This window comes from Ascaphus truei, chromosome 5 (genome assembly GCF_040206685.1).
Source record: "Ascaphus truei isolate aAscTru1 chromosome 5, aAscTru1.hap1, whole genome shotgun sequence".
In the NCBI taxonomy this organism is placed as follows: Eukaryota; Metazoa; Chordata; class Amphibia; order Anura; family Ascaphidae; genus Ascaphus; species Ascaphus truei.
Window position 1 is genome coordinate 278934946 of NC_134487.1, and position 140731 is coordinate 279075676.

At 43.5% G+C, this 140731-nt stretch overlaps 3 protein-coding genes across 10 annotated transcripts; 2 read left to right on the forward strand and 1 right to left on the reverse strand.

Annotated features, from left to right (window-relative positions):
* Nucleotides 1-1799: 1799 nt before the first annotated feature.
* On the reverse strand, nt 1800-107886 carry ANKS1B (ankyrin repeat and sterile alpha motif domain containing 1B). Of its 8 annotated transcripts, none has more exons than XM_075602221.1 (9): nt 107484-107886; nt 79974-80115; nt 72024-72170; nt 64007-64087; nt 62241-62321; nt 55303-55389; nt 53795-53932; nt 51501-51668; nt 1800-5114 (listed from the first exon to the last, which is right to left on the reverse strand). In XM_075602221.1, the coding sequence occupies exons 2-9, from the start codon at nt 80058-80060 to the stop codon at nt 5028-5030; spliced, it is 876 nt and encodes a 291-aa protein (XP_075458336.1). In that variant the 5' UTR covers nt 80061-80115; nt 107484-107886; the 3' UTR covers nt 1800-5027. The 8 variants fall into 8 exon arrangements, with proteins under 8 accessions (XP_075458336.1, XP_075458337.1, XP_075458334.1 ...); XM_075602222.1 differs by having other exon boundaries at nt 1800-6152; nt 107484-107884; XM_075602219.1 differs by lacking the exon at nt 1800-5114 and adding an exon at nt 39331-48376 and having other exon boundaries at nt 107488-107886.
* Nucleotides 14202-16718, forward strand: LOC142496007 (gastrotropin-like). Its single transcript, XM_075602216.1, has 4 exons — nt 14202-14355; nt 14582-14754; nt 15531-15620; nt 16609-16718. The coding sequence occupies exons 1-4, from the start codon at nt 14289-14291 to the stop codon at nt 16660-16662; spliced, it is 384 nt and encodes a 127-aa protein (XP_075458331.1). The 5' UTR covers nt 14202-14288; the 3' UTR covers nt 16663-16718.
* Nucleotides 25219-29709, forward strand: LOC142494586 (gastrotropin-like). Its single transcript, XM_075599035.1, has 4 exons — nt 25219-25372; nt 25619-25791; nt 26897-26986; nt 29604-29709. Exons 1-4 carry the CDS (start codon nt 25306-25308, stop codon nt 29655-29657), a joined length of 384 nt encoding a protein of 127 aa, XP_075455150.1. The 5' UTR covers nt 25219-25305; the 3' UTR covers nt 29658-29709.
* Nucleotides 107887-140731: the final 32845 nt, after the last annotated feature.

The window sequence follows — 140731 nt, forward strand, 5'->3', positions numbered from 1 at the left end:
ACTTTAAACTGTAACTTACCATGTTGCTAACTTATTCGTTTGTACACAGGACTTACTTGAAAACGAGGTAACCCTCAATGTAACTTTTCCTGGTAACATATTTTATAAATAAATAATAAACATGGAATTCTATTGTTTGGGACATTGATTATCGACTCACAAGGCTTGACAACTAACCTTTATTCTGATTTGACGTACCGGTATAACGCTTAGCTTGATACCATCCTCAAACACGAACAGAATTCTGTTTAAGGACAACACCTGAGCTAAAGGAACCCAACCTATGGCATCCTGGAGAGACACAGGAAGGCCCAGGCAAGTTCCCAGGAGAAATGAAAAGGTCAATCTGGGCCTTATTTTTGCCTGGTGCTGAGATACGTCATGTTATCAACAGGCAGTAACTTGGGCCTTTGGGGTGTACAAGGAGCATTGATCCAGTGGTTGTGGGTGTCTATTGAAAGGTGGATGAGCTTGAGGAATTAAGCACCCACAAGCTCAGAATGGAAAATCAATGCATCCAGCCCAACTTTCTTAATCAGTAGGTGGGACAGCATTATTTTCTGAAAAAATATAATTTTCCAATAAAATATATAGATATAGGTGCTTTAAAGCCAAATAAAAGCTGGCTTATGTTTGCTTCTCATTCTTTCTCTTACTGTTACTTAAGGTGTGTGTTTCTAAGATCTCACCAGGGGAAGAGAGTGGGGCAACATTTTACTGGAATGATCGAGACCTCCCCCCAAAGTAGACTATCCCTCTGTCATCATCACTCTTTTATTTCAGTTTCCCATCTCTCTTTGGTTGGTGAGGTCAATGTGCCTCTTTGTTTAGTTCACAGAGATTGGAATTCACTTATTTCTTTCACTGCTTACAATCAATTGCAGCTTTTTCCTCAGTCTTCTGATATCCATTTACTCCATTCTTTAGCCTCTACAGGAGTCACCTCTCTTTCTCTTTAGCTTCGATAGAGGTGGAGCCCCTTCACATTAGCTTTGGTTGGACCACTGATATCTTAATAAGGAATACTCAGTTGCAGGGCTGCTGACAGATTTCCTGAGGCCGAGGACTAGAGTTTAGAACAGGCCCCCCAACCCGTGTCGGTGGTCTCCCCCTCCTTTATTCCACCCCCCCTCTCCACATGATCCCCCCCCCTCTGTCTCTCACTCTTCATCCCACTCTTCACCCCACTCTTCCTCATTCACTCTCACCCTCACCTCTTTCTCTCTTCCTCACTCCCTCTCTTACACCCCCTCTCCTCTCACACTCTCCCCCCTCCGCTATCACTCAATAACCCTCCCCTCTCACTCAATCCTGCTCCCTCAATTCCCCCCATCTCACACTCATTCCCTCCTCCCTCCCTGGCCACACACACACACAATTCCCCCCCAATACCCATTCAACACCCCCCCCCCCACACACACCACAATTCCCACACAAACCCCCACCCCCCAACATACACACACAAAAAAGCTAATGTCACCTCATACCTGTTAGAATTTGGGGTGCTGATTGAAAGTTGAAAAAGTGACATACAGGGGCGCAACATTTGATACATCTCATGCTAATCTGTGTGCCATGTAACTCCTCCCTAAATCCTCCTTTGACAGTTCTCAAAATATAAATCAACACATGACGCAAAAACTAAGGTGAAGTCCTTGATACATTAGTGCAAAGAGGCACAATACAAAAATGACACAACTGGTTCCCATTCCCCTCCGAAACGCTGCCTTAGTGCAAAAGTCCCAATGCAAGAGGCGTAGAGGAGAAAGTAAGGCGATAGTCTGTAAATAATATTACAGTTTTATTGCAGACAACCAAGGAGTTATTTGATTCATAAAAGTACAGTTCATAACAAGGGGTCATAAATGTTTACAGGGAACGTTTTAATCAGTAATGAAGCAGTTGGTTTTTGGTACAATGTAAACATTAAACAGAATAGCAATCAATTGAACAATTGTTCAGACATCAATAAAAGGATACAACTTCGCTAATATGTAAAAGATGGTCTGCGATATGGTTAACTATTACTCTTTTCCAAGACAGCCTAAGTCGACATTTTTCTATAATGATGCAAGCAACAAAATGTTATTACAATGGGACATTATTACTTTGCAAACTACTATCTCGATTTACTGCTATCACTTTGTTCCTAACCATTCAGTATAAAAGAAATCCAGTTGTGTTGATATCATACCAGATAATAGTATAGAAATACAGTTAACATCAGGAATATGAAGTCCAATCTCAGATAATGTTCTTCCATAAAGAAATAAGCAAAAACAATGTCAATGCCCCCAATCCAAAAAAATAAAAATAATTAAACAACGGATGTAAATAAATTAAAATGACATGGTTTATGGGACATAGTTACTCAAAATAAACTTTCGGGGTGCAAATCCCCAGTCTTCTAGCTTGCACCTGAAATTGTGTCTTGTTTTTGTTTGTTTTTTAGTAACTACAGTACTGTATATCTGAATATGCATGTTATTTTGATTTCTTTACCTCCATAGTCTGAATAAACGTTTTTAGGGGGTGCAGGGACTTGTGTATAAGACTACTCTGGTGGTTGGGTCGTAAGCCTCGGTTATCCAGTTGATGTCATACAGCCCTGCCACTGAACAATTGAGTGCCAGTTCATTTTGTATTTTTTTTTTATTTTCCATAAAAAAATTACTCTTGCTGCTGTCACTGAAAGAGTGATTGGTATTTCCATTTTTCTTCCAAATCTCCACAAGAAGAGTTTTTACATGCTGTTTTATATCAGGGGTGGCCAACTTCAGTACTCAAGGGCTACCAACAGGTCAGGGTTTCAGGATATCCCTCCATCAGCACGGGTGGCCCAATCAGTGGCTTAGTCAATGACCGAACCACCTGTGCTGAAGCAGGGATATCCTGAAAACCTGACCTGTTGGGGGCCATTGGGTCCAAAGACATACAAAGGCAATACAGCAGATACTGAAAGAAATTCTAGATCATATAGACCATGGGTGGCCCACTCCTGGTCTGTGTGATCTAGATAGAATATCTTTCAGTATGTACTGTCTTGCTTTTGTATGTCTTTGGCCTATTCTCTATGTATATGCCACTGGTTAAAAAAAAATGTCAGACCATATTTACTATGCAGTACAATTCCATTAGGAACCGAATGGAACCTTACAGCCCTTTCACTGGAGGTTCTATCAATCCATTTCTAGTGATCTGAACGATGTTATAAAGCAGATCCAAGATATTCACAGCAACAGTATTATTCTACATCGTATGTTTTCTCAAAGCAAAACAAAAATACACTACAGGATTTTAGAATAAAAAATGGGAACCAGGTAATAAAATAACGTCCAGGGAGAAATAGAGGCAAAGAACAAATATGTTTCAAATATAATCAACATATAAACAAAACAGGTTGCATTGCATTTTCATTTTTTTTTGTTTATTACAGGATGGAAGCAAGGCGTCTCCAGAGCTGAACTGTGTTAATTTCAGCTTTGGGGACCCCCTGCTTCCAGAGATACTTACCTCCATAGTGGTGCCGGTATCTCTTTCGTCAGAGAAACTGTGTGCCTAACATAATTGTGGCTTTAGATGTCCTGCGTCTTGTCGGACAATAGGAAGGATATAATCTGTGACAGCTTCCTATTGGCCAGTAGGGTTGCCAGGTGGCTTCTCAAAAATGTAGACACCTTGATAAAGTGCTGTTGCATGAAACGCGTAGGTGCGTTCATGTAGTCCGTTTTTATTGTTTTTCTAGCATGCAATAAATTTGATCACTAATCCCAGTTTGGAGTTGCCTGGCTATTTTTTCTTTCTCTGGATACCAGAAGCAGGATTTCCCTGGCTGTGCTCTGTCTACATTTACTGCAACTTTGAATCTACACCTGGATGGACTGCACGCCACAAACGATTGCAGTGTCCCATGGAGTGTACAGGTAAAGAGCCGCAGTGCCTTGTGTTATACTCTGTACACAACGGATATTATTGTATATTTATTCATATACTGTTTGGGTGTTTATTGAAGTGTTAATTGATGTGGGTGTCACGTGGACTCCACTAGACACTTATCCCCTCCAGTTCAACTATATCATTACTGTGTGGACACTCCATTTTCATCTGGATACTCATGGCATAAACTCTCTACAGACGGAACCGTGTCTGATTGTTGAGCACTACACTCACTCTACTATTATCTGGCTTCTCAAAAATACTGGACACAATGGTGAAAAATGCAAGACACACACGCACACATGCACCCATGCACCCATGCGCATGTTCGAGATAAACTCGGGACACACACACACACCTGTCTCCGCTCTCCGCTACATGCTGTTTCCTCCTCTCCTTGGCCACACCCCCAGACTCCTGACACCTCCTCCAGTTTGGTTGCCGCTGGGTAATGCAGCCAATCAGGATGGAGGAAGCTGCCCAGCCCCTAAGCAACAGCCCTGTTCTCTCGCTGCTCAGGGAAAACCTGCGGCCCCCCCAAGCTGGTCAGATCACTATGTCAAGAGAAGTAATACCGGACACATACATGGCCAGTACTCCCTCTAATTTTGTTACAGAGCAGTGTCCAAATACAGGACAGTCCGATTTAATACTGGACACCAGGCAACCCTATTGGCCAGCGTGATCGGGACATTTAAACTTCACAGGGATACTGGCAGCACCTACGGAGGCAAGTAACTCTGGAAGCAGGGGTCCCCGGTCCTGAAATGAACACAGTTCAGCTCCAAAGACCCCCTGCCTCAAACCTGCAATTAAAAATATATATTTAAAACGCAATGCAGCATATTCTGCTGTCAAGTACAATTGCACCTATAACTGCTTCTTTGCCTCTAACATATTGCACTGCATGGGTTCCGCCTCAAGCATCAGGGGATGAAGTACTTGCAGAAGACGATTTAACCTCTTTATTGCAGAGGACAATGCTCCTCATTCTTGCGCAATACGCTTTACAAACCTTGAAAAGCTGAAATAAACTGCACACAACCTCTGCCCCCACATGACTTCTTAGGGCTTACGCAAGAAACGCTGCTTCAAACCAATGTCTGCTTCTCAGCCCCTCCGCTGCTCTCAATTCCGTTGGCCCTTTTTCCAGTGAGACGGTTGATAAGACATCGAGGCTACATCACACAGAAAGATTTCACAGCAGATTAGTGAGATTTTATATTGGGATAACGTGGATATGAGCCGTTTATACCTAGGTGACATGACGAAATCGCCCCGCTTATCTTCCTTCGCTGTAGGATTGCATGTACCTTTCTAAGCACACGATGAAAATCTTATCAAACGATCTATATGACACATTTGAGAATAACCTTTGTTTCAGCGAGATTATATTGTTTTATCTCGTTATGCCATCCCTTGGCTTTAGATCTTCGGATAACATTAGGTAGTTACCCTGCATGTCAGATTGTTCCGAGATTACGCTCACTTTTAATCAGAATTTTTTTTTTTAAATTAAAATGGAGACATGCTGTCCATATGGGTTAACATATTTATACAACAGTAACATAGTAAAACAGAGTAGTATGTTCACCCCTAAGTAGCACACGTGGCCAGGAAGTCTTTATCATCATTCAAAACTCTTTGCAAGGAGATTAGAAATGAGGCAGTTTTTTTTTTTCAGGGAGAAAATAAAACAAAAAAAGGCGGCACAGGTTCACTAAACGCTGATATTGGGGTACGGCAGAACTAATTGGTATTAACTGCCATTGGCTTGAATGGAAGGTAATGGAATCTAGCTTTGTGAATTGTCCATAGTGATGTTTTTCAGTGAATTATGAGCGGAGACTCCCACATAAATAAGCAGAGTAGGCCCGCGTGCACACGGCGAGCACGTGCAAATTTGGGTGCACAATGTGGTAGGGAAACGCCTTCATCTTCATTCACTTGAAATTGGTTGAGGGAACATTTATTACGAAGAAAGTAGAAAAAGGATACGTTTATCATTGAAATACGAGGGGATGTCCTCGTCCTTGGGGTGTGAGCCAATGAACAAGCAGGAAGTCACTGTGATACATGTTGTTCCCTCATTTATTGATGTGTATGGCTGGCAGCCATTTTGTTTGCCAAGAAGAACAAAGTCGTATATCTTCTGAACAGAGAAGTGTTTAAATCAGAGTGGTCCTGCTCCAGTGGGTCCGCGGTTCTGGCAAAAGCTGGAAAAAAAAAATCAAAGGATTTGAAGCTTTAAAGCAGCAAACCCAAGCAAAAGAATGAAATGGAATTACGCTTATAGTGTAAACTGGGATTAGCTGTCTCTGGTTTAAAATTGTTCCGCGTTTTTACGCTGTTTATTTTGCTGGCATTCATGGTGGCAGCTGCAACCTCTGTTTGCTTGAGATATGTGGCTGTCGGCGACCATTTTGAATTCCAAGGTTAGGATACTTTACAAAATGATATGTCCAAACTCCAACATAATTTAGCATCACTATATAGTTTTTGTTACTAATGAAAACAGACAAACTCCACAGTATGTATGTATATATTTCTATTAATATATATTTCAGTGATCAAAGGGGATTGTTGCTTAATCTTTTTGCTGTCAGTCCCCTCAGGCAGAGGTAGGGATAAGTGTACAGCATTACTTGTAATATATTCTGTAGTAAGTGACCGCTTGCTAAAAAAAATAAACAGCTGGTTAAAATGTGGTGGTATTAGGTGGCGCTGAGTATCACTACATTTTTATTTTTACACCGAGGTCGGGATTCATCAAGCCGTGATTCAGAGCATTGCACCCGGATCTGGCTGTAGCTTCCGTTGACTTAAATGGCAGGCACCGCTGTATCGGGGTGCGATGTGCTGCATCTTGGCTGGATGAACCCCAGACCCAGAATGCCAACTACTTTTTATTTAACAAACTTACAATCTCATTTTTTACCGTTTTCTTATGTTTAACATCATCACTCTTATTATCCAAAGAGCTCTGTCCCATTGTTACAGGTTAAAAAGAAAACAACCCACATCGTGTGCTCAGAGAAAACTCTTGTGGGTATTAGAATCACAGTTAATGGCGTTGAAACCCATATATAATCAACAATTATAAACCTATAAGATAATAAATAGAATATAGGTAAAGTAATATAAAGAAAAACCATGGGCAGCGGTAGGAAATACATTGTTAAATACATGTAGATCTTTCTGAAATCAGTCTCAGTACCAGTATTTTTTACGTTACAAATTTTTTTACTAGGATTTCTATTTACAATCCTAGTTTACAGGGATCTGGGTTAACATGGATAAGAAGCAAAAAGTGACACACTGTGAGTGCTCATTTGCATGTCATTTCCCAGAATCCCTGGTTGCAGTGGAAGCTGCTAGGAATGCTACGAGATAATTGGGAAAGGTGGGGTTGTGGACCTGTCTGATATGTGAATGTGCTCACAAGTGGTATTTTTATGTGCTGTAGACTGTGTGGTGGAGGGTTTTGGGCATTTTTTTTATTCACCGTAACTTATTTTGTGTAGCAGGTTGTATTTACAATCCGAGATTTATTTTTTGTGAAAGACTGATCTATTTTTAAAGGCTCACTTTTCTGTTTTAAATAAGAGTCTTGGTTTCTTTGTGTTCTATTAGAAATTTGTTTTCAAATACAATTTTGATAGTCTCTAGGGGGAGCACCTGACCCTTTGAGGTTGACATAATCTAGAATACATTTACTTAGATATATTGATGAGTGCAGGACATTTGTATGTAGTTTCTTATTGAGCTCTGTAGCCACACTGAACCAGTCTCATAAACTTCCTTCTGCGACCCAGTTTGTGTTTTGTTTCACTTGTTATTTCATTGTTATGGATGAACCGAAACTGGCTAATTCCAACTATACGAAACAAAAATAGATCAAAGTAATTGCTGCTCCATAAACAAAAAGCAGGAAAACTCACCAGCAAAAAATGATTAAAAGCACTTTATTGGATCTACATAAAAAACATGTGCAGACAGGAAAACGCTCCTCCCACGCGTTTCACGCCCCCTAATGGCACGTTTTCAAGGAGCTTAAATTCGGGTTGTTTCTAGTTGTACTTCCAAGTATATGCTGCTCCCTGACCTCTGAAATAGAAAGCTTATAATGCACAGTCTTAAGACTTTGTATCAAAATCAAATGTGTTTAGACTTTGATAGCATTAGAGACGTGTTTCTCTAATAATAAATGTCAGATCATGTTGCTGAAAGACACATCTTCAGACAATTTTGTTGCATTCAATTACCACAGCTTAGATATTAGGGGCAGATTCAGTAACCTCCAATACAGGGTATTGCACCCTAATCCCACAATACTTGCCACGCAAGTAAATGGCAGTTAACGTGGCATTTCAGTGCTACCTAGAACCCATATACAAATCCCGGCATTAGTATCTTAGATTCCTGAAATACAGCAGGAATTCCAGATGTATGACCCATCGTTACTATATGGGAGACTGCAGGATTACATACCAGACCTATCCATTCTGTCTTAGCATGTATATACTGTATGTCAGATGCTCCCGTTTTATGTTAGATCATATTTCTTACCTTAATGCTTATGTCTCCTGACTTTAATGGGGTATATAAAAAGTGACCATTTTCATGCACTTTATATGACACTTTTATTACATGGCAGCTCTTGCTACGGTTCTGTGCATTTTATCACTGTCACAGCTGATTAGTCTATAACATATCTTTTTGCTGTGTGCCTGGCCTTAATTAATACATTGAGCAGGAAGTTTCTCTAGGACACTACTCACATGTCAGTTCTGCTTACTGTATGGCCACCGAAACATCTTTAGTCTACAAATTATTGCTGTATTTTAGACCTTATTGTTGTATATCAGATTATCTTTGCAACACACCATGTCAATTTGCTGTCAGATCTAATATTGCATGTCAGCCCTACTTCTTTAAGCCATATCGTTTTATGGTGTATGTCATGAGATATTTGGTATTTTTAATCCCTCTGGTGCTTAAGGGGTTAATGAGCTACACTTTTAACAAGAATACAAAATGCTGAGTCTGAAACAGGTCAGAACTGTTTCTTTGAACTGCTCTGAATTTCAAAGGGATTTACTTGAGGAGGGGTGTCCATGTGGATGGCCCACTCAAGGTGTCAATTTAATTAATCAAGGTCTACAGACAGGGTTGGGTGAGAACAGCTTCAAGGTATGTTGTAGAAGGGGTGGGCTCATGAAGGTGCCCTAAGAGAGAATTGTACTTAAGTCTGGGCCAGGTTGTAAAACAGCAGATCTGACCAGGGGTATGCTTGGAAAGCATGGCAGACCTTATCTTCTGAACCAGTGCTTCTCTGGGAAAAATCCATAGCATGTGGTAATGTACTGTATAGGAGTTTCTGTTTTACCCCTTTTATTTTAAGAAGCTGTTCTGCCTTATATTGTAATAACTGTATGTTTATTTGGCAATACCTTTTCTGTAATTCAAGCCCTGTATTTTTATATATATTAAACCATTTAATAAGTAATGCTTTGGGCTCTGAATGAACTTTGTGCACGCTGGAGAGAATAACTTGCTAAATTCAGGCACATGTTACTACAACTGATTTTGTGTTAAAGTGCATAGTTCTTCTTATAATAAACAGGGACCTTAGGTCCTGGCGGATATTTTAGTCTAAGATCTTTTATCATATCTGCATAACCTCAGGTGGTGGCAGTGGACGGTTATGATGTGCAATTGTGTAGGGGTTAATATTAACTCGCTGGTTCCTTGCAGAGGAGAAAGGTGGGTTGGCTAGAGTAGCCTTGTGTATTAACCCTGGTTGCATATCTAAAGTCACGTGCTCACTTGTGTGCTGTTCGTGGTGGTGGTATATTGGGATGGCTTGAGGAGAGATACAGCCCATTTGAGGGACTCCTGAGTGGGTGAAGAGTGGGGCAGCTTGCGAGCGTCGGTATTAACCCTTGTCCCGTATGCAGGTCGCGTACTAGCAGAGGGTCGTACGTGACAGTGTATATAAGACATTGGTATTGTTTGGTAACGTTTTCTAGTGTCTAGCCTTCAGCTGCAAAACAGACTTTGCAATTGTATCCTACTGCAGGGGTGCTAAACTCCAGTCCTCAAGCCCTCCCCCGTTCCCTTCCCCCAACAGGAAAGATTTTCAGGATATCCCTGCTTCAGCATAGGTGGCTCAGTCTCTGCTTCAGCACAGGTAGCTCAATCAGTCCCTGCTTCAGCACAAGTGGCTTAATCAGTCAAAGACTGAGCCTCTGATTTAGCCACCTGTGCTGAAGCAGGGATATCCTGTAAACCTGACCTGTCGGGGGGAAGGAGGGAGGGAGGCTTGAGGACTGGAGTTGAGCACCCCAGGATACTGTCCCCATTTTCCCTTACACCCTCCTTCTCACACACCACCTCGCTCTCACCTCCCTCTTACATCACCCCTTCCACCCCCCTTCCCTCTCTTACACCTCCACTTCTCCCACCCCCATGTATTTCTCCCCCCTCCCCATACTCAATAACTCCCCTCCCCAATATACACACACACACACACACACACACACACAAACAATAAGCCACCCTCCCCAAATACACACACACCAAATAGGCCCCCCTCAACAAATACACACACCCGATAGGTCCCCTCCCCAAATACACACACACACACACACACACACACTCAATATGCCGCCCCTCCCCAAATACACACACACAATAATCCCCCTACCCAAATACAGACACACACGCACACAATAGGCCCCCCTCTCAAATGCAGACAGACACACGCACGCACACAATAGGCCCCCTCCCCAAATACAGTCACACCCACAAAATAACCCCCCCCTCTCAACCCCCCAAAAAATTCACACACACACACATTAGGGGGTAAAGGGCCAAGGAAGGTGGTATAAGGGGGGCTGGGAGGGTGGTATAAGGGGGGCCTGGGGCATGTGTGCTTACTTGGGGCCCTTGGATGGGCCTGCTGGAGCAGCATGGCCGGTGCACTGAAGGCCTGGGGAGGCCCAAAGGAGGGACAGGTGGCAGTGCCGCGGAAGGGGAAGGCCCTTCAGTGGACAGATGATACCGGCAGCCAGGAAAGGGGAGGGCACGGCTTGCCTGCAGAGAGGAAACTGCAGGGTTGCCGGCAGGGAGGCCGGGCCCCTTGCCTGTCCGGGCCCGGGACACCAGTCCCGGCTGTCCCCCCTTGACCCCTGCCCTACATCTGCTTACTACTTATCACACCCTATTACTGTAATGAGTCCTTCTATTATGGCAAATGTGATGTGGTATGTAGAGCTCTGTGGTACAAAAGAGCAAAATGCAGCGTGTTGGATTCTCTACCTGTAAGAACATGTATGTATATCTTTATTTGTATAGCACATCCATGTACATCGCGCTTCACAGCAGTAATACACGTGACATAATAATATAACACATAATGGGAATAAGCGAAAAGGAGTCCCTTCACCGAAGAGCTTACAATCTAAGTGGACATAGTTATATGTTCGGTCCTATTAGACACAAGAGCCTTTTACTGTGTGTAAATCTCTCATTTACAATGATATTATGAAACTATCTATGTACGTTAGACTGTATGCCAGCCATATGTACTATAATGTTTGAGAGAACCTCTCACACTACTGAAATTATATGATTGTACAGTGGTTCACACTCCAGACGCTGCATGAGAAGTGACCATTATATCAGATTTCTTTTCTCCCCATAATATTTTGTGGGGGTTTTCTCTGTATCATTATTTGATGTATATCTTCGGTGGAGCCCCTCTGTATTTTAGGATTATTTATCCTAAATATGTAATAGGGCTGGTCATTTTAATAGATGATTGTTTTTTTTCGTATTATTGGGAAGCACTCCACCCTCTTCTTGCGATTTTTGTAAATTGTCTACACGCGTTTTGAAGTTGCTGTTAACTTGAGATTATCTACCTCTAGAAGAATTCTTGCTGGGGACTGTTATCTTACATTTTAGCCTGAGAAGCTCAGCTGGGCTGACATGACCCTGCCACTAACAATTGTCACTTTGGCTAAAATAAGAATGTCAGTATTCAGAATGATGTGGTACCATGCTATTTTCATGAGTTTTCTCAAGAAGATCAGGTGGACCTGACACAGCTTCATGAAATGCTGGTTATGTGACATCAATGTTTCAGTAAAGAAAATGAGGTAAGGTCAACAATGCATTGCTCCACGCTGACAAAACGGATAGCACATGTAATGCACAATGTAAGACAGATTGGGTCCTCAATGATTATTGTATGTTTAGAAATTTCGATTATTTTGAGACAAGATATTCTCACACAAATAGGGTTGCTAGGTTGATTCTCCAAAACGACTGGACGCAATGGTGAAAGGTGCGACTCGTTTAATACGTGTTCGGCACACACACCTCTCAATGCTCCATGCTGTTTCCTCCTCCTCCTTGGCCCCACCCCCAGGCACCTGACACCTCCTCCTCATTGGCTGCTGCTGGGTAAGGCAGCCAATCAGAATGGTGGAGCTGCACAGACCCCTAGCAACAGCCCTGTTCTCTCCCTGCACGGGAAAATCCTGCGGCCTCTCAAGCCAGTCAGGTCACTATGTCCAGAGAGGTAATACCGGACACATACATGTCCTGTATTACCTCTATTTTTTTTTACAGGACAGAGTGTCCAAATACAGGACAGTCCGGTTCAATACTGTACACCTGGCCAACCTGCACACAAATAACTTCAACAGTTTTGACTCAAACTGGATATTGTTCAACAATATTTATGGGCAGTTTTCTTATGTGCAAGAGGCCCAAACTCTAAATGTTATTTTTGATTCTGAACGTCAACTGGGACCCTCAAATGCCAAATAGGGAAGAATAGGTAATGGGGGAGTAGAGATGACAGTAGGAATAATAACACTTAATGATGCATTTTCTAACTGTAGTGCGAGTGAGTGAGACCTGTGTTTAGCTAGAACTCTAATTAGCATGTTGGGTCTGACACCATTCCAGCCATTAGGTTGGAACTGTAGGCTTAACAACTCTGTATAGTTGGTATGAAAATCCCTTTAGGAAGTGTAGGAGGGGACTCATTTAAATACACTTTGCGTAGTCATTAGCATATCTCCCAGACAGGTACCTCAGGTGTGCTCCTTTTTCAGCAGAAGCATGGCTCCCTAATTTATTTGGAGTAACTTTAGAGGGGATATGTGTGTGTGTGTGTGTGTGTGTGTGTGTGTGTGTGTGTGTGTGTGTGTGTGTGTGTGTGTGTGTGTGTGTGTGTGTGTGTGTGTGTGTGTGTGTGTGTGTGTGTGTGTGTGTGTGTGTGTGTGTGTGTGTGTGTGTGTGTGTGTGTATATATACATAAATGGAGACTGATTATTATTAGAAATATCTCTCTCTCATAATAAACTGCAATCTTTTGGGTACCATTCTGTGTGTGATTGACCTGTGAGACCACCGTGGACATATCAATGTCTCTTGGTTATGCAAGTGGTGCACCAATACTGCACTGCTTTTGCAGATGGGAGATTCCCATAACGGGACAATTCCATTTAGCTCACAAAAGCACTTTGTTAAAAGCTTAGCCATTCATTTGTTTAATGAATATATTCATCTTTAAAGTAAAAAGGTCGATTTTCAATGAAACTGACCCCGTTGTTTCTATTATTAGAGAGGTGGCAATACCATAAGGAGTAAAAAAAAAAAGATATTCCAATGGGTGTCAATAGGATACTGTGGTTCCCTTTCAAAGGCTGCAATTTGATATGTGGAATAAAAGTCTTGCTTTAGATCGGAGACCATTTTAAAGGAAATTGTTACAAAACATTGTACTTTAGTAACATTAAAAAGAGTGCTCATTTCTGTTTTTTGAAATGGTGCTTCAAAGTGACTGATTTCCTTAAGCTGTTGCGGGTAACCTGCTCTATTTGTCACCATTGAATCCCAAGACAGGCATTGATATTTAGTGAGAGCCAAACTGCATCAAGCATGAATGAACCTTAATACAACTTCTGCCTTATTAGGTCAATTCTTCTCTGTGAAATCAATATCCGGCTTAGCGTTGAAATGTGACCATTGGGGATGATTACAGGAAGAATGCAATATATTTCCACTGGTTCTTGGCACCTGGAAGGATTATTGTGTTCAAGGATCTCGAACCTGGCATATTTCTTTGGGTCAATAACACTAATGCTAATGATTCATCAAATTGCTGAGCCTGGATACAATCAGCTTTGTTTGCAGAATTTGGAGGTAGGGGGTGGTCATTCTTGGAGGGGGAGGTCTACTGGCACAGGGTTTATAAATCAGCACTTCCAGCCTCTGTGTACAGAACCTGCATCCTCATATCTCTGTCACCTTCCTGGTTCAGCTACAGCAACATGTCTTTCACTGGAAAATACGAAGTGGAAAGTCAGGAGAACTATGAGACTTTTATGAAGGTTATTGGTGAGTAACGTCCCGCATACTTTAATACTCTCACCTGCTGTCTCTGTAAGTCTCGGGTATGGGTGCTATATCAATAAAGATATACATACAGACATACTACAGTCCCACATGCCTGCTTAGTCTGTGCAAAACCGTGAAAGACGACCTTCTCAGTGTTACAGTATCTGATGGTGAATATCAAACTTGACGTTTGATCGCAGCTATTTCCTTTTCTATTGCGTGTCAGGTATTCCCGCTGATGTCATTGAAAAAGGAAAAAGTTTCAAGTTTTTCACAGAAGTTACCCAAAGTGGCAATGACTTCACATGGTCTCAAATCTACCCAGGGCACACCATGACCAACACTTTCACCATTGGAAAGGAGTCGGATATGGAGACAATGGGTGGTAAAAAGTTTAAGGTGAGTATTTATCCGAACGGCCTGTTCAATACAGAACAATAAAATGGGAGCACTCAAGGAGCAGATCACTTTTAGAAAGCTACTGTACTATTTAACCACAAGTAACCTCTTATTTCATTCACCACTATCCTTTGGCATCTCCTTATGCACTGCTGGCTTGCAACACCCTTTCATGCACTGCAGTCCTTTATTAGTTCACTCCCACCCCCAACACACCTGTAACATCTTCTCTCTCCATGCAAGGCTGGCGTGCAATCCCTTCTTACTCTAGGCACTACTGTCTGCAGCACTTTCTATACTCCATGCACTTATAATAATAATAACAACAATAACAACAATAACAACAATAACAACTGCTAATTTTACACAGCGCTTTACAGAGACATTTCGCAGGCACAGGTCCCTGCCCTGTGGAGCTTACAATCTATGTTTTTGGTGCCTGAGGCACAGGGAGATAAAGTGACTTGCCCAAGGTCACAAGGAGCCGACACCGGGAATTGAACCAGGCTCAAACTCTCAATGCCAGTCAGTGTCTTTACTCACTGAGCCACTCCCTCTCCCTCACTTGAGTCTTTCTATTTCATTGCACTGGTATTTTCCATTACCTTCTACAACCATACACTGCTTACTTGCAACAAAATCTCATTATTGCAAGAATTTCCTCCTGCACCTTACTCTGCTAACGAGAAGCACCTCCCATCCACTACCCACCCAATGCACTACCTTCGTGCAGCATTGAAACGGCCTTTATTGATCTAAAAAATATTTAATTGCAGGCAACTGTTCAACTGCAGGGTGGAAAAGTAGTTGTGGACTTCGGTAAATACCATCACACATCAGAGATTGTTGGTGGAAAATTGGTGGAGGTGAGAGTTAATACGTTCTCTTTAGTATAACCCACGTGTTCTGTTATGGGATGACACCAAGGCTATCAACCCTATAGGGCCTCTGTATTGAGATCATATTTCCATTTTTATTGTGAGTCAAAAGTTTAGTGCTGAAAGGTAGTACAAACCCTTATAAAATATGTGTCGTATGTATGAAGACTGCACAGCTACAACGCATAGTTCATTGGTTGAGATGAATTTTAACGCATTGCATCATGTTTAATATCTGATTGATGCAACTTAAAGTAAAACAGAATGAGCTGTATTTTTTTTAATTTATAGTAGTAAATATAAATTATTAGTGAAACAGTATTTCATAGAGCCAAACTGTGAAAATAATACATTGTTGTTAATCTATATAATGAAACATCCCTGCTGCCTCAAGACACATCTGTGGCTGATACTTAGCATCTTCATTCTGCGTTAACAAAATAAAGAGACTTTTTAAGGGTTACGCCAAGTTGAACTTGGTGGTCAATTTTCGATGCACTTTATTCTTTTCGGGGGAGCGCAGAAACCACATTTTTTAGTACACAAGTGCAATTGAAAATGAGATTTCTGTACACCAACTCTGTGCCTACAAAGCAGTTTCCTACGCTTAGTACATAAACTCCTCTTAGTTATCACCATGAACCCCAGAAATGTCACCTATTAGTCACAAAGAACTGTAGCAAAAAACAACCTCCCTCCCCCAAGTTTATTGATACCATACAGTTTTTTTTGTTTTTAATCTAGACTTATTAGCCTCTTAATGCATTGCTAATAACCCCCCGTATGAAACATGGCAAGTTTAATTGAAAATTACAGAGCACATTTGCTCCGGCGCAGGAAATGATATCAGCAAATGAGTTGTGACTGCAGGGAACTCCCAGCCCTCTTTTGCAGATGAGAGCTGCTTCGTAGTGATGCTGTGTCCTGCATGTAACAGAACCGCAACTCATTCTTACATGGTGCTTTTGCTTTTCAGACCTCGGTGGCTGGTGGCATTACCTTCAAAAGAATCAGCAGCAGGGTGGCATAAACAAAAAGGACCCGCTCTTCTTCTATTTGGCAACAAATAAAAACATTTGATTCTTACATGTTGTATCTGATTGTTTCTTTGGATGCGCCAATGTTCCGTAGTAGCAGTAGAGACAGCCAGTGCTGTAGGGGCGGGTGTAGGAAGAGCATGTTGGAACCCCTCTTTTTCTGCCCGGGGAGGTAGAAATGCTGGCTGGCCTTTCTGGCATGGAAGGGGTTAGGAATCTGGGCAGTGTATTGTACTAATAACCCGGTCACTTAACAACGTCCATGGGATTCGATGTACAGTCAAAGCACTCAGGACATTAGTCAAAGTGTGATAGTACTAGGGGGCTATGGAGCATCTCTACATTATCATCACTATCAGAGAGCCACTGGAGGCTATGCACTAAGCGCCGGGCTGTTTAAATTGCCAGTTTTGACAGCGTTGCTATCACAGTATGCATAAAGCCCAGAATACCTGTGATAGCAACATTTGCTAAACTGGCGAGTAGCCGGCGACGTGATGATCGCCCCTCTGAAAAGGGCTCACCCTGCGATTTATTTCTGCTGCAGGGAGAGAGAGAGTCGCCTCTCCCTGCGCAAATCTTGCCAGAGATCAAACATTTTTAAGATAAAATGTAATACTAGTGTATTGTAGCAGGGGGTCTCCAGAGGAGAACCTCGTTGATTTGAGGTCCAGGGAATCCCTTCTTCCTGAGATACAGGCCCCGTTATGGGGTGTTGGTATCTCCTATGCATTTTATTCCCACGGTCACGTGACGTGGGACATTTAAATGCATAGGAGATACCGGCACCCCATAACGGGGCCTGTATCTCTGGAAGCAGGGGGTCCCCGGACTTCAAATCAATGAAGTTCTGCACCGGACACCCTCTGCTACAATACACTAGTATTACACCACCACCCCCCCCCCCCCCCCAAAAAAAATAATTGAACAAATTCGTTACCGTAGCGGCTATCTGCTATGGTAATGAAGCTGCTTTAATATCATTTTTATTAATAGTGTGCTGGAGCACGGGGTCTCCTGAGATGAACCGCATTGATTTCAGCCTCGGGGACCCCCTGCTTCTCGATTTAAATCCCACGGTCACGTGACGCAGAAGATTTAAAAATGTCGGCGATACCGGCACCCGATGCCCCATCCAGGGCCTGTATCTCGGGAGGCAGGGGGTCCCTGTGGCAGAAACCGAAGCAGTTCAGCTCAGGAGACCTCCTGCTCCCGCACACTATAAATACATTTACATTAAAGCGGATAGCCGCTAAGGCAATGAAGGGGTTAAGGCACAATAGCAGGTTTATTGAGGGCAGAGGGGGTGAGTGAAGCGGGTACTTGACCCTTCACTCACCCCCTCTGCCCCCAATAAACAGTGCAATATGTACTAACCAGCAATACAAGAGCCACCCACCCCTGTGCCCCCACATACACTTTATAAAAAAAATTCTGCACAGGATTGATGCCAGAGGCCCGGCGGGGGTCCCCGGGTGGTCCCCGCGGGTGTCTCGGGGCCTTCTGGTGGTCCCCACGGGCGTCTGGTGGCCCTTGGGTGGTTCCCATGGGTGTCCGGGGGTCCTTGCTGGCCTGTGGTACCAATCCTGTGCCTAAAAAAAATAAAATGCAATACATTCACATAAATACACCCCCCCCAATACATACAGTATAGTAATGGGCAAAATAACTATTATCTAGATATGGATAATAGCTCATTTGCCCATTATAAAATCAAACATTATCCAGCCAGCATAAATAAAGTAAATAAACCTTTCTACTTACCCCTGCCATCATGATGGGCATCCTCGTCAGCATACTCCAGGTCCATGTCCTCCAATGCCAGCAAGAACACATGAATAAAGACAATCTAATGGCTATAACCCCTTAATCACTGTAGTGGTTAATAACCGCTATAGTAATTAAGTGGTTAACCCCCGTTCCACGCTACCCACCCGGGAGGCCTAAGCACCAACCCCGGCCCCCCTATACACACCCTGTACCCATTGATTGGCACAGTGGTATATCATACCCATATAATATGGGCATGATAAGCCACTATAGCAGTCAATGGTCACCCTAATAAAAAAGCATGAATGCCAAAAATACACAATAATAAAACTTATACACAAGCACCTACCCTAATTCAATAAATAAAAACACTAACCAACCAATTAAATACATAAATAAAAGCACATGTTGCCTATATCGTTCTAAAATACTGTTCAGAGAGCTTTGTCCCAATGTACAATAAATGGAGAGCTTTGATATCTAGGACAGCACCACTAATTGTATTAAAGCTGCAGTTCAAGCTGTCGTTTAAAAAAAAAAAATTATAATTCATTATGTGCATCAATACAATCTGCACACTGACAAGTGATGAGCTAAGTTGCTGATCGATCCGTTCTCCTGTAACCGATCGCTGAAATTCGGCTCGGGGGTTCACTAAATGCCCCTTGGGCAATCTTCTGCTGCACTAACAACCAAAGTTCTGTGAGGAAGATCATGTGACCGGGCAGGTTCACCAATTGGATCACTGCTAGAGAGGGTAGGGCTCAAAAAGGTGATGCTGTTTCAGAAGGAGAAGGGGATGTGACTTTGTAAATTGTTGCTATACAGTAGGAACAAAAATGCTTGTTACATGAGAATACATTAAAAATGTCTTTAAAAATGTTTATTTTTTTAAATGCTACAAGTATTTTCTCATAGTACAGAACTGATTTTTTTTTTTTTTTTTTATTAAACACACACGTAGGATATTACTTGAACTGCAGCTTTAAGTGACTTTGCCATTGGTCATGGGAAACCTCTCAGCCATTTTGTTCTGGGTTTAATAATTTTAAAATACTTATACTCAAACAAACCAAAGTGACAAATACCAGGTAGCGTATGGTACGCCCTGGTCTTAATCATTTGAAGAAGTTCATAGTTCTAACAGCCGTACCGGTCCTGGAAAAAAAAGCATAATGGAAGAACCCGATGAGGTTTTGAAAGCTTTGTACACTATACTAATGTTGGTCCACTAAAAGGCATCACAACCACACCGAATCGTAGTAATTAGACGAAGAAAAAAAACACTGTTTATCAAAATGAAAGACAGCAGGGTAATCAACATTAACATGGAAGGCTCTGCACCCCACAACTGGAACAACCTACCGGAGACTCTCACAGCCGCCACCAGTTTAAGTTCTTTCAAAACTAAAGCTGTCTCACATTGTAATCTGGTCTGTATCTGTTACATACGCCTATAATATATATATATATATTATCTCTTACTGTGCATGCAATGTCTTTATATATAATGTATAACCCTGCTCACTTAATGTAACTATAACCATGTATTTCACATCATAACTCTGTGCCCAGGACATACTTGAAAACGAGAGGTAACTCTCAATGTATTACTGCCTGGTAACACATTTTATAAATGTATAATAACGGTCAGAGTGATGTGATTACCTCTGAGTAACATGTTGGTGAAGATTCCTAAATAAATGATTAGGGTATTTCAGCAGTCGCAGGGTGCTGGTACGAGGAGTGCCGGAGTACCACTATTCTTTCAATATTAAACCCAGGTTGGCACTTTTATATTTGCAAATTTGCCGTTCTGCTTTATACTAGAAGGAAAAAGTGTTTAATCGTGTGGTTCCACCCACCCGTCCGTTTGTTGTTGTTGTTGTTGTTTTTTTCCCGGGATACTAACCTCCGGAGGTGCCCTCGGTATCATCTCCTGCTGGGGGAAACAAAATGGAGTTTTAAAACTCCCACAGCACGCGGGCCTTGCTAAGCCGCCACATCTTCCGTTCTGGCTTCCTATTGGCCCATGTGTCTCAAGAGATTTAAGAGCCAGGTAGTACCGCAGCACCTCCGGAGTTAAGCATCTTGGGAAGCAGGGGGTCCATGGAGCTAAAATGAACCCTGTTCAGCCCCAAAGACCCCCTGCTTCCCACCTATGCAGAAAATTAGGATAGTTTACTTGCAATGTTCCTTTAATAGTAAGGTCCCTTTCGGTTCGGGACCTTACCAGGAGACAGGGACACATTGGACCACCTTATTACTACTACCCAAGTGATCACATAGCAATGATCCATAAAGATCAGTGCCATTTTGTACCAGCCTTAGGATGTTTGGGCCTCAAGGTGGCATGCTGGCAGCGGGGCCCCTTCGGTGGAAGTGGTGGGGGTACTTAGCTTGAAGAGCAGCCTTCCTCCTGCAGTGTTGCGGTGTCATGACGCCGTTGTCACGGCAACGTGTCATCAAGCGATGTCGCCGCGTCATGTGACTTCCCGTCGCCTTGACAACGGGACGCTGCAGGAGGGGGGTCGTTCCGGAGAACGTAAGATCCCCCTCACCACGAGACCCCCCCTCACCACACACTTACCTTGGGGAGGAGAGGTGGTTCTGCCGTTCCGGGTGGGGGGGGGGCAACGCGCTCCCTCCTCCAGTCGGGCGGAAGTCGGATCCCGGCACCGGCAGGAGAAGGGAGGAGCGAGAGGAGGGAGCTTAAGGCCATCCGAAAGCTCGGGGCCCACGGCAACCGCCTTGCCCCAAGGCGAGCCCTGCATTCTGTGATGCCAACTCCCGGCATTTAAAGGATTTAGTGCTTTAGATTATTGGTAATCAAGCACTGTACCACTACATTAGAAAAAAGTTACTTTAGCCTCTTATTATGCAAGAAACACACATGTAAATACATAGGGGGAAAGTTTCTTCCTATTGAACAGGTGTGGCCAACTCTAGTCCTCAAGGGCCACCAGCATGCCAAGTGTTCAGGATATCCCTGCTTCAGCACAGTGGCCCAGTCATAATGACTGAGCCACTGAACGCTGCGGGGTCGTGTGACGTCACGTGACCCGTTGTGTCATTTGACATCACGTTAGGGATACTTTGTGGTATTTGGGATATTTCACCTTTGGTTATTGTGACTGACCGGTCATTGGTCTCTCTCGGGACATTGTCCCGGGAGTCTCCGTTACATTTAGGGTTGTTTTCCCTCTCCCCTCTGTTCCCTCATCAGAGTGTTTTATGTCATCCGTACTACAGTATGTTTTGATCCGACACTTCATTATTTTACTGTCAGGAAGTTTTTCTTTTGTTATTATTTTTAACTGTTGTTGGTGTCTAGATGTATAGTTAATAAAAATTATGTTATTTTGAACTATTTCATGCATTTTGTGTTGATATTTTTCACAGATATATCTGAGTGCTTATTATAGGGTTTTCTTTGTGTCTCTGTGTGTTCTATATTGGTTTTTGACCCTTAGCACCGCCAATCCCATTTGCTATTTTCAGGGAGTATTGTTTGGCATTAGATATCTGAGCATTTATACGGCTGTTCTGATTGCGGTATTTTCTTTGTGTGTATTTAAAAAATTTTTTTATATATATATATATATATATATATTGGAAAAAAGGGGGAGAGAGAGCGCACACCCATAGCGTAAAATAGTAAATTTAATGAGGGGAGGGGGAGAAGGGGGTTAAGAAATGCGCTTACAAAAATGCAATAAAATCAAGCATTGTGTGATATAATCACCACCATCCGGTTTTTCTGCAGTAACTTGGGGCAGTCCCGGTCTAGCAGTAGCAGGATCAATATCCCAACAAGTGTCCAGGGCAGGCTGTCTTCAATGTAGCCGTGTTAGAGTCCTGGAAAGATGGCTCCTTGTACTTCAAGCCTCTGCAGCAGTCGCGCGGATCAATCTGTTCCGGCGCGCGGTGATGACGTCAGTGTCAATGCGTCTGTATATATATATTTTTTTTTAATATCTCACCCACTGCAGCACAAAACACAAGGCTCCCCCTGATGGAGCAGGTATGTCATAAAGGGAGATCGCGTTCTGCACAGAACGCGTTCTGTAATAAAGTTCCCTCCTTAGTGACGGAGCGATCTCGTGACCGCGAGTGCCGGACTGGGCCGTGGCACTCTTGTTCCCGCTTCCCACCTGGCACGCAAAGGGTTAAATTCACCTCTCCTTTCTTCTCATTACTACTGCAGAAATGACCTGAAATGCGCTGCCTGGCTGCAGGATATAAGCCATGTCATGCAGGAAAAGAGTTACATTGTATACACTGCACTGTATGGGGGAAAGGTCACACACCATTCTACTCTCAGTCTGAACGTGCCCAACTGTGAGTTCATTCCCCCTCAACCCCCAATAAGAAAAGAAAGCAGATAAGGAAGGTCAGCCCCATTTATTCCGGGAAGACTATCTTCAAAGAGAATGAGAACATTCCTGATAGTGCTATAAAGTACTCCACATTATTGAAAACTATTTAGTTTATTAATCTTTTTGAGTTTCCTCTCCTATTTTTCTCTTCACTTTCAAATGTTTTGTTTCCTGCCTCCTAAAATGTCATGTTTTTAAAGTTTCTTTAAAATATATTTCAAAACCGCCAAATGAAGAGAATAGATGAAGTTAACCTCCATTTTCCCCCTCAGAGGATTGGAACTGGGGTGGTCCTCCAAAGATTACATTCAGCTTTGAGGACCCCTAGTTTCACGAGACACAGTTTATTTTATTTTTTAAGGGGGGATTTTAAATGGCCACCCAATAGGAAGCTATGATGTTGCAGATTCTCCCTTGGACATGATATGGCAGATCGAGTGGACGCGTCCGCACGCTGAGCGAACAGACTGCTTTAAGGCAGTGTTCGCTTCCATGCGGCGTGCGGGTGCTTGCGCGCGGAAGCGGGAGGGGGCGCGCGTTGCGTGAGAAATCAGTCAAACTGATTTCTCAACTCGACAGACAGGTCACGTGAGCAGTTCGCCCAATGAGGGCAAACCAGCTCTGTGACGTCACTAGGAACGCCCCCAGGAACGCCCCCCCCCCCCCACGGCCCGTCTGGTATGGCCAGGGAAAGCACCCGCTTTCCCTCAGCCTCCGTGCGCCTCCGCATGGGCTGCGGCACCATGTCTGCAGCCTTAGTGGCCTGAGATTTGTCAGCCATTTTGTTTCCCATGATGGTGATTTAAACTGTGTTGAGCTTATAATAGTGTCGTTTGGCTCAGAGGAACCTACAAATCCCACCCTGTATGGGGTGCTAAAAAAAAAAAAAAAACAAGTTGGAGGAACTTGCTAACTTCCTAAAGGTTCAAGAGCGTTTGTGCGACTGTGGATCCAACATGGACCCAGGCCCCCATAGGGTAAGGGGGTGCTGCGTGAGGGGCTGAGAGAAATGCATAGGCTGCTGCACTTGTTCTAGTGTTAGAGGTTTGGGCTTCTGCACTGGGGGAGGCCCTGGCAGTCTGGCCCCTTCATTAACCAGTTGGTACGGTTGGCTACCCTGGCTGCAAAGTTGAGGCAAAACTGTAGCCCAAAACTGCACATTTATCACAGAAAAATGAATTTGGGTTCCTATGGGACTTATTTGGTGCAGTTTTTTGCTTTAGTTTTGACCCAAATTTGCAGCCGTGAGACTGATACATCAGGTAACCCTCATTATGCTGAGCTCTGAAATATGATAGATATATGAGAGAGATAGATGATAGATAGATAGATAGATAGATAGATAGATAGATAGATAGATAGATAGATAGATAGATAGATAGATAGATAGATAGATGTTTGATATATACATTTGGTAAAGCAACAAGGATGCAAGCTGGCTGACCAGTTCTTCTCTTGTGTTACCCGATGAAGAATCCTGAGAGGTTCGAAAGCTTATAACAGATCAACCACATGTAGGTCCAATAAAAGGTATCATACTCCCTACTCCCTCTCCCTCCTGTTACTACATATCCATTTAGTCACACAGTTCTAACAGGATGCCCGTACCTTGTTGGGGATTGTTACTCAGTCTCTGTCCATACACACGGAGAGCACATTTGAAACATGACAGAAAAAGAAACAAGAATAGAAAGATGACGGCCACAGTGCAGGAGAGAACCCCTGCAGAACCCCCTGGAGCGCTGCAAACCCGTTGGGTAGTCACCGTGCTAAAACAAACGTTGATTGATTGAATCAGATGACAGGAGTAAATGCAAAGTGATTAGTGATTTTACAATGCCAAAGTGCATTTTGGATGCGGGTGGTGAACTCTTTAGTGCAATTTATACCATATTGGGGCATATGTAACAAAGCAAAAGTGATGCCATTTTGGGACAAAACAAATGGCTCCAGATGTATCAAAGAATCAATACATACAATATGGTGCAGATATTTAGCCCCAGAGTTGTTCTACTTTTGCCTTAATAAGTAAAGTAAACCCCTTGAAATCTGATAACCAACTTGTTCCTAATAAAAAGGCATGAATGTGTGCGTGTGTGTGTGTGTGTGCGTGTGCGCGCACGCGTGTGTATGTGTGTATGTGTGTTTATGTGTGTGTGTGTGTGTGTGTGTGTGTGTATGTGTCTGTGTGTGTGTGTGTGTGTGTGTGTGTGTGTGTCTGTGTGTGTGTGTGTGTGTGTATGTCTGTGTGTTTCTTGTTGGGTTTTTTTTTACAGCCATTTCAAGCTGGCCCTTCCCCACAGGTCAATAACACCAATGCTAGCGATTCACCTGATTGCTCTGTCTGCATAATTCTGAGATAAGGGGTTATAATTTGGGAGGAGGAGTCAAATATCTCAGGGTTTATAAACCAGCAAAACCAGCCTATGTGTACTTATTATCCCCCCCAATACAGGCTAACCAGGCGTCTGAATCAGCAGCAGCAACATGGCTTTCAGTGGAAAATATGAAGTACAAACCCAGGATAACTATGACGCCTTCATGAAGCTTATTGGTAAGTAATATGTTTGTTGAATAGTATCTTATACGAGTACGTTTATGTAAAATAGGGGAAATAGTATAGACAAATAGTATAGACATTATATTGATCTGTCTGCTCAACTTTGACTTCAATCTTTTATGTTCACTAAAATTGTATTTTATGAGATTATTTCATAGAAGAGCCACAATTAATTGTTCCTGTAAATTCTGTGTGTAATACATACTGTACATATATTTCTTCTATCCCTTTTTGGGTTAGGCATTCCTGATGAGTCCATTGAGAAAGGAAGAGATTTCAAGTATACCACAGAAGTTGTCCAGAATGGCAATGACTTCATCTGGTCTCAGATCTACCCAGGTCACACCACCACTAACAAGTTTACCGTTGGAAAGGAGTCCGAAATGGAGACCATGGCTGGCAAAAAGTTTAAAGTAAGCCCTTATCTATGTTATGCACATCTACAAATGATCTGTTATATCTCTGTAGGAGGGGGCTAATGCATGTTCTATATATTGCACCTGATACCACAAACTGCCCCTTATAGATTTTACTTATTAGACATCTGAGGTACAGTCCCACGTAGAACCAAATTGAACTGTTGGCAGTGATAAGTCTACCATGTTAAAACTAAATAGGTCATTGAAGATAGACAACTATTGCAACAAAAGATTTTTTGAACGTTTCTCCTGGAAATGTGTAAGGCTGCGTCCAGGGTCAGCGCTTAGGCGCTGACCCGTGCTGAGGCGCGCTGACGCTTCTCAGTGAGCCCCTGTAGCCGCAATGAGAGCGGCTTTAGCAGGGGCTCGCGCACGCGTCCGCAAGCGTGTCTTATTACATTTTTAGATTTGGCGCTCACGGGAGCGCAGGGCCGGTCACGTGAGTGGTTCACCCAATGAGGGCGAACCAGCTCCGTGACGTCACAGCCCCTCCCCCCCCCCGACACGCCTCCGCACGGCTGCAGTCCTATGGACGCAGACTAATCCAAACACCGGGGATGTTCATACTGACATTATGCCTTTATTTGTATCTATTGTCCTCCCCTCGGTCTTTCCGCTTGGTCCTTTGCACTGAATGAGTTTTGCATAAGTCTGATTACTTTTATCATTGTTGTGAAGCAAACAATACTAACATTCAGTTCCTTTTGCAAATGAAAAAACTGGGCAATTTTCCAGACGGTCAAATATTATAATTAAAAACGTCACGTCTGGCATCAGAGGCCTAAGTCACTTAGAAATCGAACGTATTAAATGTATTACCATCAATAGTCCAAATTTGTACTTAATGGGACTACACCCTCAACTACACATGGACCTGTGACCTGCACTAACTTCTAACTCCCTACACTGCTGTTAAATGACAAGCACCTTCTAGCACCTTCTCATTCCATATTCTACTGTCCTGCAGCACCTCCTTACTTCATACACTGCTGTTCAATGACAAGTACTGAATCAGGTTGCTAGTTGGGACCTAATGTGAAAGAGCAATCTTATTATCTGCTGATAGCTTTAATATTGGTTTCAAAATATCTCATTACAGGCGACTGTGAAACTGGAAGGTGGAAAAATAGTCGTAGACTTCCCTAAATACCATCATACTGCAGAGATTTCTGGTGGAAACCTGGTGGAGGTACAGTAAGAGATGGGATGTCCTTTCCTCAATGGCTAAGCATACTGCTGATGGAGAATCTAATCACCTACATCGAATAACGCTCACTAACGGCAAATAAACTCTTGATTGATTTTTGCTATTTAGCAGAAGCTCCCCACGCCCCTGACATGTCAACCTGCTATGTCACTTACTCACCGACTTTGACGTAAGATGCAAGTATTGCAGAATGAACCTTAGGGGTAGAGTCTCAGAAGGTCGCTCATTTTTTATGGTTATGTTATCTCATTTTAACGTATACAAACCCGTAACGCGTATCCCCAAAGCTGCTTAACGCTACATTGTTTAGCCATTTTCCGTAAAAATATGGGAATCTTACATTTGAATAGGCCCTGTGCTTCTTCATATGCAAATCATATGGTAATGTGCACTTTACCTACCAACGAAGATCTTCAGATCTCTGTTATTGTTTAGGTTATGCTAATAACATAACAATATTTAGCACCTGCCCAAAGTTGCCCATACTCACTTCCCCACCCTGAAGAGCATTGCGTTATTTCTCCAAATAGCCTACAAGGTAAAAGGGAACCCATATGAATGGACAGAGTGCAGGAATTAACCCTTTCATGACGTGTTATACTAACAGATATATGGTGGAACACATGCTGCATAGGCTGCAACACAGCAACAAATAAATTAACAATTCTTAAGGGATTAACTATAATATGTTGATTAATGATGAAAGTGAAAGTTAGATATGTTTATTTGGCTTACTATTGTATATATAATTGATGGTATAAAGCAGGGGTGCGTAAACCGGGGGGGGGGGGTGAGATTATCTGCGAGGGGGTGCGGGGGTTACAGAGGCCCTGCGCGCTTCCCGAAGGCATTTAAATGAAATGCCGGGGAAACGGAGAAGGCCTCTGCATCTCTCTCTTACCTTGGTTCAGACGTCTTCTGATGACACGTCGCCATGGCAACGCGGTGTCATATGACGCTGCGGGGTCATGTGACATCACGTTGACATGGCAACATGACATCATGACGCCAGAACATCTGAGTCAAGATAAGGAGGGGTGAGGGGGCGCGCGAAGAGGGAACAGCCGGCAGGGGGGCGCAGGGGGGAAAGATTTCGATCCACTGGTATAAAGTAGGCCAGAATTAATGTACATATGAGAAAATGATTTTCAAGGAGACAGAAGTAACCAAACATAATATTTAATGACACAGAGTTCAGGCATTGTGTGTAAGAGAGAAAATATAAATTTCTTAACATATATAATATTCAACTATATACATTACAGACAACGAAAAACATATATAAACTTATTTACAAAGTACCCCATATGTGGTTGGGAAAGAGGTATTATGCCATGTGTCCCGTGCTCTCCTGCATTGCCCAGGTCAGGACACTAACAGATCACATCAACTGGGCAATGCTGGTAGTTACAGCTGTGCTGTGCTAACGTGCCCTAATAACGTTCTGTCCCTATGCGCGTGTGCAGTGCATTTTTCCTACGCTGCGGTAATCTCCGCTCAGCCAGGTAATCTTACGTTGGTCATTTTGCCAACAGACTTTACTTTTGCATATCATTAACGTTGAGGTTACCCGTTAATAAGGAAGATAATAAGGTCTGTTAACTAATTAGGTAAGGTAACGTTATTTGTCCTTATTTAGTGCACTTCTGAGGATCTACCCCTTAGTTATGAGAATATGTCTGACAAAAAATGCAGGAGTGGGGGTAGCAGCCTTAAAACGCCAATCCACAGCACAATAACCACGAGGAGGCTAAGAAGCCTAAGACAGGGGTGCTCAACTGCAGCCCTCCCAACAGGTCAGGCTTTCAGGATATCCCCGCTTCAGCACAGGTGGCTCAATCAGAGGCTCAGTCTCCAACTGAGTCTCCGACTGAGCCTCTGATTGAGCCACCTGTGCTGAAGCAGGGAGCATTGAGCCACCTGTGCTGATGCTGATGCAGGGATATCCTGAAAACCTGACCTGTTGGGAGGGGGGGGGGGGTCGAGGACTGGAGTTGAATACTCCTGGACTAAGAAATCAGGCCTGATGGGCAAGAGTTGTCATAGCTGCTAACAGGTATTCACAAGTCACGCTTTAGCACGTTGAGTAAACCCTCTGAAGTGCTTTTAAAGACAATAACATTGAGTCCTGGCTGCACTTTCTCTGCCGTGCATATTTTGTGAGGTAATGAAGACAAATTGACATGTGTTTAGAAACAAGCATGATCGAGTGTATCAATGGTCTGGTCCATACATCGTGGACATTCCTCAGCACAAAACATTGTTTTAACTGCAAGCACTTGAAAATATTTAATAATGGCCAACTATCGTGCCTCATGCGTATACACATATACATTACCACATAATTATAATTAATAATATTAACAGTATAGGGTGCAAAGTCAGTTGTTCAAAGGGACCTGCAATTCATTATCCATTACTGATGACAAAGCCTTGGAAATGGAGGGTGAGAAACTGAAATATTTGTATACTAGATATCTCTGTGTGTGTCTCTATTTAAGCAGAAAGTGATTTGTAAACAATTGGCCCTTTGTAATGAATCTCCAAATGTGTATTCATAAAATAAAATTGGGACTAAATATGTGTTCCTGTCTTTCAGACTTCTGTGGCTGGTGGAATCACCTTCCAAAGGATCAGTAAAAAGGTGGCATAAAATGGCCGCCCACTTTCAGCTGGAATAAATAAAATGATGTTTAATGATGTAATCTGTGAGTGTTTTTCTGGTGCTAGAGGGTGTCACTGGGGGAGATGGTGGTTTGTCACAAGTATAGCTAGCAACCAACCGAGAGTGCTCCCATGCGGCCTTGCACGTTACGCTCATCTGCCCAGTATTTAATATATCGCATGGTTCTCAGATGTAAATATTCAGATTCCTGAGGTTTGGTAATGAGCATGTCATGTCACTGTTTCACTTCCATTGTATTGGCAGGTCATTTCCCTAACATTTTACCCTGCTGCATTGCAAGGCTTGGGCAACCAATCCTGCCCAAGGTGAGGTGTTTGCTTTGTAATGTGAAGCTGGTACCACTGGTGGGCCGCTGCCAACCTCCCCTCTGCCCTGTCCCTTCCTCCGGTCTCAGGAGCGCGGGGGAGGAGATACACGCAGATCAGGAAATTACTGGGAGCGAGAGGTGAGCTGGGGATGAGATTGAGAGATGGGGGAGGGGAGGGGGAGATTGAGAGATGGGGGAGGGGGAGATTGAGAGGAGGGGGGTGAGAGATTGAGAGGAGTGGGAGATTAAGGGGAGGGAGGAGATGAGAGGAGGGAGGAGCAGGAGAGATTGAGAGGAGGGGCGAGATTGAGAGGAGGGGGAGGTAGGAGATTGAGAAGAAGAGAGAGAGGGAAGATTGAGAGAAGGGGAGAGATTGAGAAGAGGGAAGATTGAGAGGAGGGGAGAGATTGAGGAGAGGGGAGAGATTGAGAGGAAGGAAGGAGGTGGAGAGTAAGAGGAAGGGGGAGAGGGGAGATTGGAGGAAGGGGGGAGATTGAGAGGAGGGGGGAGATTTAGAGCAGGGGTGAGGTGGGAGATTGAGAGGAGGAGGGAGATTGAAAAAAGAGGTAAAATGAGAGGAGAGGAAGATTGAGAGAGGGGGTGGGATTAAGATATGGGGGAGATTGAGAGGGGGTAGGTTGAGGAGGGAGAGACAGAGATTGAGGGGGGTGAACAGTGAGAGAGAGGGGGAAGTGAAAGATAGGGGGCAGTGAGAGGGGGGAACAGTGAGTGAGAGTGGGAAACAGTGACAGATGAAGGGGGAACAGTGAGCGAGAGGGGGAACAGTGAGAGGTGGGAACAGAGAGACAGAGGGAACAGTGAGAGAGAGGGGGAGAGAGAGGGAACAGTGAGAGATGAAAGGGGAACAGTGAGCGAGAGGGAGAACAGTGAGAGGTGGGCACAGTGAGAGAGAGGGGGAACAATGAGAGGTGGGAACAGAGAAAGAGAGAGAGAAAGAGAGGGAACAGTGAGAGAGAGGGGGAGAGAGAGAGAGGGAACAGTGAGAGAGGAGGAGAGAGAGAGGGAATAGTGAGAGAGGAGAGGAACAGTAAGAGAGAGGGGACAACAGTGAGAGAGACAGGGGGAACAGTGAGATAGAGAGGGAACAGAGAGAGAGGGAGGGAGAGGGGGGAACAGTGTGAGAGTGGAGGGGGACAGTGAGAGGTGGGGGGCAGTGAAAGAGACGGGGACAGTGTGAGAGAGGGGATATTGAGAGAGATGGGGGAACAGTGAGAGGGATGGGGGAATAGTGAAAGGTGGGGCAGTGAGAGAGATGGGGACAGTGAGAGATTGGGGGGGGGGCAACAGTGAGAGAGACCAGGGGGGCAGTGAGAAGAACCGGGGGAACAGTGAAAGAGTGGGGGGAGGGAACAGTGAGAGAGAGGGGTGAACAGTGAGACAGAGCAGAGAGAACAGCGAGAGAAAGTGGGGGGGAACAGTGAGGGAGGGAGGGGGAACAGTGAGATAGGAAAGGGGGACAGTAAGAGAGGGAGGGGAACAGTGAGAGAGAGGGAGAATAGTGAGAGGTAGACGGGGGAACAGTGAAAGAGAGGAGGTGAACAGTGAGGCGAAAGGGGCAGCAGTGAGGCAAGCGGGGGCAGTGAGAAAGCGGGGTAGGGTGGGTAACAGTGAGAGTGAGAGGGGGGAACATTGAGAGAAGAGATCAGCACACAAACAGAGGGAGAGGAAAAGATCAACATATTTTCTACAGGTTTTAAACTGATTGGCCAGCAAGAACAAACTTACTCGTTGGTGTTATCCAACGAGCAAAAAGAAAAACCGGAAAAACAAATATATAAAATAAACCAGGTTATAATGCACTGTAAAATAAATAAAGTGCACTAAATCAGGAGGGTCAATTTAAAAGAATCCAAGTTAGGGGACAGGAGGGAGATCAGCACAGAGTGGGGGGGAGAGAAATGTTATCTGGGACAACACGAGGAGTTATAGGGAGCGATTATATGTGGCTATAGAAGTTATAGGGATTGGCTATAGGAGAAGTTATAGGGAGCAATTATATGTGGCTATAGGAGAAGTTATAGGGAGTGGTTATATGTTGCTATAGGAGAAGTTATAAGGAGCGGTTATATGGGAGAGTAGATTATGTGCGATCCTTTTAGTAAAAAATCGATTATCCCAAAAGTGAGACCTGAGCACAGTTGAAGGATGCTACAACTGTATCTCGAGCTTCTCAGTTTGTTATCCAGTCCTCAGTGTAGAAACAGAAGAAAGTTGATACCAGCACTCCTAATAAAGTGGAGACATACAGCAGTTGGTGCACTAGGGCCGGGGTACGCAAAGTGTGGGGGGCGCAAGATTTTTTAGGGCTGACCGTGTGAGGCCTCTGCAATGTCTCCTACGACACATCACCATGGAAACGTGGTGTCATGGTCACGTGACCCCCATGTTCCCATGACACCGAAGACAAGGACAGAGGGGGGCGCGATCCGGTGAGTAGAGCAGGCAGGGGGGCGCAGGGGGGAAAGTTTGAGCGCCCCTGCGCTAGGGGAACAGAAGAGGACAAAACAGATCAACTGAAAAATCACCAAATTCAGATGGAAGTGGAGAATCAGCAAGTCCCCAAATTACATGCACTCGAACCCATGAGTAGTTAGCTAAATGCAATATCTACAGTTTATTCAATGATTAAATCATATAAGTCTTAATGGTAAAGCATAAGAGCCTCACAAAAGATGCAAGAGAATATGTCAAGTTTAAAAATGATTTTATTAGGATATAAATAATTAAAATAAAAAGGGGTATACGTTGTCCAATGGTTGGCGACAATTGCTGAACCAACCGTAACCGTTGACCGTTGGGTCACTATGTGATGAATACTTGAATAGTCCCCAGTGTAAACGGTTTTTAAAGTCTAAGATTTACCAAATTGTAAGCCTCATCTGCAGAGGTTACAATGCAGAGCAGGATGAAGACACATCAGGAACATTAGGAGAACATTGAATCAGGGTCTGAGCCTGCTCATTTCAGGTGCTCGATCCGAATTATCCTCGGGTGGACAGTAATTTGCAGTAAAGGCAGTCCTCGGTTATCCGACACAATGTGTTACTCAAAATAGCGTTGGATAGCGAAATGTTGTAAAGCGAAACACGTTTTCCCATAGGAACACTGTTTAAATGAAAGGTTCCGTTCCTGAAGGCATTTTTAATGCTAAAATACACAAAATATTTTACGCAGGCAATAAGATATGCAGCACACACATAAATTATATAGTGCATATACTGTATATTATATATAATATAACATAATATATAATTTAATATAAAAATATAATATATTATATAGTATAATATAGTATAATATATATATTATATACACATAAACAACTTTGCAAAGCGTCGTAAGAGCGTTGGATAAGCCGTTTTGGCGTTGTAAAAATGAACATAGGTATGCATTGCATAGCATTGGATAAGCAATTCGTTGTAAAGCGAAGGGTTGTAAAACGAGGACTGCCTGTAGTTGCAAACACACACACACACACACACACACTAAACACAAAGCAGTGATAAGTGTTTATAAGTGAGATAAAGGCCTTTATGGCGCAATATTGCATGCAGCGCGATTCACAAAGCAGTGATAACACTGCAGTAACGTGCTTAAAAGGCTTTTTATCACCAAAACACAGTCATTGATAAAAAAAAAGTTGCGCCATAAAGGCATTTATCTCACTTATAAACACTTATCACTGCTTTGTGAATAGCCCCACTGTGCGTAAAGAACAGGACAAGTTAGTCCTTTGTTTGCATGTGATTTTAGATTGATAGTGAGCATTGGCGATTGGGAAAGTAAGGTGTGCCATGCACATTGTCGAAAGAGTGACTGCAATTAGTAATAATTGTATACACAGTCAGTGTCTACTACACTGTGGGGGACTAAAAAACTGTTTTGTACAGACAGAAATCTCTTTATACTTCTTACAATAGACATTGAAATGCAAAGAATATTTAAATATAAATCCACGTGCTTAAATAAAATAAAAAACTGGTAATATTTATATTGTCCAAAGGTTAGTAAAGAACTGCTCACCTATTAAACCGAAAGGTCCTTAAAATGGTAGGTGCAATGGGGGTTAATACATATGTTAGAGAAAATGAACGAAGAAGTTCAAAGATACCCCTGAATTGAATATGAATATTTATATTGTGCAATGAAAACATGATACCGGCAAACCAACTACATGTATCAAAGAAAAACTCATGGTACATACAGTATGGTGCAGATATTTAGCCCCAGAATTGTTCTATTTTTGTCTTGAAACAGGAACCCCTTCAAATCTGATAAGCAATCTGTTCCCAACAAAAATACAGTACTTTTTTGGTTGTTGCATCTCTCTCTCTCTCTCTCTGTGTCTCTCTCTCTCTCTCTTTATTACATCCATTTAAAGCTGGACTTCCGCACTGATCAATAACATCAATGTTAATGATTCATCTGATTGCTCTGTCTGCATAATTCTGAGATAATGGGTTATATTTTGGGAGGATCAGTCAAACAGCACAGGTTTTATGAACCAGGAAACACAGCCTATGTGTACTTATTATTGACCCCAATAAAGGCTAGTCAGGCGTCTGGATCAGCAGCAGCAACATGGCTTTCAGTGGGAAATATGAAGTACAAACCCAGGATAACTATGACGCTTTCATGAAGCTTATTGGTAACTAATATGTTGCTTGAAAAGGGTCTTATACGAGTACGTTTACATGAAATAGGGGAAATAGTATAGACAAGATATTGTTCTGTCTGCTCAACTTTGATTTCAATATTTTATGTTCACTAAAATTCTATTTTCAAGCAAGCAAATAGGAGATTAATTCATAGAAGGGTCACAATTAATTGTTCCTGTAAATTCTGTGTGTAATACATACTGTACATATATTTCTTCTATCCCTTTTTGGGTTAGGCATTCCTGATGATTCCATTGAGAAAGGAAGAACTTTAAAGTATACCACAGAAGTTGTACAGGATGGCAATGACTTCATCTGGTCTCAGATCTACCCAGGTCACACCACCACTAAGTTTACCATTGGAAAGTAGTCAGAAATGGAGACCATGGCTTGCACAACGGTTAAAGTAAGCACTTATCTATGTTATGTACATCTACAAATGATCTATTATATAGCTGTATGAGGGTGCTTATTCATGTTCTATATATTTCACCTATTATTCCATAAAACGCACCTCACAATGGGGTTGGAGAAGGTGGGGAAGTTGGATGTTAGAGGTATGTCAGGTAGGCTTCCTTGAAAAGGTGAGTTTTCAGGGAGTTTTTAAATGTTTGAAAGCAGGGGGAGAGTCTGATGGTGCGTGGTGGGGGGTTCCAGAGAGAGGCCGCAGCACAGGAGAAGTCTTGTAGGCAGGAGTGAGAGGAGGTGTAATAAGGTAGGATGAGAGGTGTATGTCATGGGCAGAACATAGGGGGCATTAGGTATGTATTTGGGGATGAGGGCTGAGATGTAAGGTAGGGCAGCGTCTTTGAGACCTTGGTAAATCAGAGCTAGGGTGTTACATTTTATTCTAAAGAACATTGGAAGCCAGTGTAGGGATATGTGTAGTGGAGCAGCAGAAGTGGAGAGGTGAGTGAAATAGATGAGTCTGGCAGCAGCATTTTGGAGGGATTGAAGTTGTGAAACCCCAACAGAAAGAGGGAGTGAAGATTAGGTGACACCAGAGAAGGAAACACTGAAGGAGTAGTTGGAAAGGTAGGACTTGAACCAGATCCCATTTGGAGTCTACAATGAGTGAAAAACGCTTGTTTTTTTCTCACAGCACGCGCGTTGAAAATTCAGTTTTATTCAACATCTTTTGCACATTTTTGGAGCTGCATTGCACCATATTTTCTCTCTTTATTTCATATATACCATGAGTCAGGTTTGCGCTCTGATTGTGCTACTATACCCTGTGGATATGGGGACTTATCCTGAGATAAGCTGTGCCTTCCCCAAGGTCGTTTGTATCACAATTTTGCATATTTTATTTATTTATCCTTTTTGGACCTTAATTATTATATTCACTCAATTCAATTTATATATTTCACTAGCGGTGGTTATTTTGTGCTTGTTTTGTCTTTTTCTACTGCGGTTAAATGACAAGCATTGAATCAGGTTGCTAGTTGGGACCTAATCTTATTATCTGCTGATAGCTTTAATATTGATTTCAAAATATTTAATTACAGGCGACTGTGAAACTGGAAGGTGGAAAAATAGTCATAGACTTCCCTAAATACCATCATACTGCAGAGATTTCTGGTGGAAACCTGGTGGAGGTACAGTAAGAGACGGAATGTGCTTTCCTCAAAGGCTAAGCATACTTGTGTTGGAGAATCTAATCTCAGCCCTAATTTCTCGCTATGCACCATCCCGGCTCTTGCGTTCTGCTCAAGGATGTCTTCTCTCTACCCCTTTTGTATCTAAAGCTCTCTCCCGCCTAAAACCTCTCACTCACTGCCCCACACCTCTGGAATGCCCTTCCCCTCAATACCCGACTAGCACCCTCTCTATCCACCTTTAAGACCCATCTTAAAACACACCTCTTTAATGAAGCATATGAGTAGCTCTGTGGCTGATACTTTACACCTCATACATCAACCTTGGCCCCCTGCAGACGCACTTACCAGAACACCTTCCTATTGTCTCTGTACGTTCTTCATACTTACCACTTAGATTGTAAGCTCTTTGGGGCAGGGATTTCTTTTCCTAATGTTACTTTTATGTCTGAAGCGCTTAGTCCCATTATGTGTTATATTATTATGCCACCTGTATTACTGCTGTGAAGCGCTATGTACATAAATGGAGCTATATAAATAAAGATATACATAGATACCTACAAGCATGATCTCATTTATCAATGGTTTGGTCCAAACATCGTGGACATCCCTCAGGACAAAACAATTTGTTAACTGCAAGCACATAAACTATTTAACAAAGGCCAACTATCGTGCCTCATGCATATACATATATACATTACCACATCATCTTAATTAATAATATTAACAGTATGTGGTGGAAAGTCAGGTGTTCAAAGGGTTGAGAAACTGAAATATGTGTATACTAGATATCTCTGTGTGTGTCTCTATTTAACCAGAAAGTGATTTGTAAACAATTGGCCCTTTGTAATGAGTCTCTAAATGTGTATTCATAAAATAAAATTGGGACTAAATATGTGTTCCTTTCTTTCACCTTCCAAAGGATCAGTAAAAAGGTGGCATAAAATGGCCGCCTACTTTCAACTGGAATAAATAAAATGACGTTTACTGACGTAACCTGTGAGTGTTTTTCTGGTGCTAGAGGGTGTCACTGGGGGAGGTGGTGGTTTGCACCAGGGCAAGTATAGCTATCAACCAACCGAGAGTGCTCCCATGCGGCATTTTAAACACACAGTGCGTAAAGAGCAGGACACGTAGGTGCTTTGTTTGCACGGCGTTTGAGACTGATGGTGGGCATTGGAGATTGGGACAGTAAGGTGTAATTAGTACTAATTTCTTAGTTTTCATTTCATTTGTAAACCACTGAAAAATAGTGTCATATGCAGTCTGTATCTGGTACACTCTGTGGGGTGCTACAAAAACGGCTTTATACGGACAGAAATCCTTGATACTTCTTACAATAGACATTGAAATGTAAATAATATTTCAATTGAATTACACGTACATTTAAAAACCTGGTAATATTTATATTGTGCCATGAAAACATCAGACCGGCAAACCAAGCTTTTCCCCCCCTTTTCATATCATAAACACATCCTGGTAAGAAAATCAGATTTACGTAACATTGACTGAATACATGAGTAGGTGTCAATTTTTTATAGCAGGGAATATGAAGCACTTTTTTGTAAGTGTTCTTTAAAAGCAAATATGGGGTATATTTTGTTCAAACATTTGCTAGTGACGAACAATTGATTTAAATACATTTTCAGCTTTCAAGCAAAATGTTTCATATATAGAAACGTTATCCACATCTATCTATCTATCTATCTATCTATCTATCTATCTATCTATCTATCTATCTATCTATCTATCTATCTATCTATCTATCTATCTATCTCAATCAGTTAGCAATATGTTTCAGTGTATATCTGTATATATATATATATATATATACAATTAGGGTGGTGAAAAATTCCTACTGATATAAAAAACATTTATCAAAGCAACTATATGTATAAATGTAATGTATACATACTATGTCATTGAAATTCATACATATAGCATGTATGTTATATATCTCTTTGATTTGCCAATTCATTGAAGGTTTCATGATTTAGCCAGTAGCCGCAGGTGAATGAAACTCCCAGCTGTGGACATTCTATGGTGATAGAAGCTCAGGGGCAGAAGAATGTAGAATCCAGCTCTGAGCATTCTTTAGCGGCCTCTCCCAAACATGCACCATAATTAGCAAGGGTAAACATGCCCATTAAACCAATGGGATTTTCTTCACTGATAAACCTGCTGCAGAAGAGACAGCCCTGCTGCATGGATGTGTATACACTGGTAAACCCATCTATAAACACTTACAGGACGTATTCATAAGGATGGATGAGATAAAGCAACGTTTACTAAAGTTAATGTATACCATGCAAGACTCAGCTACTATTATTTAGTGTGTCACCACCTACGTCTTCCCCTTCTCTACAAACAACTAACAAACCACTCATTGAACTATTTTATTCTGCCGTCCATGAGTTGCAAGGTCAGTAAGGTCTCAGCAAGGTCTCAAACATATACTGCATGTTGTCTATACAATAGCTCACTTTTGTATACTCAATACATATGTAATAGCAATGGTTATCAAGGGCCATATTTACTAAGACACCATACAACCCATTCACTTGAATTGTGTCTCGTGAGGCCGAAAAATGTGCCTTATAGTATAGCGCCGCTATGTAAATATAGGCCAAAATCCTTTGTATCAGTCGTACTTTACATATAACTATGCTTCATACAGTAAGGTTAGTAATAAATTCTGTGAGCTAATAATATAGATAAATCCTATTGTATAAATGTATCAACACAATTTGGGATAATGGATATGGAACTGACTGCCCCGAAACATTGTACCCTGAAAGTCTGCATCGTAACATAAAATAAAACTGGAAGAATATACAATGGAGGATTAATTGTACTTAGGATGCAGACAATTGTGATGAAGAAAAATTGATCATCTCATTTACCTACTCATTTTAATAATCCTTTCTGTACATACTTCCATAGTATTTGTACAATTAAAAAATATATATTAATATAATGTATCATCAATTCCATTGGGTGCCTAATAGGCTATAGTGAGCAGGAGGCAAACAATGAAACTCTGATAACCCGTTGGAAAACCTGATCTAAAAGTACAAGGATCTTGAAGATACACCAAAAAACAAAAGCCCTATAATTATTTGCTGCCCACCGTTGCTTAGCATGAGCTTGGAAACAGCATTCCCCACTCTCAATGTCCCAGGTTTACTCAATGGTCAGGAATGTTATGGCTGTGGAAAGCTTGACTTGGTATCTCTACCATATATGTAAAATATTTACGAAAGCCTGTCTCTGTGGGTGGATTGGTGGGGCAGTTAGTCCCCTTCCTCTTAAAGCCAAACTTAAGGTCCTCTGGAGCGTAAGGATCTTATACTTACCAAATAAATGTGGTCTCCCCTTCTCTTGTTTTTTTTAGTCGATACGGCTCTGTCTATTGACATTAATTTCATAACACATTCTCTTTTTATTTTTCCCTATTTTCTTTTTATTTCTGATATCTATTGTAAATGCTCTTCCCAGTTAACTGACCATGCTTTTTCCTTTGTTTTGTGTATAATTTTTTTTTAATAAAAATTGAGTCCCAAATAAATCCCTATAAAATTAATGCAGTATCTTTTCCATTCATTCTCAGAGAGGTTGGCCCCACGGTGAAACCTACCCTTGGGGCCTCTCTTTGGTTTATTCCTGTGTCAGAGCTGGTGTCTGACAATGTACAGCTAGTGAGTTAGGTAGGAAATACAAGAAGAAGAAAAAGACCTATAGCACAAAAGAAAAAAACATAGTGTGATCCGTGTAAAAATTCAGAAGAAGAAGTCTTCTTGGTAAAGGTGTGAAAAAGTGGATAAGAGGAATTGACTCCTGAATATCCCCTCCGCAACCCAAACTGTAACCTCAGATACGACTCAATGCGAATATGGAGAGGGAGAAAGAACAGCAAGCATAGCGTAATAAAATGTAATGAACCTCTTATAGGAATATGAGGTGTGCTTTACACTCACAATGTCCAAATAGTAAAAGCTCAATTTGGGTACAACAGACTCAGAGCAGATGATGACTTGATCTCCCCGCCATTGTATCCGATTCAGAGTCCTTTTGTGTGTCACGTGATCCCCTCTCATCTTGTGGTGTTTACGTCTGGTTGAAGCCTCTGTTCTGTGCTGTTGATCAACCTACGCGTTTTTCCTTGGGTTCGTTAAGAGTCAGCGGATGCGGAAGGAGTCTGAATCCCATGGACATGGGAGGTTAAAGACGTGGACCATTGGCTTGAATTAATGACCCCCTCAGAGGCCAACTCCCTTTCAGAATGGGAGTCGGTGGCAGAGTCTCAGCCGGGCTGTCAAACTTCAGCAGGAAAGGGGTGCTGCTGGCAGCCAAAAAATCGTAAGGGCCGGCACAGTGTTGAGTTTTTTGGGAATAGAGGTGGACTCAGTGGCAATGGAGCATAGGTTTTCTTTGGAGAAGCTGTAGGCATTGAAAGGGTTGCTGTCAAATTCTATTTATATTAAAAAGGCGTCTGGGCCGTTCCAATCCCTGTTCTGTCACTTTCTTTTGCTGCTTGCCTGTTGCAGACGGGTAGGCTCTTTTCACAGCAATTGGCAATAGCCACTTTTGTGTTGGAGCTTCCTCATCATTTTATCAGGATGACGGCAAGAGTCTGTAGGAATTTGGAGGTATGAGAAGATTTTCTTGGTTTATATAATAGGAGTATGTTGTGGAGGACCCTGGCTTTGGATAAGGAGCTTCATTTGTTTACTGATGTGGCTTGATCAGTGGGTTTTGAGGTGTATTTTCAAGGGTCCTGGAGTGCAGAGATGTGACTGGCGTGGTGGGCGAAGTCAGGTTTCACGAATATATTTTACTTTTCTGGAGTTGCTTCCTTTGGTGGTGGCGGATCAGCTGAGGGGGGATCAGTTAGCCAACAGGGTGGTCAGGTTTTGGATGGACAACATGGAGTGATTGAGGCTGTAAATGGCCTGGGTGCTAAGTCCCCCACAGTAGTGGCGCTGTTGAAGGTTTTTGTGTTGACAAAAAACACTTGTTTTCCGGCTGAGCATGTTACAGGGGTTGCAGTTGGTGGAGTACAGAAGGATGGCACCAGAGCTGGATCAGTGGAGTTAGCATTGCCCTGCGGAGCTGAGGGAGTTGAAAATTTACTGGTGATTGACCTTTTGTGGGCTTTTGTTGCAGAAGGGAATACATGGGTGTAGCACAGTTGCAAGGTGGGAGATAGGATAATGTAAAAGTAGCCTTGTCTTTTAAGGGACAGGGGTTTGACAGGAGGCTGTAGAGAGACAAATTGCTGGGGTGTCATTCTTTTTGAGGTTGCCGGGTTTGGAGGATGTTTCTAAAGCCTTCATGGTTTGGACAGTGGTGCTGGGATTAAGAAATCGCCAGCCTCACAGGATGGAAGGAGGCTGGTGGCACTGCATGTTCTGGAGGGTCTGCTGAGGAATATGGGACAGGTCTCTGTCACAAGTTTGAAGGGGACCTGTTAAGCTTGGCATTTGTATTGTTTTTTTGAGGGCACTGAGTGTGAGAGTTGGTCTGTGCTTCAAAAAAAGGGGGTGTGGTTTGCAGGTGGAAGATGTTGTTTTGGGAGCCAGGCAGGTCAGCTACCTGATTAGGCAATCCAAGACAGATCAACCAGGAAAGGGTCAATGGGTAAAGTTGCATGGTTCACAGAACAGGAACAGTGTTATCTGTCCGGTACAGTGAGCGGGGGGCTTTTTGTAGGTTAGCCTGCGGGGTAATGCCCATTTTTGGTTTATGTGAATGGGGGACTGGTATCCAGGTTACAGTTTTGGAAGGTGTTTCAGCTTTATCAGGAGCACGAGTTTGGGGAGAGGTTTGTGACGCATTCCTTTTGCATAGGGGTGGTGACTGAGGCGACCCGATCGGTGCTGGGTCATGAGGAGATTCAGCATTTGGGAGAGTGGGGTTTCCAATCGCTTCCAGAGGTATGTGCGGCTGTAAGGTTGGAGGGCACTTGTTAGTGTTTATATGTTATGTTTATTTTAGGTCAGCCAGCTGCGGACATTTGGATAGTGGGCAATTCATATGGGCACAGGCTTGTGAAATGGGCTAAGGTTCACCCTTACAGACAAAATATCTGGGTTTAAGTATGGACCGAGCTAAACTGGAATAAGAGGCATACAACAAAAGACAGAAATGTCCAATGCTACATCCAATGTGACAAAATACATACTGCAATACTTCAGTGCAGATATTCTCGTGAGTAAGGGTAATTTTGTTAAACCCTTTGGCCAAAGCATTATAAGCCTGCAGCCTCGTTACGGCATACCCAATTAGCAGGTCCTAACACTACCCGATAAAATTCGCTTTTATCTCTGCTGGAGGGAGAATGACCACAGTGGTTCTGTCTGAACAGGAACATGAAAATAACTGCTACTTGGAAAGTGGGGCGGGGGCGAGCTTAAACCCTGCAAGGGGGGGGGGCACTAACCTCCAATCAACTGATACCAGGTGAAAATCAAAATCAATAAACACGCAATAACCCAGCAAGCTGGGACTAAACGGGGTTCTTGAGCTTGCTGGGATAATGTGTGTTTATGGAATATGAGGCATGGTCTGGGCCAGTTGTTGCCAGAATTGATAATCTGTTGCTAAGGATAGGAAGCCTCAATGGGCAATTTTGGTTAATTTGGGGGGCAACAATATAGTTGCAGTTCAATCATTGGATTTAATTATTATTAGTATATTTTATTTGTAGAGCGCCAACATATAACGCAGCGTGGTACAGTGGGGGTACAGAGTGATATCAATTACATAAACAGAATGACATACAAATAAGGACAAACAAGCATGAACAGATACAGAAGGTAATAAGAGGCCTTGCTCATGAGAGTTTACAATCTAGAGGGAATAAGGGTCCATGTTGAAACAAAAGGTAAAGTGGCTTCTCAGGGTGTGTGGTCCAGAGGCACAGCTGATCCCTTTAGGGTTTGGGGGTGTGGATGTTAGGGGGTGTTAGATAGCATGGAGTTTGGTCCAGCCGCACAGCTGGTACCAATAGGGTTGGGGTGGGAGGGAAAGGGGGGGGGGTAGATGTTAGGGGTATGCCAGATAGGCTTCCTTAAAATGTGAGTTTTCAGGGAGTTTTTAAATGTCTAAGGGCTGGGGGAGAGTCTGATGGTGCATTGTAGCGAATTCCAGAGAGAGGAGGCAGCACGGGAGAAGTATTGTAAGGCTGGAGTGAGGTGAGGAAATGTAGCAAGAGGAGAGGGGGATGTCATGTGCAGAACGGAGAGGGCGTTTAGGGGTATATTTGGGGACGAAGGCTGAAATGTAAGGGGGAGCAGCATCGTTAAGTCATTAATAGGTTTTACATATAATGGTAAACGATATGGGAAGCCAGTGTAGACATTGTAGACATTTGTATAATGGAGTAGCAGAAGTGGAGCGGTGAGTGAGGTAGATGAGTCTTGCAGCTGCCTTTTGGATGGATTGGAGTTGGGACAGGTGGACAAGGGGAATGTCAACTAAGAGAATGTTGCAGTAGTCAAGGTGGGACCAGATAATAAAGCGAATTAGAATTTTAGTTCCGTCATGAGTGTGAAAAGGTCGTATCCTAGCAATATTTTGGAGGTGGAGATGGCAGGTCTTGGTGAGAGCTTGAATGTGAGCAATAAAGGGGAGGACAGAAGCAAAGCTGACCCCTAGGCCATGGGTTTGGTATGTTGGCGAGATTGTGGTATTACTGACAGTGAGGGAGTGTTTGGATGTAGGGGTGACAGTGGAAGGGGGATAGAATATTAGTTCAGTTTGTGACATGGGACAAGAGAGAGGAGAGGTCATGGGAGGAGATATAGATTTGGGTGCCATCAGCATAGAATAAAGAAAAAATCCAGTCCAAAGATTTGACTTAAACAAAGTGGGAGAAAAAGGAATGGGAAAAAAGATACATATTTAGTGTAGTATGTTGTTAAATATCCATATCTGAAAAGAGTAGGTATTGCCCTCACATTTGGTCATCAGCATAGAGATGATACTGCAATCCAAAATATTGTATTAGTTCCCCAAGAGAGAGGTTAAAAAGGTGAGTTATGGTAGGGCTTAGTGTGCCAGAGCAAATATGTGCGGGAATAGGATCAAGAGGGTAGGTTGTAGGGTGAGTTGATGAGAGGAGCGAAGAGACATATTCAGTCACAGGGGAAAATGAGCAGAGGGTGGATTTAGGTGTTTGAAGGGAGGTAGGTGTTGAATATGGAGTCTGACATGAAGAGATGTCTCAATCTTATCTGTGAAGTTGGTGGCCAGGTCTTGGGCCATGAAGGTGGAGGAGTGGTTGGGCAGGGAATGGAGTTAAAGGTGCCAAACAGGCATTGAAGGTTAGGGGACAGAGTTAGTATAAGAGAAAACAAGTAGGGTTGCTTGGCAAGGGAAAGGACAATGTTATAGGAGCGTAGGAATTGATAGTGGAGAAAATCGGCTAACGCGTGATTTCCTCCAGTAATGTTCAGCAGTGCGTGAGCACTTTTGGAGGTAGTGGGTTGAGCTTGTGTGCCATGGTTGTGGCTTAAGTTGTCGTGTGACAAGGATGATGTGTGGTGGAAGGAGCAGCATGTCTATTGCTGATGAAAGTGTACTGTTGTACTTTATAGAGAAGTTGCCCGGTCTGGGCAGGAAAGGATAGAGATAAGAGAGTGGAGAGGTAGAGATATAAAGATGTAGAAAATTGGAGGGGGTCTAGAGCATGTAAGTTTCTGTATGCGCATGTGGAAGTAGGTGTTGGCGAGGGTGCAGAGGGTACAGTGCGGTTACAAGTTAGGATTTGGTGATCAGAGAGTGAAGGGAGTGTTAAAGAAGTTAGAGAGTGAGCAGATGCGGGAGAAAAACAGGTCAAGGGTGTGTCCATTTTAGTGAGTAGGAGAGGTGGGCCATTGGGAGAGACCATAGGAGGTTAAGGAAAGAAATTGGAAATCTGAAGGGGCTTTGGGGTTGTCAATAGGTGTGTTAATGTCTCCAAGGATGTCAGTAGGTGTGTCAGAAGAGAGGACGCCAGGTGGCAAAGTTATCAAGAAACTGAAAGGTTAGCCAAGGGGGGCGATTAGATGATCAGCAAAACAAAGTGAAAGGGGAGAAAAGAGAAAGTGTGAACTTCAAAGAATGAGAAAGGGAGGTAAAGGGGGGTATGATATGGTATGATATGAAATGTGCAGCGTGGTGAATGTAGGCTATCCTCTCCACCACCCTGTCTGTTCCCAGGTCTGGGGGTGTAAGGGAAAACCCACCATAGGAGAGAGCAGCATGGGAGACGGTGTCTGAGGGCGTGAGCCAGCTTTCTGTAACTGCTAGGAGATTGAGAGTCGGAAATTAATAAATCATGGATTGCTGTGAGTTTATAGCAAACTGATTGTGTGTTCCAAAGGGCACAGGAAAAGGGAAAAAAGAGGCCAAATAAGGACGAGGTTGCAGTGAGTGGTCAAAGGGAGACTTTGGGGTAGCTTGTAGGACGTGAAGGGATTGGTATGTGGATATGGCCGGGATTAGGGCATATGTCACACAGAGTAACAGTAACAATAAGGAGAGCAAGAGAGTAGGAGAGGGACTTGCTGTATTTTTAGTTAGAGTGATGGGGATATGATGTGAGAAGCAGATGGAGTTGATGGGTGGAAAATGAGGGAGATATCAATAGAGAATGCTAAATAATGAAGGCTTAGGAGAGAAAGTGTGGGAGCTGGGTACAGAGGCAAAAGTACAAGTGAGAGAGCGAAGGTAAATAAGGGAGGGCAAAGTAACAGTAGTCCAAAGCTGAGAGGGGGCCGAAGTCATTACCTAACATGAAGCTGAAGTGTTTCCAGCTCGGGGTGTTGGCAGGTGCAGTGTGGAAAAAATAGCGACAACCATTTGTCCGCCGCCTTTGGGGTGACCCAGATGTAGACTGAAGATGTTGTGAATGAATTCAGCTATGCTATACTAGTCATGGTCTAGAGCAATAAAAATTGCAGAGGGCGGGGGAGATGAGCACAGCAAGAAATCCCACGTTACCATGCTGTTTCTGTGCAGAGGGAGCAGCTTTTGGGGAACCCTTTCAGACATCTGCCAGTGGGGTGACCCAGATGTATGCTGAAGAGGCTCTGAATGAATTTAATCCATTCTATTCTGAGTAGGGTCTATTCTAGGCTTAGCAGGGTCTAGCACCGTTGCAGGTCCATTTTAAAGGGTTATGGTTAGTTTAGTCTGAAATTGTTTTCAGAAAAGTATAGCGAGATGTTTGGGACATAAAGAAATTGAGCAGAGCAGGAGGAAAATGAATAAAGTAATTGCAACGTTTGTTCGGCAATTGGTTGGTCGAGTGGTTGGCCACTCATACTTGGAGTCTTGCTATGTGGGCCCGTATCGGTTGGATGGGGATCATCTGTCGTTGATGGACCAGGACTTTTTTAATGTGACGTTGTGAAATGCAGTGGAAAAGTTGATTACGGAACTGGAGGCACCTGGCAGCAATGTTGCTGCATTTGGGGGCACTGCACCCTGTCAGAGTGAAGTGGTGTTACAAGATCGGCCTATTATAGCCAGTTGGGAAGGGGGAGCAGTATCCACAGGGCGGTGAGTACAAGGAGCTCCCTTAACTGGGTTAGTTAAGGTATCAGGAGCTAGTGCTGGGCGGTGCCTGGCGGGGTCGAGGCAACTACGGTGGTGTACCCATGGTCAAGTAACAGCTTGGGTACTCTGTTAGGGTATAGTTGGTTGTGCAATGTTATATGTACAATTATGTGGCTGTTTTACCTCCAGCTCTGTGTCATGTGATTTTTTAGAACCTGTGGGAGGACGTGAGTTGGAATGTTGGGGAGAAGAAAGATGCAGGAAGCTCGAAGGTTACAAGGTCATGGTTATTTAACATTTGTGTAGAAGCTAAAAATATACTGACTGCAAACATTTTTCTATTCAACCAGCAGAGTATTTTATAACAGAAATACTGTACCTTTAAAGTAACTATTTCCAATTAGTTTCAATACAATACTAAATGAGAAAGGTTTTTTTTTCTACTGTTATTTCGCATGTACAGTACTTGGCCAAAGTCCAATTTTAACTTATATGCCCAATAAAATGATTAAAGATAAAACTTGTTTTTATTAAATGTCCATTATAAATATGATTTGGATAAAATGAAAGGCCATTTTTAGACATATACTATTTACATGGGAACAGACCTTTAATTTTATTCAACAGTTCTATGTATATATAATGTAATGAGATGTATCTATGTAATGAGATTTATACATAGAGTAGGCTTGATAAATAACTTTCTCAGAAACAAATGATCACCACTACTATTGCTGATATATATTAAAAAGATTAGTTAGCCAATAAATATAATGTATGAAATCAAGGCTGGTTTTTTTGTCATGTTACTGCCAATAATATCTTAATCTGTATGAACACAGTAACAATTTATTTTTTTACATTTTTGTAACAAGGCTTCAACTTCATTAGCCTATAAAATATTATACAAAGTACTCTTTACATTGAAGCAAACCCAGTTCTGTCAGAAATGTTGAATACTGTTTCTGTAATTAAACATCACATATAATAAGTAGATAGAAAGATGCACATGTGCATATAAATGAATTAACTTCTTGGCAGTTTCAAAAGTTCCGTTTTCTTGTTGTTGCAATATATTATCACACTTCCTTGTTCCGTATGAGTCCAAATGCCGATTTCTAGGCTTATTTTACCATTTGACTGCCACAGATCGGATGTATAATTCTTGTGAAGGACTAAATTACATGGAGACTTTTTTTTAATATATATATAATCCAGAGGCTGAACAAAAGAAAGCGCTGTAAATCATCTCAAAATATAGGATTCCTCTTCCTGGCAGCACTTTGTCTCTTTGTTATTGTTTCCAAACAACGTTAACTCCTTGACGTTGTGCCGTCTGCTCCAGCAGCACCCTCTTCTTTACTCTAGCACAGATTGGCGTGTGATGGGTGCCATTTCTTCGGAGAGCACCCAAAAGGCACACCAAGAAGGAGAGGGCCCGCGCCGCTATTAGAAGATTGTCGTTTCGTACTTGGTGCTAATTCCCCTCTTTGTTTCCTGCCCGGGTTCTACAATCCAAGGCAAATTGGCGAGAGTCTTTTGGTCAGCTTGATCTATCTGTTTAAAATAAGAATATAGGTGTATGAAATAAAGCGACACATGTCCGTTCATTACAAAGTGCGCCTGGAGCTTTAAAATAGCAAAATTTTCCCCCCAGCCTGGTTCCAAAAAAAAAAAAAAGAACAGCATGACAGGCAGAATAACAATACCGAGAAAGTAGAGCACATTAGCGATGGTTGCGCCATCCAGTCTGACGCAGGCGAGGAGGTTGCTAATGACTATATTATCCCCCCAGCCATGCTGCGGAAATGAGTGCAGTTAGCAGCTGGACAGGTGGTTATCATGTAAAAAAAAAAAGAGGTTGTTCGGTTCCAAGAGATCGTCAAATTCAGGAAATGTTTTAAAAATAAATGATAATAATATAATGCAAAGAAAAAAAACAGCGGCGCCGTTTGTTGCTATAAAAGGAGCAGTCCGCGCCAGTTGCTGTTTTTTTTCTCCCATATTTACGTTGAAAAATCTCCTTCTGCCCTTTTCAAGCAGTGTTTTTATGTCTACAATGCAATGCTTTGTTCGGGAGATATGAAGCGTTCAAATGTTAAGTGTTCGGGAGGTCAAAATGGATGTCTCCCCGGAGCCCAGTGCAGGCTGAGGTTACCATGGAAACCTCAGACACTAGAGCAGGGGTAGCCAACTCCAGAACTCAAAACCTACCAACACAGGTGGCCCAATCAGTGTCTCAGTCGAAGAAGCTGAAGCAGGGACTGATTGAGACCCGGTGCTGAAGCTAGGAATTATTGAGCCACCTGTGCTGAATCTGGGACTGATTGAGCCACCTGTGCTGAAGCAGGGATATCCTGAAAACCTGACCTGTTGGGGGGTGGGAGGGGGGAGGCTTGAGCACTGGAGTTGGCCACCTCTGCTCTAGAGATGAAGAAAGCATATTTTGGTTGTAATTCCAGTTTCAGCTGTTCTTGTAACATTGGGTCCCGTTTCTACAGAGATACATTGTAATCTCTTTCGGCCAGGGGAGTGGACCCATTGTATCTGCTACATTCTATATACATTGTCAGAGCCACAGAATGCGAGAAACAAATATTATTATACCTAGGTACTAAAGGAGAGGGGAATACATGCCAGTGCTGACCCCTGCTGAATCATATTTCACATTATTCAAATATTGTTAGCCCGTTAAAAAAGGTATCACAGAGGCGTTGATACATTCCTTTCTATATATATTACATTTAAAAAAAAAAAACATTTCTTAATAAAGAACTTTCATAAATGAAGCTCAAGAATGTACTTAGATTGTAAGCTCTTCGGGGCAGGGACTTCTTTTCCTAATGTTTACATCCATGTCTGAAGCGTTTATTCCCATTGTTTGTTATATTATTATGTCCCGTGTATTACTGCTGTGAGGCGCTATGTACATGGATGGCGCTGTACAAATAAAGATTTACATACATAATGATTTTTTTCATGACTCCACTGGCAGATGATATTATTAGCTATCCAGTGTTAATCTGTGGATGGCAGTGTAACAAAGGATTTCACAGACCTTACGCTAAGGCAGAGGTTCCCAACCCCAGCCCTCAAGGACCACTAACAGTCCAGGTGTTACAGATACCCCTGCTTGAGCGCAGGTGGTTCAGTTACAAGGATTGGGCCACCTGTGCTAATGAGAGGACACCCTTAAAACCTCCTTGAGAACTGGAGTTGGGAACCTCTGCACTACGGCACCTTCCTCCAATGGCAACACTGCCAATCAACCGTATCAAACCGAAAAAGCTACATTCTAAGGCCGCGCTTATAGTCCCGGCGATGGCGACGTGGCGTCAAAACAAATGTATTGAAGCCGTCGCGTGCGCTTATAGATGGAGCGACGGCTTGGTCCCGATGGCTGGAAGTCACTTCAGTTTGATTTTTTCCGCGACTGCAGGGTGACATCAGCGTCGCGTCGCCGGGACTATAAGCGTGGCCTGAGAAGAAACTTTCTTGCATAAAGTTGCAGAGCAATGTGTCTGAGGCCGCGTCCATAGTGCGAGCGACGGCGCGCGAACAAAAAAATGCAGCAGCTCTGTGGCAGCGGCCAAGCGCACACAATTTCGAGTGGATGCGCGGCACAATTTTGAGCCGACAAACTTTTTTTTTTTTTTTCGCGGGTCACGTGAGCGGTTCAGCCAATGAGGGTGAACCAGCCTGGTGACGCGTCCGCCACGCCTCCCCGTCGCGAGCGATTGGAAGTCCACAGATCGCTCAGGCAGCAGGCGCGCGCGACGCCATGCGCTCGCCGACTATATCCGAGGCCTTAGGTCTTCATCCTCGCAGTGCACTTTTATACATACACATTTCTTTTTACACGTGCTGTTGAATTTCTTCTATTTCTTGCTCGGAAATGATTGGGTGTGCCAGCAGTCTCTTAGCAAGATCTGATCCAAAAAGGGAACCCCAAGGAGCAAAGAATGGTATACCTGGCAGAATCGCTCTTCCATTCTAGCTTTCCTCTAACACTGTGATTACACTTGGCGTGATACGCAAAATAGAGGACCATGTCTACCATCTACAACTGAGTCTACAATTACGGCCCATATCAAAGACATGCACAGCACTCTCTACTTATCAGTCTTTCTGCTGCAAAACAGGTACAATTATAATGCTATTTTTGCACCAGTAATGGCATCAGGTGGACTTTGATAAATGACCTTTCTGTTTTAGGGTAGAAATGAGACAAGAAAAACAAACCTCTCCTACGTTCCATTTCAATATCTCTTGTGTTCTTTTCGAGTGCAACATACTGTATGATCGCAGAGTGAAATCGACATTGAAACCTGTTTCTGCGACATGGTATTTGTATGGTGCAAATATGATAAAGCAAACAAGTATGTAAAATATATCTGTACTATTTGATTAACAAAAACATTTGCAGAAAGTCTTCAGAAGCTCAGACCGAACCAATAATCTCGTCCTGAAGGAGGGCGGACCTTCAGTCACACAAACGTAAATATATATATATTTTTAAAAAGACCCCCCCCCCCAAAAAAAAATCTCGTCCAGAAGAAGGGTGGACCTTCAGTCACTCAAACATAAATATATATTTTTAAAAAGCCCCCCCAAAAAGTAAAATGGTCTCTTTGTCTGTAATTATCTCGCGTGTGTTTCAGTTTATCATTTGGATACTCACTGTTGACTTTCTAATGCTAACGCGGGGTTTTGGGATGGGCTTGGCGGGCTTGCTGTCAAAACTTTCTGGAAGGGTAGACGAGTGTCCTCCTTTTCTTGCTTGTAGCGCTAGTTGGTACGCAACCTCAAATGCCTGGCCTAGGGTTAAAATGATCTCATATGCTAAATTCTGAAGAGAAAAAAGAAACGAACATATTATAGCATAAATGTGCCATTCAAAGAGGTTACCACGGAAATGTACAGTAAAGGATATTTCCTGGCAGTTAGTATTTCATCTGGGTTTTTTTTTTTATGGAGAAATACAATGTGTGTGTGTGTGTGTATGTGTGTATAGAGGGATGTAGTGTGTGTGTGTAGGGTAGAGGGGCTGTTTTGTTGTGTGTTTGAGGGGGGGGGAGCTTCAGTTTGTGTTTGTGTGTATAGAGGGATGCTGCAGTGTGTGTGTTTATTTGTATAGAGGGGGTTGCAGTATGTACAGGCATACCCCGGTTTAAGGACACTCACTTTAAGTACACTCGCGAGTAAGTACATATCGTCCAATAGGAAAACGGCAGCTCGCGCATGCGCCTGTCAGCACATCCTGAACAGCAATACCGGCTCCCTACCTGTACCGAAGCTGTGCGCAAGCGGGGAGACTATAGAGCCTGTTACACATGCGTTATTTACATCAGTTATGCACGTATATGACGATTGCAGAACAGTACATGCATCAATCAGTGTGAAAAATGTAGTGCTTCACTTTAAGTACATTTTCGCTTTACATACATGCTCCGGTCCCATTGTGTACTTTAATGCGGGGTATGCCTGTATGTGTATAGAGAGGGGATGCAGTGTATGTGTTTGTGTGTATAGAGGGGGGCTGGAGTGTTTGTGTGTTTGTGTGTATGGAGGTGGGGGCTGGAGAGAGTGTGTTTCTGTGTTTAGAGGGGTGGTTGCAGTGTGTTTGTGTGTATAGGGGGGCTGCAGAGTTTGTATTTGTGCGTGCGTAGAGGGTGGCTGCAGTGTGTGTTTGTGTGTATAGACGGGGGCTGCAGTATGTGTGTTTTTGTGTGCATGGAGGTGGGGGCTGGAGAGTGTTTCTGTGTTTAGAGGGGGGGTTGCAGAGTGTGTTTGTGTGTATAGGGGGGCTGCAGAGTTTGTATTTGTGTGTGTGTAGAGGGGGGACTGCAGAGTGTGTTTGTGTGTATCGAAAGGGGCTTTAATGTATTTACAATTTTATTTAAATAAACAAGTACAGTAAAAGCACAAAAGCAAATGTTTAATATCATGTTTATAAAAAATATATATAACTATACAAAAGTATCTATATTATTTATGAAAAAAAAGCCTATAATAGTACTAATCCCCTCAGCATAATGCCCTGTTGGGTTACACTTTTCCAGCCAGGATATTATTGGCCAATAATGTCGTGTTATTCAGGGATTATTACTTAAGTCTTTATTTTACGTATAATAATAGGTCACTGAAAAGTCCTGCTGACATTGACCATAATACCCAAGATCTGGAAAGAGCATCCCGTCTGCAAGCTTAATGGTACGTAACCTTTAGGAACCCACATCTTTCTCCCACTATATAGTAAGGCATCCTCTCTCTTTCCTTTTACATTGCAAGTTCCCTGAAGCAAGGTCCTCTTTACATACTATGCCAGTATATATGTCAATGTTATACGTTTATTGATATTGTCTTCACACCGCCACTCTACCGCACTGTGGAATATGTTAGCACACGATACATAAATGATACTAATAAATGATAATAACATTAACCATAAATATTCCAGGACTCATTTTTTACTAGAGAGCTTAGATTTCCTTTTTTTTTTTTTTAGCATTGCATCTTTAAGTCGAGATACAGGTGCGCCGACGAGTATTCTAAAACTTGCCTTGGAAAATCTGGGGCTATCACCAACAAGACCCAAGTACATGCTGGGTACATGCTGGGTACATGCTGGGTACATGCTGGGTACATGCTGCAACATTTCAGTGACATTTCTGCAGACAGACTAATGGATCCATCGGATTAACAGCGGGGGTCCCTGGCAGTCCCATTCACTTTGAATGGGACTGCCGAGGACCCCTGCTGTTAATCCGATGGGCCATTAGTCTGTCTGCAGAAATGTCACTGAAATGTTGCAGCATGTACCCAGCATGTACCCAGCATGTACCTGGGTCTTGTTGGTGATAGCCCCAGATTTGTTTTAGAATACTCGTCGGCGCTACAGTAAGACTGAGAAAGAATGAACTGTTGACTTGGAAAAGATACATCGACTGAATGAGGAATCAAAAGAGAACTGACCACATCAAATGCTGTGAAAACGTGGCAGTAGTGGAGGTTAGATTTCAGGTCTTTTGTGATATACGCAAAGGTCGAGAGATCTTCCGGATCCTGAGCAGCGCAAGAGATGTTGCGTATTTCATGTTCTGCAATGATAGCCTGCAAAAACAAAATAGCCCACGGTCAAATCAATGTTAATGATGTCATATACCAATAGTCAGCCCATAGGCACTTACCTTGGTGCCGCTACCTCCTGCAGCGACGCCTTCTTCAGCGTAGCGGCATTGCCATGGCAACGTGACGTCATGTGCTGTTGCAGTGTTATTTGACGCCAAGACGCTGAAGGAGGAGTGCGGCACGAAGGAGAAGGTTTACAGAGGCCCCACGCTCGCCCCCGGCAATCAGTAGCAAAGAGAGTGGGAGCTCTGTATATGGGGGAGGGGGAAACTTGCCCCACCCCAAAATTGTGCCATTCTATTCCCGGGCCTAATGGGAAATCCGCCACTGCCGATAGTCTTAGGATATACAAAAATTCAGGAGGGCTGAGAAGATATGAGAGAAGACATTAACAATTACCGATGTAGCCCGGTAAACGTTTCCCGCTGCGGGAAAAACAGTGGAAACATGACCGAAACATTCCCCGGCAGCGCCATTAAAGCTGCAAGGAGGCTGATCGGTAAGAACGTGGCTTCTTGTGGCTGTCACCTTCCACATAGTGCTTCCTTCCCCCCCCCACCCCAACCCCCCACCCCAACCCAACCCCCCACCCCACCCGGCGGCACCAGTGAAAATAAGTTTTGCTCTATCGGTAGATATGAAATATTAAGCCGAAGTAATTGAAATTCAAAAGAAAGCATAATATTAATAAAGAAACGTTTTTAATGTAACATGGCAGAATGGTAAATATAAAATACCTACAGTATAAATGTGTTTGCATGTTAGCCAAAAGTTCCCCAAACCTACTTCATTCACCCCATTGTCATGTCATACAGTGGATAAGCTACAGCAAAGGATTCTGGGTAGCAACGTGCAAATGAACACCAAGTGGGCGTGTCACTTTTAGCTTTTGCCTGCTGCATTAAACAGCTTATACAAAAAGGCTGACAGAGTTGTTTCATCATTGCGGATCTATTCGTTTGAGCTTGATCAATGGTTGTGCATTTGAAGCTGCCAATGCTAGTTTGTTTCGTCACTTTTCACCCACTATAACTTCATTGTCTGGTGTGTAAAAGAGGCCGGATAGGGCTGGGAGGAGGACCAAACTGGTACCTTGACTAAGGACCAATGTAATCTTAATCCGGCTCTGGATAGAATGTGGAAGAATGGATAGAAAATCTTTGTGCCTTTGCTACCCAGAATCCTTTTGTGAATTATCATAGCTAAGAGGGAAAGCGGAAAAGGATTTATGTTTTACTCTCTGCAGGCCAAGAAACTGACCTGGGGAATCTATACATTGCTAGCAATGAGATGTTATCTCATGGGCAATTTCTATTCATTTGATTGATAAACCAGAGGCACACAAATCTTACCTTATTTGCTGCATCCATAAACTTGACCCCTTTGTAAGAAACGGACAGAATAATGGTGGGTATCTTTTTCATCTGCTCCGTCGACTTCTGGAAAAAAACATATATAAAACGGTATATTTCTTGTTGATTCTGTATGTGATTTGTAATAATCTCATGGTTCCAGGCAGCCTTCCTATATTATAGGCACATTTGATATAGATTAGTAGCGTTTATTTTACACTACACTATTTATATCATTAGCGCTGAAGGACATTTATTTTTTTGCATATATAAACGGTAGGAAATGAATCGGTTTATTTATGTTTGTATTTATTTATTTGGAGTGTGTTGAAATATCAATATGTAACCACACTGGAAACAAGAAGGACGTCATTTGTAGCTGTGCTGGGAAGGAGTTCTAGTGTGGCGGTTTCCGTTTCAAACCTTTTTAACATATTGCAACTCCGTGCTAGATCATCTTTGTGCCGCAAACACCTAATTACTAAATCTTATTGCCGACTCATCAGGCTATCGCTAACAACACTGTGTGACTGATCCCAGGCAGCAGAGTGTCCAGAGCTCAGTGTGAGCAGACAGCGTGGGTGGTATAGCTGTCAATTACTGTGGGAGCTTCCAAAGTCACGTCCCACAATGCCTTGCCGCTGTGGATGCAAAGCATTGTGGGGAGTGATTTTGGAAGCTCCTGCTGTAATTGACAATTATACCGCCCACACCAAGGTGCGGTATGGGTCTTATGAAGTGTGTAGTCCCCACACGAGCTCAAGACCCCCCCACTATGCTGCCTGGTACACGTCATTACATTTGGGGGAGGGAGGATAGCCCCTTGAAGACACCTCACAAATCCCCTGCTCAAATGAACTTTACCTTGACGGGGTTGGCAGACTACAATAATTTTTGGAGCAAAATATGCTACTAAATGGCTACTTTATTAATAGACTTATGATCAAAATGTAGAATTTGACTAGTAAATATATCCCGTGTTAGTTCTTGCCAAGCAGTTTACGTTTAGGCTCTAGGTATTCCACTTTTAAAAAGATTGAAAGACTGTTAAAAATATGCATGTCATAAAATGATAAAATGAACATTAACACTGATAAAGAAGGTTCAACAAAGAGTACATTCACTGCATGCTAACTCCCACATCTGGGCTAAGTGGGACTGCATCTTTAATACACAAGGACTAGTCAAGATCATTTGTCTGAGATAATCTTTAGAAAAGTAACACAGAGCTCTCCAGGGGATTACGTTGTGTGAAGCAATGAAGAGAGACCAGCAAACGTCCGGCAAAGCAGTTGGCTGACAATGAATCATGCTTCGCGATTCAATCTGTAGGTTTAATAAACCCATAGGACAGGATTGTTCAAAGCGATGAAAAATGAAAGCAATAGTGTGTGCTGGTGTAATGAAAATCAATGCATGACCGTCTTTTGAAACACACAGGCACGGAAAGGACTGATGTTTCAACCCCATTAGGGAATTGTCATAAGAGTACATCGATTTTCTCATGCAGTGTGCTATTGTTTCCATTTCTCAGCCACTTGAGTACTGAGCTTGACCGGCACTTGACAGAATCCATAATACTGAAAGGTGGGTATATATCACGGTATATGGAGTCCTGTATGTGATTCAATGATGCTACGTGCATCACTTTGATGCTGTATGAATTATTGCATTTTTATGCGATTTCTGTCAAAACTACTACATTTTATTGACAAAAAAGTGGTAATAAATGTCTGCTTACACCCAGTACTCCAATGACAGAAATACCTAAACTCCTGCAACTGAGGGACTACTTTGTGTCATATTACATAATCCTATACGCTCTATGTGACTATAAATATATATATATATATATGTGTGCTCATTTGCATGTCATTTCCCAGAATCCCTTGCTGCAGTGGAAGTGCTGTATGCTGGGTGATAATGGGGAAAGGCGGGGTTGCAGACCTGCCTAAGACATGCAGATGAGCATACAGTTATATTTGCATATATATATATATATATATATATATATATATATATATATATATATATATATATATATAAATACCCCAAAAAAATACCAATTTCAACTCCAAAATTAACTCAACAGACTTTATTTATATATATATATAGTCTGTTGAGTTAATTTTGGAGTTGAAATTGGTGGTGAACATTACAAAATAAAATCTGGACTCTGGACTCTGTCCCATAACAACAACAACGTTGCAACTGTGTGAACTTGAATTGCTAAATGCTGTGATTATTTGTATTCTTTCTATCCTCCAATATCTGGGAAGTCTCTCCTCCTGTTCCTCACTATGCCCTCCCTATTGCCTTTTCTGGTTACTGCTTCCTCACTCCTTTGTGAACGTTTCTGTTCTCTCCAACTTCCTCACTCTCCTCCTATCCACATTTCTTTATCTCTCCTCCCCTCCACCTATGCATGTGCCCATACACTGCACCATTATTTATACTCCTCTCTCCCAACAACTTCTTTATCCCTCAATAAAAAGCACCCCCACAAATAATCTATTCACACCGTCTTTCTACTCCTTCCGGCTGCTGGGGATATCTCTCCTAATCCTGAACCCAGACACACACACACAACTGCTCTCATCCACACCTCCCTGCCATTTCTTCCTCTGTAAATGGTGTTAACCTTCTGATTTAATACCGACTAACCTTAAAACTCGCCCCAGAAATCAAGCATCCCAATAGCCTGCACTCATGGCTATTGTCCCACACCCACAGTCACTCCTACCGACCATTGTGGCCAAGCACTGCCATCTACTGCACTTATTCCCTCACCTGCTGTCTCTGTAAGGCTACAGCCCCAGTGCCGGCGCTGCACGCGTGCCTGCGAGGCTGGCGGCGCGTGCAGCCGAGTATCCCCGGTCTGCAGCGAGCTCTAGGGGAAAAGACTGGGGGTGGGGCTGACAGGGGCACGGCCATGACGTCACCCGGCAGGTTTGACCTTATTGGCTGAACTGTGGGGGGCGTGGCCTAGAGCTCCGTCGCTAGTTGTAATCTCCATTTCAGGTCTGCCTGAAAAACTCGCCGGGCAGCTTGGCAGCCCCATAGAGGGGCGGCTCTTGTCCCCGCAGCGCCCGCCATAGCGGACGCTGCAGCAACCAGCGGGGACCAAGCCTAAGTCTCTCACCATACCACTTAGGCTTGTTATATAGTAGGCGCTGGTGCGTGCAGGGGCGTGCGCCCGGCGTTGCACGTGAATTGTGCATTTAGTTGTTAGGGTGCAAGCGGTGACACGCTCAGTTAGGGGGTGTGACTCTGATCTCACAGCGTTAAGCCGCGCTGTGATTGTAATGCGGCGCGGCAGCATCGCAAAAATACAATTTTATTGTCATTTCCCTGGTCTGCCGCTCCACCGCTCACGGCAGTGCGCGCGCGTCCCTCGTATGGAAACATCTGGCTAACACAGCCAATTCTAATTGACGCACGGTAGCGCACGTGCGCGCACTATATTACAGGTCTAAGATTGTAAGCTCTGCGGGGCAGGGATTTCCTTTCCTATTGTCTGATTTTGCTGCTCTTATAATTCCCTGTACTGTATTCTTTGTGAAGAGCCGAGTACACATTTTTTGCGCCATATAAATAAAGACATACAATACACTGAAAGTCTATTGAATTCCTCAAAGAAATAGCAAAAGGGAAGCAATACTCGTACCAACCACAATAGGGGGTGTGAGTCCCAGTATTTCTCGTCATTTAACACTGTACCTGCCAGAGGAGTGAATGTGGCAGATTTTGTTCGGACGCCCAGCTGCTCTAAGTGCTCAATTTATCTAAAATTGGCAAAATAAACCCCTTACAAAGTTACATTGTTACATAGTAGATGAGGTTGAAAAAAGACGTACGTCCATCAAGTTCAACCTATGCTAAATTTAGACAACAGATACTTTATCCTATATCTATACTTCCTTATTGATCCAGAGGAAGGCAAACAAAAAACCCCATTAAGGGGAAAAATTAATTCCTTCCTGACTCCAAGAATTGGCAATCGGATTAATCCCTGGATCAACATCCTTCCCATGTATACTTATTTGGTATATCCCTGTATACCTTTCTCATTAAAAAGATGTCCAACCTTTTTTTTTAACAAATCTATTGTATCTGCCATCACAGTCTCCATGGGTAATGAATTCCACATTTTAACTGCCCTTACTGTAAAGTACCCTTTCCTTTGTTGCTGGTGAAATTTCCTTTCCTCCAACCTTAAGGGATGGCCCGAGTCCTTTGTACTGCCCGTTGGATGAATAGTTCTTTTGAAAGCTCCTTGTATTGTCCCTGAATATATTTGTATATAGTTATCATATCCCCTCTTAGACGCCTCTTTTCTAATGTAAATAAATCTAATTTAGCTAGCCCTTAATTTTCTTACTTTAAAACACTGCATATCCTTCGCATAATTCCAGCAGCACGTTGTGATCAAGTCATTGCAGTTGTGTTTCTCTCCTCTGCATCATTAATTATGTACGAGAAGCGTATAAAATCATTTATACTCGGTGTGACTTTGTAGTGCCGGCACTTTTAAAAACCTGGTTCATAACTTGAATGTTAAACAGAGTTCCATATTTTGCATAGATACAGAAGAGTCTACCTATAGAGGAAAGTGTGTTTTGACGCACAACTCCGTTTTCTGAGCTACGGCATATGTAAGAACAGTTTCTTACATCTGGTGCAGAATTTTAGACTTACGCCACTTTAGATATGGAGGATTTTTATGTATGGTGCTCAGAGATGCAGAATGTGATACATCTCAAAATAATATTTGAAGCAGGTAGCTCATCCCAACTCCTCTCACTGACACACAATGTGCAAGCTAGGGCAGAATGGGCAAAATTAGAAAACAAGGTCAGGATGAAAATGCTCCGGTTCTGCCCCAAAATTGCCTTGTTACATGGACCCCATGGAATCTCAGTGGTAAAACCGTTCACCCTTTGGCGCCTGATTGAGTCATACTGCATTCTAGACTTAGCTGCATTGACTTATCCTTTCGCTGACATACAGTGGGGGATTTCACGTTAGGCCCGGGCCAAGGGCAGTAAAAAGGTCCGCCCGGTATACTTCTGCCGCGCTCCCGGGAATATCGGGCCTGATGGGAAGTCATTTTATCTGTTGCGGCCGCCTCCTTACCTGCCGCGCCCCCCTTCTCCTTCCGAACCGCAGTCAAATGACGCCGCGGACGTCATCAACGTGCCGTCACGTCGCCACGGCAACACGACGTCGCAGCGTCAAATGAGGCCATGACGTCGCGTTACCATGGGTACGTGACGCCATGCGACGTCGCGTTGGTGACGTCCACGGCGTCATTTGATACTGCGGTTCAGAAGGAGGAGGAGGGCGGCCGCAACAGCTGTGCCTGGGGGGCGGCGGATTTTGAAATCCACCGCTGCTGACATATTACAACAATGTAACATTTTATTGATAGCTTTAATGTACATTTGCCAACTGCACCTTTTCATGGGCCCAATGTTTGTTCTCTCTATTAACTGTGCTCATTTGCATGTCATTACCCAGAATCCCTGGCTGCAGTGGAAGCGCTGTTTGCTAAGCGATAATGGGGAAGGACCGGGTTGCGGTGGTATTTCCTTCTCTCTCATAACAATTTTCTCTGCTACTCCTTTCACATATTTTACCCATTGTAACCAATATCTGAGCAGCATCACACAGTGGGTAACATTTTTTTTTTTATAACAAACTTAGCAACTTAAATATTCAACCGCCTGTAAAGTAAAAATCGTCATTTCCTGTGTGAAAATGTTTAAAAAAAAAAAGGGGAAGTTAATATTTTCTTCTGGTCGGTGTAGTCTGTACTTCATCTGGTACTTCTTTGAATTATTTTTTATATATTTTTCACATTAAATTGCAATATTTCAGTATTTGGCTTATCTCTAGACTATTATTTCTTTGAGTGCCGGGAACTACTATTATTGTTACTTTAATTGTACGAGTGCTACTTGTTTTGTACACCACACGTGTTTTTCGGCATAAACACGGCCTAATGGCAAGCAAGAGATCAGGCAACGGCAGTAAAACGTTCCATAGCGTTGGTTACCCTGGAGTCATTACAAGTTTAAAAAAATGAATTCGATTATTTTTATTTCAATTACACACTGCATTAGATTCTATACATTAAAGGAGTTACATGTTCAACCGATGTGAACAGAGGCCTGTTAAACATGCATCTCCCTTGGGGCCAGATCTACAGAGTTCTGTGAAGTGAGTTACCGTGACTTTAACCTAAGTGAAGGTTATGTTGCGACAGTGGTTTCCAACTTTTCTTTGGTTAAGGAACCCTAAGTGAAATTCTGAGTAACCTCCACACCTCTCTAATAGCAGCCCTCTGATCAGATGCATTGTACATTCTTCTGTATTTGATACAATTGTCAAATGGCCAGAAAATGGCAGGGAACCCTTTATGGATGTCCGGGAACCCATGGACTGCTAGGAATCCTGGTTGAAAAACAATGTGTTATGAGCTCTGACATAACAGCTTGGTGGATCTGTGTCAATATATCTGTGAGTAATTCTGAGTGTGCATATTAGAGGAATTAGGGTAATACAGCACACATATTATACTGGAATATACAGTATTATTGAATCTTTTCATTATTTTTTGTCAACATCAAAAACATTCACCAAGTCTAAAGTGGCATAATGCTCTCTCTCTTCTGTATATACTGGAGATAAGGGACTGCTCTAAAAATCTAACCTGTGTATAAAAACCGTTATAGTTGTGGTGATTTGCTGTGTACGGCTATACTTGACCTATTGGTGCTTTTGCACAGAAATGTCTGCACCGGGTAATCTGGGACAAATGGGAGCTTTACACTGAGCACGTTCCTTATATCACCGCACAAGCAATCATTTCTTTCCAAGATTGTATTATCTAGAAAACAATTCTGTATTAGATATTTGTTCATGTGCCAACATACCCAACATACCCTCATCTTTGAACAGGCGTCCTGCGTCGATTCTGTCCCTCTTAATTCTTTAATCAGCATCGAACCTAAATACTAAAAAAAACATTATTTGGTTTTTGTAACGGAAACAGACAAAAAGCACACACGATAGATTTGTCTAGGTCAGTGGTTCACAACCTTTTTTTAGTTATGGCAACGGTGCACAAACTGGGGGGGACATCTTCTGAGGGATGGGAGTGCGGCGGTTACAGAGGCCCCACGCTCTTCCTCACAACATTTAAATTAAATGCCGGGGGAGCGCATTGGGTCTCTGTATATCCCTTACCTTGTCTCCGGCGGCTTCTGGCGATGCGCGGAGTCAAATTATGCCGTGGGGTCAAATGGCAACATGTTGCCATCACATGACGCCTGAGACAAGGTGAGGGGGGGGGGGGGGGGGCGCTAGTAGGCAGGGGGTGCAGACAAAAAAAGTTTGCGCACCCCTGGGTTAAGGAACCCTATGTGAATTTCTGTGGAACCCCAACCCTCTCCAATAGTGAGTCTGAGATCAGATGCATTGTAAGGAACCCCAACTCTCTCCAACAGTGAGTCTGAGATCAGATGCATTGTAAGGAACCCCAACTCTCTCCAACAGTGAGTCTGAGATCAGATGCATTGTAAGGAACCCCAACTCTCTCCAACAGTGAGTCTGAGATCAGATGCATTGTAAGGAACCCCAACACTCTCCAACAGTGAGTCTGAGATCAGATGCATTGTAAATTCTTCTGTATTTATTCTGTATTTGGTACCATTTTAAAATGACCAGAAAATGACAGGGAACCCTTTAGGGATGCCCGGGGAACCCAGGGGTTCCTAGGAAACCTGGTTGAAAAACACTGGTCTAGTTAACATAAAATGTTAGCATATTCATCATAAAAACATATTGTAGCAAAAGGAGTGATACAAACCACTCGTGCTTTGACTCTGACAAATAAGTCTCTTCAAAATACATTTTTAAACTGCAAGGTATTGCAATAATGATACGATTAAGGATATAACACTTATGCCACAGCCTTGTCTAGAAAATACCACTCAATCCTGCAACACGGCAAGTTGAGGGAAACAGCTTTCTTCACCTATGGCAGATATAAAAAAAAAAATACTGGTAGTAATCTTGCTGCAGAAATGGGATAGAGGAAAAGGTTCATTAAATCAATGAGACTTCTCTACGTACATCTATGGATATATTACATAAGTGAAGCGTTAAGACCAGCTAGTGAAAAAAAAAGGAACAGCAGGGTGATTCATTGCCTAGAATCACTAAGGAAATGTAGAGGACAGAAGGTATGAGTATGGACGCTCCCATGCTGAGTATGGATGCTCCCATGCTGAGTATGGATGCTCCCATGCTGTGAGTACTTTATTATCAAGTATGAGAGATGGTACAGTGGCAGCCCATACAAAAAATCTGTTGATCAAAAAAAGAAAGAAAGAAAAGAAGAAAAAAGTGACATTTGTTTCATAATATGCCACATAACGTCTTCCATATGTTAAGAAAAGATGTGTTTTAATTGGATATTCCTGTTACATCATGGGACTTTTAGGCACTATGATATGGGATGTGTCTGTGACCAAACACACACATATATATATATATATATTTATATATATCTCGAAGCCCATAGTCTGTGTAGCCAGATGCATTGTATTTGAGGCCAAACTTTCACAAGAAATAATCCCCTGATGTCAGTTTTACCCAAAATGCAATAAAGTGAAGGAAATATAAGTGCACTATATACCTTTATCATCTCAGACCAGGAACACTGGGGGTGAGGAACGGGTTTTAATATGGGTCCATATTTTCCCCCAAATGGCATGCTCTAGACAAAGAAAAACATACTAGACATTTTCTGAAACTAGACAAACAAAGGGATCCTTTTGGTGGATCAAACGAAATCTTTGTCCAAAATCAAATTTAACCTAAAACAAACTTTAAAGCACTAGTTTCCTTATCCGTGTTTCATATTAACATAAATACATATTTTTATTGATGTAGGATCATGTTTTCATGCAATGATCTCTGTAAGATGCCAATGCAATTTTCCCAAATTATGAATCACAAAATGGCTGCCGTTTCATTTTACAGAAGAAACGGTTTTGCAGCGAAGTAATCATACATGATATAGTTTACCCGTGTATGTATATGGGAGGAGGCAGTGCTTTAAAGAAAGCCATTTTATTTCAATGCAAAACAATAACAAAGGAAATGTGTCTTTATTGCTCTGGATATTTCAATTCAAATAAAAATGTAGAATCTTATTACAATGGAAATTTAGAATTGCCGAAGCCGCGGATTAGAACTGGCTTCTGTATTTACAAATGATCGTTGTGATTCACCTTTTGTCCAGAGCAGTAAATCCAGTGGTTTTGTTAACCTTTCACTGCTGAATGGTTCATGCAGTGAAAGGAATAAAATGCAAGAACTTCACCCCTTACTTGGATTTCAAGTCTCACTCAAAAATGCGTTTGCTTTTAATAACCCCACATGGCCTTATAATGGACATGGTCAAGTATAATGGTGATGGTTAGTGCATACCATAAATGGGACCAGAGTTAAAATGTTTCTGGAATTGACTTCACATCACTTTCCCTCACTGCCTGAGGCTGAAATCCTACAGTTATCTTCACTGAGAAATGCATCCATATTGCAAGAATGAAATGCATCCATATTATAACAATGTACCCCATCTGTAATTCATGTGGACTATATGTTTCTGAGGATTGTAAAACACATAGCTGGTTTTACGCCCACTACATATATTGACATATTGGTCCAAACTAATCATCATCAGCAATGTTGATACCAGCTAACCCATCTTTTAAAAGGATGGGAACAATGTGTCGGTAGCCTGGACAAGTAAAGTCTCCCAGTTAGAACCACATATTCCCCCCATTTGTTCTTCATCGTCAGCGGCTGTTCCCCACCCCTTTCTCCATGAGAAATGAGGACCTCAGTTTTAGGCAAGTGATGTTAAGCGACATGAGTGTCAATTATTATGGTATTGCGCATTATGTACATTTTGCTATGTACACAACACAGTTCTTAGTTCAAGCAGAGTGCATTACCACACCATGGACCTCTTGCTACGATAGGTGCAATGAGTACGACCCCCGCCCCCTGAGAGTGAAGATCTGAAAGAGGCAAGGATTCACGACAGGAAAGGGGTAGGAAGGATCTGCGACATCGGAAACTGAACAGATACACTGGGATGTGAGAGTAAGCTTGGGTTTGGTGCATACCAGAGACCTGGAAAGGAGACGTCTAAAGATAGTGCTGGAAGTTACATATGATGAGGACGATCAATGACTTTTGGGCCATGGGCAAACACATACGTTGCTTAAACATTATAATATACAGGAGTGCCAAGCACAAAAACCACACTCAATACTTACATAGATGACCATGTTTTAGAAGAACGCAAAAGCCTTGAATAGCTAGCAAGTACAAGCATGTACTATTTATTGGGGCCTAGTCATTAAACTGGAAAAATGGTGTTTCCAAGCAAAATGTACCTTTTGGTACGGAAACACATCTTGCTGTGTTTATTAAACAGTTCTTGCATGTCCAAACTGTCAACACCAGCATCTGATGTCATAGCTTTGTTGTGGTAGTGCAGATTTGTGCAGTATACAAATGAAGTATTAAAATGATAGATCAGCCACATGATATTTAATAAACAAGATTGCATTTTGTGGGGGAAAAGCTCATCCGCAGATTACACACACCCCAGGCATGCAAGATTCAAGAGGAGACGGAAAAGAGAGATGGGGAAGATGAAGGAAATCCTTATCCTATTCAACGGCGTGAGAATGTGAATGAAATAATTCAGGGGTGGCCAACTCCAGTCCTCTAGGTCAGGGGGGCGCAAAGTTTTGGAGCTGCCCCCCCCCCCTCTGTGCGACAGCCCCAGCGCTCGCCCCCCCCCTTCCCTGTGACCCGGCGTCCAATGACTCCGCAGGTCATGTGACGTCACGTCACCCCACAGCGTCATTTGATGCGTGTTACCATGGTGATGCGTATGTCACATGACCCCGCAGCGTCATTTGATGCCGCGTTGCCATGGCGACGCGTCCAGAAGACTACAGAACCCCGGTAAGTTGAGGTTGCACAGGCCTCGCCCGGAACCCCGGCATTTAACAGGGAAGACATTTAACGTGGAACCCCGGCATGCCTCGGGGAAGAGCGTGGGGCTGCAGCAACTGCCGCTCACCCCCAACATCCCGTGCCCTCCCGGGGGGCCCCCAGTTTGCGCACCCCTGCTCTAGGACCAGCAACAGGTCAAATTTTCAGGATATCCCTGTTTGTGCGCAGGTGGCTCAATCAGTGGCTCAGGCATTTTGACTGAGCCACTAATTAAGCCACCTGTGCAGAAGCCCATATATATCCTGAAAACCTGACCTGTTGCTGGACCTTTAGGAGTTGGCAACCCCTGAAATAGATTATATACAGCAGGGCCCCGCTTCTCGGCGCTCCGCTTTTCGGCGATCCGCTGATACGGCGGCACCGAGAAGGGGGCCGCCATGTTGAATTTAAAATCGCGCATGTGCAGAACGGGCGGGTGCGCCCGGCGCGCATGCGCAGACCTCCAGTTGTGCGCGCGGACCGCAGGTCGCAAATGCGCAGAACGGCGAAAATGCCGGTTTGCGCATGCGCAGCACTGAAAATCGCCAGATCCGCTTTCCGGCGATTTTCGCTATACGGCGGGCCTCTGGAACGGAACCTGCCGTATACCCGGGGCCCTGCTGTAATTGCATATTTGGTGCTAATGGCTGCATGTGTTAATAGATATTTTTGCAGATATAATTCTGCTCTTTGAAAACATCTGACATGGCAAAACTCACAGTTTAATTAATAGGCCCCATTGCGTACTTAAAGCTTAGTTACCCAAATATAGTTACTAAAGCATTCCTGTCGAGATGGAAATGTTTAAAAATAGATTTACAGTATCTCCTCCTCACCAGTGCAGAAATATAGACTCCTTGGTAAATCTCTTAAACCTTTTTCCCATATCAATGCTATCCTAACCCATGTAAGGGTGTGATAGTTTCATTTAGAACTAGTTAGTTTAATTAATTTTAGGTTCTTTGTGTTTTGTTTTATTATTATTTACCTGCTAAGTTACTCTTTAAGGATAAATTCTGTTCAGAAAATGCATAGGATAAAACAAGAGTTCCAGTTTAAGAACTCGTACTAAGCATACAAGGATAAGACTCTCAGATATAGAAGGCTTGGATATATGATATATTGAAAGGTGAATCTGCTATTATGCTGTATTGTGTCATAATGCTTGTACCTCGTTCCGTGTGATGTATCTCATGCAAACATGTGTGTTACTGTCTCTGATGCACCAATAAAGAAATTAAAAGAAAAAAATAAATACATTTCCCCCAAAGTGACCTTACCATGTTTTTATCATTCTTGCTATTCAAAACTACATCCAGTAAAACCCCCAGGAGTTACTGTGGAGGGCATGTTTCACCAACATTACATAGCTACATAGTTACATAGCGGATGAGGTTAACAAAAAGGCGTACGTCCATCGAGTTGAACCTATGCTAAATTTAGACGACAAATACTTTATCCTATATCGTACTTACAGTATTTTGATCCAGAGGAAGGCAAACAAAAAACCCCAGTGAAATATCACCCAATAATATCTCATAAGGGGGAAAATAAATTCCTTCCTGACTCCAATAATTGGCAATCAGATTACTCCCTGGATCAACATCCTTCCTGTGTTTACTTATTTGGTATATCCCTGTATACCTTTCCTTTCTAAAAAGATGTCCAACTTTTTTTTTAACAAATCTATTGTATCTGCCATCACTGTCTACATGGGTAATGAATTCCACATGTTAACTGCCCTAACTGTGAAGAACCCTTTCCTTTGTTGCTGGTGAAATCTCCTTTCCTCCAACCTATAGGGATGGCCTTGTGTCATTTGTACTCCTCTTGGGATGAATAGTTCTTTTGAAAGCTCCTTGTATTGTCCCCGAATATATTTGTATACAGGCAGTCCTCGGTTATGCAACGGAATCCGTTCTGGAAGTAGCGTTGGATAGTGACACCGTTGTAAAGTGAGTCCCATGTACAAACAAAGATGTCTAATGCTCCTATCGAGCATTGTTGCTTTAACCCTAGTTTAGTGTCTAGGTGGGAGTAATGCCAGATTTAGGTAGGAACGTTTTCCCCCCTCTTTTAACAGTAACAGAGTTTATTGACTGACATGGGGGCTCAATTCCAGTCCTCAAGTCCCCCCAACAGGTCAGGTTTTCAGACTATCCCTGCATCGGCACAGGTGGACCAGTCAAAGACTGAGCGTCTGATTGAGACACCTGTGCTGAAGCATGGATAGCCTGAAAACCTGACCTGTTGGGGGGTGGGGGGAGGGGAGCTTGAGTACTGGAGTTGAGCACCCCTGGACTATGGTATGCTTATGATAAATGCTAATTTGCATATCATTTGCATTGCATTTTCTCTAACACTCGTTATTTCTAACACAATGCGGATAACGAGGCGTACTCTCAGTAGATTTCGCGCTACTTTCGTTGTGATTATGTGTCACAATAAATGTGAACGTAAGTGAGGTCACTGCTATGTTAAAGGTGCAGTCTGAGGTACGTATCTCTTTTCACATCTCTTTGGTTAATGTGGCCATGTTACAGCGTTCATTGTGCTTTGTGTGTGACATTTTCCATGTATTTGTGTGATGTTGCAGAGGACAGCCTCCAAAACCAAATACTTTTGATTATAATTAAGATGGCTGCCATTTTCCCTACAAAAGTAAATAGCGTGAGTGATACATGCTTACTTTAGATGACTACAAAGAAAAAAAAGAACAGGGTGTATATTTTTATATCTACTTTTTCAGTCATTTGCTTTTTCTTTCTTTTTTTGACTTGCCAAGTGGGACAGTCACTTTAGATGGCCTCCTGGCACCTAATGTATCTGGGCCGAAGTAAGCGGCATGAAATGTGCAGAACATGTAATGAAGTGACAGGTGTCAATGGAAGAGATGTAAAAGAACATGTCCAGGGCTTCTCAATGCCAGTCCACAAGAGCCTCCAACAGGTTCTCAGGATATCCCTGCTTCAGCACAGGTGGCTCAGACGAAGACTGAGCCACTCATTGAGCCACCTGTGCTGAAGCAGGGATATCCTGAAAACCTGACTTGTTGGGGTGGGTGGGGGGAGGTCTTGAGGGCTGAAGTGAAGAACCCCCTGTGTTAAGCTATACGGCTAAATTGAAAATATTATTTGGAAAAAAAAACTGCTATATATGTAAAGTTTTCTACCTCTATTTGAATCTTATATCTATAACCCAGGTTGTGCTGCAAAGCTGTGCAAAGTGGCAGGCATAAGCTTGTTTTTATATCGGTCCATCTTAAAATGGATTTAAATAAAAAAAGTTGACACATTGCGTGCTCATTTGCATGTCATTTCCCAGAATCCCTGGCTGCAGTGGAAGCACTGTATGCTAATGGGAAAAGCAGGATTACAGACCTGTTATGAGACATGTGAATGTGGTCACAGGTGATATTTTTATTTGCTGTATGCTGTACGGTCGAGGTTTTTTTTTTGTCCCTTTTGTACTTTAACCTGTTGTTGAATCTTATATCTAAACTTTTGGCTGGCGACCCTAGGGATTGCTAGTGGTCTCATTGGCTTAGGCTGCCTGCCACTGCTATACAGGAACCAAACATTGCTGACATTACCTATATCAGAAGAATGTTCCAAATGTCCCCCTAGCCGTTTTATTCTAACTAAAAATCCTCCCCCCCCCCCTTAGCACAAAAGCCCCAGCGCACATCTGCGCAGCACATTCTAAGCCTGCGGGTACTTTGTCTAACCCTCACCTCTAAACAGTGAATTCAGAGGTGCTGAGCTCTCCTCAAAAACCATCAACCACACAAGATTTTAGGAATAACCAATGGTTTTCTTTTTCTACACAGGTGAGTACCCGAAGATATTGTCTGGCTGCTGCTGTAGCTCATGGATCTAAGGAGAGCCAGTGAGTAAAATAAAATGAGAACCTCATTGGAGACCCCAGCAACGGTCACAGAGAGCCTTGTTCTCTTACTGCAGACATGATGTGCCAGTGACGTAATGCGGATGTGAGTCATGTTGTTAGGGGAGAAGGTGAGAACCAGCTGCATTACACACTTGGGAAAATAACTCACTGCAGAACGGTAAAGGGATCTACCATGGGAACATTAACCAAGTTGGATTCTGGCTACTCTGCCTGGGGTCCAGAAAACCATGGCTGCTGATATGTCGCCATATGTTAAGGAATTGCTACAAGCTTACAGAGTGATGTCAACAAATACTGTATGTATTTTCCCTTAAGTTGCTCAATTGGAATGAAATAATATTTGGAGCAGGACTGCAGGGTTAAACATTTACTTTACATTATATTTGAACAGAATTTGACTTACCTACTACATATTGAGCTGTTCCTTCAAGTAGAGTTTCGGTAATCATATTCATTCTCCAAAAAATGAACTGATTTATTTATTGCTGCATTTACAGGTTGTGATACTGTTTGACGCACCAGCGTAAAGGTGTCGGATTCTCCGAATATTCAGATTGGGGCGCCCATGTTTGTCTATAACAAGGTTTCACTACGTGCAAAATATCTACAGTAGCACAACCTAAGCCTTACAATGATGAATCTTTAATACAGAACATCAGTTAGCAGAGCAGTGGGAAAATGCAAAGGAAGGCTCCTTAAAATATAAAGAATAACATGGAAAAGCAAAATCTCCCCACGGGAATGTAAAAACGTTCGTGAGAGGTAAGGGTGCTCACGTGTGGAGTTCAAAAGCTCGACATTTCTACAATACCTTATGTCGGGGGACCTCAACGTCAGGACTCAAGACCCTCCAACCGGTCAGGTTTTCAAGATATCCCTGCTTCAGCACAGGTGGATCAATCAGTGCTCTGCTGAAGCAGGGATATCCTAAGAACCTGACCTGTTGGGACCGTCTTGAGGGCCGGCGTTGAGAATCCCTGCCTCATGTGCTTTCAAATAATCAAATGTGGTAGCTGGGGAACAAATGTAAAGATCCAGAACAAATGTAGATTCTGCAAAAAAAAAAAACTTACCTTTTTTCCGCTGTCAAGTATTTTGCTTTAAATGAAGGTGTTATTCCAAGGCAAATACTGGCTGTTACTGCCCTACAGAAGCCAGAGCAATAGTTCTCAGGCAATCCCCCATTCTTAGGGAATTAACATCATGTTTGATTATATATAACATTAGACACTTAGGGGTTTATCTATATCCCCCGAATCGGCTGATCGGGCCGTTTTCGGCCGAAATTCCCTAAAAATTCAATGGGGAATTCGCTCTGGTGAATATTAATTAGCCCCTTAGACGTGGATTATGTTCTGTAATTTGCCTGTGCTGTGCAGTTGTGGATCTCATCAGATTGCTGTACAGGGATTTGCACAACAGCAATTATTTCTTTTTTAACCCCATGTTATTCTGTTACGGTTTATAAATTCCCATTTCTGTGTGCGAAGACACGTATGAATCACCTCCCACATAAACAACATATCAATTTGCACTTCTTTTCATCAACTGCATGTGTGGCGCTCTGTTATCTGTTACAGCCGTGGGAGACCCAGAGAGTAATATATTATGAACATGGAAACAAGCATAATATAGGCCAAGTAGGCTGATATCCCACATTATGCATCCGGACGGTACTGAAAGCTGAACAAAAGAACACAGGAATGCGATATCTAAATACTTACATATGCTTTGTAATCACACGCTTGGAAGATGAGTTTTTCTGGGTGATGTTGCCAGTACTGGAAAGGTATGGATCCCGTAGCTTCAGGGGGGGCTCGGAGATTAATAGAAGGTTCACTCCAATCTCCTGTCTGAAAATCATATTTACTCTAAAAGTAACAAGCAGCGGATTAATTAGGTAAAAAAAAAAAGTGTATTTTACTTTACAATTAATTCATTTCATTGAGTGCACTACATGCAACATTGTAAATGAAGCTGTTGAATGCAATCTTTATAGACTAACACGCAGCATTGTGAAACAGAAAATGACCACCCACAAATATATTAACCTCTGTAATTTCTGTGCCGGGGCCACCTGCCGTGCACCAAACTGCAGGCCCCTCAGGCAATGGTGGAATGAAAGACATCGCCGCAAGTCTTCATTTAAAATAATTAATTCAATTTAAAAAAAATTTTTTTTAAATAATCATTTAAATCATTAATTTAAATGAATTAAAACGTGGCTATTTCTTTAATTCCATCATTGCCTTGATCTGTTCTGTCCGGCACCATCTCCAAAAACACAGATCACAAGTGTTTGCAAATGTTGGTGCTAGTCACTGTTGGATGTTCTATGACTGTGCTCAGTCACTAAAATGATCTATCTGCACTCATTTTATTGCATCTTTCATCGGTGTGTTGTAGGAAATTCTCATGCATTTAATAAAGACACTAGAAGGTGTTTAATTGTGGGGAAAATAATTGCTCAGCTGGAATATGTTTTATATGGAGGAGCTGAGTGCCTTGAAACACACAATAGCAAAGTACAATTAGCCCCCTCCCCCCCTCGATAATTACACTTCCGCAGTGCCTTATGTACTCACAACATGTTAAGAAATACGTGGAATTCCCAATATAAACCTACAACCACCACAACATAACTCATTGATAACACAGCTATGCTGCTGAATTAATTTTGACTACATGAAACCGTCCCTACAGGCCTGAATGCGGTTGTTTGAAATCACTGCAAGGAAGCCCCAGGGTCTCATAAGGCCCCTATAAATATACCAGAGGCTCTTATTATACCCAGTGAAAAGTCTCACTAATTCCTCAACGTGTAAATGTGTAAGACGCAATATCAGTTGTCTCCAATCCAAATGATATGTGCTGGGGCCTGCATGGTGCTGGTCCAATCCTTGCCGGAGTATGTTGCAGTGTTCCTAGTAGGGATTCTCTACTGAGCTATTTTCTTGGACACCAGTTTCCAGTTGTCCTCTTAGTTTCACTGGGCAGGAAAGGTTTGGGGCTAAATGCTATCTACTCCAAAGCGACCATTTAAGCCACATTCAGCTGAAATTCAACCAGGAAGTCAACCTTGAAGTCAACCAGGAATTTTGCCTGAAAGCAGTGGATATTGAGCAAGTCCCTTAATGTTCAACCATGAACGTGCCAGTACGTCTTACATGTGATCATAATTATACACGGACACCACACGATCTTGGGGTTCTGTGAAACACCCCGTTTAATCTATTTAAGCAGTTTGTCACCCTACTGCTAAATTCTTGGGGATTTATTGATCGAAATATGCCAGCGGTAAAACCGGGAATACGAGTGTAAGCAACACCACATGCCTCAAAGTTCCATGGTTTCTAATGGGATATCATTTCATGGATAAATCTGGGGCAGTTTTTTGCACCAACGTTGTCCTGGTTCCGTAGCCAGTCGACTGTAACAAGTAGTCCCCAGTGTGCTTACATCTCAGAATTCTCTATACATTCAGAGGTTTAATGCAACATTGTTCCTATAGTCATTGCACTATTAGGAGCCCTACATTAACTTCCCATTCTTTTTGTCATTTAGTAGTGCTTGCTATCCTCAGCAAAGCAATGTTAAATAGCGGATGTGAGGCTATTATTAGTGAAATATCTCATCACCATTAAAATATCTAATGACTGTGGGATAGCTTCTCACGCCGTCTCTCGCAGTCTATTTGCATATCGGGGTATTATTTGAATGAAAGGAAATGTTTGTTTGAGGCCCTTATGCTCATAGCTGACTTTTGGAGTCACCTCCTCTTTTTGTGGGGCGTTCATTCAAACCCCCCTACTGGTTTATAAATGATAAAAACGTGGTTTCCATATATAAAAATAAGCTCTGAGATGCCTCTACGAAGGTAAAAAGGTAATGATGCATCAAAACAACGGTTCTCAACTTCAGCCCTCAAGAAATCAACAGATCAGTTTTAAGGATATTAGTGCTTCAGCACAGGTGGCTCAGTCTTTGAGTGAGCCACTTGTGCTGAAGCAGGGATATCCTGAAAACCTGACTTGTTGGGGGGTCTCGAGGAATGGACTTGAGAACCCCTGTATTAAGGATGGGCTCTTGCATGTATGGGGACCATTCCCTGTGTTTGAAAGCTTCTAACTTATCAACTATTTGTTGTCCCAATAAAAAGTATCATACTACATGCTCCCCTCTCCCTCCTTTGTTACTTGACAGCGTGAAAGAAGGGACCAACGCGGCTCCCCACCCTTCTTTGTAGAACTGAGCAATACATTTGCTTATCTAATTTGCTGTGTATAGGCTATTAGTTGCCTGGCATTGAAAACCGCGGTCTGGATCACAGTCACAATGAGAAGTTTGCGAGCCACTGATCTGCCAGGGGTCAAAGCTGAATATGTGGGAGACTTGAAAACTCAAGCAGACTCCAGTCTTGGGGGGGCCCCCTCTATTTTTGAAAAACCCCTTTGGCGTCTGGTCCCTTGCATTGTGACACACTCATTTATTGACTGGGCACTAGTTCTGCCAGCTGATAATCTGGCATGTCACAGAGCGCCTGCATAACCGGAAATACAATATGGGCACGGTCTGAATGGCTAAACATGAGTAGATGATGTGCACCTATAAAGGGAATATATATATATAATCACAAAGTGATCAAAGTACCAGCACGACACGGGGGAGTAATACAAAAATAGGATCTATTGATCCATCAGGTAAACAAATCCCCCTGGGGACCGAAACGTCTGGATTTGTTTACCTGATGGATCAATAAATCCTAGTTTTGTATTACCCCCCCCCCCCACCCTGTGTCGTGCTACTACTTTTACATCTCCATTATTACCCCCCAATTTACCATGCACCACCCACCTTTCTGCTGAGAGTTCGTTACCTAGTGTATGCGGCCATTTTGTGTCCCCTATATATTATATATATATATATATATGAGAGAAAAAGAGAAAAAAAACAGGCGCACACCTAGTGCATTAAAGTAAAACAAACATTTTATGGAACATTAAAAAGACAAATGCCCACTCACAAATCAGAAGATAATAACGAGCATTTATGAGATTGGCCCTCATAAGCCACTGGCAGCGTCTCAATCAGCAATGGAGTCTTCTCCTACACACGTGTTGCGCAGTCTCCTTCGCCGGAAATGACGTCCTCCCGGCGTGTGTCCCGCAACAGGAAATCCCTCCAGGAAACAAGGACTGTGTCTGCTTCGTTCTTGCTGTTGTACCACCAGAGATAGTGGAAATCTGCCAGCTCCTTCTTGTATGGCTTGCCGCTCTCAATGCTGCATCCACAATGTACTGTGTTCAGTGGGAAAGTGCCTCCTCCGTCTCAGCCACGCCCTACGCGTTTCGTCATCAAGGATGACTTCATCAGGGGACGTGTGTAGGAGAAGACTCCATTGCTGATTGAGACGCTGCCAGTGGCTTATGAGGGCCAATCTCATAAATGCTCGTTATTATCTTCTGATTTGTGAGTGGGCATTTGTCTTTTTAATGTTCCATAAAATGTTTGTTTTACTTTAATGCACTAGGTGTGCGCCTGTTTTTTTTCTCTTTTTCTCTCATAGGTATTTTCAAGGGAGTTGTGATCCCTTTCAAACGGGCTGCCATTACCTGGATGCACTTTATTGGAACGGGACTCTATGTTTTTTAAGGTTCATTTTTTTGGTATTCACCTAAGTTGTTAATATCATTCAATATTTTTTATTTTTATTTTTATATTTTTAGTATTTTTCAATTTTTTATATAGCATTTTTTATTAAAGTTTTTTATTACATGCATCATCTTTATAACATAGGATCCTTTTTTATATTACCACCCCTGGCCACCCCATTGGTTGTATCAACACAGTAGCATACATACTCACAGTTAGGCAGGTTGTTTATAGTAGGCGCTCCTTTGTATTTTTGTTTTGTTCTGATATATATATATATATATATATATATATATATATATATATATATATATATATATATATATATATATATATATATATATATATATATATATATATATATATATATCTTATACTATATTAGTGAAAGCACTGTATGTTTGCCTGCCTGGATGTCCGGTGTCCCTAGCGGCAATCTCATTGGTCCCTTGGGCCGCCCGCCCCCGCACACCTCTCATTGGCCTCACACACTCACACCACCCCCTTGGCCCGCCCCCCACACCTCGCATTGGCCTGAGGCGGAGTGACGGGCCAAAGGTCCAGAAAAAAAACAAAAAAACACACACACACACACTGTCTCACACACACACACACACACACACACACACACACACACACACACACACACACACACACACACACACACGGGGGGGGTGTTACATACATTAGCGGGTTAGCAGCACATCTCCCGCTATCTTCCCCACCGGTCCCGAAGGCTCCGCCTCTCCCTGTTTCCCGCGCTTTCACCCCCCCCCTCCACGTGGGAGCTGCCGGACAGGTGAGTGAGCGGTCTTCACGTCCCCTCACCCCCCTTCACCTCCCCTCACTCACTTCCCCTCCACCCCCCCCCCCCCCCCGGCGCCGCTACAGTCAGCGGGGGAGCGGAGTGATCACCTCCCCTCACTCACTTCCCCTCCACCCCCCCCGGCGCCGCTACACTCAGCGGGGGAGCGGAGTGATCACCTCCCCTCACTCACTTCCCCTCCACCCCCCCCCCGGCGCCGCTACACTCAGCGGGGGAGCGGAGTGATCACCTCCCCTCACTCACTTCCCCTCCACCCCCCCCCCCCCGGCGCCGCTACACTCAGCGGGGGAGCGGAGTGATCACCTCCCCTCACTCACTTCCCCTCCACCCCCCCCCCGGCGCTGCTACAGTCAGCGGGGGAGCGGAGTGATTACCTCCCCTCACTCACTTCCCCTCCACCCCCCCCCGGCGCCGCTACACTCAGCGGGGGAGCGGAGTGATCACCTCCCCTCACTCACTTCCCCTCCACCCCCCCCCGGCGCCGCTACAGTCAGCGGGGGAGCGGAGTGATCACCTCCCCTCACTCACTTCCCCTCCACCCCCCCCGGCGCCGCTACACTCAGCGGGGGAGCGGAGTGATCACCTCACTCACTTCCCCTCACTCACTTCCAATCCACCCCCCCCGGCGCTGCTACACTCAGCGGGGGAGCGGAGTGATCACCTCACTCACTTCCCCTCATTCACTTCCAATCCACCCCCCCCGGCGCCGCTACACTCAGCGGGGGAGCGGAGTGATCACCTCCCCTCACTCACTTCCCCTCCACCCCCCCCGGCGCTGCTACAGTCAGCGGGGGAGCGGAGTGATCACCTCCCCTCACTCACTTCCCCTCCACCCCCCCCCCCCCCGGCGCCGCTACAGTCAGCGGGGGAGCGGCCACAACACGCTGCCTCCCGCCTCAGATCCACGTGGGAGCTGCCGGACGGGTGAGTGAGCGGCCGGACGGGTGAGTGAGCGGCCTTCACCTCCCCTCACTACACTTCCCCTCCCTTCCATATCCCCTCCACCTCCCCTCCACCTCCCCTCCACCTCCCCTCCACCCCCCCTCCACCTCCCCTCACTACACTTCCCCTCCCTTCCACATCCACTTCACCTCACCTCCACCCCCCCCTTCACCTCCCCTCCACCCCCCCCTTAACCTCCCCTCCACCCCCCCCCTTAACCTCCCCTCCACCCCCCCCCTTAACCTCCCCTCCACCCCCCCACCTTCACCTCCCCTCCACCCCACCTTCACCCCCACCTTCAACCCCCTTCACCTTCCCTTCACTCCCCCTTACAACCTCCCACAACCTCCCCCCCTTCCCACCTTCCCACCACCTCCCCCCTCTTCCCACCACCTCCCCCCCCCCTTTCAACCCCCCCCCCTTCCCACCTTCCCACCACCTCCCCCCCCTTCCCCCCCCTTCCCACCTCCCCCCCCTTCCCACCACCTCCCCCCCCTTCCCACCACCTCCCCCCCCTTCCCACCACCTCCCCCCCTTCCCACCACCTCCCCCCCCTTCCCACCTCCCCCCTCCTCCCCCCTTCCCACCACCTCCCCCCTTCCCACCACCTCCCCCCTCTTCCCCCCTTCCCACCACCTCCCCCCTCTTCCCACCACCTCCCCCCTTCCCCTCCTCCATCTCCCCCCTTCCCCTCCTCCATCTCCCAACTTCCCCTCCTCCACCTCCCCCCTCCTCCACCTCCCCCCTCCTCCACCTCCCCCCTTCCCTTCCTCCACCTCCCCCCTTCCCCTCCTCCACCTCCCCCCTTCCCCTCCTCACCTCCCCCCTTACCCTCCTCACCTCCCCCCTTACCCTCCTCACCTCCCCACTTCCCCTCCTCCACCTGCCCCCTTTCCCCATCCCCCCCTCTTCACCCCCTCCACCCCTCTTTCCCCCTTTCCCTCCTCCCCCACCTTTACCCCCTTTCCCCCTTCACCCCTCCCCCCCTTCACCCTTACCTCCCCCCCTTCACCCTTTCCCCCACCTCCCCCCTTCACCCTTTCCCCCACCTCCCCCCTTCTCCTCCCCCCTTCCCCTCCACCCCCCTCTTCCCCCTTCCTCTCCTCCACCTCCCCCTTCCCTTCCTCCCTTCACCCTCCCTTCACCTCCTGTCACCACCCCCCCCTTCGCCTCCTGTCACCCCCCTCCTGTCACCCCCCCCCCCCTTCACCTCCTGTCACCCCCCCTCCCTTCACCTCCCGGCAACCCCCTCCACCTCCTGTCACCCCCCCTTCACCTCTCCCCCTTCACCTCCCCTCACCCCCCCTTCACCTCCCCTCCGCCCCCCCTTCACCTCCCCTCCACCCCCCTTCACCTCCTCTCACCACCCCCCCCTCACCACCCATCCTCACCTCCCCTCCGACCTCCCCTCCGCCCCCCTTCACCTCCCCTCACCACCCCCCACCACCCCTCCGACCTTACCTCCCCTCCTTCAACGCCTTTCGTCCACCCTCCCGCCTCTGCCTTTCGCCCACCCGCACTTCTGCCTTTCACCCGCCCACCGCTCACATCCCCGCGCCACACAGCCGCCGCACGCACTAAACAGACCTGCCACACTCGACACACACCCGCCGCCTCTCACCCACCCCACACACTCGACACACACCTGCCGCATCCTGCCCCTACGCAACAATATCACTGACCAGCTGTCACCTGCACTCGCCACACACCTGCCGCCTCACAGCCTAGCAGGACCCCGACCCACAGCCAGCACTCACTACCCACGCGCCACCCGTACTGAACACCCACCCGCCGCCTCACACACGCTCACACCCTAGCAGGACACACGCCTCACATTTTCACATCACTTATGTCACCAAAATATTCATTGTACTGTGGTGTGTTTACAATAAACCATTTTTATACAACATCGTATTACATTTTCTTCCATCTTTCTTTTCAACATTATTATCCAACCTTTACAACAAATAGTCATCTATTGTTCAACGATTTATAAATAATACGACCTATTACGCATTTACATCCCGGGCAACGCCGGGTCTCTCAGCTAGTATATATATATATATATATATATATATATAAAAGCAAAAAGGGACAGGCACTCCAATGCACAAAAAAGGGTGCTATTTAATGACTCAAGCCAAAACATTGAGTCCTCCTTGTTTTACAGATACCTAATTCTTCCACACACTCTTGTAAAACAATATGGATATAAAGAAGTGAGACACGATGGTCTTCACAGGCCTGCTTTTACCTGAGCCATTTGTCGTTCAAGCTTTGATCGCGGTATGTCATCAAAATACGTCTCGTTCCTTCTCCTCCGGCCATCGCCCTGCATCATAACGTGCGAGAAATCCCGGGATCCACCAGTGGGATACAGCTTTGAAACGTATTAGCTAAGAAGGATAATGAGACATTGTTTAATTACTCCATCCAATTCAAACGAAAAAAAGAACTAGTGTTGTGGAACAATCTTCTGCTAAGACACCATAATAATTCACTTTGTTATGCCCTTCACAGCAAGTTGATTGATTGTGCTTTATTCATAGATGCTGAACTTGGAATTACAACGGTAGTAAGTCTGAAACCATTTACATTTGATGTGTTCTGTAAGGCAGCGATGTGCAAACTGAGGGGGTGGGATCCCCAGGGGGGGGGGCGCGAGACTGACTGCGGGGGGCGCAGGGTTTATAGAGGCCCTGCGCACTTCCAGACGGCACTTAAATTAAGTGCTGGGGGAGCTGCAGGGCCTCTGTAAACTTGACTTACCTTGGCTCTGGCGGCTTCTTTGACAACGCATTGCCAAATGACGCTGCGAGGTCATGTGACGGCAGGTTGCTATGGCAACGTGATGTCATGGCGCAGGATCCGACGCCGGAGCTGAGGTAAGCGGGGGTGGGCGCGGACAGAGGCGAACCGCCGGCAGGGGGGCGCAGGGAAAAAAGTTTGCGCCCCCCTGCTGTAAGGCGAGAGGTACGTACATTATATGTGATTTGCACGAACTTAGAGGTTTTCATGATCCCACAAAAAGATGTAGTACTTATCTGTCGGTTAAGGCTACGGGCCCAGTCACTGCGTGCGTCGGAGCGCCTGGGGGCGCGTGCACCAGTAAAAGCTGCGGTCTAGGGGTAGCGATGGGATCCGCGGGGGGACGTGGCCATTGCGGGGAGGGGGCGCGGCTATGATGGGGGGAGGGGGTGGCGCAGCCATGAAAAAGTTCTCAGGGATAGATATCTGCCCTACCATTGGACCGCATCGCCGCACAGAGACAAAATTCTTGTCTTTCCTTCTAGCGGTCGCGCTTTGAGCTTTTGTGGGTCCGCGCACACATGCCGACTGGGGCCTGCCCCATAGAGGGCTGTACTTTATGTGCGGTGCGCACACCATCGCGTGCGCAGCTGCGGTTACCGGGGACGAAGCCTTAGGCCGCGCTTATAGTCTCGGCGACGCAACGTCGCATCAAAACAAATGTATTGAATCCGTCGCGTGCGCTTATAGTAGGAGCGATGGCTTGGTCGTGATCGCTGGAAGTTAATGACATTTTCAGTGACCGCAGCGTGATGTCAGCATCGCCGTCGCGTCGCCGTAGCAAGTACTACAAGCGCGGCTTTAAGCAGCAATCCGGGCGGCTCATTTTATTTATATTCCCCTTTTTGTTACAGTTTAGGAATCAGGGGATCCTCTGGAGATGAACGGCGCTATTTTCAGCTCCCGGGATCCCCCGGGATCCTGGATTACTTACTTCTCTGCAAGATGTAAACAGGCAGAAATAAAAGTCAAAAATATCCCAGCAGAATAACGTTGCCTGTAATTCCGATCTCTAATTCAATGAGCACATAATTTGTTTCGTTTTTAACTTCTAAAATGTCTTCCATGGGATTTCAGAGAAACTGTCCAAGTGGCACTTTAAAAAAAATATATATTTTTTTTGTTGTTGTTTTAAAATATGCAGCCTCTGTTTATCTTTATCGAAAACTAATTACCTATGCTTACAATTAGATTGTAAGCTCCCCGGAGCAGGGACTTCTCTTCTGAAATGTTACTTTTATGTCTGAAGCACTTATTCCCATGATCTGTTATTTGTATTACTTGTTATTTATATGATTGTCACGTGTATTACTAATGTGAAGCGCTATGTACACTAATGGCGCTATATAAATAAAGACATACATACATACTATGCTGCCGATCAATTTGTTCTCCCGTGACCGATTAGCAAAGATGCTACTTCCCAGGGCTTATGGAGAAATGGGTGCTCCAGAGATGGTGGGACTTCACGTATAAGTATCCAAAATAATTACGCAGGACTGACGAGCAGAATAAGTGACGGAGTGGGTATAAAGACGGTGATGTGTGAGTCACTAAAACACTCGTCTCCTGAAGGTAACAAATAGGAGTGCTAAAAAACACCCTAAAGTAACCTCATTGGAGACCTCACGGTGTAATAAATAGTACTCATCTATGAAAATCACAATGATAAATGCAATGAATCTTACCCACTCCGTCTGTCCTAGAAAGTCCCGCTTGATATATCCAGATGGCGTGCAATCTGCATGAAGTAGTCCAGTGAGAAAAGCAAAAAGCAAAAACAGAGCACTGCCAGGGAGTCAGGTGGTAGAAAAATAAAAATCTATTTATTCAGTAGTACTTACAAACATAACCCCTAAAGTGTGAAACAAAAAAACTCCTACGCGTTTCGGACCATACGCGTAGGAGTTTTTTTGTTTCACCCTTTAGGGGTTATGTTTGTGAGTACTACTGAATAAATAGATTTTTATTTTTCTACCACCTGACTCCCTGGCAGTGCTCTGTTTTTGCTTTTTGCTTTACTTCCCAGGGTTCACTAAATGGCTGCCTTTCAGTTTCAATCAATCCTTCAGTCAGTGTAACTCAGCAGCTACAATGTATCCTGATATTACTATGGTAACATTATCTATTGTTACAGTTTGCAGCTCAAACTGCTGGGAATATTGGCAACAAATGATCACAAACAGGAATGTGTTGCAAAGATCTTCCACTGCTGGGGAAGCAGGCTAAAACCTGCTCTAGACATCAAAGTATACAGAGTATATTAAAACTCATTAAAAATGGCATTAAGATTTGAATAATAATAACAACATTTTTCACTAAGTATCATCTAATACTACAGAACTGATTTATTTAAATAAATAAAACCACATGTAGGATATTGCATGGATTGTTCCCTTGAATAGCTTGTCCTGGGCTGTGGAAAGAAACACACTCAGATGCCTTGTCCATGTCTCCAAGAGTCAGATGACAAATGATAATGGTACACAAAAGAGCGCTTTCAAGAGCACCTGCCATTGACTTCCTAGAGTTGATCTATATCACATACATTGTATCACTAACATCATGTATGTGCAGTAGCCTTCCAGTGAAGGCACAGCCTCTAGCATGCGATATACTGACTGACACCCAGTGCCAATCTGCCTAGTGCCTTCAGGAACAAGAAAGCCACTTTTGCTCTTATAAGTGAAGTGGTAGTGGCGGGGTACAGAGGAATCAAAATAATTGATTCCCTGCGCCCCCCTGCCGGCAGTCCCCTCACATCCGCGCCCCCCCCCCCCTCTTGTCGGCTCCGGCGTCATGACGTCACATTGCCATGGCGACGCGTGTGAGAAGCCGCCAGAGCCAAGGTAAGTTAGGTTTAAAGAGGCCCTGCAGCTCCCCCGGCACTTAATTTAAATGTAAACACCGCGCCCCCCGCAAGCAGTGTCGCACCCCCCCTGGGGGTCGCGCCCCCCAGTTTGCGCACCGCTGGTATACTGCACTATAAACCAAAGCTATACGAGTTACAATTAAAAAAAAAAATTTTTTTATTCAGCGCTAGTTTAAAATAATCAGAGAAATTAGTGAAAAATCAGACGTGAACTTTAAAAGCCAGAGCTGATTAGCGGGTCTGTAGCGTCTGAAGGAATGTGACAAATATATATAATAACCACGTGATGCGCAAACTTTTTTTAGTCTGCTCCCCCCTACCTGCTCTCCCTCCCCCCCCCCTCCCCTTTACCTTTTCTCCGGCGTCATCAGACATCACGATGTCATGTGATTTCGTGACCATTTGACCCCGCGTTGTCATGGCGATGCGTCACCAGAAGCCGCCAGCGATAAGGTAAGAGGGAGCTACAGAGGCCTCGTGCGTTCCCCCGGCATTTAATTTAATAGCTAAACTCAAAGAGTTTATTTTTATTTTATTTATTTTTAGTAGTCATGTTGTTAATATTGATGTAAGAAACAGGTCAGGGCACATGGGTAACCTCAGCCAGTTAGCCTCACCAGACCCGGCCAGTCTACTAGGTAGTCGGCGTTCCCGTGTGATGCCACGGACAACAGAGAGCGCCCACTTACCGTCATTTCTCTGCCTCCAAACATTATGATTACAATTATGTGTTATTACATCTAGTATGAGAAGTGTTAGTTATAGCAGGGGTAGAATAGGAGATTTTAATAGGGATTTTTAAAATATATCTCTACCATTCTTTCCACTCTCACTACTAACTACAGTATTGAATTAGGGTTCATGCAGGTTTACCTTAGAGCAGCGGTGCCCCCGAGGGGGGTGGGAGATTTGTCTGGGGGGGGGCGCGGGCAATCGCAGAGGTCCCACGCTCTTCCCCAAGGCATATAAATTAAATGCCGGGGGACCGCGCGAGGCCACTGCAACCTGTACTTACCGAGGTTCAGTCGGCTTCTGGACGCGTGACCATGGCAATGCGGCGTGAAATGACGCCGCGGGGTCATGTGACGTCACGGTTGCCACGGTAACGTGGTGTTAAATGATGCTGCGCGAGGTAAGGAGGGGGGGGGGGGCGACAGGCAGAGCAGGCAAGGGGGGGCGCAGCATAAAAAGTTTGCGCGCCCCTGCCTTAGGCTGCGTCAACACTAGCGCTGAGCGGGCGGCGCTTGCGGCGGTTACTTACATATATAGATATATGTAAGTCCCCGCTCACGCTGTGCGCACGCGCTCGTGCACGGGCACACACGCTCACCCGCGCTCAGGTAAACAAAAAAAATCTAACTTTCCAGCGCGCTCAACTACCCGCAATGCCCCCCCCTCCCTGCACGCACGCGTAAATGCAGGACACCCGGCGCTCATGCTTGGAGCGCTCTCAAAGCATGATCACGCTCAGCGCCAGCGGGTACTCAGCCTTAGAGTCTGTAGCCATTTACTTCCTGCAGCAGTTACAGTACTAAGTGACTACATTTCATGCATGTGCCTACCCCATGTGTGTGCTTCTCTACCATCAACATTGATACTGCTGTTACTTCCATACTCACTCAAAGAGTTTGGCTATTATATATATTTGTCAAATTCCTTAACAGACCACCTATTCAGGACTAGCTTTTAGAGTACACATATGATTTGACCAATTAAACTGATTTCTATCTTAAACCAGTGCTGAACAAAAATAGTTTATTCATTGGAACTCATATAGCCTTGTTTTAGAGTGCAGTAAACTGTGCTTCTCTTATTCGTTCACTTTGTGCGTTCAGGAGCAAGACATTCTCTTGATAAATTAATTGTACACATTTTATACTACCCATATTACACTACCATCCATTAGATTGTAAGCTCTTCGGAGCAGGGACGCCTCTTCCTAAATGTTAATTTTTTATGTCTGAAGCGCTTATTCCCATGATCTGTTATTTGTATTATTTGTTATTTATATGATTGTCACGTGTATTACTACTGTGAAGCGCTATGTATATTAATGGCGCTATATACATAAAGACATAGATACGTATAAAAAAAAATATTATCCTTGCCTGAACAGGCTGAAATCTGTCTACGGTTTGGTGCATGTAGGTAACAGATCCTGGAGCACTGTTAGGCTGGGGTCATGGTGCCTACGTCCGTGTGGAGGCGTACGCAGCCGTGACATCACCCGCTTGAAGCGGGTGAGTTTTTCAGCCATGGTACGCGCGCCGTCCGTGGGCGTCTAGGCGCTTGCCAGTGACGTCACGGAGCTGGTTCGCCCTCATTGGGTCGAAACGCTCACATGACCGGCCTCTCGCGGCAAGAATCAGTTTGAACTTCCCCGCACGCCGCATGGATGCAAACAATGCTTTAAGGCAGTCTGTTCGCTCAGCGTGCGGACGCACGGTCTGCTGTACCATAGCCCCAGCCTAGGTACATCTTTGAAACAACTTAGTCTTGTGATAATTAAACAAGTGGACAGCAATTATGCAAAGCACATAACACAGAGAGTCCTAATTTAGCAGAGTGCAGACGCTCTTGTAGCAGTCTTATTAGATTAAATGTGACCACTTCATAAATCACATGACATGCACCTAAAACGTGAAGGGTAAATTAGGCTTATTTCTGTGTTACTAGCAGAGCAAATGTACTGCATATTTAAACAATGCAAACACTGCTAAAAAATTAACTGCGTGGCCCCTGTTTATTAGCTCTGGAACATTGAAAAATATGCCTTTTCTTCAAACTGTCAAAAATAAATGGCAAATGTATTTCTAATTTCCTTTCAACACAATTTGGAAATTACAGTAAAATTATTTTCGGGAAGCAAACTAAACCTCCCGTGAGTACTATAAAAATATAAGTGAAAATACATGGAAGCCACAATGTCTGCGCAATAGCCAAAAAAATAATAATATGTGAAACATTTGCCAATTATTTCTCACAAGTGAAAATATATTCCTTCCTGACTCCAGTAATGATCAGATTTCTGCCCAGTCCAATGCTCTTCTGATGCTGTGTAACCTATTCAACATTGTCTGAGTACCTTTTCTTAAAAATATCTATTGTACCTGCCATCACAGTCTCCATTTGTAGTGAATACCACATTCCCACTGCTCTTACTGGAAAGATAATTACCAAAGTATTGTAGTTTAACCGCTCATCCTTATATGAAATGTAATAGTAAGGTATTTTCATAATAATAGGGTGCATGAGGATAGTTAAGGAGCACACAAAATATATCCAAGAAGGATAAAGAAGATTCCTCTTATTGCACTCTCTATTATATCGTCCTAGCAAAACAAGTGTGCTTTTTTTGCCATTAAGGCTATTAGATCGGTACAGACTATTAAAACCAAAATATAAAAAAGTTTTATTACATCAAAAAATCTTAATTTGTGACTCTGGGAATTATATACAGGCGGTCCTCGGTTATCGATGCAATGCGTTACTCAAAATGGCGTTGGATAGCGAAACGTCGTAAAGCGAAACCCGTTTTCCCATAGAAACACTGTTTAAATCAAACGTTCCGTTCCTGAAGTCATTCTTAATGCTAAAATACACAGAAAATGTTACTCAAGCAATAAGATATGCAGCACACACATAGATTATGATGGAAACATTATATTTATTGATTCCAGAACTGTAAAATAAAACTATAAAAATAAAACTATGCTGTAATCTGTACAGAAATGTACATGAGCAAAAAAAAAAAACCCATCAATTATTGGAGGAAGATGATTGGGGGGACAGACAATGGACTTTTTGGAGGTGATGTAGGTGGGCTTGAAGGTTTCTGCCTCTTGAAGAAGCTCTTCATTGAAGTCTGGACAGATCCTTTCCTTTTCTGCGTGTAGATCTCTCTATAGCAGCTGATTTGGTTAGACACCCCACGACTGACTGTTGAACTCTGTTCAATGTTAGGGTCATTGTCCTCAAATATGGCCAGTGCGCTATCAATGTGCTTGAATGCCGCAGCCAACATTTTGGTTGTCAATGATTTACGTGGCTGTGGCTGTGCCACATCAGCAGATTGGTGGGCCTCCTCTTCAGCAATTTTTTGCTCTTCTAATTGCATGAGGTCTTCATTGCTCAACTCGTTAGAATATGAGGCGAGCAACTCCTCAATATCCTCGGTTTCCACCTCCAAGTTGAGATCACTGGCCATTTGCACAACAGTTTCTGTAACCTCTGCAACCGTCTCTGTAAGGCCTTGGACATCAGACACAAAATCAGGGTACAAATTACGCCAAACTCCATTTAAATTGGATTGTTTGACCTCATTCCATGCCTCTCCGATGTTTCTTACTGCACGGAGAATGTTGTAACCCTTCCAAAATTCTTTTAAGGTTGGACCACCTTCCACATCAGTTGCTCTGATGGCCTGGGCAAATGTTCGCCTGAGATAGTAGGCCTTGAAGGAAGCGATAACCCCCTGGTCCATCGGCTGTATCAATGAGGTGGTGTTGGGGGGCATGAACACCACCATGTTTGGATGATGGTCATCCAGGTACACGGGATGGCCAGGAGCATTGTCCAGGAGCAGCAATGCTTTAAAATCAAGGTTCTGGTTCATGCAATATAATTGCCCAGCTGGAATAAATTGATGCTGGAACCAGTCCTCAAAAAGGCTCCATGCTACCCATCCAAATCACTGGAAGTGTGCTCTTTGCATAACCCTTGAATGCCCTAGGGTTTTCTGCATGATAAACAAGCAAAGGTTTTAGCTTGAAATCACCTGCAGCATTTGATCCAAGCAGAAGAGTCAGCCTGTCCTTTGCAACTTTAAACCCAGGCATTGATTTTTCCTCTTTTGCAATGTAGCTTCTACTGGGCATTTTCTTCCAGTAGAGCCCAGTCTCATCAACATTGAACACTTGACATGCGCAATAGCCACCGTCCTCTATAATTTTGGCCAATGTAACAGGGAAGGTTTTAGCTGCCTCCTCATCAGCACTAGCAGCTTCACCGGTCACTTTAATGTTATGCAAGTTTGCCCTCTCTTTAAACAGCATAAACCAGCCCTTACTTGCAGTGAACGTTTCCTCAGTGGTCCCTTCTCCATGCTGGTGCTTAATGTCCTCATACAGACTCAAAGCCTTGGCCTGAATTATGGCTAAACTAATAGGCACATGACGCTGGGATTGATCTTCCAGCCATATGATGAGGAGTTTTTCTACCTCAGCAATATGACCAGCACGTTGCCTTATTGTTGTACCTGGCATAGGTGCTGAGCCCTTGATCTGTTTCCAAGATTCTTGCCTTGTCTTTGATTACTGTCACAATAGTTGTGCGAGGTATATCCAAGGCACGTCCAATTTCTGTGTTCGTCTCTCCTTTCTCAGAGCGCTTTATTATGTTTTGTTTGGTCTCCAAAGTAATAGATTTTCTATTCCTTTTTGGAGTAACAGCACTTTGCTTTTTGCTTTTATCAGCCATGGTTTAGGGCCTAAAATACACCACCAAACCTTCACACAGACTGTTCAGAATGATTTCCCTAGCCTGCAGCCTTCTGATTTGACATTTGTAGCAATTTTTTTAAAGCGTCGTAAGAGCGTCGGATAAGCTGTTCGGGCGTCGTAAAATGGGCCATAGGGATGCATTGACTAGCGTCGGATAAGCCGTTCGTCGTAAAATTAAACGTCGTAAAACGAGGACCGCCTGTACAGTGATAAAGGTTTAAAAGGTCCCCTCAGACGGGGTTGAGTGGTAGGAGACTCTATTAATATCAGACTGTAAAACACATTAATATGTGTGTCTGTTTATTTAAGGCCACTCTGACAGCTCAGTATAATTTCAAATGGTGTATATAAATAAAATATCTAACGGCTCTGTATACTGTGAATATTTGTTTGGCAACACATAGTTTTATGCACAACTAGCTAATTTATATTAAGATCACATAGTGGAGAGGTACATTTGTGTGTAACATAAGGGATATTCAGTCCTTTTATGGTCTTTATATATGGCTAAATTTAGCATCCAAAATGGCTAATAGCTTTAGGTATGATCAATATCCATAGATGCATTCAAAAGCCATTTAACACAGTTCAAAATATGTACACAATATCCTTATAATAAGGTATATCCATATGTGATCTAATAATATCCTGCTGTTTCATAGAGACCAAATCAAGCCCAAAAAATTGTTAAGTAACACAGTCATATAGCGTATTTATAAGTGTCTGGCCAAAATAAGCCCCACTAGATATATTCATGGGGCAGTATAACATAAAACACTTATGGTCTCGGCGGACCTAGAGTGCACAATAACCAAGTTGATTACACTTAAAGGTCACGGCGGACCTATAGATATAGTAACCCAGATCAAATTCTATTCAAAGGTCACAGCGGACCGCAGTTGCATGTTATTCAGGGCTTTCTGTATCGTAGGCACAATATACAGTTTCCAAAAGTGTGGAGAGTATGGTGTCGTAGCACCAGTGTACAGGCCGTGTTCCTTGAGCTGAGGTGTCGCCCCCCCTGTGACGTCGGATTTGGCATATGACGCGTTTCGCGTGTTGGACACGCTTCTTCAGATAGGAGGAGTCAAACAAATATTCACAATATACAGAGCCGTTAGATATTTTATTTATGTACGCCATTTGAAATTATACTGAGCTGTCAGAGGGGCCTTAAATAAACAGACACACATATTAATGTGTTTTATAGTCTGATATTAAATTAATATAGAGTCTCCTACCACTCAACCCCGTGTGAGAGGACCTTTTAAACCTTTATCACTGTATATAATTCAGAGTCACAAATTAAGATTTTTTGATGTAATAAAACTTTTTTATTTTTTGTTTTTAATAGTCTGTACCGCTCTAAGAGCCTTAATGGCAAAAAAAAGCACACTTGTTTTGCTAGGACGATATAATAGAGAGTGCAATAAGAGGAATCTTCTTTATCCTTCTTGAATATATTTTGTGTGCTTCTTACTGGAAAGAGCACTTTCTTTAGCTGCTGGTGAAATGCCCTTTCCCATCTTCCCAAGGGGGGACCCAGTGTCATTGGTACTATGCTTGGAATGCAAAGTTCCCTTGAAAGATCCTTGTATTGACCTTGGATATCTTTGTAAATAGTAATTATATTCCCTGCTTGACACCTCTTTTCTAACGTGTATGTAAACATTCAAGTTTATTTTCACTTTTTTGATTATAATTTGTTATTGCTTTACTCATGTGTACTTTACAATATAAAATGCAAAAAAATAAATCTTTGTATATAGGCAAGCACACTGTACAAGTGTAAACTACATGGGCAGAAGTGCAAAAAGGGGCTAAGACGGTTATTGAAAACCACTATAAAAGGTCAGCTGAGCATTTCATGATCACTCAAAACAAAATCAGTGATGATTTTCATTTTGCACAAAGAAATTGGCTGTAGAAACTGTAGATTTCACTAAACAGAGATTAATTAGGGACTTTTAAACAACAATCCCCTCAATTTGAATTTAATTTTTTTTTTTTTTACACATTTTAATTCTGTATATATGAATAGTACTACTCTTAGCTCTGGGGACACCTTGCTCCCCGAGACACTTAACTTGTTATGTGCCAGTAAAATAAAAGATGGCCGCTGGGTTCAGGTGACATTGCAGTTTCCTGGATGGTGGCCCCATTGATTTCGTAAACGGGACCAGAAACACTAGTAACTACCAATTATCTTAGGAACTGGGGATTGAGGGTGGGGGGGGGGGTCTCTTGAGCTACAAATAGCAAAGTCCAGTCCTGGGTGAGTAAAAGTAAAAAATAAAAAAAATTGAGGGGGGGGGGGGGGCAGGAGGATGCTGTTTTGCCTATTCTGTTTTTATAAAATTTCTGCTAAAACAAATAGCTGTTAATGCTTATTTTATATTACCTGTTCTATTCCTATACTACTTTTATTTTTAAGAAGCAAGCCCAGCTCCTCTGGGTTTTTTTTTTTTTTTTTTAGATTTATTTTTTTAACCTGATTGGAACCGGGTGTCTATTGGAGACGAAACGCTCTATTTGCAGCTCCAGGGACCTTCCTGGTTCACCAGATACTAACAATTGTAGCTGCTGGTATTCTAAACCCATCCTGAGGAAACAAAATGGCCACCGAACCTCTGGCCAATAGGAAGCCACAATGGATGATGTTAAGACTTCCTATTGGATGACCGCAAATATCAACTTTAGGAAAACAGGAAGTGCCCTGGCAGCTAAAACCGGTAAGTATCTAGGGAACCAGAGGGTACCCGGAGCTGAAAATAGAACTGTCCAGCTTGGGAGAACCACCCGATTACAATCATAATAATAATTTTAAACAATCAATATCAATTTTAATACGTGCTTCAAAATTGTTTTGTTTTCAAGAGCGACTCTAATTAAAGGAGCTTTGCCTTAAAAAAAAAAAAAATAACACCTTTCCACCCCCCCTCCTCGGTGGGAAACAGGGTTTCTCCTGAGCTGAACCACGTTAATTTCAGCTCCGAGGACCCTGTGACCCGCAAGATACTTACATGTGAAGGGTGATGCTGGTATTTGTCTTTTGTGTAAAGGTCCCGTAGCTACGCAGGCCAAAAGGGACGATGTCAAAGCTTCCTATTGACCTGCAGGACCTTTAATAGACAGTTTCGATGCCCAGCCACAGTTGCCACTGGCAGTCCCTTCAGATGTGAGTATTGCCGGGAGCTGGGAGGTCCACAGAGCTGAAATTAACGCAGTTCAGCTCCGGAGACCCACTGCTTCAAACCTAGTAATTTAAAATGAAAAAGAGGTACCTATAGATGGCAGATTAGCCTTACATTGCAACAAACACATCCAGATATAAACCTCTTCCCAACAGCATCAGACTCGGTGACAGGAAAAATAAGCTTGGGAGGCACATCCAGTAACAGTAGTGAGGAAGAGAACAGTCATAGAGGGGAGAAGAAATGTAATAGAGGTTTATGAAGTGATGGAGTGGGAGCCAGCTGAGGAACAGATTTGAGCATGTTTAAGACAATTGTAGTTGTGGGCGAGCAAGTAAAGGGCTTGGGAGAAGAGGATAATGGAGAAGATGAAAGGGTTAAATAACGGGAAGTGCGGAAGCACTCGTGCACCACGGGAAGAAGAGGCAGCAGTTAGTGATGCTGAAATGGACAATTGACCAGTACCTCGTTAAAAGATGGGTGTTATTACAGTAATCAATACAAAAAATACAACATGAAGCGCAGCTATGCACGCATTCTGGGAACGTAAATCTCCGGGTGCATTTACATGTCTTAAAGCAGGGGTGGCAAACGCCAGTCCTCATGGGCCACCAATAGGCCAGGCATTAGGGATATCCCTGCTTCAGCACACATGGCTCCATCAGTATGACTGAGCCACTGATGGAGCCACCAGTGCTGAAGCAGAAAACCTGACCTGTTGGTGGCCCTTGCGGACTGGAGTGGGCCACCCCTGTCTTAAAGGTCTGAATGATTTCCCTATATAACCAAAATGAACAATCCCATCAATTAACTGGCCACATCTAACCTGCCAATCTCTTTTAGCTCCGGTGCACCTTAGCGAACGCTGTGCTCCTTCCTTTTGGCACACCTACAGCACTGAGCACATTTTCATTTGACATCCAATTTGTGTAAGCGCTCATTCCCAGTATGTGGCACAAGTTAATAGACGGCGCACAAACGTATGTGATGTTTGGCCACCATCCCGGGGAGGGCTAAGCTGCATCTGTCACTGAGAAATGGGCTACGGAATATGTCCTTGATCAAAGCTTTGTTACTGCCCCTGTGGGACGTGGTAGGAGACTTTCTGCCCAGAAAGTGCAACGTGAGAGCTGGAGTGCTAACAGACTTGGAGGAATACAGCAGATTCAGAGACGTCCAACCTCCTGAGGATCGCACACCCAACTCTAACAGTAATGGTCAGTCATTGGCTGCGAGCCACAAACATTTATCTTGCATTTCTATGCTCTTGAAGGAGGAATGAGTCCACAAAAAAAAAATCAATGCCAATAGGGAAGTGATAGTGTTAGCATACTGCTGTCTCTGTAAATTTCCCATCATGCCGCTTAGATTGTAAGCTCTCCGGGGCAGGGATTTCCTTTCCTATTGTCTGATCTTATTTGTTGCATTTATTGTTTAATACTTCTCTGTACTGTATTGTCTCTCTTGTAAAGTGCTGCGGGCGCTATATAAATACAGATATACATACATGCTGTAAACCCAGTGTTTTGTTTGGATGCCGTGGGAATTTTCAGGATGGCTAACAGTCCAATAATATATGTCAGCATTGTTAATTAATTGTTACACACATTTCTATACCATATTCCCTGTCCTTCCTTTATTTGAAGTGTTCACTAGCGCCTAATGCATAATCTCTCAGCCCCACTCAAATGTAAGGCTGCGTCCATAGATGGACCAGCCGTGCTGAGGCGTGCGGACGCTCCGCGCTGAGCCCCTGCATCCTCAATGAGGATGCCTTGAGAGGGGGCTCACGCGAGCGTCCGCAGGCGTGCTCAGGCTTTGGAGTTTTCAGCCGAGCGTCAAGCTGTTTTATAGCGCGCTGTCGGCTGAAAACCTCCAATCACAGCACAGCAGCGTCAACGCGCCGTGACGTCGGCGCCGTGACATTGACGTCAGTGCGTCGCAACCGATTGGCCCAGCGACGTCACTGCCCCGCCTCCAACCACCTCCCCCCGGCTCCCTTCGTGCACGCTGGCTCGCCTGCAAGTCCGTGCAATCGCGCGGGCGAGCCTCAGCGTTAGCGCGCATCCGCTCTCCTCACCCCTCTATGGCCCGGGCCTAATGCTTGTTGCTTGCAACATCTGATATATTGTTGCTTAATGAATTTGGTCTATAGTATGGAAACACAAACTCAGATTAGGAGATTTCACTGATGCATGATAAGTGGAGGAATGTGATGGTGAAAGGCACAGAAACCTGTGATATTATAATATGCACGTCTATTAACGGCAACATTTGCATCATTGACCATTTCCCATGTATTTTACATCAACAAATGCCCTAAGAGTCTGTTTTGGCATCATTGTAATTATTACCCATTCACATGTGTCTAACTGTCAGAACACTTTTTTTTTTTATACAGTACATGTAACATAATCTGACAAGGCAAACAAGTATCTAACCCTGCAAACAAGTATCAAACAAGTATCTAACCCTGTAAAGGAAATAGCCAGATCTCAAAGCATCTTAAAAATGATGCTTACAGAGGCCCCGCGCTCTTCCCCAAAGCATTCAAATTAAATGCCGGGGCAGGGCACGAGGCCTCTGTACGTAACTTACTTTGTCTCCGGCGGCTTTCTGGCGTCACGTTGCCTTGGCAAAGCGGCGCCAGGGTCACATGACGTCACATGACATCAGAAACGCCGGAGACAAGGTAAGGAGGGATGGGGACGCGAGCAGGGGGGCGCAGACGAAAAAGGTTGCGCACCCCTGAATTAGAGGATCAAGTTTTAGCACTAGCTGTGTCCCACCTCACCTTGCCAATATTTTATGCTATTAATGAAGCTGCAAACATATGCATACTGTACATCTTACGTTGTATGTGATATTTGACTTACAATCAGAAATAATTTGTGTTTATGCTATGTTGCAACAGACTACATCTGCCGCATACATTTCAGATGTTCTAAGGAGAAACGTGCTTACATTTTTTTTAGTTTTCTCGTTTTTTTTATGGAGGGATCGCTTTTGGTCATTCTAAGGCGGTGTTTATAGTGCCGGCAACAGCGACACGACCGATGACGTCACCCGTCGCCATTGGCAAAAGTTGCACTTCAAGTTTGAGCAACGTTGCTGGTGACAAGGCCAGTGACGTCACCAAGGGGGAGGGCATAGTGCAATAGGCGCTCTGTGATTGGTTTAGAGGCAGTCACATGTGGCGACTGTCTCTAAAAAAAATCAAATAACACTGACTCCAAAAAATTTGGCCCTGACGTCCTCCATCGCTCTGTTGCCGTCGCGCTTACTATAAGCGCATTTGACGGATTCAATGTACTGTATTTGTTTTGGAGTGACGTCGCCGTCGCCAAGCACTATAAGCGCAGCCTACGGACTAATATAATATACAACATATACAAAAGGTAGACACAAACCATTGCTGTAAAATATGCTCTTACATAATGAACGACTTTCATGACCTACTACATTTTAGCATAATTCATCATAATTCGTCTTTCAGTCCCTCCCATACAATTTCTGCATTCCACATCCTTGCATCCACACTGTGGTGGCCTAGATTCACTGAACTCCGTTAAATCAGAACAAATAACATCACGTTACCTAGAGTAGGAACGGACATTATTTTCCTCTGAGTTAACACAATAATTGAACTCATTCGCACAGGGTTATCATCCCGTTCTTTCAGGACAATGCTAGGTTATTGTTAAATCACAGACACTGAAAGAGGGTTTTCGGAGGAGAGGAGAGACTGATTTAGGAGAGGGTCCCATTGACTTATATACCTCAATGTGAAAACAGCTGAAATACCTGGGAAATATGCGGATGTGACTCACTTTAATACAGTATATTACTGCATGTTTCTTACGTGTCTCAGGGGTGTTCAGAAGTAATTAACCCTGTAGAGCTCAGGTTAATCTATTTGGAGATAAATTAGTTAATGAGCCCTGCCCTATTTCAGGGTCTGGTCGGGGCACCGCCAGAGTTAGATATGACTTAAATAACCTCACATTATTGCCCGGCGTTAACCTTAACCGAACTTAGTGAATATGGGATACACATTATTTAAAATAATGGCCGATACATTTATTTCAAATTATTTTCTAACGCGCTGCTCATCAATAAACTTAGTACTAGAGGGCGTGTAGGAACTGAGGAAGAACACCCATTCCAGACCTACAACCGTGACCTACCAAAATAAAACATACAGTATAGGACAATGACGAGGAAGAGCAACAAAGGGCGGGAAACAGGAATGGGAGCAGGACAGCTGCCAGGTTATTAGGGTGTATAAACAATGCAATGCTTTTTGCAGGATGTAAATCACGGTTAACGTCAAATGCTTTGCTATAGTAAATACTGCGTTACCAATAACGTCAAGTAAACCAGATCTTAGCGAATCTAGCTGTGTATTTTATGTGTTGTCCAATCTCTCGGAAATTGCTTCTGTCGTTTCTCATCCTCTCGGGCCTGTTTCACTGGATGTGTGTGAGCCTAAAACAGCAATCAACAAAAGGAATCTCGTCTTTAGCGAATCATTTTTTTTTTGCGTTCTACATGAACCACTTTTTCTAGGTCTGAAAGCTGCCATTCTGCGCCTGACTCATCGCTGCCGGCTGATATTGCTTTCCATACCGCTCTCCCACACACTCTCCCTCTTTCAAAACTCAGATTGTCCTCCTCTTCTTTACTCCATCAATTCACATAATTGTCATCGGTTTCCTTGGAATCCCAACATCTTCCCTTCACCTTCACTGGTTTAGATCCAGGCGCTGCGACACCCAAACTGTGCCACGCGCAAATCCTCTCTCTCTTTGGCCCAGCCCCTTTACTATTTCAAGACCGACAAATAATTAAATATATTGTCGCTGTAGGGGGTAAACGTCATTAGCTGCAATCTTTGACTACTGAGGAAAAGGCGATTAAATGTTCTTTCTGACATTATTTCAAAATCATACTTAATGAGTTTTATGTTTCGGTAACTCTGAACTATGACTAAGTAGGTATTTAATGAATTTTTCTATACACATATGAAGAAATTCCAAGTCAGGAAGTGCATTTAGTGAGTTTTTACCAAAAATGCACTTAATGACTTTTACCTCTGCAACAATGATATATACTTTTCTCATTCCATTCTACCTCTGTTATATAATAATCCTCAGTAATTGTCACTAACCTATAATTATGTTTGTGCGTGGAATCTAATATTTAATTTTGCTCTTAATCAGTTTCCCTCCACTCCACTCTTCCAGGCTAATCTGATAAACTGGTGAAGTCACTAGAGGGGGAGGCCGACTCTAGTCCACAAAATCCGCCTACAGGCTACGCTTTAGGGATATCCCTCCTTCAGCACAGGTGTTCAATCAGTGGCTCAGTCATTCTGAGGATATTAGGGATATCCTTAAAACCTGACCTGTTGGTGGCCATTGAGGACTGGAGTTGGCCACCCCTACACTAGCCCAAAGCCTTTATTCTTGGGAGGTGCTGCACAATGCTTTTTTATGTTACAAAGGGGTTCAGTTATCCAGGTCTCCATGCTGCAAAATCCTGCACTTTATTTATCAAAGAAGAAAATCCCTTTGGTTTCAATGGGGATGTTTTTCCTTTAATAAATCGGGGGCACCGTTTGTGCTCAGGCTGTGCAGCCAGAACACTTTGATAAACGACTACCTAAACCTTACAAAATACAAATTCTAATCCGTTACCAATTCAACGTTTTCATCTCCCTCATCGATACTCTGCAATATGTTCCCCGTTTTGACACCCATCCTCAAAACTCAAAATTGTTCTCCTTTACTAACGAATATGTCAATTACTTGTAAACCAAAAAAAGAATCCACGTACAGACATCTTCCCTTTGCATATAATACCATCTTACCTTAATATTTGACACCATTTGTACTCCTAGTTAAACTCTCTCCTCAATAAACCAGTCAATATTAGAAAGACATCCGTCAACAAATCCATTTGGAGCATTCATTCAACTCATTCATTTTTGTAGTAGGTACAGTATGCCAGTCTCACTTTTATACCATAGTGAGAAGTATAAACTTCTAACCCTCTCCTCAAAGAATACTGTCTGAGCTGAGATTTGACTCTCTTCTCTATCTCTCTCAGGTGTACATTGTTGAAATCTCTATAGCAGGGGTGTCGGACTCGGTCCTCAAGGACCACCAATAGGCCAGGATTTATGGATATCTCTGCTTCAGCACAGGTGGCTCAGCCACTGATTGAACCACCTGTGCTGACGCAGGGATATCCTGAAAACCTGGCCTGTTGGTGGCCAATGAGGACTGAGTTTGACAACCCTGTGCATTATAAGTGTTCCTGTAAGCACAATATCAGAAAAAGACATCTCCCAATTATATAGCAAATCACTAGAGCTGCAAAATATGATCTAACCACTTTCTATAATGACCTTCCCACACTTCAACATTGTATCTGTTCAAAATTCTGTGCCACTATTTACCACCTACTTTGAAGATCAATTACTGCTAAATTTCCTAACCTCTTCTAGTTCCCACGTGGTTTAACAATACATTTAAAGTAGCAACCCACCTTTTTCTTTTTACCCCTCCCATTTTTTTTACCGGATGGAAACCAGGGGGTCCTCTGAGCTGAACTGCCCTACCAGTAGGTGCGAGGACAACCTGCTTCTCGGGACACTTATTGGTGCTGTCACCCAGTTTAATTCTTTCTCCAGGTGAAACAAAATGGCGGCCTGATTTCAGGCCAATAGGAAGCCGTAACATCATTCGTTGCAGCTGCCTACTGGACTGACATTTTAAATCCCCTTTACAAACCAGGGAATATTACTGGTAACTTCTCCGTTAAGTATCTCCGAGCTGAAAATAACAGGTTTTGGCTCTGGGGGATCCAATCCAGTAAAATAAAAGGAGGATTCGTACAAATGTTGTTTCCTCGTGTCAAGACTCTGAGCTCCTGCAATCTTCTAGATCTCCAGCTTGGCTATACTATGTCTTCTGCACAGGCCTGCTTTCTTTCTGCTCTTTTTGTTTTTACTCTTCTGATATCTACTTTATCTCGCTCGCAGAGCTGTGGTTTAGGCTGCGTCCAGGGTTGCAGCAGCCGTACGGAGGCGTGCTGAGGCTAAGGGAAAGCGGGTGCCGTCTGGGGGTGTGTCGGGGGGGGGGGGGTGCCAGTGATGTCACGGAGCTGGTTCGCCCTCATTGGGCGAACCGCTCACGTGACCGGCCCTGCGCTCCCTTGAGCGCTTGAATCTAAAATTCTAATAAGACCCACGCTTCCGCTCACTGGTAAGCACCAGCACGGGTCAGCGCCTAAGCGCTGACCATGCCCGAGGCCTTAGCAAAGGTGAGAGGTGCTACGATAGGCGATGCCTGAAATACATTGCATGGAAGAAGAAAAAACCCAGAGACTATACACTTTGTTGTCTCTGTTATTCAATCAGTGTAGTTCAGGCTTCACCTTTCCCACCCCTCCCGTCTGATGTGATCATTCTCTCTAACAGGACACCTCTCTCTAACAGGACACCGTTACTGCATTTTAGTGCAACCATTTCCTGTTAACCCTTTTCCTAAACTGTTCAACTCTGCAGACAGGATCTCCTTACCACAGTACTGCGCTCGTGCACAGCGCTCTGTCCCATTGATTTTGAGTCAAAGGGGTTAAGAATACAGTCTCTGAAGTAAAACAAGGTCAGCTGTATACAATACATTCTATATTACTGTTGTTAACATGTGTTTAAAAATTACAACCACATCAGAATGTACAATACACTAACACACACTGCTTTTGTTAGATAATCATGGCCAACCTGGCAATTATGCCTCTGCTAATCCAACGTTGGAGTGGTAACCACTGAGTTATAAAACACACAAAGATGCCCATTGATAAAAGTCTCTAACACAGGGTGTGGCCAACTCCAGTTCTGAAGACCCTCCAACAGGTCAGGTTTTCAGGATATCCCTGCTTCAGCACAGGTGGCTCAATCAGTGGCTCAGTCTTTGACTGAAGCAGGGATGTCCTGAAAACCTGACCTGTTGGTAGTTCTTGAGGACTGAACTTGGCTACCCGGCTCTAAAACATTACCTCTATATTTCTCCAAAGAAGAAAACTACTGGAGAATTTTGCAATGGGTCTATCAATCCCCCTAGTGTTTGGAGAACGGTGGTACAAGGGGGTAAAGAATATCAGTGCTTTTTTTTATTTACTGGCCTACGCTCAACTGCACCTCAACCAATACTGTACCCACAAAGAGACATAGGAGCTTTCAGTATAAAAGATTACAGTACCAAATCTTCACATTTTCCTTATCACCCCATGAACCTCCACTTATTGGAGAAGGAGCGGCTCAGTGAGAAGAAACAGTAACTGTAAATAATTACACTGACTTTGAATCAGGGGACCCTGGTTCAATTCCTGTGTATCAGCTCCTTGTGACTTTGAATCAGGGGACCCTGGTTCAATTCCTGTGTATCAGCTCCTTGTGACTTTGAATCAGGGGACCGTGGTTCAATTCCTGTGTATCAGCTCCTTGTGACTTTGGGCAACAAAAAATCATAGATTGTAAGCTCATCTGGGCAGGGACTGTGTCTGTAAAAATGCTTATGTTATTGTGAAACGCTATAATAAATAAAGTTATTATAGGGATATCCATAAGAGCTGGCCTGGTGGAGGCCCTTGAGGACTACCCCAAAAGTTACTAATAATAATAAAGTTATTATTTATTATTATTGTGTGTACCTCCTTGCACATACTGAAACATGCACTGACAAAGGCTGAATTACACTCGCTCCCTACAACACAAAAACTCTCCATTAAATCTCCATAACAAAGCCCCATAGCCATAAAATAAAGAGGACTTTGTAATTTTCCCCCAAATATCCGCTTTGCTAAAAGCTTAATGTTGAGCCTCCATGACTCAGACTTGATAAAAGAATCTATTTATAACTTCTCAATTCCTATCTCAACAAGTCTGTTACAAGTCTGGAATAGTCTGTCTGTACATTTAGGGAGCACAGAAGCACCCACATGTATCTAGCAAGGATTTGCATATTTCAAATCTTCATGTCAGACATTTGCATTCAAAATATACTGTATATATATATATATTTTAAACCTCCCACTGGATAAAAGTCATACTGTCCACTGGATATAAAGAATAATGTCGTCATCAAAATTAATTTCTAAACTATCATCCTCTATTCCAGGGGTGGCAAACTCCCCATCTCAAGTGCCAGCAACAGGAGAGGTTTTCAGGATATCGCTGCTTCAGCACAGGTGGCTCAATGAGTCCCTGCTTCAGCACAGGTGGCTGAATCAGTGGCTCAGTCATGACTACTGATTGAGCCACCTGTGCTGAAGCAGGGACTGGTTGAGCCCCCTGTGCTGAAGCAGGGATATCCTGAAAACCTGAACTGTTGGTGGCCCTTGAGGACTGGAGTTCGCCACCCCTGCTCTATTCCCAGGCTGTTTATAACAGTGAATGTGTAAAAGCAGCAGCTCAAATTTGGAGGGCAAAATGTTTCACCCCCACCCCCCATGGAAAATAAATAGGATTCAGTGTACAGTGACAACAAGCATTGGTATGAGGTTTGACCCTCGGATCTCCATCTAATTAATAAAAGTCTTTATCAGTGTAGATGCAGAATAAATGTCCTTCTGTATAGTCCTGTGCCTTCTAAGTCACAGTATAAACCAACAGGGGCGTGTAACCCTGCAATGGCAGCTTCATAATGAATTACTGGGGGGGGGTGGGATCAATGGCTTTGACAATTGATGTTTCAGGCAGCAAGAATGCAGTTACCTTTTATTTTCTAGTTGCAAAATGTTGCATACAGGAGCTCAAATTATATTAAAGGAACACTAACTGCTTCATCACGTTATATATATATATATATATATATATATATATATATATATATATATACACATATATATATATACACAAATACACATACATATATACAGTGGTTGACAAATCACCAAAAAATCTACTCGCCACACAAAAAAATCTACTCGCCACCTAGTACCAAACGTGTGCTGCTTGGGCCAATATTTACTCGCCCGGGGGTTAAATCCACTCGCCCGGGGCGAGCAAATGTATAGGTTTGTCGAACACTGCATATATATATTGCAGTACTGTAGTGGCCTCCCTTTTCAGTGGGTATGATAAACAATCCAACATTGAAAGGATCTTACACTTTTCTGAATCGGTTGTTTGATTGTCCTCGGAAGTGAAGGGGTGCAGACTCTAGTTGAATTCACACTCCTAAGACCTCTTTAGAGGATTTCCATAAACATCATTCTTCAGTAAGACATGATTTCGTATTTAAGCTCCTTGATTAAAGCACCACTCGGTGTGAAACGCGTAGGAGAGTTTTTGTACCTCCTCTTTTTATCCATGCGAACGGAATAAAGATATATTTTTTTTCTGTCTACTTTTAATAATAAATAATAATATATACTTTGACCGTGACCCTGCCCGGCTCCTTTGGCTGTGCACCGCCCCGACCCTAACTTTGAACCTTTTATATGGTAGCTTATTCATTTTGAAGCTGTAGTTCCACTTATAAGGTTCATTTTATTGCACGTATTACTTTTATTTTCCATTTCCTAACCATATACTTTTAAATGAATAATTCGCAGTTCAAGATTTTCATTATTTGGGATTCTTCGCTCACTAATTGGGAACGTGCGCTGGGATCAGACAGTAGTTAAGACAGGTTAGTTTGCCCTATGGATGATCTGTTGCAGCAGCAGTAATCCTGCTCCTAATACAAATGAAAACCTGGCTCAGAATCAGGTTGTCTGTGAATGATTTAGCACAAATTAAATGCACCATTGAAATCGCTGCTGCATTATGTCCCAGGTTAGGTAAGGACCCCAAGTTAACACGTAATAATAGCTATTTGGATTGTCTAATTCCATGATATTTGTTAAATTTTTACCGTTTAACCCGTTTATATTTTACCGATCATAATACGGACCTGTAACCATTTAAAAAAATGTATTTCCAATATGGAGGGGCCCCTAGAAGTGGCTCACCCTTAGATATTCTGCAAAGGTTTCAGTAATTTGGGAATTTAAAATGGATGCCAGTGGTGTAAATAGAGACGAGCCAATAAATAACAGAACCTTTGCTATGGCACTCATATTTTACTATCAGGACTTTGCCTATGAATATCTCATCAGCAAGGGGGTTCCTTTGGTAAGATCACCAATGGTCCTTCTCTTAGGACCCCTTGTCCCCCGTCAGGTATGTATGTATATTTTTATTATACAGCACCAGCTATGTACATGGTGCTTCACAAACAAACATTAGAATAGAGATACAATAAATACCTCAAAACATAAAATCATACACATGGAAATATAATCTCTGCCCCGGGCAGCTTACATTTTAACCCCGTCAGTGCAGGTGGGGCATGCAGCGCAGTGTCAGTCTGTAAAAAGTGTTGGTTATCTAAACAATGGAAACATATTATTTCATGCATGTATATTATGTCCTTAGTTAATTAGATTGATAGGTTTTGCAAAACTACACCTCTCATGTCATTGTGTATTTATATATGCAAAAATATTTAAATATATACGCACAAACACACATATATATTTATATATATATATATATATATATACACAATAATAAATATTTATATAAATCTATATAAATATATGTGCATATTTTTATTGTGTGTATGTGTGTGTGTATGTGTATATATAAATATATGTGCATATTTATATTGTGTGTATGTGTATGTATATATATAATGGAAATATTACTGTATGCTCATTTGCATGTCTTAGACAGGTCTGCAACCCCGCCTTACACCATTATCACCCAGCACACAGCACTTCCACTGCAGCAAGGGATTCTGGGAAATGACATGCAAATGGACACAGTGTCACCTTTGGCTTCAAAACCAGTTTTACCATGGTTCCCTATAGGCTTAAGCTTGCAAAAGGTGACACTGTGTCCATTTGCATGTCATTTCCCAGAATCCCTTGCTGCAGTGGAAGTGCTGTGTGCTGGGTGATAATGGTGTAAGGCGGGGTTGCAGACCTGTCTAAGACATGCAAATGAGCATACAGTAATATTTTAATTTGCTATATGCTTTGCTGTGGAGGGTTTTTGTCACTTTTTTTACCCACCATAACTTAACTAAGTGTGTGTGTGTGTGTGTGTCTCTATATATATATATACCATGATCCAATGCAATAGTAACCATTCCTGAAGGATATCGCTCATTCAATATATTTTCCTTGCATTCCTTAAAATGGTGTGTGTGTGTATATATTAATACATACTAAAGATATTACCCTAAAGGAGTGTTTATTTTTACCTGCCCAATGTATAAAGACTGTATATACCTTAATGAGAACAAGAGCAATGTGGTACATACACCCTGTCAACACTAAAGGAGTTAAGAGATGTAAGGTTAAAAAAAATGATTTGGACGGAGCTGCTGTCCTAATAGCAAAATCCGACTGTGGTGACGCGCGATACAAATCGCTCACAAATTTCATGGAAGCTACGAAAATAATTAGCTGAAAATGTGATAAGCAGCAATGGCCTTTTACTGAGCGCGCAGCGTCACAGGGATGTGGCTACACAGCATTATTTGGGTCATCAGTTCAGTGTTTCTTGGAGCATTCTCGTGCTGCATCAACGTGAAACGGCTTCACTGCGGAAGGAAACACTTCAGACCCATTCCAAGTAAATGCATTTCTTATTTCGCATACTAATCTGTAGAGCAGGGGCTAAACACATATTGGCATGTGTAGGGAACCAGCGAAGAGCAATTGAGTGCAAGTGTGTGTGGATATTGTCTTATGATGCTTAAACACGGGAGGTCATTTAGAGGTGGCTGTGCTGTTACCGTGCTAACAAACTCATGTGGTCAAAGAGGTGTATTAATGCTGCAACAGAGTAACAATGCTTCTCTGCCAGAGGTGCAACAATGCATCCTGCCCCATTGTTTTTCAACCCCTAAAATGCTGTGGGTGACAGAATGTCCCTGCTGGGTGCACCTGTGCTATAGGTGATAAACAATTACTAACAAGTGATTAAAAAAAGGTCAAACATATTTTGTGTGTCTATTACATCAGGGGTGCTCAAATCCAGATCTCAAGACCCCCCAGCAGGTCAAGTTTGAAGGATATCCCAGCTTCAGCACAGGTGGCTCAATCAGTGGCTCAGTCGATTGAACCACCTGTGCTGAAGCAGGGATAGCTTTAAAACCAGACCTGTTAGGGGGTATTGAGGACTGGAGTTTATCACCCCTGCCCTACATAAATACCAACCAGCCTAGTAAAATCCCCTGACATAGCTACATATAAATCTTCAGGGTATGTGAATGACAGCTGCCCTTTGAAATAAGTTGTTATCCACAGTATAGGGAAAATGTGCAATGTTGTCTAAGGCTATTTGAACCCTATTGTATTTCTATAAATAGGAGGTCCTTACAGGGAATAATGATGATGAGCTTTTCTCCTTTAGTAACACGCAGGAAGGTGAACTAGCTGTGCCTGCATGTTCGTCACAAAGGGACTGCCACTGTTATACAACTATGCAGAGTACAGGATGCGTAACATCAAATGTGACAGTCTTCCAATACCAAGTAATGTCACTCATATACAGTATGGGGTTCCTTTCAATCAGTTTTTGCCAAGATGATCATCTATATGTACATGCAAAATAACAATGAGTAAAACGCATTAAGGGGGGGGGGGTTCTAAACTCCAGTCCTCAAGACCCCCCAACAGGTCTGGTTTTAAGGATATCCCAGCTTCAGCATAGGCTGCTCAATCAGTGGCTCAGGCAAAGAGCCTGCTTCAGCACAGGTGGCAAGGATATCCTCAAAACCTGACCTGTGAGGGTGTCTTGAGGACTGGAGTTAAGAACCCTGCATTAGGTAACATATCTTAGTATTAATATGCTTACATAGAAAGTAAGAAATCCTTTGACGTGATAATCTGAATGTCACTAGTGTGAGATCCGTCCGCAAAATGTAAATTTCATAAAAATACAGATGTGAGTGTACTGTACACCAACAGTGCAATGAGTAACAAAATAACATAAGCCATCAGATGTTAGTATTAGGCTGCAGAGAAATGCATAATAAATTGATGTGCTTGGCAATTTGAAATGAACACTGCTAATGTGAGGTCCTTTTTGCAAAATAGTTAGTTAAAAAAAAAGCCAATGTAAGCATGCACACAACTAATTACAAATGTGTAAGATACAATATGTATACCAGCACATTTCTGCATTAGCAGGCTGCATGCAAATGGGCACTGCAGTAACACGATTTCTTGTGGCTCTCACTAGGCCTATTGTGGTTCATATGATATACATAATGTTAACATTTGCAGTCTGTATAAAGCGTTGATAATGTACAAGTGAATTCACGTGGAAACATATTATTTAAAATATGAATGTGATATCATTTGATTATTATGTCAGTATGCAGCAGCTCAAACAGAACCCACATTCATCATGGTGCATCTCTCTCTATATCTATATATATGTAAACACACACATACAAAACTGCTGGACCACAATGTTTCACAGCGGCCTTCACATCCTTCTTCCTAGCGATCAGTTTCCAATCAGTATTCTACCCACTCATTCCTCAGTTATTCACATACACAAGCAAAGCAACATGCCTACAAGTCTATACACACAGTATAAATGATGCATAGTAGTTTATACACACACACACTGTGTGTGTGTGTGTGTGTGTGTGTGTGTGTGTGTGTGTGTGTGTGTGTGTGTGTGTGTGTGTGTGTGTGTGTGTGTGTGTGTGTGTGTGTGTGTGTGTGTGTGTGTGTGTGTGTGTGTGTGTGTTTCATTATTTTTATGCAATATTAACCATTCATGATGCAAGTGGCTTTATATTCATTAAATCGGTATATGTGTATATCTTCATTTCATTCCTTATTATGGTGTAAACAGGAAAAAGAAAAATGAACATATCAATGAAACGATGTTTTGTTCCCAACCCCTGCCTGGTGAATATAGATTTGGATATAATTTAGGGTGACAATCCATCCCACTGACACCCCCCAAAATTCCTGCATCCTTCACCTTCAAAACAAAAAAACAAAAAACCCCTATGAACCAATCATCACATTAATGGTTCATGTAGAGTCTAAAAACCCAAAGTTGCCCAAGTCTGCAGCATCCACCCGCAGGAGAGAGGATGCATGTGAAAATATGCAACCAGGGGTGCAGGAGCTAAGCTTTGGGTGGGGGTCCTGTACATAAAAAAATCACAAGCACCCATACATTTACTATAATGTAAAAAATATATATATACACCCAAGGTGGGCTGCAGCACCCACGCACCCCTACTCCCAGCCCCCGTGTATACCGCGGATTGCTCTGCAAAATCTATTGTACTCACCCACCCAGGAAAATCCAGAAATCCTCCCAGATCAATGGATCGCAAATAACAAGCCAATTATTTAGATCGAAATATTTGCAACATAATAATAATAATAATACTAAAAAGAAATATATATCTATATATCTATATATAAATGTTGATGATATTCGCCTGCTGTGTGCAAATAAATCGATGCGATACAAATGCTCAGCACCCACACACGTGAGCCCGGGGTAATGCGCTCTACCTGCAGATCCGCAGCACCCTTCTTGATAAAATAAGGTGAGTGAATGATCTCACACACAACAGAACGAAAAATATATATATATATGTATCTATTGCATTATTCCCAGCGCCGTATAAGGCAGAGGCTCGTCACAGAGCGCAGGCTGGTGGGTTTGTCTGTAGCTCAGCCTGCGCTGTTTCTATGGATATCGAGTGTCACTCAACCATCGGTGCGCGCCTACTACACAGAGCACGGTAGTATGGGCATAGAACTGATCTCAGAATATTAGACTGATACTTAGTAACACGTTGGGGTATGTGCAGGCGGGTGAGGGGTGCTGCTAAAGGATATTTGCATGTGTTATCAATCAGGGGGGGGGGGGGTTAGTAATCAAGCATCATAAACATGTTGCATCCCCCGAAGTGCCTGTGATACATGAGCAGGGATGTCATGCCTGTAGGGTGAATCCACCCATGCAATAGGGGCGCCCACACTACATGTGCATGGGGAGGACTGCAGGGTGCACTGAGGAGGGGGGTCTTTGTTGCATGGGCAGCACAGGGTGGGGGGAGGGGGGGTGAAGTGGTAGCGTGAGGGAGCACTCACATTGCTTCTCACAGTGCAAGCCGTGTCCCCCACATCTCTGCCTCTCAGTGGCTAGCACCTTGTTAGGTGAGGGGGTGGGTGGTGATGTCCAGAGGCAGAAATGTCAAGTATCAGCCTCATTCTTTTTTTTATTTATTTATTTATTTATTACCATCATTGGTCATATAAACATCACTGAAGCTTCAGTCTACCAGATTAGGATATTTCTCTGAAATGATGCAGTTCTCCTTCATGTGTGTCCTTGAAACTCGACAGAGATAATAATAGTTGCTTTGTTTAATGGCTGTAGGGAATTGATAATAAACAGAGATAAGAGATTTGTCAAATCCAGTGTTAATGTGTACTTTAAAAAAATGTATACATGGTTATCCAATTTATTAAAGCAGAATCACATTTATGCATATTAATTATTTTATTTAGCATAACCTATGCTGAGTATACAGTAGTTGAATTATGTTACTACAGTTCCTCCCTGGAAGAACTAACAATATTAGTATTATTAATACTATTAATAATGTCAGTCGGATAGAGGAAATGAGATGCATTACACACAGGCTAGCACTCTATCCAGTAGGTTGAAAGCCATCGTCCCATTGCTTGGGAACATTTCAGCTATATTCATTTGAATACACGGGAAGACAGCTTTACTGTATATTGTTTAGGCAGGGACTTCCTTAGCCACAAAACCTCTTTCAACCTCTTCCAAGGAAGGTGAAAACTCATTTAGGATCCAAGGGAGGAATATTTTCACATAATATCTTTCACTCCACATAAAATAGGTTATGATTAACATAACATTGAAAAATATTGATTTAAAAAGTAAATACAAAATGATAATAATAATAATTTTGAATTAAATTTCGGGTTACCAGTGACCTGCAGGGGCAGCAGCCTATCTTTAAAGTGGAGTTCAACACAAGTGGATCTATTTTGATCTGGTTTGAAACTGATTGGCCGGCGAAGCCGGCCAATTCAGTTGAACAGCAATTCTACTTGTTACCAAGTAGAACAAAGATAAACCAGTCAAACAAAAATTAAATGAACCCAACAAGGCACTGATGAAGTGCACTTAAAACAGAAGGGTTAAATCTGAAGAACCCTGATTGGTGGATACCGAGCAAAGCACCCCGCCTAACGCCCACTGGCAGTTAGTAGTAGTAGTTAGATCTACGAAACATGTTGGATGTATTAATGCCATAATTTTGCCTATATTCATCCTTTGGATCTGTATCACTATCAGCTTATATTGGCTGCCACCGTGCTAACTGAGCGATTTCTGCGCCGGTAAGAGACTGTAAGGGACTCTCCTTCTTCCTCCCTATTGATTCCTCCATTGCCACGAGAACTGTGACGTCACTCCGCTACACCACGTGACGGAGCGGCATCGTGGCACGCTGTGTAAGCCCATGCAGTTGCGGAAGTGTTTGCAGAGCAATTCCAACAGCTCTGGACTGCCCCAAGATCATAGCAGCTGGGAAAAGCAGCAAATCTACACAGGAGAAACGGGGGACCGTAGGGGAATTCCCCTGGAGGCAGTATATCGCCGGTTGAGGAGCGGTCCCACTAAGTGTCTGAATCTGCAGTATTACCAGGCTGCTTGAAAGGAATCCCCTTGTGAGCAGCGTCCTGCTGTGTGAGGAGTGCATGAAGGATCCCATGACCCAGAACCATCATAGAGGCTCCTGCAGAGACAGCTGAGTGCCAGACCGTCCTGTTTTACAGCTACAGAGTGGTAACCAGTGTGATATGCACTAAATGCACATGTTATTTCTATCTGATGTACGCAGATTTATTACCCCTTTAATATTGTAATACATTCTATTACTTACTTCACTATTTGGCGTTGTGCGCTGTTTTCTTTTTGTTTCCATTTCTTAGAGTGTGTGGGGTGCTGAGCCACCCCTAATGTTTATAGCAGCAGACGCCCATATCAACCACACGGTTATGTTATAATTTAATTATTTAATCACTTATTCACTGTGGTATTGTGGTTTACTTTATTTATATATGGTTTAGTCACTGCACTATATTCAATTATAATAAGGAGATAGATAGTAGCGCACAGTTTATTTCTGTTTTTCCACATTTCTTTCTACTAGCCTAATTATTCCTTTAACTCCATTCATATATCTTCATCTCTCCTTCCTTCTCCACTTCTCAGTTCACATGAACTCCTTTCTTACCTGTGTCCTCTGACACTACACAGCTATACCACCCGGATTAAAACACATCCTTATAAAAACTCCCAACATATTCTCTTTCTTTCCATGCTTCTCCTCCTTGCTTTTGGGGATATCTCTCCCAATCCTGGTCCTTGCCTTATTTCTACATTATCTCGTCCTCTCCTCCAACATACAACGTCTACTCTTTCTGGTGTCAACCCCTCTAACTTCATACCCATCCCTGTCACCCTCCCTCCTCTCTCCCTTTCTCATGTGCTCTTTGGAATGCTTGCTCCCTTTCCAACAAGTTCCTCTCTGTACATGAATTATTTTTCTCTCATTCTCTGCTCCTCTTTGCTATAACTGAGACTTGGCTCACTCAGTCTCACCCTGCACTGGAAGATGCCCACTCTTATAGTGGCTTTTCTATCTCCCACACTCCATTCCCTGATGGCAGGGGTGGAGGCGTGGGGCTCCTCCTCTCCTCTATCTGCCATTACCGAACCCTTCCTATTCCTCCTTCTCTTTATTTTCCCTCCTTTGAGGCTCACACTGTCCATCTTTTTCTCCTCTCCCTGTCCACATGGCTGTCATCTATCCATCTACCCCTCATTTCTTGGTGCCCCAGGCATAGCCAAACCAATTGCTTCCCTAGTCAACTCTATTCTGTCTTCAGTCCATATCCCTAAGACCTGGAAAATTGCCAGAGTTGTCCCAATCTTCAAAAGCGGGGACAAAAACACTGTCTCAAACTACAGGCCAATCTCTCTTCTTCCAATACTATCCAAAGTCATGGAGAAATGTGTTCATTCCTAATTAAGCAAATACTATACCAAGACAAATTTCCCTAGCCAATTCCAATCTGGCTTTCGCCCCAAACACTCCACGGTAACTACCCTGCTAAAAGTTTGCAATGAGATCTGTGGAATGGAACTGGGACAACTTACTGGTGCAATATTCCTAGATTTTGCAAAGGCTTTTGATACTGCTGATCATGTTATGTTGCTTAACAAACTCAAGTGCTCTGGAATAGGGAAGCATGCTTTAAATTGGTTTCATTCCTACCTATCAGGTAGATCCCAACATGTGTCCATCTCAGGTTCTAACTCCAACCCCTTGTATATCACCTGTGGTGTCCCGCAAGGCTCTGTTCTGGGGCCCCTACTCTTCTCAGTGTTCATCAATGATCTTCCTACAGCTTGTAAGGGAGCTTCAATACACATGTATGCAGATGACACAATCGTATATGCACACAGCCATAGCCTCTCCGACTTTGAACACATGCAGTACTTCAATCTGACTTTTTGAGACGTGAAAATTGGATTTCCCAAAACACTGTTTTTAAACACTGATAAGAATGTAACAATAGTATTTGAGACCAAGGCTACATTTTTAAAGCTCCCAATCACTGAGCTCCAGATCAGAACCAACGCTTATACCAACCTAGCCCCTGTTACTAGTTTTAAATACTAGGGGATATGGTTTGACTCCCATTTAACATTTTGGATGCAGATTGATACCCTGACATTGAAAAACCTGTGCCAAACTACGTGTATTTTACAGGAACAAATCCCCCCTAAGTCTGCTGATCAGAAAGTGTAACGCACAGCAGATGCTAATGCCAATTATAGATTATGGAGACATAGTATACGGCTCGACACCTCAAACCCACCTTAGCAAACTTGACACCCTCTACAATTCAATATGCCATTTTGTTCTCCAATGCAACTACAACACACACACTGCGAAATGATCAAATAACTAGATTGGTCATCACTCGAGCCTAGGCGCAATGTTTGTCTTTCCTGTCTTCCCTTCAAATACTTTCTGGGCAAGCTACCCGCCTATCTGAACAAGCTCCTCACCCCTACCACATGCAGCACTTATCATCTGAGAACTGACACCAAAAGACTGTTCATGGTCCCAAGGTTCAGCAAAGTATCCGGCCGCTCCTCCTTCTCTTACTGTGCACCCTAAAACTGGAACAATCTACCAGAAACTTTAACAGCCGCCACCAGTCTAACTTCTTTTACAACTGAAGCGGTCTCACATTTTAATCTGGTCTGTAACTGTTATATATTATTTTTAACCGTGCATGCAATGTATTGTATATAATGTACACCCTGTTCACTTATGTAACTATATATTTGTAACCATGTATTATTTGTCATCATAACTCTATGCCCAGGACATACTTGAAAATGAGAGGTAACTCTCTGCTCAAGATTCTGACAACCCGGTCAGGAACTACAACTCTGCCCTATCCTCTATTTAATCTACATGCCCCTCGTTCTCGCCCTCCTAACTCCAGACCCTGGCTAAATTCCCACACGTGCATGCTGCGTTCCTGCACTCGTTCCTCTGAACGCCTCTGGAGGAAATCTCACACTCTCGCAGACTTCCTTCACTACAAATTTATGCTATCCTGTTTCAACTCTGCCCTCTCTCAGGCTAAACAAACCTAATTTTCTTCACTAATCAACATGCACAAGTCTAACCCACGCCGACTCTTCTATATCTTTGACTCCCTACTCAGACCACCCTCTGCTGCCTGTTCTTCTTCCTCAATCTCACCTCAGGATTTTGCTGACTATTTCAAGGAAAAGGTGGAATCCATACGTCAGGATATCCCTTCTGTATCCTCCCATCCTACACCTCTTCCTAACTCTCCTCCTGCCTTCCTTGACTCTTTTTCCCCTGTCACAGAGCGGGGTGTATCGCTGAAGATCTCCTCTTCTCCCTCTACCACCTGCCCTCTTGACCACATTCCCTCCCATCTCCTAAGACACATTGCTCCTACTATAGTTCCTACATTCACACACATTTTTAACTCCCCCCTCCACTCTTGTACCTTTCCCTCCTCCTTCAAACATGCAACAGTCATACCTTTACTCAAAAACAGCAAGCTTGACCCTACTTGACTTTCTAACTATCAACCTGTCTCCCTCCTGCCTTTTGCCTCTAAACTCCTTGAATGTCTTGTATTCTCTCGCTTGCTCCATTTTCTAACCACCTATTCTCTCATAGACCCTCTACAATCTGACTTCCACACTGCTCACTCCAATGAAACAGCCCTCACTAAAATAGCTAATGACCTCCATGCTACCAAAGACAAATGTCATTACACTCTGTCCATATTCCTCGACCTCTCTGCAGCATTGGATACTGTGGACCACCCTCTTCTCCTTCACATTCTCCATACGCTTGGTATCCGTAACAAAGCTCTATCCTGGATCTCCTCTTACCTCTCCCATCGTACTTTCAGTGTCTATTTTGCTAACACCCTCCTCCTCTATTGATCTCTTGGTGTGGGATACCCCAGAGTTCTGTCATGTGACCTCTTCTCTTTTCTCTTTACACATTCTCTCTAGGTGACCTAATCACATCTCTTGGGTTTAAATATCACCTCTATGCTGATGACACACAATTGTAGTTTTCAACCCCTGACCTTACACCTGCTGTACAGACCAAAGTTTCTAAATGTCTCTCTGCTTAGGACTGGCTCTGTGAGTAACGACACTGACTCTGGCACTGAGTTTGAAGCAGGGGAGCCTGGTTCAATTCCTGGTGTCGGCTCCTTGTGACCTTGAGCAAGTCACTTTATCTCCTTGTGCCCCAGGCACCAAAACACAGATTGCAAGCTCTACGGGGCAGGGACCTGTGTCTGCAAAATGTCTCAGTAAAGCGCTACGTATAACTAGCAGCGCTATACAAGAACAAACAATTATTATATCATCCTGCGACCTCCGCCAACTCAAACTTAACATGTCAAAAAGAGAGCTCCTTGTATTTCCTCCCAAACCTGTCCACACTACCTCCTTCCACATTACTGTACACATAAACGTGCAACCGGTATCACATGTATGCTGCCAAGGGGTCACATTTGACTCCTCCCTCACATTCTATCACAACTTGTTGTTTTTTTCTCCACAATATCACAAAGATACGCCCTTTCCTCTGTTGCTCGAAAGCTAAAACTCCGACACAGGCCCTCATTCTTTTCTGTCTCGACTACTATAACCTCCTGCTGCCTCTCACCTGTCTCCCCTACAATCTATCCTAAACGCTGCTGCCAGAATCACTTTACTCTCAGTCTACTATATCTGTCTCGGCGTCTCCCTTGCTGAAATTTGTCTCCTGGCTTCCTATCAAATCCTGTATCACACTCTCAATTCTCCTCCTCACTTTTTAAGCTATATACTCTTCTGCTCCTCCTTAGGCTTCGTCCATGGTTCTTGCTGGCGTGCGGAGGCGCGCTGAGGCTTAGGGAAAGCGGGTGCTTTCCCTGGCCTAAGACAGGGCGCCGTCCGTCCGGAGGCGTGTCGGCGGGCAGGCCAGTGACGTCACGGAGCTGGTTTGCCCTCATTGGATGAACCGCTCACGTGACCGGCCCTGCGCTCCGGCAAGTGCGAAGATTTAAAATTTTCCTAAGACCTACGCTTCCGCGCGTTTGCGGAAGCGTAGGCGAGCCCCTACTAAAGCCGCTCTCATTGCGGCTGTAGGGGCTCAGTGCCGAGTGGAAGCGCGCCTCAGCGCGCCTCCGCCCGCAAGCACTAAACATGGACGCAGCCTTACATCTCAGCCCTCATTTCTCGCTATACACCATCCCGACTCTTATGTTTTGCTCAAGGTTGTCTTCTGTCTACCCCCTATGTATCTAAAGCTCTCTCCCGCCTTAGACCCTTCTCACTGACTGCCCCACACCTCTGGAATGCCCTTCCCCTCAATATCCAACTCACACCCTCTCTCTCCACCTTTAAGACCTATCTTAAAACCCACCTCCTTAACGAAGCATATAGGTAGCTTCGTGACCGATACTATACACTTCATACTCGACCTTTGCCCCTTGCAGACGCACTTACCAGAACACTTTTCTACTGTCTCTGAATGTTCTTCCTACTTACAAATTAGACTGTAAGCTCTTCGGGGCAGGGACGCCTTTTCCTAATGTTACTTTTATGTCTGAAATTCATATTCCGATTATGTGTTATTTGTATTATTTGTTATTTATATCATTATCTCATGAGTATTACAGCTGTGAAGTGCTATGTACATTAATAGCGCTATATAAATAATGATATACATACTGTGTACATACCTGTTTCGCTAGAAGATAGAAAGTTGAGGAAATGTATCAATGGTTTGTTTATGTTTCAATACTGTACAGCAATAGGTTTCGGCCGGTGTTCTGTGGAACGTTAGGGAGAGGTTGCCAGGGGTTTCCAGAGGTTTGGTAATTTTTTATGTAGTAATTCAAAAATGTTACTGTTAGTTTATTTAAAAATATAAGCCCAACCACAGCAATAGTATTTCTACAGTATGCTCGTAGATAAATTATTTAGAGTTCCACAAAGTCTCAAGAAAAATGTAAGGTGTTCCACAGTCACCATACATGGACCCATGGGACCCTTCACAAGAGCAGAGAGGATAAAAAACAAAGAATATAGAGGTCAAGCGGGAGATACCATTCAGCTCGAAGCATTTGCAAATCATTCGTCACTCATTATCACATCTCACTTTCATACTGGATTTCGGCGCCCCGTATTCTAAAAACTTAAATGCAGCCACCCTACCTGCAACTAATTGTGAAACTACTAACAGCACCGATAAGAACGGTAACATGTTGTGTGTTTATTTTTATGCTGTATGAGAACAGGTCCTTCACACGAAAATAGTTACACTACCAATGGTGGATGGAAGTGCTTCGATGTAATTGTGTACCTACCATGGAGGCAGAGGCGAGCAGGACAGCTGCTTATCTTATCTTCAGCCCATTCTATATTGAAGAAATCAAATTACTCATAGAGGCCTCCATTGAGTGTGGGTGATATATAGAGTGATATTGAGAAAATGTCTTACAAGCTTCTTCATGACCAGGCAATTGTTTGTTCCCTGGAGGTGAAGGTGTGCAGACTATATAGAAATCTGCACCCCTAAAACCTCATTGGGAATACCCATAGAGATATATCTTCAGTGAGAGACCAATTATGTGTATAAGAGATTAAATACAAACACTCATGTGACAAGTCGCAGATAATGAACATCCAGATTCAGCAAACAAGGTAGAAGCAGCGCACAGCCAGCGGAGTCAGGGTCACAAAAAGGTTGATTATAATAAACTCTTTTTAGTCTTCAAACATCAATTAAAAAGGAGACACGAAAGGTGCTCCTATGCGTTTCGCACCCGATGGTGCTTTATTAAGCAGTAAGGGCTGTTCTATAGTTCATGCGCTTGCTGCGTTGTGCGCGCGCGCGCAGCAGTTATAGTTGGCTGTGGTTAGTCAGCCTTTCTATAATAGGGTTGATACTGTGGGTAGAATAGAACCCCAATGGAGAGCACTCTGCAGATGCACATTATACAGGGGACAGGAATAAGGGTGTATATAGTGATGAGTGAATTGTGCGCGTTAAAACACTTTATTAGAGTCTTGACTCAAGGTTAAAATACAGACGCTAAATACCAAAATAAGTGAGACTCATGTGAGCCAAAAAAGCGCAGCGAAAGTAAAATATATGTGCCAGGTCTCACGTTGGAGTGTAAGCTAATATCCCTGATGATATGTGCGGGTTACAGCTTGGTGGTATCAAAACCCCATTGGAATCTGTGAGTGTAGTGTTCAAACACAGACACAGCCACTAGTGGCTGAATATATACACGTTCCGGGTAGTGGTATGTGTGATAGTAGTCTTAATCACACAATATACACAGGTTGGTACACCAAGTGAGTGTGATAATAGTCTTAATCACACAATATACACAGGTAGGTACATCAGGTGGGTGCACATATAGTATACACGGTGGAGTATAGCAGGTAAATATATCTGCTTCTGTGCTCCTGATCAGCAGGTCACTTCTGTGTTGCCTGTGTAATGCTGCAAGTCTAAATGCTGCAGCAATATTAAGAGCACTCACACATACTCTCTAACCACTACCGTTTTGCAGCTGTCATAGGGGGTGTATCTGCAACAAATTAGGAGGTCGTGCATCCAATGGGTGGAAAAAATAATAAAATTGTAGTACACAAGTAGTGTCTACATACACTCAGAACCATAAAAACGTGAGGAACTGGTTACATAAAAAACGAACAGAGATCGTGGTAATGCTCAGTGGCTATGCATACATGGGCTAATGCTCCGTTGCTCAATAAACCCACAGTCTCTGCTCGCGTGAATTAGGTAGAGATATAGTCTTTCATGCTAACTCTCTGTATGGGAGTTAGTTTGGGTGCAGGGCACGCTCCGATCACGAGCGTTGGTCCCGCCCCCTTGACGTAATCTGCACCCCTAAAACCTCATTGGGAATACCCATAGAGATATATCTTCAGTGAGAGACCAATTATGTGGATAAGAGATTAAATACAAACACTCATGTGACAAGTCGCAGATAATGAACATCCAGATTCAGCAAACAAGGTAGAAGCAGCGCACAGCCAGCGGAGTCAGGGTCACAAAAAGGTTGATTATAATAAACTCTTTTTAGTCTTCAAACATCAATTAAAAAGGAGACACGAAAGGTGCTCCTATGCGTTTCGCACCCGATGGTGCTTTATTAAGCAGTAAGGGCTGTTCTATAGTGCATGCGCTTGCTGCGTTGTGCGCGCGCGCGCAGCAGTTATAGTTGGCTGTGGTTAGTCAGCCTTTCTATAATAGGGCCGTGTGCGCACGGCAGTGAGCGTGGAACCGGCCGACAGGGGGGGAAGATTGGGAAAATAACGTTTTTGCAATGCTACCGCCGCTGTAATGTGTGTGTGTGTATGTATGTGTGTGTGTGTGTATATGTATGTATGTGTATGTGTGTATGTATGTGTGTATGTATGTTTATGTATGTGTGTGTGTGTGTATGTATGTGTATGTATGTGTGTGTATGTGTGTGTGTGTATATGTGTGTGAATGTGTGTGTGGTGTTTAGAAAGGTTTAGAAAGGTTTAATAAAGTAAAATAAATAAAAAACATCCATTCATGCTGAGGTTAAAACTCATTTACAACGGAAGTACATATTGTGACATAGTCCAAAGATATTAGGCAGCTTTCTGCCTGGTTTTAGGTCAGAAAGTGCAGGAATAGTGCAAAATTATCCGTTCCACAGCTTCACATTTACTCGGGCTGGCGGATGGAAAATCCAGACCACAGATTACAATGTGTCTAGTTCTCCCTCACCTGCGCTCCTAATCACTAGAACAGGTATTTAGAGCAGAGAGGGTTGCTTTTCAGTCTCTCTTCTTAGAGCCTGGAGGCTGGGGGTTTCGCTGCTCCCCGCGGGGAGGACGCCCCCTTCAAGTATCGCAGTACCAGAAGATTTGCCTGGACACTTGGGACCGAGTTCCCACCACGAACAGATAAGACAAACAAACGTTTATTGCTGTATCTAAAAGACTGTATGCTGTATCTAGTGACCCTAAATGAGAGGGCATTGTTTTAAGCTGGGGAACCAGGTTAGTTGGCCCAGCAGCAGTTAGAGATGCTGATTCTGCTGTGTAGTTAGATCCCTGAATGGGATAGGATTTCTTTATATGATTTGGTTTTTGTCTCTTGAAGTAACAGTGTGGGAAATATTGTAACACTGATATGAGTAAACCGCTGAAGGTTAATAGCTGAGTGCCTCCTGCCTACACATGTTAAAGCTGCAGTCCCTAACTGGGATGAAAATAAAGCAGGCAGAAGCCTGAGTTAAGCAACGTAATACTTTGTATGATCCTGTTATTTGAATAATTAACCCTAGAAGACGGGAAGATCCCAGACAGACGTCAGCACTACAAAAGAGGGGCGTTTGTCACAATATACATACATACATATACATACACACACACACACACACACACACACACACACACACACACACACACACACACACACACACACACACACACACACACACTTACCCAGTGAAACACACACACACACACATAGGTAGGAAAGAAGGTCCAGCTCTCACCTTGACAAAGACTGCTTATACGCAGTCGAAACGTTGGACTTTTTGCTGGATCAAATATTTCATTATTTGCAAAGACAGAGTGCTTGGACTTTCTTTCCTACCTATGTGACTTCTTGGGGATTTTGCAGGACTATCCTCCTTGGCCTGTGGCCACCGGCAAGTTATATCATTATTGATGCATTGATTGTGTGTCAGAACACCCATCTCCTATTGACACACACAAACACACAGTACCTTCCAAGACTGTCGCTCACAGCACACACACAAAAAGCGTGCGTCACGTGCACGTAGTTCGCACACTATATTACGGGCCTAACGAACAATCATAAAAATAGGTTTTAATTACACTCCTGTAGTCCCAGTCTCGTGCGTCTGCCATAGTGTAACGTGCACGCCTTGCCTTGACAACCCATGCATTTCTGGGTTCTGGGCTTTCGTGTGGTACATCTAACGTTGGGTGCGCCGGCGTTTGCGTGCGTGTGACATCTTGGCGGACGCGCGCATCACCAGGACTACCCGAGGCCATTTAAAACCTATTTTTATGAAGGTTCGTTACTCCTTGATAAAGCAACATCAGGTGCGAAACACGTAGGAGCGCCTTTTGGTATCTCCTTTTTAATTGCTATTTGAAGAACAAAAAGTGTTTTTTTACAGTATATTCAACCTTTTTGTGACCCTCACTCCCACCGCTGTGCACTGCTTCTACCTTGTTTGCTGAATTAAATCAAATAGTGTATTATAGTGTACTATGTTCATTCAGTGTATCTGCAGATCATAGAGCAATAGTACTGAAGCTACCAGTTTATAGTGAGTACTTATCCCGGCAGTTCCTTCACAGGTAGTATCAGCACCTAAAGACGGACAGCCAAATAGGGGAACAATAGCCTGGCAGCAATCACTGTATTCCTTTATCAAATCAGCAAATCATAAAACAACTATAATTGCGTAATAGGAAATAAGTGTTAACACATATATTTATTTTACCTTGGTTCTATAAATTGGGGGTGGGGGGTGCAGTTGGTGGAAATTGCCCTGGGTGCAAAAATACCTAGTTTTGCCATCTTAACATATGCAGTTTATTTTATGCATTGGCAGAAATATGTACATGAGGAGCAACTTGTCTTTATTAGGGACAGGACATGATAACTAGGTACAATACCTGCTAAATGGGCTTTGTACAGTTGGAGACTGTGTGACGGTCTTGCTGTGGCTTTCAGCTTGCTAATGCAAGTCATGTCTCACCCTCTGGCTGATTTCGATTACTGCAAATTTTTTCTGTCTTGCTTCACCTCTCTTATAAACAATGTTGTAATCCCAGGATAGGGACAGCAGTGCACAGCAACGGGAACAGGAAAAATAGAGCTCAGCACATAAAAAAAGTTAAATGCTATTTATTTGCTCATCTAAGTGCACAGTAATTAAAAGGGTAAATAATGTTACGCTGATGGAAAGACTCTCGGCCCAATTGAATCAATCATTTGATCGATTCTATAAGGTTTGGGAACTATGGCACACAGACTAGAAACTCCCCAAAACAGGAAAAGAAGAGCTACCCTAGGTGCCAAAATAAGAAGGAAGAAATCAGAAAAGCCTGACTCGGCGAATACATAGGATATTCCAGGTATGGAGATAGAATGGTAGTTCCCCCCCCTCCCCCTATCCACACCCCTTCCCATCTCCCCCTCCTCCCCCATCCTGTCTCTCCCCCGTTCTTTAGCCCTCTCCCTGTCTTTCCAACAGCCCCCCGTCATCCTCTGCACCTTCTTTTTCTCCCTCTGCTACTCTATTCTTTTACCATCAACAAAAGGTTTACTTAAAAACTATTATTATAAAACCACTGACATATGCTCTGAAACTTGAATGCAAATAAGAAACAAAGAGGTCGATTTGCACAATATAATTGTTCCTCAATTGCTGTATAAAACAATTCGAAGTGATTATATTTGTATCATATATGAAGAATGTCTGATACAGTGGATATGTCATATTTTGTCAAAACCTAATAAAAAGATTGAAACAAACAAAAAAAAAAGTGATTTATTTGTAGAGGTGACATCAGGGATGGGTGGGCAACAATTAATAGTTACCTGTTGACAAATCACCTTTACAAATAAATCGCTTTTAACTTTTTTTGATGTGCTGAGCTCTATTTTTCCTGTTACTGTTGCTGTGCACTGCTGACCCTATCCTGGGATTACAAAATTGCTATTTCATTGCTGGAAGCGAGCTTAAAGGAGTCAAGAATTTCTCATATCCTGTGAGCACTATCCAACATCAAGGTTGTTACCTACAGTATCATCTGTTATCTATCATGTGTATTGTGATTTTTTTCTTATACACTCTAAGTGGTTACTCCATATAAGTGGGGTGGAGAACAGGTCAGACCAGTCTAGCTGGCTACCCCTGTCCCCTATTATCCATAAACCCCCACTTTTTAGAAAAACAACTGCTTTATTTGTTCCACTAAATTCTGAGTGACAATATTATTATACACTACAAACAAACACAAACAGAGCCCAGTGCTACATCCAATGGCAATTGTATATTATCATATACTACTACCAAATCAGATGGATTGAAAGGTTTTTTCTGAACACCTTGAATATATAATTCAGTTTCTTGGACTCATATGGGACGTTGTATGCACAATCATTATATATACATATACAGCTCAACCCCGTTATAACACGATCCGTTACAACACGAATCCGCTTATAACGCGATGCAAGCGTGGCTCCCAATTTTCATATTAATGAATATTTTATAACTTGATTATTGGTATCTTAAATTCTTTATTGTACAATGCATGCAATTGTACATTATTTCTAACGCGATCCGCTTATAACGCAATGTGATTCTTTGGACCCCAAGCACAGCGTTATAAGGGGGTTGAGCTGTACATATACCCTTCAGAGGTTCTGTAGCACTGTTTTCTGGACTTTTGTTCTATATTGCTCTCTTATAAACAAGCATCCATCCAACCCTAGCCACCTCTTCTCTGTCTTTGATACTCTTCTTACGGTGGAGGGTTTTTGTCACTTTTTTTACCCATCATAACTTTTTGAATGTCGGGTTACACTCTTCGTCGTAATCCAGCCACACCAAGCTCTCCTCCTTCTATTACACCCCAGGAGTTTGCTGATTATTTCAAGTACAAGGTGGAAGATAACCGCAAATACATCCCCTCTGTCCCTTCCAGACCCCTCCTTCCTAATCAACCTCCATCTGCCTTTGTCTCCTCTCTAGTTACAGAGGAAGAAGTATCTCTCCTGCTGCTCTCTTCAACCTCCAGGACATGCAGCCTCGATCCTATGTCCTCCCATCTCCTGAAACTTCTCACTTTTACCATGGTCCCCATCCTCACTAACATCTTTAAATCATCTCTGTGCTCTGGTACTTTTCCATCATTCTTTAAAGAAGCTATTTATTGTTCAACCTATTCTTAAGAATAACACCCTAGACCAGGAGTGCGCAAACTGTGGGGTGGGGCGGGGGTGCGAGATTTTCCTGGGAGGGCAAGGTGGTTTCAGAGGTCTCGCGCTCTCCCCAAAACATTTAAATTAAATGCCGGAGGACCGCTCAAGGCCTCTGTAAATTCCCTTACCTTGGCTTCCAGTGACGCTTCGCCATGGCAACACGGCATCAAATGACGCCGTGGGGTCACATGATGTCGTGTTGCCATAGCAACGTGATGTCACATGATCCTGGGTGTCATTTGACACCGGAGCCAAGGGAAGAGGGGGGCCGAGCAGGGGTGGACATCATGCAGGGGGAACAGGGGGAAATGTTTGTGCACCCCTGGCTAGACCCTACCGCCACTTCTAACTATCACCCTGTCTTCCTCTCGCCTTTTAATAAAAATAATAACTTTATTTATATAGTGCTTTTCTCCCAATGGGACTCAAAGTGCTTTTCAGTTACAAGAGAAAAAGAAGAAAATATTTACTATTACAAACAAGGCCAGACACAAGGAAAGGTGCAATACAGGATGGAACGGTACCATAGCTATTAAATGCTGGACAGGTTGTGATCCATTAATTAAATGCCTGGGTAAACAGGTAGGTCTTGACCCACCTGCAGGCAGCGTAGCCCTTTTTGAGGAAGACTCAGGTAGAGTGCATTGTGGTTGTCCAGGCCTGAGGACACAAAGGCATGGACAAGCGCAGTAAGATTCTCTGGGCGGATCAAGTGCTTAATCCTGGCTATGTTCTTCAGGTAGAAGAATGAAGATTTGATCACGGCTGAGACCTGATGCTTAAGGGTCAAGTCACAGTCAAGGACAACACCAAGATTAGCAGCTGGGAGCTCCCAAGCTTGTTTTGACCTAGCTGCAGTCTTGTTGTCTTCCGACAGTGATTATCCACCGCAAGCACTTCTGTCTTATCCGAATTCAACCTCAAACATCTGACACTCATTCACTTTAGAAGCTCAAATAAACATCTATTGAAGACTGATAATGAGCCCTTAGTGCTTGGTGCAAAGGACAAGTAGAGTTGAGTATCATCTTCATAGCAGGGATAACCCAGGTCATGCCCTCTGATTGTCACCTAGTGACAGCATGTAGACTGCAACCAACATAGAATATAGAATAGAACCCTGTGGCACTACACATGACAGGGGCATTGGTTCAGGGGAGTAACACTCCGGAAAATACTCTTTGCGACCGGACAGTGAGAAAAGATGTGAACCATCTGAGAACTGTGCCACTCACTCCACAGAAATCCTTCAGGCGCTCCATTACTATCCCATGGTCCACGGTATCAAATGCGGCAGAGAGGTCAAGGAGTACAAAAATTGGACAGCCACCTCTGTCTCTCGCCATCGGGAAATCATTTAGCACATGAGCAAAAGCTGTTTCAGTACTATCCCATCTTCTGAATCCTGACTGGAATGGGTCATACATTTTATGGATTTCCAGTTGGGTTGCCACCACTTTCACAGTAACCTTCCATATGAAAGGAAGGTTTGATACAGGTCTATTATTAGCAAAGCAAACTGGGTCTAATGAAGGCTTTTTTAGAAGAGATCTGATGACTGCTTCCTTCAGTGTTTCAGGTAAGATCACTGTCTGCAAAAAGCACAGGACTATTATGGCAAACACAGGGCCCAATACATCAACACATCCAAAAAGACGTCATGTTGGGACTGGCTCCAAATCACAGGTTGTGGGACCCATTCCCTGTATTGTTTGCACAAGATCTTCTACATCCAGATGGTCAAAGCTGGTCCATAAAGCCAGAGAACCTTCCATGCCTGGAACCCTGACACATTGTATTGTATTGTATTGTATGTCTTTATTTATATAGCGCCATTAGTGTACATAGCGCTTCACAGTAGTAATACATGTGGTAATCAAATAAATAACAGATAATATAAATAACAGATCATGGGAATAAGTGCTGTAGACATAAAAGTAACATTTCGGAAGAGGAGTCCCTGCCCCGAGGAGCTTACAGTCTAATTGGTAGGTAGGGAGAACGTACAGAGACAGTAGGAGGGAGTGATGGTAAGTGCGTCTGCAGGGGGCCAAGCTTTATGTATCATGTGTTTAGAATATCCACAGTGCTATTCATATGCTTCTTTAAGCAAGTGTGTCTTAAGGTGGGTCTTAAAGGTGGATAGAGAGGGTGCTAGTCGGGTACTGAGGGGAAGGGCATTCCAGAGGTGTGGGGCAGTCAGTGAAAAAGGTTTAAGGCGGGAGAGGGCTTTAGATACAAAGGGGGTAGAAAGAAGACATCCTTGAGAAGAACGCAAAAGTCTGGATGGTGCATACCGAGAAATTAGGGATGAGATGTAAGGAGGGGCAGAAGAATGTAAAGCTTTAAAAGTGAGGAGAAGAATGGAGTGTGAGATGCGGGATTTGATTGGAAGCCAGGAGAGGGATTTCATGAGGGGAGATGCTGAGACAGATCTAGGAAAGAGTAGAGTGATTCTGGCAGCAGCATTTAGGATAGATTGTAGGGGAGACAGGTGAGAGGCAGGAAGGCTGGACAGCAGGAGGTTACAGTAATCAAGACGGGAGAGACATTAGATAGCACAGTCGAGACCCCAGCCCGGATGGAGGTTACTTTATCAGAGAAGAAGCGAGCAAGATCATCACATCGGGATGGCGAAAAGACTCCACCCGACTGCAGACATGCTGGTTCTAACACTTAGATTGCAAGCTCTTTGGGGCAGTGTCTCTTTTAGCCTTATGTTGTAATTTACCTGTTGCACGTATTCCTATTGTTTGTCTTGTACTCACCTCTTATTGTAATGTCGTAAAGTGCGACATACATGGCTGGCGCTATATAAATTAAATTATACATACATCCATGTTCAGACCATGTAAAAGAGAGAAGAAAAGAAAGCGCACACCTGCTGGTGCAATAAAGTTTTTTTTACTCAAACAAAGGACAAACAGTAGAAATTCACTCACAAACATCCAGTAATAATGGGCAGTGGTTTTGAGGGTAGTGTTTAAGGTGTGCAGAGTCCTACCTCCGTGGGGGTACTCCGTCTGTTGTCACAGCGCTTGTCCGCTGCTGTCTGCTGCCTGTACCGTGTCTGGAGCCTCCTTCCGCACCGCGTGATTGGTGCGTCGTCACGTGACTCCTTCTTCCGTATTGGCAGCGCAACAGACCGGCGGTTCAGGGATGATGTAAACACAGCCCGGATCACCAAGTGATACGCTCCCTTCCTTCTCCTCCGTGGCGGCCCGCTCTGCACTCCTCCCACAGTAAACCTCTCTCTCTCTCACCAATGAAAGCCACCCTACGCGTTTCGAGGCCTCTGCTATACTGTAAGGTTTATCCTTAAATAAATGACCAAGTGGTCACACAGTGGTTACATAATTATCCATTATATTGTTTTGCCTGAGCGCCTGTAGCTGAGGTTCTTTTTTTTATGCTATAATTTATTCATATTTATCTATATCAGGATTGTAGTGGAGGATACAGTCAAAGCAAGGGTTTTTGCTGTGGGTGTGTTCTGCACTCCTGTTGTGTGTGTTTGCCTTCCTCCATTTGAGCCTTGGAGGTAGATTTAACCTATTTTGTATTAATATTATATTGGATTTGAGTATTATCAGCTTGTACGTTTTGTGATGTTCAGACCATGTGTCAGAAGTAAAAAGAGAAGTGTAACAGTAAAAAGATTAAAAGGCCCTGCAAAAGATTTTTTTTTTTTTTTAAATATATCAACATGTCTCTGGGATTGAAAACTGTTGGAACATTTGACAGTCAAGTATGTGGTTACACTGAAAAAGAACAAAGGACCAGGAACAGCAATGTTAAAACAAATATCTTTGAAGTACAGAAGTGGAACTGAGGATTCAGTTCCACTTGGGATAGGATTGCACTAAAGGCTGCGATACCCTTCTAAACTGAAACTGGCAATTGACATCCTTTGATGAAAAAGACAAAGTAAAAGTATATGTTAATTATTTAAGTTTTCTTGGCAATGTTTGTGGACATTGTAATGTTACGTTTCGGAAAGGTTTTCCTACACTTATGTTTGTTGAACATTCTTTCTCATTCTGGTTCCTATCTTTCCATTTTTCTACAGTCCCCCCTTTCAGAGACCCATTGAAAGTAAAACGTTTCTGAAATGACCAGACTTCCAGAAATTATATTAAAAAACATATAGTAACCCAGTGGTTGTCAACTTGTGTTCCATTACCAGAGGTTCACTGAGAAAAAAAATTGGTGATGATGGCAATTTTCTCTTAAAACCCAATAACTTCATTTTGGCAATTTTTTAACTGAATCACTCAGTGATTAGTTTTATACTATAACAACATCATTAGTGTACAGGCAGTCCTCGGTTATCCAACGGAATCCGTTCTGGAAGTAGTGTTGGATAGTGAAACCGTTGTAAAGTGAGTCCCATGTTAATCAGTGGCGGTGAGCGTCGGATAACGCATTCAGGCGTCGGATAACGCATTCCGGCGTCGGATAACGCATTCAGGCGTCGGATAACGCATTCCGGCGTCGGATAACGCATTCAGGCGTCGGATAACGCATTCCGGCGTCAGATAACGCATTCCGGCGTCGAAAAACGGCCTTTAGGGTTGCATTGTAAAGCGTTGGATATGCCATAAAGTGAAACGTTGGATAACGAGGAGTACCTGTATTTGAAAAAAAAACATATGCCCTACCACAGCGATAGTATTTTTTACATACATTGGGTAAGAGGGATGGGTCCTGCAAAGTAACAATATATGTTTAAGGGGATATATGGTTTCCCATTTCTGAAAGATTCCACAGCTCTTAAACAATTAAAAACACCGTTTTCACTGCCATCATTCCAATTTGGCCCTAGCTGAAGCTGCAAATTGTAAAACAAAAAGAAAATGTAGAACTTGTACTGTACTTAATATTAACCTCACATAAAAATAGTAACCTCTCCTGGGTTTTTATAGGGTCTCAGATCCAACGCCTCCAGCGTCAACACAGAAATCACAAAACTGGATCAGCACTCAAAAAAATAAATCAGGTCTACAGCAATTTCACATTTCAAAAACAGTATAGCAACCGCTGTTTTAATATCAATCCCTCGCAGGGTATACAGAAAAAAAGTAATGACAGAAGAAAGAAAAAAGTTTAGTTTGGGCACAAACAATAAAGGCATACCCCGCATTAACGTACGCAATGGGACCGGAGCATGTATGTAAAGCGAAAATGTACTTAAAGTGAAGCACTACCTTTTTCCCACTTATCGATGCATGTACTGTACTGCAATCGTCATATACGTGCATAACTGATGTAAATAACGCATGTGTAACAGGCTCTATAGTCTCCCCGCTTGTGCACAGCTTCGGTACAGGTAGGGAGCTGGTATTACTGTTCAGGACGTGCTGACAGGCGCATGTGTGAGCTGCCGTTTGCCTATTGGGCGATATGTCCTTACTCGCTAGTGTACTTAAAGTGAGTGACCTTAATCCGGGGTATGCTTGTGTAGCCCCGGTCTTATTTTGCCTCCAGAGACCCCCTTGCCTGCGCGCCGAGCGGTCGCGGGTGTCGCCGGAGGCAGCGACGGACCCGCCGGCACGCCGAGAAGGTGGGGGCCGGAGCAGGGAGCGCTCCGAGGCTCTGCGGCGCACCCAGCTAGCGGGGGCCTCCATTGTGTCTGCTCGCGGTTGCGCAGTGTAGTCGCGCACGCGCTGTACAGTGCCAGGAGTGCCGGCAGCAATGAGGTCACACATGCGTAGAACCACCGAAGTACCCATTACAGGATCGCGCAGGGTAGCACACGCGGTCCCAATGCTAAAGAGGTCCTGAGTGGACTACAATTCCCAGTAGCCTCTGGGGATTGCCATTTCACCCACATCACGTGCAGCCAGCCAGCAAATAGGGTTTTGCAGCTTCTCCTGTGGAGGAAGACTACAATGTTGCGGGGACCACGTTTGTTAGTTGAAGCTGGGAGCAGGAAGGGGGAGGAAGGGTGTAGGGAGCAAGTGGCTCCTACACCAGGTAAGGTATCCCCAGATCCCAGGCAGGCCCCAATCCCCACCAGGGTAGTGAGTAGGTACTGAGGGACGGCCCCTAGGTTAGGGACCCTGCCCTTAGGTGTGAGTGTGCAGTCTTGTCAGTGTCACGGCTGTCAGTGCTGTGAGCGCTGCAAGTAGGCACACTGTGTGTGTGCAGTGCAGTGCGGTTGCTGCAGGTACCGTGTGAGTGCAGTGGGTTGCTGCAGGTTCAGTGTGTGTGCAGTGCGGTTGCTGCAGGTACCAAGTGAGTGCAGTGGGTTGCTGCAGGTACCGTGTGAGTGCAGTGGGTTGCTGCAGGTTCAGTGTGTGTGCAGTGCGGTTGCTGCAGGTACCGAGTGAGTGCAGTGGGTTGCTGCAGGTTCAGTGTGAGTGCAGTGCGTTTGCTGCAGAGGTTAGGGAGAAGTAGTCAGAGGGGATCCGGAGGGTGAAGAGAGAGGTAGTGTGGGTGCAGGGGGTCAGTGACCCACCTGCATAGGACAGGCTACCCCGTAGGCCCCTAGGAGTGTTCCCTGAAGACACCAAAGGTTGCTGTGCTGCAGGGATGGCCTATAGTAGTAGCGAGCTGTGTAGCTTACTGTGTAGACAGCTATGGACAAAGAGACAAGCGTGCGGAGCAGGTTGTTGGCGAGTCGTCTGGGACCAGACGGCTGGACATTAAGACCAAGAGGCAGACCGTGATTCATCTGACCCTTTGCGAAGAGGTACCGGTCACCGCCGTGACCGGAAGGTACTATAACATCAAGTGCACCAACACCGGTCAACAGGCGCTGATCCCGCCTTAGGCTTAACTCTTTAGGAACACTGAGCGAGTGGTTAAAGAACTGAGCCTATACCATCACTTTAATATATATGGACACGGTGTGTGGGGCACGCGGTGAGGGGACAGAGGCGTTGCTCCAGATGAGAGTGGCCGGGCCACTAAGGTTACACGTTAAGGTTATATTGCTATAATATAGGGTGATAAGGTTCCGTGCATTATATAGTAAAACTGGTTGCATATATATATATATGTGTGTTGTTGTATTTCTTGCCCAGGGGAATCCCACATCACGAGGATCCTGGGTAAGTGGAGGCGCTGCGCTAAGTAAGTGTATGAGTGTTACCCCAGGCTCCCAGCTAGCGGAGGCTCAGATCTGGAGCCGCAGGTGTTGTACAGCGACCAGTAGTTCCTTTGGGAGGGTTCAGAAAAAGGGCTACACTTGTATATACTCACAAGGCGACATTTCTGGGCCGTCGGTCTTTCCTCTGGTTTATAGTCGGCACCCTAAACTTTTTATTATGTTTTTTTGGTGATTAAAGTGATATGTTTGTGTGAGCTAATATGGTATATAATGTAACAATGACTACTTTAAGTATAGATGCACAATAATGTATAGATTCATACCTCAACAATATTAACTCATATTTAATTTTGATTAATGTACAATTAAAATAAATAAAGAAATGACACTATGAATAATGAAAAAAAAAAATAAGTGTTAACGTAAAATTTGTAAGAAAAGATTTGCATTAGCTTTTGGTAACGCATATGAGAAATGTATTATTAGCGCATGCGTTAGCAACGTGCATTAAAGTTTGACCAATGTGCGTGTGCATTGTATTGGAGAACGCGTCTCTGAGACATGAAATTCCCGTTACTAGCACTGGTACTTTGACGAACAGATGTTATTTTTGCATGTCTTTAGCTTTGAGAAAACCCGTTAATAAGATGATAAATAACGTCCGTTCCCCAATTTCTGTAATGCGCATTATTAGCGCAAAAACTACGGACTTCTGTAGATCTACCTCTTAGTATTTCGGGGCTTATAGATAATTTCTCTTTTCAGCAGAGATGAGCAGAATTTTTTTGGAAGATTTCAATCTGCCACGAATTGGCCGGCTCCTTTGGCCCGGATATTTCCGCGAATAAGTCCGAAAAAGGACGATCTGTAATGGCGGCTTAAAATGTCCCCATTTGTTTTTTTTTATAGGTTTGAAGCAAGGGGTCTCCGGAGGGTCAACCCTATTAATTGCCGCTCCGGAGACCTCCTGTTTCCTGAGATACACACCTCAGTAGGTGCTGCTGGTATCTCTCTGCTCCGGAGACCCCCTGCTTCCTGAGATACACACCTCAGTAGGTGCTGCCAGTATCTCTCCGCTCCGGAGACCCCCTGCTTCCTGAGATGCACACCTCAGTAGGTGCTGCCGGTATGTCTCCGCTCCGGAAACCCCTGTTTCCTGAGATACACACCTCAGTAGGTGCTGCTGGTAGCTCTCTGCTCTGGAGACCCCCTGCTTCCTGAGATTCACACCTCAGTAGGTGCTGCTGGTATCTCTCTGCTCCGGAGACCCCCTGCTTCCTGAGATACACACCTCAGTAGGTGCTGCTGGTATCTCTCCGCTCCGGAGACCCCATGCTTCCTGAGATACACACCTCAGTAGGTGCTGCCAGTATCTCTCCGCTCCGGAGACCCCCTGCTTCCTGAGATACACACCTCAGTAGGTGCTGCTGGTATCTCTCCGCTCCGGAGACCCCATGCTTCCTGAGATACACACCTCAGTAGGTGCTGCCAGTATCTCTCCGCTCCGGAGACCCCCTGCTTCCTGAGATGCACACCTCAGTAGGTGCTGCCGGTATGTCTCCGCTCCGGAAACCCCTGTTTCCTGAGATACACACCTCAGTAGGTGCTGCTGGTAGCTCTCTGCTCTGGAGACCCCCTGCTTCCTGAGATTCACACCTCAGTAGGTGCTGCTGGTATCTCTCTGCTCCGGAGACCCCCTGCTTCCTGAGATACACACCTCAGTAGGTGCTGCTGGTATCTCTCCGCTCCGGAGACCCCATGCTTCCTGAGATACACACCTCAGTAGGTGCTGCCAGTATCTCTCCGCTCCGGAGACCCCCTGCTTCCTGAGATTCACACCTCAGTAGGTGCTGCTGGTATCTCTCTGCTCCGGAGACCCCATGCTTCCTGAGATACACACCTCAGTAGGTGCTGCTGGTATCTCTCCACTCTGGAGACCCCCTGCTTCCTGAGATACACACTTCAGTAGGTGCTGCCGGTATCTCTCTGCAGTTTCACGGTCACGGCTTCCTATTGGCCCACCTGACTGGGACATTGAAATTGAACAGAGATACCGGCACCCTCTAAGGAGGTTACTATCTTGGGAAGCAGCAGGTCCCCAGAGATGAAATGAATGGGGTTCAACTCGGAGACCTCCTGCTTCAATCCTATTTATAAAAAAAAATGGATTTTGGAATCAGTCGGGATTATTAACAATTCGCTCAGATTTTTTAATGCCAAATCCGTGGGCGGTTTTTGGTGGGACGGACAGATTTGGCCTAAAATATCTGTGAAATGTAGGGAAACGGATTTGGGCTGTTCTGCCTATCTCTACTCTTCAGGCTTCATGTATCCTGGGGGTAGGGTTGCAAGGTGTCCGGTTTTGAACCAGACAGACAGGTATTTTGCCCCTGCGGTATTTTGTACATGTATTGGTGGGTGTATTTTTATATGTATTGGGGGGGTGCCTTTTTATATGTATTGAGCGGTGGGTGTATTTTTTTTAATGTATTTGGGGGTGGGTTTATTTTTATATGTATTCGGGGTTGGGGGTATTTTTATATGTGTAACGGGTTTTGTGAACCGGCCTGACCCCCCCCCCCAATCTCACATTGGCCCCTGTGGTCTAACCGGCCCCCATTACAGTGTGATAGTGTCTGGTGGTGCACCTGTTGGCAACAGGACTCCTGAGTCTCCCGCATGATGGTGTATGGGGAGGACCCGTCCAGACAGGCAGCTGAGGTAGTGTGCTGAGTCCTACCTAGTTCCAGTGCAGCGCCTCCACCTCATCAGGGTCCCTTCGGTCACTTGGGGATGGTCCTGGCGAGGAACTCCTCTGTGGTGCTCCTCTCTGTACAATCACTCCACACATGTACACGAGAGGGTTTGTAATTAAGAGCATCTTTATTGCTTGAGGTGGGCTAGCTGCCCCTCGCAGTAGTTTCTCTAGCCACTCATAATCAGTCAGTGCTTCCCTTTGAAAGGTGTAATTCTCCTTTAATAGGGATTCCCTATCCCAGCCGGGATGTCTTTACCCTGTGCCAGGTCCCTGGACACAGTCTTCTTACTCAGCTACTATAACATAACTCTTACTCCTCTCCAGAACTCTGGCAGAACTACTCAGAACTAACTTTTAGACACAGTGCTGTGCCTTATGTATACTCTGGAAACTGACACACCTCTGACATCACTAACCATGGAGTCAGAGCCTGTGACCACTCCCATCCATACACAGGGCACCTCACCAGGGTGTGAGGGCAAACCTCCATAATTACTGCTGGCATGCCCACAACTTACCAGGCCTTACTGTCAGCAGGAGAGATGACTGTAGCCATTTTACATGACCGCTACATATGTATTGGGGGTGGGGGGTATTTTTTATATGTATTGGGGGCGTGGGGGTACTTTGTATATGTATTGGGGTGGCGGTATTTTTTATATGTATAGGGGGTGTGGGGTATTTTTTATATGTATTGTGGGGTATGTATTGGGGGATATTTTTATATGTATTGGGGGGTGTAGGGGTATTTTTTTATATGTATTGGGGGTGTGGTGTATTTTTTATATGTATTGGGGGTATGTATTGGGGGATATTTTTATATGTATTGGGGGGTGTAGGGGTATTTTTTATATGTATTGGGGGTGTGGGGGTATTTTGCATATGTATTGGGGAGAGGTATATTTTTATATATATTGGGGGGGTAGGTATTGGGGGGTATTTTTTATATGTATTGGGGAGTATGTATTGGGGGGTATTTTTATATGTATTGGGGGGGTGTCGCAACTTTTACCGTTGTGTCCAGTATTTTTGGACAAGCCACCTGGCAACCCTACCTGGGGGCCTTATCTCCCTCTGGCCCCTTCAGTTGCTCAGGGAGGCAGGAGTCTACAAGCCCCCAGGAGCCCCACTGCCTTTGTGGCCGAGAAGGTAGCACTGCTCCGAGTGCCTACAGCTGTACTGTACATCATTTCTAAATAAAGACCCTGTGGTAGAAGGTTACCAAATCAATATCAATACTTTATGTAAGAAGAGAGTTCTGTATAATAATAATAAAAGAATCGCACTGTTCAGTCATCCCGTTGTGATTGCTCGCAGCAGGGGAACAATGTGCAGCTCTGTTCGTCTGCTCCCATTGGTCCCATGCGGTGCAGAAGCGCGATCAGAGGATTAAACAATTGGCTTCTCTCATTATTTCACAGGCTTCAATTCTTAGTTACAGCACCGGTGACATAGAAAAAGAAATAAGACAGCTCTGTACCATGAAACTCTGTCCAGTAATGAAAACCCAGTGAAACAAGTAACGAGAAAGTGGCGTCATATATTAAATGGAGGCGCCTATGTGGGCATGGATTTTGTAAAGATTACTCGTTATTTATGTGGGGGTTATCATATGCAGTTTACACTAGGGTATATATGTCCTGCTATAATGCAGCATTGGTACTGTGCATTCAAATTAATTACAGTTCATCTATCTGATATTATTCTAAAAACAATAATAGCCTTATTTATTTAAACAGATATACATAGAAAATGGAAGATCTCGTTCCAATAAAGTTGCATCATGATCTTTAGACACAGAAAGCAAACACAAGTAAACCCTTAAACCAGCTGTGGCCCACTCCAGTCCTTGAGGGCCACCCACACGTCAGGTTTTAAGTGTAATGGCCCCCCCCCCCTTTGTGGGTTTACTAGTCTACTACAAAGAGTTAATGGTAATACAGTAGATGCTATGCTCCACACTGTGGTGACACAGAGGGACTGTGTCACAGGAGGTATAAAGGAGGAAGCAGGGAGTTCTGAGAGGAGGTTCAAGAATGGCAGAAGGAGAGGAGCCTCAAGGAGTAGAGATAGGAGATATGTTCCTTAAGGTATAGTATAGGTCAGGCCCCTCTTTTATTGTGTTACAGTTAGGGATAGTGCCCCATCAGCTAGGACAGTGTGTGCAAACCTCTGTAAGCGCTGTGCCCCTCTCAGAAAATGTTGCCCCCCCCTCGTGGGGCGCACCCCACAGTTTGCGCATCCCTGAGCTATGATCCCATAGTTTGCCCACAATAAGAAGAGCATGTCCCAGTAACAGGAATGCAGACCTGCCTCAGTGGGCAAAGAAGAAAGGCCTCCAGGATGTCTGGGGATCAGCCCTTCAAGCGGATCCCCATCCACAGTATTCAGTACCCCTGAGGAAATGAGGAAGTGGCAGTTCCAGAACAGGGCAGGACAGTAACAGTAACATTACACAAAACAGGCCAGGATCTCAGCAGGGGTCCGCAGTAAAAGAGACCTCTAAGATGGTATTATAAAGGGGGCCCAGTCCACAGTATGAAGCAACTACTACATCAAGTAAATGCACCTCCCACGAGTGTTAAGAGAGGGCACTCAATCCCTAGGGAGCCGGGCAAGGAGGGCCTAGGTGGCTCAATCAATGGCTCAGCCTTACAACCTGACCTGCTGGTAGCACCTTGAGGACTTGATTTGGTCACTCCAGTCTTAAACTGCCTGATTGCGGTTGCTGCAAGGGGAGCTTGCAGTAAAACTACATTATACTGTAATGTGTGATTCCAATATGCAAAAAGCAAGTCAGTGTTAGTAACCGAGTTACTGAGAGAATAGTAATTCCTCCTTAAAGCAAACACTCATGCATGTTTGTTTATATAGCCCCACCGATGTATGCAGCGCTTTACAGAATTAGGAAGACAGTACGGGGGGGAAGTTATATACAAAGTGTCACAAGTGCATTGAACAGGAAGTTATCAATAGGAATTAGGGAGTCTTACAAAATACAATAGGATCAAGAGCAGTATAGAACGTATGTGAGCGGGTAAGTGCATCGGAGGTCAGAGATAGCCACGGGCCCAAGCTAACCAAATACTTGGCTGAAGAGTTGAGATTTCAGGCACGACTTGAAGATGGGACGGGGTGCGGATTGACGAATGCTGCGGGTGGGATGAGAATAAGGGATGGGATGAGAAGGGGTATAGCAGGAGGTGAGGTGTAAGAGGGGGTAGCAGAATGTAGAACCTTGAAGAAGAGATGGAGAAAGTGACAGTTAATGCAGAGTTTGATGGAAAGCCATTGGAGGTATTTCAGAAGAGAAAGACAGACTAAGGAGGGAGTGAGATAACTAGCAGTGGCATTTTAAATAGATTGAAGTTGGGAGGCAAGAGGACCAGAGAGGAGAAAGTTTGATATAGTGAAGTCGGGAGAGAATAAGGGCGCGCATGAGCGGTTTAGTTGTAGAACAAAAGAGTAAAAATCAGCAAGATTTTTCAAAGAGCATGAATATGAGAGAGTGAAGACTCAAATATTACACTTATTCAGTGTACTTGTAAAACTGGACGAATGGTGGTGTTATTGACTGGGACAGAAAATGGAGCAGCTGGGCATGGTTTAGGTATCATTATGATGAGTACGGTTTTAGAAATGTCAAGTTTCAGTTGACGGAGGGACATCCAGCATGAAATATCAGAGAGACCATCAGTGACTTGATACTGCATGTCAAGAGTAAGCTTAGGTGTTGAAAGATATAGGTGTGTGTCATTTGCCTATATTTATGAAGTCAAAGAAGCTCATTAGATTTCCAAGTAAGAGTGTATATATAGAGGGGGTGGTCCCAGGTAAGAGCCCAGAAGCCCACCAACAGGCAAGCCAACAGAAGAAGAGGAAGATTTAGCAGTAGCTATTTATTTAGATTCCAGCTCTTTGGAGCTACCATTTATCTATGACATAGATACCTCCCAGCTACCTCCCTCCTCCTCCATTTTTATTTCGTTGAATAATTAGAGCTGTATACATTTTCTTATATTATCTATTCAATGTTATGTTTTAATTATTGTCAACTACACTTATATTGCCGATTATCTGTCCCGATTACATAGTGTGCACATATTAAGAGATGTCTTTGGGACTATCCCTTATTTGCTTATTATACCTCAATTGTGCAGCACTTATCACCTATACTGAACTTAACCATTAGTCCTGAGCAGTCTGTTTCTGAAGGTTCTAATTGGAAAGAGCCTCAGGGACAAAGAAAACAGCAATATGTAAGGCTGCCCGCAGAAAAGTCAATGCTATTGTTTCAAGCCAATGCACGGTGGATGAGCTGAAGGAATTATGGTATGACTACAGGCAGAGGCTCCAAAAAAAAAAAAAGCTTGTGGATTTCTGCAAACATGCTGCAGGAACACGGGGAGGCACTCCCACTGATGTGGGATTCACACCGCTGGAGAAGAGGGTCTTCAACCTTCAACATGGGCCAAATAAAAGGATTAGGATGTATCGACAGTAGAGCTGCTAATGCGGAGGAAGGTAGGGCCAACTCTTTTACACGCACTTTGTACATATACTTTTCCCCAGTCTTACATCTTTATTACTTCAGGGATGGCAACACGTGCATTCTCATCCAGTCTACATTGTACCACCATGCATTGCTACTGTCATATGAACCCTACACTGCCACACTCACTCTTGCAATGCAAGGATTACAATCTGTACTAAAACTACATAAAATCACGTTCTTAGAACATATCCCTTTTATCAGCAAGGGACAAGTACACATGACACCAGCAGCACTTATATACAATCATATACAACAATTTTAATATTATCTACAGAACTTTTCCACCCTCTATCTGCTCCGGCTTCAAGCTATACTTACCTCAATAGGGGCTGCTAGCAGCAGCTTTGGCTGGGCTGTGTGAGGCTATGAAAACGGTGGCTTAAATTTCCCGCTTCATGCAGACCAATAGAAAGCTATGACATCATACCTTGCCGCTTGCTATTAGCCTGCTTGATCAGTATCTTTAAACCTGCAGAGCTCCTACCGGCATGTCCTACAAAGGTAAGTAGCTAAGAAGGCAGGGGGTCCCCGAAGCTGAAATTAATGGGGTTCTGCTCCGGAGTTTCTCTGCTTCCCACATCATTTAAAAAAAAAATAAAAAAAACATGTTCTGCTGCTTCACTAGAACTTGGCATTCTTGAAATTAATTTTAGTGCTGCATTTTCAATCACATTCCACCAGGATTTTTTTTTTCTTTTACTCTACGTTGATTGCATGCACAGGGGTAGAGTAAATAAGTTATTTATTTGTAGTAACACTAGAAATATTGTATGGCTTGCAGGAGAGAAGGTAGAGGGTGGGTATGATTTCATCGAGATAGATATAGAGACCTGCAACCCGCAGTACCTGGAAGATATTTGGGGAAGCCTTCATTCAAAACTGGATCGACAAGGGCTGACGATGATCTATACTGTATGTGTATATATTTCAATGGCAGAACATATTAACAATAAAACAGACCTGAACGCCAAGTTTGGATGCTTTGAAGATCCTCGTAACACTCAACAAGGCACTAAGCCTCGTTAAGGACTTATCAGAACTCTGTGGATTTGGGCCAATGTAGGGTCATGAACATCCAGGACAAAGACAATTCGGTGAACGAGCACGTGACAGTAGTGTCCCCGAACATTTAGGGTCCAGTGCCAGAGTAGCAGAAATACTAGGAAGGCCAGGCAACAGAAGACTGTAGTGCAGGGTTGCGAAGGGGCACTTGCAGTGGTTACTGTCCCTCCTAGGATCTGGTGTCCATGGTGTGAGAACACCAACAGGTAGGGAATTAAAATGTAGCTGGGCTCCATGTAAACTGGCTGAAAACCCTACCATGCAATTGGGTATCTAAAAACATCCAACAGCATTCCCCTTAAAGAAGCCAAGCGAAGTTAGAAAAGGGAATTTTGTGCTTATTGTTATCGACAAAAGTCCCGACAGGCACTGAAACAATTTGATCTGATAAACCAACTTTCTCTACGGGAGCCTACCCTCTTGATTTTACCCTAGGAGTGTATATATTTGAGAATGAGCGTATGGGTGTCTGAATTTGGGTGTGCTAATAAAGACAAGAAAATCTACACTGCTTCAGCGTGGCCAAGAGGAAAAGGGGTACGGCGATTGATCGCGAGTAAATGCTTAACTCCACGCCTTATTTGTTTTCCGTTTTGGGTTCATGTACTCATTTATCAGCAGTTTATCTACTTCAAAGATTCTCTCAGACACATATCTGCTGACACACTGCCTCACGGAGGCTCCCCAAATACTTCTTTAAATAGTGCCTATTTCTCTGTCACCGTGGCATAACTTATTACTGTGCACCACTTGTGCAGCGTTGCTCCTGGAGCTGGCAGCTGGTTTGTTTTCCATATCAAGACAAGAAAATGAATTGATATTTGTGGTTTTTTATTTAAAAATAAAATTCAACGAGGAAGCAAAGCAAAATGCTGATACGTTGTTATTTTTAATTCACTTTGCCCCAAAATTGGTTCACTATAATTGAATTTGACCTTCATGGATAGAGATAATTTGCTGTAAAACGACAAGATCAGCAGACAAAATGTTTGTTCAAATGACTATTTAAAAATAGATAGATATATCTATATATATCTATCACAAAGCAGTCAGCATTAAAGGATGCCTAGTTGCCACAGTTCCAATCTACATTGCAGCACTATTAGGGAAGTTAATCATTCACGCTGCCGAAGGAGACCATTTAAATACAGGGCAAATAAAGCGGTTCCTTTAGTAGCATGATAGATCACCTACCCTAGAACAGTATTACAATGCAGATTGAGACTGGGAAATCGTGCATAGCAATGTAATAAAGCTCGAGTCAACCACACCAAGATAAATCACAAGTCAACTCAACCAATTTAATAACTTGGGAGTCAAAATAGCATCCAACGTTTCAGTGCATACACGGACCTTCACCTTCCATTTCAAAGGCTCCCACTCATGGATACTCGCTTGCCAAGGTAGGCAGTTTCCGACTTGTTATATTCCATTTATTTCGATCTTGGTAAAATTGACATTTGTTGATCACTATGGACTTGCTTCGGTAAGTTTTCTGATTTGTTGCTAGAGGTCTTTTGAACTTATGGCAAAAACCATCAAGTATTTACCTTTGGTTTTTATTCCTCTTTCTTCCCATTTCAATGTATATCTTTATTTATATAGCGCCAAAAGTGTCCTCGGTGCTTCACAAAGTTTACAGTACAGGGAATTAGAATACAATAAGCGCAGCAAAATCAGACAATAGGAAAGGAAATCCCTGCCCTGAAGAGATTACAATCTAAATGGTAAAATGGGAAATTTAAAGACAACAGCTAAGGGAATAAGTGCTGTAGATGGCAGTACTTGGCCACAATGGTTGGTAAGGGTAACTGTGGGTGTGGTACAGTGGCCATGAGCGCAGGCTATTGGGATGCTTGATTTGTGAGGTGAGTTTTAAGGTTAGTCAGTATCAGATAGGTTAACACCATAAGCAGGGGAACAGGTGGAAGGGAGGCGTGGGTGAGAGCAAATGTGTATATGGCTGGGTCCAGGATTAGGAGAGATATTCCCATCAGGAAGGTGTAGAGAGGGTGTGCATAGAGGATTTGTGGGGATGCTTTTTATTGAGGGGGTAAAGAAGTTGTTCGGAAAGAGGTGTATAAATAATGGTGCAGGGTATGGGCACAGGAATAGGTGGAGGGTTGGAGAGATGAAGAAATGTGGATAGGAGGGGAGTGGGGAAGTTGGAGAGAACAGAAACGTTGACAAAGGAGTGAATAAACAGTAAGCAGAAAAAGCAACAAGGAGGTCATAGTGAGATGCAGGAGAGACTTCCCAGGTATGTCTTCCAAGAAGTGTTGCTGTGAAAAGCTTTCATGACATGTCTTACCTGTCGCACCCCTTCCTTATCTTTATCCTGCTCGTGAGTCCATGAAATCTAATGCTTGATGTGGTACTAGTACATTTTCCTTATAATATTTAATATACGCTTCAACACTGTTCTTTCGGTTTTT

Bases quoted from the DNA above. Each gene is read 5' to 3' on its own strand.
- LOC142494586 (XM_075599035.1), top strand. From the start codon at position 25,306: ATGGCTTTCAGTGGAAAATATGAAGTACAAACCCAGGATAACTATGAC. The intron at 25,792-26,896 runs GTAAGCCCTTAT...ATCTCATTACAG, and splicing joins TGGCTGGCAAAAAGTTTAAA to GCGACTGTGAAACTGGAAGG. The intron at 26,987-29,603 runs GTACAGTAAGAG...CCTGTCTTTCAG, and splicing joins CTGGTGGAAACCTGGTGGAG to ACTTCTGTGGCTGGTGGAAT.
- ANKS1B (XM_075602219.1), bottom strand. From the start codon at position 80,060: ATGATGCAGGGCGATGGCCGGAGGAGAAGGAACGAGACGTATTTTGAT. The intron at 55,390-62,240 runs GTATGTTGGCAC...GTTTTTTTCCAG, and splicing joins CAAAGATGAGGGTATGTTGG to AAGTCGACGGAGCAGATGAA. The intron at 51,669-53,794 runs GTCAGTTCTCTT...TTTTCTCTTCAG, and splicing joins TTTTCACAGCATTTGATGTG to AATTTAGCATATGAGATCAT.
- LOC142496007 (XM_075602216.1), top strand. From the start codon at position 14,289: ATGTCTTTCACTGGAAAATACGAAGTGGAAAGTCAGGAGAACTATGAG. The intron at 14,356-14,581 runs GTGAGTAACGTC...ATTGCGTGTCAG, and splicing joins GACTTTTATGAAGGTTATTG to GTATTCCCGCTGATGTCATT. The intron at 14,755-15,530 runs GTGAGTATTTAT...ATTTAATTGCAG, and splicing joins TGGGTGGTAAAAAGTTTAAG to GCAACTGTTCAACTGCAGGG.